The 127,511-nt window shown below is 35.7% G+C and overlaps 2 protein-coding genes across 2 annotated transcripts; both read right to left on the bottom strand.

Moving 5' to 3' along the window:
• Positions 1 to 9,690: 9,690 nt before the first annotated feature.
• Positions 9,691 to 101,968, bottom strand: LOC136265692 (uncharacterized). The gene is made up of 50 exons (XM_066060590.1): positions 101,738 to 101,968; positions 99,493 to 99,955; positions 95,991 to 96,091; positions 95,222 to 95,319; positions 95,078 to 95,165; positions 94,938 to 95,023; positions 94,819 to 94,875; positions 94,649 to 94,764; positions 93,736 to 93,845; positions 93,589 to 93,684; positions 93,334 to 93,505; positions 93,132 to 93,275; positions 93,041 to 93,079; positions 45,315 to 46,559; positions 45,002 to 45,256; positions 44,819 to 44,934; positions 44,064 to 44,186; positions 43,477 to 43,755; positions 42,653 to 42,878; positions 41,629 to 41,666; positions 40,955 to 41,074; positions 39,319 to 39,603; positions 38,318 to 38,579; positions 38,221 to 38,264; positions 35,293 to 35,421; positions 34,935 to 35,219; positions 34,230 to 34,497; positions 32,737 to 32,774; positions 32,173 to 32,298; positions 31,827 to 32,111; positions 29,696 to 29,963; positions 27,913 to 28,200; positions 24,870 to 25,169; positions 24,380 to 24,700; positions 22,537 to 22,574; positions 21,657 to 21,779; positions 20,928 to 21,206; positions 18,838 to 19,105; positions 15,034 to 15,071; positions 14,846 to 14,959; positions 14,511 to 14,798; positions 14,073 to 14,340; positions 13,862 to 14,013; positions 12,672 to 12,816; positions 12,448 to 12,617; positions 12,274 to 12,397; positions 11,651 to 11,845; positions 11,205 to 11,594; positions 10,265 to 10,409; positions 9,691 to 10,096 (listed from the first exon to the last, which is right to left on the bottom strand). Exons 1-50 carry the CDS (start codon positions 101,846 to 101,848, stop codon positions 9,883 to 9,885), a joined length of 9,933 nt encoding a protein of 3,310 aa, XP_065916662.1. The 5' UTR covers positions 101,849 to 101,968; the 3' UTR covers positions 9,691 to 9,882.
• Positions 101,969 to 126,187: 24,219 nt separating this feature from the next.
• Positions 126,188 to 127,407, bottom strand: LOC136247049 (uncharacterized). The gene is made up of 2 exons (XM_066038650.1): positions 127,148 to 127,407; positions 126,188 to 126,287 (listed from the first exon to the last, which is right to left on the bottom strand). The coding sequence occupies exons 1-2, from the start codon at positions 127,405 to 127,407 to the stop codon at positions 126,188 to 126,190; spliced, it is 360 nt and encodes a 119-aa protein (XP_065894722.1).
• Positions 127,408 to 127,511: the final 104 nt, after the last annotated feature.

Raw genomic sequence — 127,511 nt, 5'->3', positions numbered from 1 at the left:
TGTTCTCTCAAGTTTGTAACTGACCTCTCTACAGGGTGACTTTTTTTGTAGCTGAACTCTCTACAGGGTGATTTGTTTCTGGCTGATCTCTCTACATGATGACTTAATTGCTTGTAGCTGAACTCTGTACTACAAGATGATTTGTTTGTAGCTGAGCTCTCTACAGGATGAATTGGTTTCAAGCTGATCTCCATACAGAGTGACTTTATTATTATTATTATCAATGGATGGATATACAAATAGGGTTACAAATATAAAGTTTGGATCAAAAATAAAGTTTAGGCACTAGGCCTTTGTTCATATCTATATCCCTTGTCATTCCAATAATTATCAAGACTTGCTTTGAAAGTAGAGATTGTTGGTGCTAAAACGACTTCTGCTGGCAGGGAGTTTCATGTATTTATCACTCTCTGGGTGAAAAAGTTTGATCTTAAAAATATTTGTTTTGATGGTTTTTTGAAAATTTTAGGCGCATAGGGCCTACACTCATCGAAACCCGAAAAGGTACATCCCACTGGTGAGTGTGTGTTATTGTGGTGTAAAATGGTGACCGTACATTGCTTCGTTTGGCCTCTAGCCTTGTGACTGTGGTCAGTGGGGCAGGCTGGCAGTGAGGCAGGCAGTCAGTGAGACTAAAATTTGAGTTTTGGCAATTTAAAAAAAATTCTATATGCTGCTACCTGTAAGTGTTTTGTTGTATTTAATGCTGTTTTATGTATTATATGGACTAGTACTATTGCGTAAAGGTGATTTTTGTCAAGGTAAATGTCTCTAGGTTAATTTTTGAAGGTGCGCACTAAATTTTCAAGGGGATCCTTACTTAAATGGCACTACCGTACCATATGATACCTAATGCAAAACAAAACAACTACACAACAGAGTAAACCAGTTATTATATAATTAGAGAACATATATATACGAAGTCTTGATTTAAATGCCATTATGGAGGTAATAGATAAAATGTCATAATTTTGGTATTTGATTCTATATGAAAGTGACATTAATAATGAATATCTGTAGGTGTTAATGATTGAGGTGCGAGGTATCAATGTGAGAGGATGAGAGCGAGTAGGTAGTTGGTTTAATTGAAATTGAGTGTCAAAGTCAATTGGAGACATCTTGTCAAGTATTGAATAGAGCATTATATAGCCGTATTGACAATGAAGTACTAATGTTGGTAACTCTTTCAGGCAAACATCACTGCTCTTAGTCCATTTGTAAGTATTGGAATCATACTTAATGTGAATCCAACGTGCAACCCTGCAATGAACTGATTCAATTAAGTTGACATATTTGGGTGTATGAGGAGAATATAATTATTAGCTTCTCATTTCACATATATACATGTGGGTAGACTTGATTGTACTCCAGTGTACTTAAAATACTTTTAATTACTTCCAAGTACCTTTAAATACATTGAGTATATATAAGTACAAGTACTCTATGAGGTGTGGAATTACCGCCCAGATTCGGCGGTAGCCAATTATATGCATGCTAAGTGTCCTTTTGTTTTTCTATTAGACAGGATCTATTCTTAAGTCTATAGTTTGAAATATCCACACGTTATGCTAGCATAGCACTCTAGCCTGGTATGCTTTTTATCATGCTGGCATATTAATAGTAGGCAGTATGAGTATTACAAGTTGATAACTGGTGTATAGTAATACCGTAATTTGCTTTATTTTCGTGCAAAAAATTTTCATGATAAAATTTTTGTTGTAATTTTTTTTGTATGATTCATGTAAATGACTGCTCTATAATTTTCGTGCAATAAATTTTTGTTCAAGTTTTTGCATACAAAAATTTTACAATAAAAGCTAACTATGGCATGCTTCAAATGACATACATAATTTAATACTATTTGATATCTAATACAAATTTAATGGTCCAATGGCATCTCTATACAGTTTCACAATAGCTACTATCCTACGTCTTGGCATAGTCACACCCCAGAGAGTATAATATTATGACACTGCCCCTTCAAATGTTGATGTCACTGCTACCCTAAAAGACCCCAGCTGCTATGCAAAAATTTGAACCAGTCATTTTCAAAGGATTTTCTAGCTAACATTTAATCATAATTACATTATTTATTAACAAACATAAACAACATTTACAAAAACATTAACACTAAGTTCAGGTGAATGAAAACTGCAACTTGTCATCTTCATAGTTCATGTGAATACAAAAGTAAGTCACACTTGCTTTAAGTATAGTCTTTGTAGTACCATTGATAGTAGTGTTAATAGTGTTCCCTTTTATGGAAATAACACCATCAATCTTTTGTTGTACACAGAGACCAGACAATTTTATACCACCAGTAATGTCATTAACTTGAAACCTGGGATGACTTGAGTTATATGAACGTGTCACAAGATAAATTTGGCTAAAAATTTCAACTTTCTGCAGCACAATTTTGAAATGAACTGGCTGCTGCTGTATAGGATGCACAAGGATAGCACATAGTCCATTCCAATTGAAAGAGTCTTCAGTCTTGGTGATTGTAATGCCATTGTTATTGTCAGACACAGTCATATACTGGTGGTTAGCATTAATGTACTTTATGTTCTGTGGTACATGTTTCCTATAAATGATCTGGTTGAGAGGTCCTCTATATTTGCTTGGAACAAGATGATACTCTAGCGCTGCTGTGTAAAGATTGGGATCAGCCATTTTTAGTGGATGTACAATGCTAACTAGGTCAGTTTCAGCTATCAGTGGATACCGAATTTCTTGAAATATTCTTTGGACAACTATTCCAGGTAGTTGATCCTGATGCCGATACCACCGAAAAACTGCTCCAAATAAAATAACCTCTTTAATTTTTAGCTCAGAACTTTTGCAAAATGTGAGAAGAATTTCACTTGACAAGCGAGTGAAGCTGATATGACGAGCTACACTATCTGCATGATCATACATGAATGACAAGCAGTTCTCAAATAACTGGGGGAACTTGCTACATCTAGCAAACAATATGGTATCAACAATATTGTCAATGCTCAGTGAATCTGTGACAAAGTCAATGAGTTGCTCTTCCAATGAAGCAATGTTAAAGTAATGTGCAGCTTCTAAAATTTCTTCAATACATTGTGAAGTAACATCCACGGTTCCAGTGTACACAAATCTTAGAAGAGTTGATAGTGCTTTACTGTCAATTGAAGGTAGTTCAATTTCTTTCTGACTAGACTCTTTCATGTTACCATACAGCATAACGTGGAACACTGGTGAACCAGCTGCTACTATTACTCTATGAGCACTTATGCTACCACCATCAGATGTATTGAATGTCACATCATGTGTACTGGAGTCTATTAGCAAAGCACCAAACATTGTAGGGCACCATTTGTCTGTGGCTTGCAAACTGCAATCTGGTAGGTTTATTAATCCAAGTTTCACTACTTCCTCAGCTGCATACAAGCCAGCTTCATCAGCCTTCGTTCGTTTTGTAGGTGGGGCTACCGAATCCGAGGCGAATGAATCGGATTCTCCTGCAGTTTCCATCTCCAACTGACTAAGTATGGCTAACCGGCGCTTGTCGCTGCTCGATCGCTGTTCCTGGATGAGATTGAAATTGGTAACTTACCACGCTTCGCAATGCAATGAGAGGCTCTTGGATTCCCACTTTTATATGTAGCAACAATGCAATGACTTGTTCAAACATGCCAGTGTTAGTATGACGTTTTACGTACAACAGTTATAGCTGAATCAACATAGCTACATATGCAGTTTGAAGTTGCTATTGTTCTGGCAGTGTTAATGACTTCAAAAGCCGATGTAAATAAAAATCTACAGTTCATATCTAGGTGATTGCGTGCAGTGATGTACATACTCTAATAGAGCAGCCAGTCAAAGACTTTAATAGAACAATCACCTCTAATCCTCCACAGTTGTATTGAGCAGCATCTGCAGCATCATGCGCACGAACTTAATATTTTGGTACATGGTCCTTGTATCCCATTTATTAAGACATCTGGGTATTGGTAAAACCGGGAGGGGAGCGGGAGATTTCTTGGTAAAACCGGGACCGGGAGCTGGGAGATCACGTACATAATATTACAAGCAACTGTTATTTTTGCGCTAAAGATGATTTATTGATGCAGAAGAGGACTCATGCAAGTAGTTTCCCCTCCTTAAAATATGAGATAATATTATATTATTATTATACGAACTTACAAAAGATCGAGGTACTCTAATAGATAGTCAGCTGGTCACTCTAGAACAGTCTCATATTCTGTCTCTTAACTGCCACTGACTGCCAGTAGGTTCATGTATTTTTAATGGCAAGGTGAAAAGTCTTAGACTTAATGGTTTCAAATTTTTAAAAAAAAATCTTGCTGGATGGGAATCATGCTCCCAGAATGTCACCTATATCATTGTCTTCCCTTTTGTAGCTGTATGCTTCACTCCATTATGACCTTCATTGCTATACGTTTACCCAGACTGTTTGACTTGCTCCACTCTACCGAGTTATTGTTGCTCTGGTTGTGTAGATAGTTGTTAGATCCAGACGGTGCGTGCACTTTCACAGTTAGCTATTGCATGTCAGTTTATAAATTCAATAAATATTTGGAGTTTGCATGTACAGCAAGAATTTTTCTTTGTGAGTTAGAAATAAAAGTTTCTTAAATTATCAGACTGATTTGATTGATTGATTTATAAATTACCCTCTGAGTCTCTGACAATTGACAATTACCATTCTTCCTTACCAGAGCAGCATACAATACAGCAATGAACATAGCTAGCTAACAAGTACAAAACTTAACACATGCATACAAAATAAATATATGTGGATACAAATGCAACAATACAACTTAAGGCAAAATTAGAAAAATGACTGAACAAACACATGAAAAAAAAAACAAACAGCAAGAACAGACACAACAGAGATTGGTTTGAAGTTGCCAATGCACCATGCACCTTTATGAACTGGAGTATACGTGAGCACTTCCTGTCTGAAGGAACAACTCCACTCTGTAATGAACGTTAACAGTATAAGGTAAGTGACACATCACTGCTACAATTTTGAAATGTTTATTAAGAGAGTCTGAAGTAAATGAATCATTCAATGCTGCATTTATGGTATCAATTCTTCCAATTATGTTATTAATGCATGACTACATATAAGAAGCTTTTTGTGGGCAATTCATACTCTGCAACACTGATGACTGAAAATGATCTATCTTGGCTTGGTGTAGCTACCATTACTTTGAGGACAAATTTCCATTCCTATACTATCTAATAATTATATAAAAGAGATTTCTGATAGTTACATTCTTGGTCCTTTTCTTAAATAAAATAACATGTATCATTGTCTATATACATTGGTCATATCTTTGGAATGCTTCAAGGTATCAAGTTAATATTTAACACAAGATATAGATAAATATTCAGTGCCTTATATTCTAGCTACAAAAGAGAAAAATTGATCATTGAGCCAAATAGAAAAGGATGAATGCACCTAAAAAATTATAAGTAGTGAGTATACTGTGGCAAATAGTGAACTTCACTACAATTCTTAGTGATGCTCACTATTTGCCATGCTATAGCTATTCACTATACTCATTATTAATGTTTGGTTTTCCAAAGTTGGGTCGCATTAATGATGTCAATTCATCAGGATGGATTTCATGAAGAATAAGATGTTGCCAGGCAAATGCATTAAGCTACCACCATTAAGTCAGTGGAACGAGCCATAGCATGAGTCTGACAATATTAATGGATTGGACTTATAAAATATAGTGTTCACATCGGCATGCATCACTTCAGGGACTGTGCATGGGGACAGAACTCAAAATGAGAATTTTTCCCAAGATAAATTTTGATTTAGTAGAACAATTAAGTAGCAAAGCATGGGGTGGAGCAGGTCAAAGAGTCTTATAGCAATGAAAGTCACACATGGAGTTTGAAGCATACAGCTACAAAATGCAAACAGTGATGGGTGACTTTCTGGGAGCATGATTCCCACCCAGCATAAACTTTTCTTTTTAACTTGCTCTAAGGTTATACTTTTAGACTTGTTATTACAAATAAATTAACAAGCTACTGGCAGTCAAGAGACAGAATATAATATTATGAGACTGTTGTATAAGAGTGGGTGACTGCTCTATTAGAGTATCTCGATCTTTTGTAAAAGTATTGCAATTCTCTAGCTTAATTATAGCTAGTTGGTATAATATCTCATGTCTGGAAGGAAGGGAGACTACTTGCACGAGTCCTCTTCTGCATCAATAAACCATCTTTAGTATAAAAATAACAGTTGCTTTTAGTATTGTGTACGTGATCTCCCAGCTCCCGGTCCCGGTTTTACCAAGAAATCTCCCGCTCCCCTCCCAATACCCGGATATCTAGCTACTCGTGACTGTCACTAATCCCTATAGTTCTAGCAGACCACTTAGAAAGCATAACTTTAGTAATATACTGCACGTGGTCACCGGCTTTCTTGGCCGCACGACACACTACCATGTGTCTTGATTTTATGGACAATATTTAACAATAGTAGCTGACAGGAAGAAAGAAAACAGCTTTTTCATGCGTGCATATAGCTCCATGTCCCCTTGTCCAAAGTACGCCATTTTTGCATTATAGCTGTCCCCCAGGTAGGGTACACCACCATAGGCGGCGGAAGGGGGGGGGGGCTAGGGGGCTTAGCCTCCCCCTCAGAATGATATCACCGAAATTATCTTTCTTAGAGTGGAGCTGAAAACCGTGCGAGATACTCTAATAGAGCAGTCACTCTAATAAAGTAGTCAGTGTGTAGCGAGCTATGTAAGGATTTTTATGTAGTTTATCAGCTAGAAATGATAGCTGGTGAGGTGGAAAGCTCTTGTCGGTTGGTTGTGACCTTTTTTTTTTTTTTTGGTCTCACCTTACCAAACTATAGAAATAAGTCTGGGTCAGCCCACCCCCCCCTCATATCAACTACTTCCTCCGCCGCTGTACGCCACACAACAAATTTGATTAAATTCGCAGCAGCCATTTGTGAGACATGGGTGTTCAAAGTTTCGTTTAAATTTCTTCGTTTTTGTCTTCTTCCTATGCAGTACGGGGGCTACGGGGGCTTCGATTTCTTTTCGCACACTTCGGCTTCGCTAAAATGCAAACGTGTAACTCGATTGCCTTGATCTTTGGCACAAATAAAGAACGTGTAACGGTGGATTTACGCACCAAGGTTTGTTGTGAATCTTAGGAATAATTCAAGGAGTTTAATATGAGCACGTAGAAAAGATCAAACTTTTGTCACAGCTACAGGGTAAACCAAGTATAGAAATAAATTGAAAATTTGTGTGTAGATAGGCTGATCATCATAGCAGTGCCTTTTGATAGTTTCAATAGCAATAGAGTTACAGCGACAAAGTTATAAAGCAAAAGCCAAGTAAGTATAAAATCACGGATCTAGATACTCTAATAGAGCAGTCACCGTGAGGTAAAAAAGGTGTGCAAAAAATGTCAAAAACTTACCAGAGCTCGAACCAGGGACCTCCATACCTAACACCCGCATCCTTAACCACTGAATCACTGCTACCTTGGCTGATCACATAACTTTATTTCTGCTTTATAGATGAAATTTCTAGTTGAAATCTGCTTATAATCAAAGTTTGTAATTTCATAGATCTGCCAATAAAAGTTCTAGATTGTTCTAGAACATTCTATGTATGTTCTATTAGACGTCCTCAAAAAAATTGCACTCTATTAGAGTATTACAATGCTATTTTCAAATATTGAATTAAATCATGCAATGAAATACATTTATAAGTCTGTCTTCAATAATCATCATTGTATCTACATAGAAAAGAAGAAATGTGAGTAAAAACAAACCTCAAAGTCAGCCATAGGCTGGTTTTGGGGCCTTATAAAGTACAAAAAGAAGTGAAATCCACACAAAAACAGCCGAGCTGTTAAAAAATGGTGCAACTTTAAAAATCGTAGGTGAAAAAGTTGTGAAATCAAAACTGGTGGCCAAGAAATGGCTGTAATGATGTTAATGCTAAAAAATTTAACTTAATATGCAAATCCATACTATACTCTACGCAGCTATTTCTAATGATCTTGTACATATTCATGTGATAGTTGGAATGTCTATATAGACTCTTGGTTATTGTGTGGGTGTGTATGCACTTTTGTTGTTATGGATATACAATAACCATTAAGACCTATGTAAATAGTTATCCCTAATACCAAGAGATCACCGTGTGTGACAATTTACACACTGAAATTTTAGTGAAATTGTGTAAGTTACAGATTTCTACTGTGCATAAACTGCTTCAAATTTTTGACTTTACCTACTATTCATGCCAGCCTAACCAGTTTATATCACTGAATCCCTAATTAAGACCTTATAGTTGCTTACAAAAGTCTTGTGGTGAGTACATGCAGGGATGAAAACTGTGACCAAGCTGGCAAACATAGGACATATGGGGCTATGGGCACAAAGTTTTACACTAATTTCACAACGCTTTATGCCTGCGAGTACATACCTCCACATGTATATATTGATATATTATACCACAATTGGTTTCACGAGATTTCACAGATAGTAGAGGGCGCTTTAGCGCCCTCTACTATCTAAAGAATGATTTCTCACAATCAGTAGTCCAAAGTTAGGGTTGCGGTTCAGTATAAATCCAGTTAGGGTAGGATTTGGGTTCAGTATAAATCCAGTTAGGGTAGGATTTGGGTTCAGTATAAATCCAGTTAGGGTAAGGTTTGAGTTCAGCCATATTTTTTAATATACGCTAGATCACTATTCAAGCTGACAAAAATAGGACATATGGGGCTATGGGCACAAAGGTTTACACTAATTTCACAACACTTCATGCCTGTGAGTAAGTACCCCCACGTGTATATATTGATATATTATACCACAATTGGTTTCACGAGGTTTCACAGATAGTAGAGGGCGCTTTAGCTCCCTCTACTATCTAAAGAATAATTTCTCACAATTAGTAGTCCAAAGTTAGGGTTAGGGTTTGGGTTCAGTATAAATCCAGTTAGGGTTGGGTTTGGGTTCAGCCATGTCTTTAATATATGCTAGATAACTATTTTTATATTATCTTGCATTCAAGTATGTCTAAAATTCAGCTGACAGTGGTGATACAGTGGTTATGGCTCTGATTCATTACAAAACGTTCCAGGATTGAGCTTAGAATTTTCACGTTTTATTTTTTACAAGTTTTAAGTTAAAGTCACAAAAGGCATCAAGCGTTGTGAAATTAGTGCTACCTGGGCACAAACTGCACCCTATCACATAACATCTCATATCTCAGTACTGGGATAAAATATTTTCTTTCATTCCATAGCTTGTATGGTAAAGCCAACTAAATGTTTAATAAGTGCCGAAATTTCATGATCACGCAGTAATGGAATATAAAGTTACAGCATGATGCATCAAAGTTTAAGAGATTTTTAAGTGCCCACATTCCCTATTCTTGCAGGCCCTGTCACAACTATGCTACTAAAGATCTCTGCCAAAAATGTTGACATATTCCATTGAGTTACATCTACAAAATTATAATTATTGTGATCAGTCTGTTGAAATTGTATGTGTTACCATGAAAGAATGAATATTTCTCTAATTTTAGTATTGTAGGTCAATAGAGAAGCTCGACAAGAATAGTGAAAAAGTGAGAATGAGAAGGAAAGTGATGAGGCTGAACTGAAGTAGGCTACCTGAATATATAATACACTATCTATGATTGTTTTTAGGTGTCAGAATTTGGTATGCATACTCTCAATTAATATAATTTTGTTAATCAGTACAATAAAATTAATGCAGTTAGCAACAATATATTATTTATACATTACCAGCTTGAAAGCCAAGTTATATAACATTATACTAATACTAATTTTGTACCATAACAGCAGCAGCAGCAGCAGCAAAAGTGTTTATTGTTCATTCTTGTGAAATTCTACCACAATCACCTCAGAGGCATACTGGTTTGTAAATGTCACAGGTTCAGAGTCTGGTGGTAAGGTGTAATCATTTTCTTTGGCTTGCTGACTTTGCAACCCATGATTCTCATGTTGATTTATTATCACAGGTGCTATCTTGTTTGCAAATGTAACAGGTTCTCGAGATGGTGAATGCTTTTCTCTTTTCCTATAAGACATCATCAACAGTATACTGTACATGTTGCATATTTAAACACTATAAATACAAACAAAAGAATTTTTCAACAAAACATAAATCATCTCAACTACAAAATGTTTCAAAACAACGAAAAAAAATTATACATTGCGTGTTTCAATACTCATAAGTATGTATTACCTGCAGCAGTAGCATGCAACTAGTATAGCAATTATTATCAGAACTGTAACAATCACTACTCCTGCAACAGCTCCACTGGTTATGATAATAAGGTTGTTACAGTCATCATCATCATCACCACCACTGCTGACCATACCAACTGAAACTGTGACAAAACATTATTCAAGTAAGCTCCATTGAGGATTATTACACTGAAATACATTACCAAATGTAGGTAATAGAATTAACCCACTAATTGCCATCATCAATGTAGAATAGTGGCAAACAGTTTTATTTCTTGTGCTGTTTAGAAATGTGCAATGATATACAATGTTTTACCCTGTGAGTCTTTGTGGTCTTCACCCCCCTCCCCCCAGGGTTGAATTTTGAACAGAAAGTCTAAGAGGAAACTGCATGGATGAAAATCACACAATATGCAGACTTGTATTTGTAGTTTCATGTGATCATTGCACACGTGATATCGATTATTCAAACTGAAGACATGCACTTACAGTATATACTGTGAGTGGAAAAAGCTTTAAACTGGCAACTACAAAGGAAGCAACAGCATTCCTAGTTACTGATATTGTTGCATGGGTGTGTCTGGTTAGTGTAGTCTACAAGGTATGTACAATAAAATTGACTACAAAGGAAGATATACCCAAAGGTGGTATAATAATCATTATGCCATCTTGTTGACAATGATATTGCTGATTTTTTTTTACAACCTCCCTTGGTCATTTCTACAAAAGGTCATGCACATCTTCCTCATTAAAATTAATTTGCCTAAGGGCACATTATTATGTACAGTGTATGTGAATGCTACTGCTGTAGGACATGTGGAATCGCATATGTAAACTTTAAGGGGTATCCCCTCTTGAAACCTGGATCCACCCCTATAACCAGATAGAATTGTTAAGTAAACCGAAACGTATGTACATACAATAAAATGATAACGTACTATTAACAGATAGGCTACTCATCACAGAATCTGATCTGCCACCAGTTGTTACACTCACTGACACAGAATAGTCAGCATCCAAATGTGTGAACACTGCAAAGCTGTTTGGTGTGATAATGGTTGGATTTGCTTGTCTTCTTCTACGACCTTCTGTATCAGTAATGAGTGGAAACAGTGACACTATGTACTGTGGAAATCCTTGAGCCTCAAAGAGTGTCAGTGGAGTCCAGGTGACATTGATTGAAGTTGCACTTAATTGTGTGGCTTGAATATTCTCTGGTGCCTTAATTGGAGTTAACTCTTCACTGAAGAATATTTTGTTATCACCCAATACTCCCTTGCCAGCACTGTTATATGCCACTACTCTGACTTGATAAGGAGTGCCTGGTGCTGTGTAGTGCATAATATGAATTAAATACATATACACTTTATCCAAGTGTCCTCACTTAAATTTCTTATGGTATAGCTCCTGTCATTGCTATTTAACATTGTACTTTGTACAGTAGTGGTTGATTCATATACAGAATATAGTACTTGGTAGGATGTGATGAGACCATTAGGTTGTTCAGGTGGTGTCCATGTCACTTGTACTTCAGTGATAGTTGGTAAATTGTTTACATTAAACTGTGTCACTCCTGGAACTGAATTATACATGTACATAAAATATAAACTTAATTGATATGTACCTATGGCAGCACAGAACAATTCATACAATGCTATACAGCATACAGTATATTCAATGTTGCTATAAAATTTGCTGAGTTCATTTACAATAATAATTGTGCCTCTTTACTTTTTGCCCCATGACATGCATCATCACCTAAAGAAAAACTTGTTTTTATGTGCAGTGCTTGGAGCACAGTAGATACAGTATGTTTACAGGTAGATTATATTTTTGTATACAAAAGGTAGTGCATACTGTTGCTATGTATTTAACAGTTATGATGTTTAACTATAAAATTAATTTTAAATGCATGTACTGTAGATAAAGTTTTCTCATATGCATTGTTATACATAACAGTAAGTTATGATGAGCTATATACTGCTCATTTGTTACAATAGAAAGTACCTGTTTCACCAGCTCTGCCAGACTCTTCATTACTGTTCCCACTTGTTCCTCCTCCATTAGTAGCAGTGATGGTCACTGTGACTAACTGATATGGAGCCAGTCCAGTAATATCATAAGATTGTGTCTGTATTTAATATATCTATGTGAGAACAACCCAGTGTAATGTAAGCTTACCACTCTTCCATTATAAGGAACATTAACAGTGATAAAAGAGCCTCCATCAATATTATATGTGATAGTGTAACTGGTTATAGCTCCATTAGGTTGTGTTGGTGCTCTCCAGATTACACGAACTGACTGAGTATCAACTGCACTGACTGAAGTTATCACTGGTAGATTAGGGGCTAGAAAATGACAACTATTATTATTTTGCACATTAATTAGAGACAATTTTTAACCTTGCTGAGTAGTTGTCACTGTAATAGGGTCACTGGTAGGACCAGCAGAACTAGTAACTGCATGGACTGTACATGTGTAGTTGGTGTGTGGTGACAGACCAGTAATAATCCCCACTGTGGTAGTGGCAACTGTTGAATTCTGTACCTGCATAAAAATGAAGTATCCATGTGTACTGAATATTACATTGTACAGTATAGTATTCTAATAACTGGCAACTAAACTTGTGAAAAGAGGTAACAGCTTGAAACTTAAAAGCTGTTACATGCATAGTACAGTAAGGTGGGAAAGATTATGAGTCATCAAACCTATATATTTGGAAAGGCTTTAAGACTGGTTTTCTCAGACCTGTTCACATATTATATAAATATGTGCATCTGTCTATAAATCAATTAGCAGCTTTAATGAGTTTTATGATGATTTTTTATTACACCAACAATAGATACTATATTTATGTGACAAATGCACTTTACTATCTGTTATAATAGCAGTTTTCCTAGCCACAAGTTCTTGTAGCAAAAATATCCTAGTGCTGTATGCATGTAGGCCTGAGTCAAAATAATAATGCTCAAAGCTTTGCCCAAAATACTTTCTGGAATTTCCCAAAATTTTCACCCATTATGTTCTTTCAGTGTTCCTATTATGCTTGCATTATGCTCCTAAGTTAGCATCATTTGTGATTGGAACCTTTTAATCAGTAAATGCTCTATTAGAGTATTTCACTATAAATGACTGTTCTATTAGAGAACGTCGATCTAAGGAGTGCTCTGTTGCAGTTTGCAGTTTTCACTGAATGCTCTATTAGGAAGTATTGATCTATTTTCATGGAATTAAGCTCCATAGTTTGAAAAGTCAAGCTCCATAGTTTGAAATATCCACCTAATATGCTAGTATTTTGCTGGCATAGCACTCCAGCCTATTATGCTTTTTATTATGCTGGTATATTTGATGCAGGCCTATATACATATAGTACATTTTTCTCACTTCACCTTTATACCTACTGCTGTAGTACAGTACCATACTCCAATTATAAAAGTTTGCTAAGCTACTATACAGTAAATGGTGCTATTTTTACTTCTTTAGAATATTAGATTTCATTGGAAAATATTTTGTAAAAATATTCGTATCTGATTTTGTGCACTAAGGAATACGTCTCACACAGTTAAATACTGTACATTCTTAGACTACTTACCCTGATGTTGTTATTTCTTTCAAAGCATATAATCACATATTGCCACACAATTCCATTTGCTTGCTGATCACTTAAAATATTCCACTGAAATGTGACAGAAGTTGCTGCAATAAGCAATACTTTGAAATTTGTTGGAGCCGTGTTTGGAGAATCTGTAATTTATCAGTACATGCATACAGTAACTAATTGCATAATACAATTGTATACATACTTTGATCAACTTTAAACATCCAAATTCCTGGAATGTCAACATTGCTGGTCTGAGGAATATTTATAATTCTTGAAGTACGTGATCCAGGGATAGTTACAAAATTATGACCATCACCGGCATTAATCCCTGCTAAAGCTTCAGTTCCACCAAGTCCATCATCTCCACCAGACAAATCACCAGTAGTCCATTGTATTCTCCCATCAGCATATAGGAATATTACAAATGACTCTACTCCACTAGTGGCTAGTACACACTGGAATGTGTTGGTCTACAATAAACAAAACAAACTGTAAATAAGCAATTAAGTAATTAATACAAAATCTTCCCACTAAATGGTACTGACCACACATACAACACAGGTGTATAATTTAGCACATACATACATACACAACATTGTTAAAAGTATACAACACTAATGATGTGAACCACAATTATTACTTTATCACTCCTCCGAGAATAATATCCAACGCTATCCCAGGTTGCTATTAATAAATTCCTGATTATGACACTCTGAGAATTAGGAAAAGCTGCTCTTATTTCACTGGTTGCTCTAGCTAAGAGGCTAGGATCAGTGGTCTGACGATAGAAAATATTTCCAATTCCTCTGATGTCAACATCAGCCCAGTATGGTGCAATGATCCTTAGACTACTTCCACTCCATGGCAATGACTGTGGGGTACGAGCATTGTAACGACTGCCAATACTAATAATTCCATTATCATTGACCTGGAGGGAAGAGGCATTAGTACACTTATAAAGAACATGTAACATACATATACAGTGTTGGCAATGTTATCATAAAAGAAAAAATTTCTGGCCATCGTGATTGCTGGTGAGCTAGATGATATCACTCTCCCATCATTGTGTGCAAATCCATAAGGGTAAAACTAGAAAATTAGACATGCCATTAATTTATCAATAAATTTTTTAGACAAAAGAAATCGTGTTTGAAATTACTTACTTCTGACACACATGTATTGATTTCAGGCTGGCAGTTGTCTACAGGAAAATCATTCAAATTGCATAGCTCATTCAGTTTATACATCACTTTGCACTTATAATAATACAAGACACATTCACAGCTGCATTAAACAGATACAGGTACTGTATACATCACAATAATGCAACATATAGCTATACATATGTAAAAGGAAAAATTAGAAACTTTACAAGCTACCCTGTATATATGTGACTGGATCTGTGAAAAGGGGTTTATAGCCTTTCCAATTGCATGTACTTGGCAACCCATAACTTGACTAGGAAATAAAGTGCAAACTTGAGATTTGGTGATGACCCCTTTTCACAGATTCACAGTCACATATGTAGTAGTGACCATCACAAGGAGATCATGACCTGAAATGCATCCATGCTTAAGTTAAGTGTTCAAGTGATGATTTCTTTGTCTAGGCTCTTTTATTGTGATGGTCCTACTACAGATACCTGTAAAAATTTTTAATATTTCCTATGTGCCTTGGACCAAAGAATGCCAAATAGTGAACATAATATTATATATATATATATATATTTGTTAATGTACAAACTCAATCATGAGTATTATTATTTGTACATATGTAGTTAGCTTCTTATTTATAAATTTATATAATTATTAAATAAATCAAGAGATGGAGCTTGGATAATATAATCATCTAGTTGGTTCCATAATTTTATTGTAAAAGAAAAGAAGGAGTTCTTATAAGCATCTACCCTTGTTGGCAACTGCGGAAATCTTTGATGATGACCTCTAGTTGTGGTGTTGCTTGGTCTAAACTGTTGGTGCACATTAATATCTACCATGTCATTAATTATTTTATACATTAGTGAGGCTCTCAAATTATTTCTTCGCTTCTCCAATGTGTGCCATTGTAAACTGTTCAACATTTCTGTCACACTAGCTGTTCTATTATAGTTATTCATCACAAACCTTGCTGCTCTTCTCTGTACCATTTCTAATTTATAGATGTTATGTTCATGGTATGGGGACCACACTGTACTGACATATTCTAGAATGGGGCGAACAAATGTATTATAGCAGTAGCATTTAACTGTTGCAGGACACTTTGCTAGATTCCGTTGTAAAAGACTTCTTACTGAGTTTGCTTTTGCAGTGATCATGTTAACATGTTGTGTCCATTTAAGATTTTTGTCGATAATGACACCCAGATGCTTTGTATGACTTACTGATGGTATTAAGGTATTAGATAGGTAATAGGATGATTGAACATATTTAATTTTATTGGTAATTCTCAAAAATTCAGTCTTTGAAGGATAAAATGACATCTGCCAAACATCAGCCCATTGTGATAAAGTATCCAAATCATTCTGAAGGGCTACCACATCTTGTTCAGAATGAATACTACTCCTGTAGAGTAAAGTATCATCTGCATACAACCAATTTTTTGATGAAATATTGTGTGCAGTATCGTTAATGTAACATAGAAACAAGAGTGGTCCCAACACTGACCCCTGTGGCACTCCTGAAGTTACTGTACTTTACACAGTTGGCTATATTCATCATCCATAACAACTTGTTGGGATCTGTCCGTCAGAAAGCTTTTAATCCATCTTAATACATTTCCAAAAATACCATAGTGACTAAGTTTGCTGCAGAGTCTGTTTATAGGTACTGTATCAAAGGCTTTGGACATATCTAAGAAAATTGCATCAATTTGTCCTGATAGGTTGAGAGTAGTGGCAAAGTCATCAATTGTTTCAATTAACTGGGTTTCACAAGATCTTCTGGATCTAAAGCCATGTTGTTGGTCAGCAAGAACGTTGTGTTTATTTAAATGAGAGTAGATATTTGAAGATATTATATGTTCTAGGGTTTTGCACACAACACTGGTAAGAGAAATTGGTCTATAATTTGCTGGTAAACAGCGATCCCCTCTCTTAAAAACAGGTACCACAAAAGCTTTCCTCCAATCATCAGGGATAATCCCTTGTTCTAAGGATCCTTGGAATAATATTGTAAGACAAGGTGCTAGTTCTGAAGAGAATTCTTTCAAAAATCTGGTTGGAATATTGTCAGGGCCACCAGCCTTTTGAGCATCCAAGTTAGACAGTAATTGTGTCACGCCTTCAACATTAACTTCAATACAGTCCATATCTGGAAAAGGTGGGCCTGGTACTTCTGGTGTTACTGAAGTATCTTCTATTGTAAACACAGACTTGATCTGTGATTGTGTTCCCTTCAACTGTCAGGGTTGTGATTCCAGTAGTATCTTTATGACAATCTTTAATGAAAGATCAAAACTTTTTGTTGTTTACTCTAGGGTCAGATATTCTTGGCACATAATTGTAGTATGCTCTGCAGCATTCAGGCTATTGATAGCTGTTACACTTGTCTGAATAAGCAGTAAGTAATTAAAGTCAGCAGAAAATTCTTTTTATCTTTAAAATTATGCAGAAGTGCTTTAGGTTGATCTGAAGGCATGTTTGAGCTTGACTATACTTGTTAACATTGCCCAGTCTTCTTGAAGGATAAGTAAGGCTTAATATAATTATTCAGGCAGAAAAATGTAAACCTTTATACTACTACTACTGCACATGTTGTACAGTACGATAGTACTGTATAATTATTAGCTTTTCTCACCAAAAATATCACCCACAACCCAGCCTCACAATACCTTTATAGCACCCTGGTAGTATTGGTTAGGTATAATTGATCCCAAAAGTTCTTTCACTGAGATTCAAAACTCTTGCAGGCCAATAGGTTGCTGGAATCTAATTTTCTGCCCATTGACTGAATGGCTGACTTACTTTGTGAACAAAGTAATTCAGCTAGCTACACCTTTTTCTGGAGTGATTTAATTATTCAGCACACCTTTAATTTACTTTTACGACGTTTTAATCTCTAACTCTAAATATGTGTGATAATATACTAAAGATCACATTTTGTTATGCACAATAGCAAAACAACCATATGCATGCTTTAGCATTAAAATGAGCTTTTCATAAAAGTAGAAAGTGACACACAATGAATTTTAACCACACATACTGCATCTTTCCATGTTAGCATATAATGAAGGGGAGTTTAATTAACAGTACTAGTACTGTAGCAAAAGCATAACCAGAAGGAATTGCATACCTGATTACTCAGGTACTCTTCAGGGTAGTGTTACTGTCCTATTAGTAGGGACCCGCCGATTATGCTGGCATAATTATGAGCATAATAAGTGCCTGAAAGCATTGAGCATAATGCTAGCATAATAGGTAGAATATTTGTGTAATAGTACGAATTCTTGCTTATTAAAATAGCTATCACAGAAAGATCGATATACTCTAATAGAAAAGTCAGTAACTCTAATAGAACAATCACATAGCTGACTGTTCTATTAGAGTATATCGATCTTTTCTGTGATATGCATTTTGACAAGTAAGTTTGTGCTTCAGCCACTTATTATTTATCCATAAACTGGAAATTATTAGTAGAGTATGAGAACTGAGGCATAAATAATTGGGCATAATTTGAGCATAATAGGTAAGTATTGAGCATAATAGGTAAATTTTTGAGCAGTGCAGCATAGCATAATAGGTAAAATTATGAGCATAATCGGCGGGTCCCTACCTATTAGAATTTCTGATTGATCCATATGATCTTTTGTGGCACTAAATTCTCTGTAATGCAGTTTTCTGATTAATGGACAGGCAGAGTTACTGATCTTATTATTACTATATAAAGCTGCTTCCTCAATTGCCTCAAAGCTAGACACCAGTAATGCATAATTAAGCTATTGATGTGGTTATGCACTGTACATATTAGTACCTTGACCAACTTTGAATACCCAAATTCCTGGGACATCTATATTAGTAGTTTGAGCAATTTCACTAATGTTTGGAGTCCGTGATCCAGGAATAACTACAGAATTTCTGCGATCACCAGCATTGATTCCTGCTAGAGCTTCAGTTCCACCAAGTCCATTTCGTCCACTGGACCTATCACCAGTGGTCCATTGTATTTCCCAGTTTGCATATAGGAATATTACAAATGACTCAACTCCACTAGTGGCTAGTATACACTGGAATGTGTTGGTCTAAAATGTAAAATATAATACTGTTGAATACGTTTGCCTTGTCATAGTCAGAAGATATATTTTTCCAATTAGAATTACAGTTCAAAGCTGTATTAGTTTACCTAAGGGGAAAATTGTAATTGCTTATTAAATTTATATCAAATAAACTGCAATAGACAGGCATACATTATGCCAGAATAGCTTTCACTGAAAGAATCAGGAAAAATCCTGCAAATTGAATATTTTTAATCATTAAAATTCATGCATTTTACATGTAGAAAAGTTTGTGAAGGCACTTCTCAAATATTGCTAGTGGAAACTCAAAAGGGAAGATTGAGATACTCATGCAAATGGAACAATCACTTGACCAGTTAGTAAGAGTTAATGTACCATGAAACCACCTAACTGAAAGGCAAATTTCAAGGTACAGTGGAACCTCAGTTATCTGAACTCCTTGGAACCAAGGGTGGCCCATAAGTCTGAAAAGTTTGTATCTCTGAACTGTGTATAAATAACCTTAAAATAGCATTTATAAAAATTTTTAGTATTATCAATTACCCTAATAGAACAGTCACTACTCTAATAGAGCAGTAATTCCCAAAATTCAGTTAACCGAGAATCTGGATAAATGGGGGCTGAGGTTCCACTGTACATATCTTATAAACCCTGGCTGGCCACGGTACATTTATTGGCAAGCTATTCAATGTACCATGGCCTTGATGTGGGAGTAGTACGGCCAAATTCTTTATACCTGTATATAAACTCAAGCCAAAATTGATTATGGCAATTTATTAATGGTCATGTGATGAAAACCATGCTTTTGATTTGCATCCTACAGCACTCAGATGGAAGTGATTTGTCACCTTTTCCATCCTATGAGTTGAGAAACGTTGGTTTAAGGTAAGAACTAGTGCTATATTCACAAGTGGTTTGCCTCATTTTCGAATACAGACATGCCCACTTTTTTAGTAACACGAGATAAACACTGTACAGTGAAGCTTACCCCTATAGATGTTTGTAAACAATCTGTAAAACGATGCAGCGGCTTTATAATACTTCTAAAATCACATGATTGAATTTTTCTGTGATACCCTTAGGACTTGCCTATTCATGTTAGCAAACGTAGTCACAAAATTAGTTGCTGCTGTCCCATAATCGAATTTCACAAGTTGGTTCATATATTAAATTTAGTGGTTTGGGTGATTAATCGTCTGCAGGCTCTTAGCCCACAAATGATGGCATGGTACATATCAGTTGTATCACATGTCCTCGTGATTTGCCTAATGTGTACACTCACATTACAGTCCTTGAGCTTGGGTGTACATATCTGGCAAATCACTTGGACCCATGATACAACTATTACATAATAGATGAGAGTATCCAACACAGTATAGGATCTTTACAAATAATTTTATGGAAGTTAAAGGGGTTCCATCAACCTATTAAAAATAATGTTTACATGGGCAGAACAAAGAAATGAGATGACTGAAACAATTTTCACCTATAGAGAATACTGCAGTACATAAAAATTATAGAGATTTGTTACAGAATTTGCAGAAAGAATCACTTGAGTTACTGAGAATCAGTTATAGATGCCTTGTACTGTCAGTGTTAAATACTTCTCTCTCCACTATTATAGTAACTCTAGCCATTAGAGTACTGTACATATCTCAAGGTACAACCAGATGCAGATTGAAATAAATGTTATTTCTGTAAAAAAAGTGGGACTGTTATTTTTAAAAAATACGGAGTAGTACGTAAAGAAATAAGAATTTCCACAAATAACAATAGAAAACTTGAAAAGAACAATCCCTTAATATAAAAATTTAATGGCCTGATGTACCTTATCTGTATGTCGAGAATAATAGCCAACTCTATTCCATGTGGCTATTAACAAACTAGATGTATTGAGAGACTCAGGAAAAGCTGCTGTTATTTCACTGTTTGCTCTAGCAAGGAGACTAGCATCAGTGGTCTGACGATAGTAAATATTTCCAGTTCCTCTGGTGTCAACATCAGCCCAGTATGGTGCAATGATCTTATCAGTACCAAAAAGTGGTAATGGAAGTGGAGTAAATGAAACAAAACTGCTGCCAAAACTGATAACCCCATTTTCATTCACCTATGTGTACACAGCAATATTATTATACACAAACTACATGTAACTCCACCAACATGTTAATGCGACCCAATATATACATACTGTAGAGCTATATTCAAAATACATCATCTATACTCCACTTTATTCATTGCACATTATACTAACCATAGTTATAATCAAGTACAATGTAAATCAGCAAAAAATGAAATAAAGAACATAGCATGTTATGTTAGATATTGTACATATGGCTTGCCTCAAATTCTGTTAAAATTTTCAATTATAACAGGCTAGAAAAATGAATCAAATGTTATACTCGCAAATGTATGGTAGTTTTCAAGATTTAAAATGAGCAATGCATTCACTAAATGAAAGTGTGATCAAACATAGTACTTCAGGCGTGACCCCTAACCACTAATATACTACTGTACATACAGAATTTTGTAGTACATATATATAACTCAAGCAACATACATATGCTGTCTTCACAATGTCATCATAAAAATGGAACTCTTCATATAAATTGATCAGTGATGAACGTGTTTCAAAAGTTCTTGACAACACAGTATCATTGTACGTTAATCCAAATGGATACAACTACAGTACAAATTAAAATACCATTTATAACTGTAAATGTCCATATGTATGTACTGTGTTACATAATGTTACTACACTTTCACACAGCATTACATTTACAATAACAGACAATAGAAAGTTCAGTATTGAATTGTGTGTAATAAATGGGTTATTTCGAAGGAGTTCAATTATTCAATATTTTTGAAGAGCACAGCTTTTAACTACATATCTACACATAAAGTTAGTATACATCATAAATACCACAATTGATTTTGAACTTTGTGCTATCTGAATTTGAGGTATGTAGAAAATTTGGGTGTGTCAGGCCTTTGCATCATTACTTTACACTGATCTCCAGTAAGCTGCCAGATCCTTTATCTAAGGAAATTCTATCAAATGTCATTTTCATAACTGTGATGGCGAATCAATCATTAAGATTATTTGGTTCTGATAAGCAAAACCCTTAGGCTAGTAAAAGGGTCCAAATTTTTTTTGTAGACACAATGCACCCTTACCATCAATTCTATTACAATCATACCAGTTCATGATCATGAGGTCACCATTTGCAAGGTCTGTCAGTTCAACGTGCACCGTGACAGTATAATATTATGTTGTAGTAAATCGTGCATGCTAAAAGTAATTTCTTAGACTCTTTGCACCATTATTAATTTTAGTGGCTGTTCTTCAAAAATCTTGCATTCGAAATAAACCCATTATGTGCCAGTGGTAAACACATTAGCTACAATGAAATGCATTGACACTACATTGCATGTCTTACTTCTGATAAACAGGTACTGATCTCTGGCTGGCAAATATCTAAATAAGTATAAGTAATTATACATTATGTTATTATCTTCATTCAGTACTAGACTTAGGTGTATAACATTACCCCTTTAATTTGTAGAATAAAAATTAAAGATTAGTTAAAGTTTAAGAGGGTGCTACCATTCAGTGTACTAGACTACTGGACTGGAACAATGGAAGTACTACTGGAACAATGGAAGTACTACTGGACTGGCATACTTTTGGTGTTTGAACATTGTATTATGGTTGGATTTATTGAGTTTTTCCAGTTAATGGCTGTTTGGTAGCTTGCAGCCCACTCTGAATAAGGACAGAGAATTATACAAAAATGTCTTTTAATAAAGTTAAGCTACTGTTTAGTTATGCTGCTAGACAGCATGGGGCTTGATACAGCACTTACCCCTTACCCTGTAATGCTGCAATGTGACAGTAATAGTTAATCAGTGTTTTCAAGTAGACAAAGAGCAAGTTCAACAAGCGAGTTGTGTAGTCTTTCATGGCCAGACATCTATTTCAACACGGGGGATTAACAATTTGAAAGTTAAAACCCTATAACTGCCACAAAATACTACACAGCTTGCTCATTGAGCTTGTTCTAAGGATTCCTTCATCAACTGAAGAGATGATCACTGATTAACTATCACTGTCAGGGTATGGTGTACATGCTGTATCAAGCCCCATGCTGTATAGCAGCATATTAACTGAACAGTAGTAACTTTATTAAAAGACAGTAATATGTACATTTTACTGCCCTTATTGAGTGTGTAATGGTGGGCTGCAGGATACCAAATGGCCATTAACTGACGAAGCTCAATAAATCCAACCATATAATGTGCAAAAACAAAACAAACAAAAAAAAACAATGCCAGCCAGTTCACTGAATAGCTACACCCAGTTTAATTTTTTTCATTAGTCCTTCATAGGCCTCAGTCAAATATGCTCAAAAAATTGCCCAAAGTGCTTTTGGCATTTGTGACAATTATCATGGAACATTTTAATCAGTGAATGCTCTATTAGAGTATTTCACTATAAATGACTGTTCTATTAGAGAGTATCGATCTAAGGAGCTATGTACAATGCATTTGAGTGCTCTATTGCAGTTTGCAGTTTCCACTGACTGTTCTATTAGGGAGTATCGATATATTTTCATGGAATTAAACTCCATAGTTTGAAATATTCACTTAATATGCCAGCATTATGTTGGCATAGCACTCCAGCCTATTATGCTTTTTATTATGCTGGTATATTTGATGGAGGCCTAGTCCTTCAATAACACTGAAAACATGTTGTGCATTAATAAAACTTGACATTCCACTATTTATTACTAAATCTATTAACTATTGTTTCTATTGATGTTATTATTGCTTCTATTGATATGTGCAGGGTAGTTTTAGAAAAGTAAATCTGGTTCAAATCACTGTAACCTAGCATCTGCTATATGCTGCTGCTAAATCTGTGTATCTGCAAATATGTTTAATGATCTACTTCGCTGGGGAAAGTTGGGCAGTAACTTTTGTATCCTGGAACATGCAGTTTGGGAGAGCTGGAGTAGTAATTGAATACAACGCATGGATATACACAGATTTTTTTGACAGTGGGCTGGTCATACGTAAACCCAGCAAACAATTTGTCTCTCAATCTGTTCCACCAGCATTCTGAATTAGTATATATAGTAACCTGTGTGTCTCATTCAAAAGTGGATCCCTGAATTAGAAAACCTGAGGTCTAAAATTCAAGTATTGAATGTAAAACTCAAAGAAACTTTTTTAAAAACTCCCCATGGACACATACCAACAATTTATATAACACTCACGTACATGTGACGTTAAGTCTTAGACTGTCTGAGACAGTGAACAGTGGAGTAGTATATATAAATGTACGGCAAGTGTAAAATCTGTTGATATGTGTTGCGGTCAGTGATGGAATTGTCAAAAAATCTGAATACACCGTTGAGTTATCAGTAATGCTTGCATTTGAAATGCTTATCGTGGCTGTTCTTACTGTGGTAGAGCCGTCTAACCAAAAGAATCCCACTCTGCTAGTAATGCCCCTAACAGTAGTTACATCACACTGCAGTGTTAATGGCTGTCCACCAATCTGATTAGACGGTGCAGTAACTTGAACAGTAGGAGTTGGAACTAAAGAAAATAATACATATCCATCTAAGATTCATAATCACTAGAGTTAATACATAAAAATATGCAAAAGATACAACAATGGGACCTTTACATACATTACACATCATGAAATATTTCTTGTATGTTATACTGTAGCTGTTCACCAACATACTACACATAACATTCTTACCATGTAAGTTTTGCAGTGCTGTAGAAGCTGATTCAACATTGCCATCAATGATTACATTACATGTGTAATTTCCTTCATCTCCTTCCATTAGATAATCAAAGTGAAGTATTGTAACAATGGTATTAACCTGAATGGTCTGGGTAACTGATATTCTGTCATTCTCGACAATAGTGCCATTGGCAGTTGACCAGTTGGTTGTTACTGAGGTGAAGTTATTAACAGTCTCAACTGAGCAAATTATGTCTTGTGCTGCACCAACAGTGCCTTCAGCTGGTTCAGGTGATATTCTTGTAATAGTAGCTGTAATTTTTATATTTAACAACTCACATAGTGATACCATACATTAGTTTCAACAGTATAGGAGTATAAATTCACAGAAGTCATTTAAGTGTAACAAAAAGTGGTACAAAAAACCAATTAACTCAATCAACCACAGAACTGTTAATCACATTCTTTATATAACAAATTTTCAAGTGCAATAATAACTAGTGATATCATATGTAGCCAATCAGATTATCAAGGAGTCATTAAAATACGTCAACAATGAAGATAATGGCCTTACAGAACTGAATAGCAATGCAAGAAGGGTAATCACTGTTTGTACAGGTATTCACACTTATTTTCATGTAATTTGGAAATAGTCACAGTCAAAATTGCACTCGCCCATTCATGCACATATATCACTGAGTAATTACTTCTAAATGACAACTGATTATATAAACTACAATCTATCCACATTAGTTACATAACATTATTGTGCACAACTGAGATAATCCTCAGGACATATCTTCAGGGCCAGAGCCCAGAGATTTTGAGTGGTCCAGCCATCCATGGACTTCAGTGGAGGTCATACTACTTCTTATTGATCTTGCATGTGCTAAGCACACACAGCATGCTAAGCTAGGGGGTCTGGGGGTATGCTCCCCCAGGAAAATTTTGAAAATAGATGCTCTGAAATGGCTATTTTATTTGCAAAGCCTCTTTCTCCTTTTCGTTAATATCAAGTAGATATATTCTGGTATTTCTGTACCACAGTACAAATTACTTCAATTTCATGTATAATTTTACTTTCAAAATTTCAGTTAAGTTTAGTTCTTTGAGATACTGTACAGAAGCCATTGGGTTTGTAAATTGATCGTGCATGATATGCATGATCAATTAGCCCAATACAGTGCCATGCAGATAACTCACTGGAACTTTTGAGTTATTTAAGGTTACGGTATAGTCACGGGCAATCATTCAAAATTTTGAATGCCTATCGATACTTTTTGAGAAGCCCATAAAACCAGTCTAGCAGCGTGAAAAGTTTTAAATGAAGATGAAGCCCTTCATATTTAATGTTTTTATGTAGCTACAGTGTAGTTTGAGGCAGGTGGAACACTACAATTTGTTGTAGTAACACAAGTAAGCCAGCCCGTACATCGCTCAGCTCCAGCTGTCACTACCGTGTTTTTCCGCCGCCAAATACAGCAAAAGCTGTAGGCTCTATTGGCTTTTCTGGGGCATAGCGATACTGTATATTAAATTTGTTAGGTCCTGTGGAAGCGTTTTTGGCGTGTTTCTCCCAAGTGACTCGGATACAAGCCTTCAAAGAGCTTGTTTCACCTGAAAAAACTACTAAAAGTTCAATAAAACGTCTATACTACCAGTAACTTAAAAAATCGCTTCCACAGGACCTAGATATTTTAGTTGTTTAGCCACTTGTGTTGAAATTATAAGGATTCAGTAATCTGTTAGTCTGGTTTTTGGCGGTGCGTTTTTATAAAACATCGCTCTATTGTAGACCACACACCCAAGAACAGTCGTTGTTCTGTAGTAAAAACAAACAAGCACAATTAGTTGTATTGCTAACACAACACAGTTGTTGAAATTATTTATCCCTGCTTGGTTTAAAGCAGGTTTGGTAATTTGTTCCGCCCACGCATTTTAAACTATTCCGTAACCTTAAGGACAATTAACATAGATGTAATGGCTTACAGGTGTATATGTAGAACAGTGGCTATATTCTATACCGAATGCTCTATTAGAGTATTGCGATGACTGTTCTATTAGAGTATAATTGTTATGATGACTGCTCTATTAGAGTATCACGATCTTTTTACAAATTCAAGTAGCTGAAAAGTGGTACAGCCAATGCCGGATCAGCTGAACCATGGGCTCCGGCCCTGATTATGTCTTATAGCAGAAGTCACAGATTAGTGCAATTTTGTTATATGCACTAACAGAACCCAAGCTATGGACACACTATCCAGAGTCAATATCTGTGTCCTGTGCTAGACGTTGAAAAGAAATGAGATTACAAAGAGGAAAGTTCATGATGCATGCACTATACATCATCTTATGGCACGCCCAAAGCATGTATCGTGTACCTGTGTGTAATTTTAATGCGAAAAAATCTGACAGAGAAAAGATGAAGCCATTTTAATTTACCAGTCAGCCAGCCAGCCAGCTGGCCAGTCAGCCAAGCCAGTCAGTTTAATCTGTCAGTAGAAAATTTCATTAAGCAATATTAAAATCTTAGAAACTCGTATTATCTGGGTCACCATGGAAGCATGTATTTTAGCCAACCTTCATATTTCTGCTATTTAGTAATAAAGGTTGTATTGCCATTCCAAATGATAAATTATATCCATTTATGCAAAATATGAGTGACCCTTTCACCAATAATCCATAAATATTTTGAAGTTTGTACATATCCAATAAAGTGTATATATGTAGAGTATTAGTTTGACAGATTATTGTAATCTACACAACTACTATAATGAGGTACAGCATAACCAAGGCAGCTGCATTGATATCACAAATAGAGTTAATTAGTACTGCTATTAATATGGATCAAGATATCTTAATTCAAAGTTTCTAAGAAAAACAATGATACTACACTTTACTCAAATAGAACAACCAGGTGTGAATTGCCTTTCATTTTTTTCTTCCTATAATTATATGACCTTTAAATAATATCTTGCAGTTATCCATGTATCATTACTACTGTTTCTACGTATGATAGTCTGTACATATTATGCATAGATGATATAGTACTTACCAAGTACTTGTAAATTAAATGGATCGCTTTCATATTGGAGGCCATCAAACATAAGAGAACAAACAATTTCTCCACTATCTGATTCATTTAACATAGCTATACTAATCATCTGGCTCATCTCCATATCAGCAAAGCATCCAGTGGAACAGCTCCAGTTGAAAACACTGTGAGAAGGTGGAGTGGGAGTGACTGCACAGGTCAAGTTAAGATCAGATCCAATAAGATATTTTAAAGTGTTGTTGAACACATTTGAAGAAGAGTTGCTGATGACAGTAATACTAAATGGAACTATACAAAGGGAAGATGATTGATGAATGAATGCACTGTATATTAGTATCACTTAATCTATAGATGTGTTGTATTTTTAAAACCGTGACTGAATTGCAGATTAAATGTCCATTAGTACATATATCTGTAGATATAGGCGACCTCCCTTGTTTCCGTACTTTTTTCTATGATCCCTAATCGAACTTAAAATTCTTAATTTTTTTTATTGGTTTGCTTACTTTTATGTTACATTCTTATGACTGGTGAACCCATGCATACCACATCAAAAGAAAGGATGGTGACACAGGTAATGTTTTCTATATACTGGACACCCACCGCAAATATCAATTACTGACTCAAACGTGAAGTGGCTATTATGCTTCACTTTCAGTGTTACTATGAAAAATACAGACAATTCACTTACCCCAACTATCAATTACTGACTTGAAAGTGAAAGTGGCCATTGCGCATCACTTTCAGTTATGTTTTCAGCCCGTTTTACAGCACTACCAATGAAGAAAACAGCAGGGGAAGCGCCTCTGCAATTTAATTCAGTGACTATAGAAAATACAGACAATTACCGAGGCCATTGCGTTATCGTTAATCGACATGTTTGGCTATCAGCAAAAAGAAGTGGGAGACAAAGGAGGATGAAGACAACTCCATGATGTGTACATTGCCTGTACTGCAGTATGCCAAATAGCACATCTCGAGACAAAACAATGTCAGACAGCGAAAAAAACTAAGCCCATAGCCTTAGTCATTATCTAGTTATGCTTGTTTGAAGGAATCAGGCAGGCAGGCAGGCAGGCATACAAGCAGGCAGGTGGGCAGGCAGGCAGGCAGTAGAAAATTCCATTGAATAAAATAAAATTTTGTAACTACATGATTGTACCTATTGGAAGCATTTAGGGTCATATTAAAAGCACTTTTGGGCTCGGTTATACCTAACCAACACCGCCAAGGTGCCAGGATGGTATTGTGAAGCTGGTTTTTGGGAGATATTTTTGGCCAGAAAAACCCAGATCTCCATGATCTTCACTAAACTACTGCTTGCCAGTTATTTGCCTTGTACAATATAAAAAAGAAAGCCCTACTTTAATCTATATAGGTTTTTACAGTTCATTATAAGTTCTAGATCTTCTAGAAACATTGTAGTATTGAAAGAGTGCAAACGTAAATCAATATACATCTAATTTCCCTCAACAATCACTACTATATGTGTAGAAAACAAAAAAGACTGGTTGAAGCATACCAGTTTATTGACCAGATTGGGGCTATGGAAAGTAATATCCATGTCAAAACAGCCACACCTGTAAAATGGTGAAGGTTTGAACTTAAAGATGACAGTCAGATATTAATATGTTATACGTAGTGATACCATGTGTTATTTAGCTGTACAGAGCTGGCTTTTCAAAGACTACACCCCTGCACCCTTTTTTAGGTGTAGCCACTCTGAATGTGATTACGTTTATGCACTACCTTGTTTAATAACTTGTACAATAACAAAACATACCCTGTCCAACTTTGAACACCCATATTCCAGGAGTATTTATATTGCTTGTTTGTGTTATGTTGATAATGCTGGGTGTTAGTGACCCGGGAATAGTCACAGAGTTAATGCGATCACCAGCATTAATTCCTGCTAGAGCCTCAGTTCCACCAAGTCCTCTAAATCCACCAGAGCTACTACCAGTAGTCCATTGTATTCTCCAATCAGCATATAGGAATATTACAAATGACTGGAACTCACTGTTAGCCAGAACACATTGGAAAGAATTTGTCTGAAATAAACACACCATGCTTAAATTTCTGAATAGTAAAGATAAACTAGCTATCTATTAAACAAGTACACAGAAAAATTTGGAATTTTCAACTAGAGTAGGGACCATACATAGCACATCGATAAAAAGTACTGAAACAAGCTGGAGTAGTGCATGATATTAAATCACAGTAAAACAATAAGAAGTGGTATATCCCTACTGTGCATTTCATGGTATCTTGAGCACAGTAGGGATATTACAATACTTATTGTTTTTATTGTGATTTAATATCGTGCACTACTCCAACTTGTTTCAGTACTTTTTATTGATGTGCTCTGGTCCCTACTCTAGTTGAAAATTCCAAATTTTTCTGTTTTCTTGTTTACCTTTTTTGTTAATAATTATTATGACTGGGAAACCCACACACAATGCATCTGAAATGGCGCTGCGTGTCCTAATTATTGTCTGAAGAGTAAAGTATTTGTTACGCTTCGTTGTAAGCTATGTTCAACCCGTTACACAGCATTTCGAATCAAGAACTGTTCGAAAAGCACTTCTGCAATCCACGCCATAGATCGTATTTCTTCCACGCATACTGAAAGAAATGGTGCCGCACTCCCCAGTTATATCAATTATCGTCTGAAAAGTGAAGTATCCATTACGCTTCGTTGTCGGCTATGTTCAACCCATTACACAGCAGTATGAATCAAGAACTGTTTGAAAAGCACCTCTGCTATTAAAATAGTCACTATTACAAATACGGACGATTTCCATTACAAAGGGAAGCCATCACATGCTATCACCAAATCGACACTTTTCGCTGTCAGCAAAGATGAATAGGACACAAAGGAGGACACTGGTAAGTCCATGAAGAGTGTATTGTACATACTGCGCGGTATGCCAAAAGGCACCTGTCGGGCCGAAGCGACATTGAACAGTGAAAAAATCAAGCCCGTATAGCCTTAGCCATTATCGAGTTACGTTTGTCTGAAGGCATCAGGCAGTCAGTCAGTCAGTCAGTCAGTCAGTCAGTCAGTCAGTAGAAAATTCTGTTAAATAAATTATTTTAAAATTCCGTAGCAATTTGTTGAAGGCATTTTGGGTCGATCTGAATGCTTGTTTGGGCTTGGTTTTACCTAACCAATACTACCTCATCGTTTTCAGGGGAAATTGAGGCTGTTTTTTGGGTGATATTGTTTCTTGGGCCACGCCTACTCCTTTGTGGTCCCTACTATACAGTAACTATCGTACTGTATGATAAAATTTAAAAGAATTCCTAAGTTACCTGATCTGGGGAAACCAGTTTTATAGCCCAGGACAACAGGCTTGATTTCTCATGACTAACGAAAAGCTACGTACATGAATACACTATCAGATTTCACTGTCAAAATCAGCCAGGCTTGAGTGGTTTGCTATTGCTGGCTGCTTCTCTCAAGCCCAGTAGTAAGCCATGTAACCTGCATACAGTACTATATATAGTATACAGGTTACATGGCTTACCACTGGGCTTATACCTGATGTTATAGTCTAGTGATTATTGCGAGCTGATGGTACTCCTTTTTCATACTGTATTTAATTGACTTGCAATATACTCCATGGTAGAGTAAAACTCAAACAATACACATTTGCATGTTTTATCACTGTTCGTCTATAGACTGTTAAAATAATTCAAAGATTTACTATGCTTGGGTAATCAATATACCCATAAAAATCAAGTTCGGCAATCCATTGAAATTTACTCATACATTCATCAGTAATAGAATCAATATGCATTATTGTATTGTAAATATGATATATACTATCACACAGTTATTAATTTTGTTATACTGTACCTACCTTTTTCAGGTATGCATGCATACCATACATTTACAATATGATTAGTACCTTGTCTGTGTTGCGAAAATAATAACCAACTTCATCCCATGTTGCAATTAGCAAATGATTAACTGTAACATTTATAGATCGAGGAAAAGCTACTCTTATTTCACTGGTTGCTCTAGCAAGGAGACTAGGATCAGTGGTCTGACGATAGTAAATATTTCCAGTTCCTCTGGTGTCAACATCAGCCCAGTATGGTGCAATGATCTTATCATTTCCATTCAGTGGTAGGTGAAGTGGTGTACGGACATTATAGCGACTGTTAAAACTAATAACTCCATTATCATTGATCTACATTACACAGAGAAATAAAAAAATAAGAATAAGTACAACCTAAGTAAAACATACATACATATGTAAATCTGAAAATGTTATCATAAAAGAAGATATCCTTTGATAAATGTATAAGTGAACTTCCTTCGCCAACTATTGGTGGTGGCATAACATTATCATCTTGTGACACTCCAAAAGGATAGAACTAAATAAGAACAAAAGCATAACCATATCGCCAAAGGTTACTTTAACATGCATAAGTACATTTCATAAAAATGCACACATGCAAAATATCATGAGCAAATAAATATGTTTATACCATACAGTTCAACTTAGTATACAATGAAACCTGAGTGAAGGAGAAGCACAAAATACGATAAAGCATCAAGACACATGGTAGTGTCCCATGCAGCTAAGAAAGTTTGAAAACAGCAAAGCTGTAAAAGGGTACAGCCTTCAAAGGACTGGGTGATAAAAGTTGTGAAATCAATGGTGGTGGCCAATGAATGGTTAAAATGTTGTGAGTTCCAGGTAGTTTTAATAGTGGTCAATTTGGTGAAAGTTTGTTTGTCTGTATGTATACGTTTTGGAATGGGACCAGAGTCCACTAATACAGGTGTTCAACACATTATTGGAAACTAACCTCAGATAAACATGTGCTGATTGCTGGATTACAGTTATCTAAAATAAAACAAATACATTAAAATGAACTATTATAATACCTGCACACAATACACACATGTTGTTATAAGAATCAAGAAACAGTACATGGATACTGTGGCTTAGAAAAAGAATTACAATAAGATTAAATTTGATACTGTAGGTTTAGGGTTGCTGCCATAATTTTGAAATAATAAGTATGTGTGGGATTCAGGAGAATAAAGCTAAAAGATTAGAATATTTTAATAGAGCATTCAGAAACTTCACGCAATCAAACTACTCTAATAAAGCAGTCACATATAAAATTTAAATTTGCTACTCTAATAATGCAACCAGCTAAAAAATAGAAGACTACAAGCTAAAGCATCAATAGCAACAAACTGCATGAAAAAAATGGTGCTGAATAATTGGGTATTTATCAAAAGCATAGTTGGTGATTTTTTTGAGCACTGCACAAATGCATAATGCTCATTTTACGAAAAGAGATCTTCCACACACATTTAATTTACCAGTTTTGATGACTCATAACATCAGATTGGAAAAGGCTATTGACTTGAAATTTCATTAGTAGTTAGCATCAACATAGCATAATAGATGGAAATTGTTTCAAGTTAATATGTTTTTTGAGTACTACTGTAAGTTACGGTCTTCCGAGTTATAGAATTGGATGTGTGTGGAAGACTCCTGTTTACAAATCCTGTCACATTAAATAAGAAGCCAAAAATGTAAACACAGCAAATCATATGATATGTACCAAACTTTATCTTTGCATAGTCATTTTAGCATGGTTCCTACACGTGTATCACTATATAATAGAAATTTTGTAGGAAATCCTCCAACAGTGTTGAATTTGTAAGAAAGCTATGCATGGCACAATGTGTAGGACATTTTCATGCGGCGTAGGATACAAGTACATTTGTAGGAACATTTCTTACACTTGTAAGAATTATTCCTGTATATACCACAAGATATGTTTTACACTCTGTGCCATGTTTAGTAGGAATCTTTCTTACAAATTTAGAAGTGTAGGAATATTTCCTACAAAAATTCTTAACAAAGCTTTCACATGTAGGAACCATGTTCCTGCGCTAGTGTAAAATTCCTTCCTGCACTTTACCCCCAAATTATGATTTTTGAAATAATTTATATAGTTTGAACATATGTAATACCCTCACACCTAGTCTGTAGTACATACATGTAAGTTACAACTTAATTTTGAACTGCATACCTGCATACAGTAATAATACATAACTTTCCACAGTGGATATTGTCGGGTTGCAAAAGACTTACACAATGGATGAGAAATGTGATTACTAGCTATTGAGTATGTGTGAAGAGGCTAAAATTAATATAAACTATTAACTTTTTTTAAAAAGTGAACTCACTATAACACATTGTGTAATAAATTTTGATTCTGTAAAGCTTTCCATTCAAACTTTTATAATCAATTGCTTTGATTGAGGTGCATGTACGTACCTTGACCAACTTTGAACATCCATACTCCCGGTGTTCCTACATTACTTGTTTGAGCAATATTAATGATATTAGATGTTCGTGATCCAGGAATAGTAATTGAGTTAACACCATCACCAGCATTAATTCCTGCTAGAGCTTCAGTTCCACCAAGTCCATCATTACCACCAGATCTATCACCAGTAGTCCATTGTATTCTCCCATCAGCATATAGGAATATTACAAATGACTCAATTCCACTAGTGGCTAGTACACACTGGAATGTGTTGGTCTAAAAATATAATGCACTTTAACTGACAGCCCTTTAGCAGATAATAGACACTTTTATACTACAATACTAGGGATGGAATACACAAATTCTTGAAATTTGACATATTTGTAGTACTTTTTAACCTATTTAAAACATTTCAAAATATTTTCATTCAAATGTCTGACACTTTTTATGACCAATCAAAGCTTTCATTTACCATGCATTACCATGGAGAAGTCATAAAGTACTTGCAACCCTTACCCAACCTTGTAATGGAGCGGCGCTACCATGTCTTATCTTTACATTTTTACCATCATCACTAATCATCTAGATGACTGAAATGATATTTCTCTTGAGAACAAGATCTACTTGTCTTTTTAGTTGTTTTCTCAGGGTGCAGCACAATGATATTATTGTGTACACATAATATACATACACCTCTACCTTACATAATTTACCTTGTCAGTATTTCGAAAATAATACCCAACTCTATTCCAAGTTGCAATTAACAAGTTTATAATTGTCACATTACTAGATTCTGGAAAAGCTGTTCTTATTTCACTGGTTGCTCTAGCAAGGAGACTAGGATCAGAAGTCTGACGATAGAACACTCGTCCAGTTCCTCTGGTGTCAACATCAGCCCAGTATGGTGCTATAATCATTGGATTACCAGTAAGTGGTAGTGACAGAGGAGTACGAACATTGTAGCGGCTACCAAAACTAATTATTCCATTATCATTGATCTACAAAATTATAAATATTCTAGCAGTGATTTCAAGGTTGTGTAGATATACATGTAATAGATTACTGACGTACATACGCTATCCTGGGTATGTTATCATAAAAGAAGAACTCTTCAGTGAGAGTGATGGATGGTGAGCTTCCCTCACCAATACTTGGTCGTGGCAATGTCGAATCATTGTGAGCACGTCCAAAAGGATAAAACTAAACAACAATAAAACACCTTATATGTACAAGAGCAACTACAAGCTTATGGATAAACAGTGCCCCATGGCTAGCATATATGCTATTACCCTACTTGATTGGCACAAATTTTAAAGTGCTTTAATAGAACTATGTATGCATAGTTAGATAAATAGTCGATTATACATGTATTACATACTCAAATGAAAAACCTAGTACAATTCCTTGTAAACAGACAGTTATCTTAATGCTATAATATTATATAAACTTGCAAATTTTTAATTACCTACAATGCTGGGAATAATTAGGTGCATGAAACAGGTAAAGTATTACAATAGGTATGGTTATTGTTAGCATACACTGTAGTTGTAACCAAGGTTACAAAGGATAACAGTTTATCAATAAAGTTTTGACTTAAACTACTTTTAATACACAGTGACTATACCTTTATTACTGGCTGAAATATCACTAATCAAAATGTTTTCTGCATAAAGACCTCTAATATTAAATCCTCTATAGGTTGTCATTTTATTCATGTGAGGAAGTACTTTTAATGCTGAAGCACCAGTACAATGGATCCTCACTTATCCAAAGCTCAGCACCTCAATTATTTAAACACCACAAATGACTGTTCTATTAGAGTATTTTGTCATTGGTGTGCACTGTATATTAGAGTAAATGACTGTTATATTAGAGTAACTGAACAAGGTCTGTATATAAATTAATGGCCTTCTGATATCCAAACCATTTCCCCTATCTGAATACTTTTGGCTATTGACTGGTGTTCAGTTAACTGAGGATCCACTGCACATGAGAAATGAAGACCATGTGCATACCATGTATGCCACTTTGACACCTCAGATCAAAGGAAACCACAGGATTATATTTCATACGTGAACTGATTCTATCGCTTGGGCACAGAAACAAGTTTTAAAATAACACCAGCATAAAATGGTTACGTAGCTAAAACGTTTAGGACTAACTTTGCCTTAATCTTGCCAGGACTTTTTTCTGTAGACAGACTATTTGTAGATGTATTAAAGCTTGCAAATCACTTGACTCAAGACATTGGAGTGACCTTGGTTGTTGTTATTGGCTTGGAGTGTTTGGCAAAGCTACGAAAATGTGAAACATGTGTGTTTTGTGTCACTGTGTACTATCTAGAGCTACTAGGGGTGTGCAATTTGGATCTGGAGTTTGCCATTATGACACATATCCATTTTTTATTCCAGGAGTTGCCCACTCCACCCCATTGTAAGAACTCGTGATCCAGCAACATTAACATACAGTAATTATGTGACCGGATTGGACACAATCAGGTTACCACACATCCAGCTTTGTGACATTAAAGGACCATAACTCAATGTAGGAGAACAGTGCCACTTTCAAAATTGACCTGTTATTGCTCAATGCAATGAAAGAATTGTGTGAAAATTGTAGGTCAATAGCATACTTGGTTAAGTTACAAGGGGTTGAAATCAAAGAATTGGAGCCTGGTTTTGTCAAATCGGGTCACATAATTATCTCTAAAAAAAACAGGAAAATTACAGAGGTTGCTTCTTGTACTCTACATGGTCTGAAAGGCCTCCATCTGCAGGGAAAACTCCACCCATATAGCTGCTAGTTAATACCATTATAAAATACCATTATCTACAAATTAAATGCACATTGAGCTCAAAATGGTTCATTTTCCAAAATCAGGTTATATATTTCCTTAACTACAGTTGTATAGGGTGATATCTTGATATGGGAAATGTCATTGATGCTGATGTAGTAAAGTGTCACAGGGTATTAGCTCCTTTTGATTTAGAGGTTTTTAGTTCAACATGTTGTTATGAGACTCTAACTTTAGTTATGCTAAGTTCTCTATTTAAAGGAAAAGTATCGGTATCACATAATTATTTGCAACTAGGTATTACTAAAATTAATTAGTTTCTAAACAGCACACTTCAACTACCTGACAAGATAGTTCAGAGATACTCAAGATTAGTAACTTACATGTACACTGTATATACTCTTAAGTATTTACTGTACAGTACTGTAGTGCCTTAGCTTATCTTAACATGGTATTATGGCTAAAACTTGAAAGTAAAATCCACTCATAGAAAAGCATTGTTACAGGTTGTATACCATATGAATAATGTTTTACGAACCCCATAGCCATGCTTTAACCCACAATGTTTAAATACTTTTGCATATATATGTTAAATGCAGGTTTCTCGTTTATCTCAGGTGAACATGCCAGAGTGTGGTTACTAAGATTTTGTCTGATATAATTATATACCCATACCCTCAGGACTTTGTCACTCAGGTTTGGACACATATATAAGACGAATCCCTAGTAGCCATGCTAATAACTATTACATAACAGCAGGAGTAGAGTAAGTTACATATAGGCCATGTATTTAGTGGCATGAAGTTGAGAATAGGTGCCAATAATTATATAACAGCTGTGATTATACTGGCTTCTGTTCTATCCAAGTGGAAGACCTGAAGATTCTTTAATGTAGTATATGATTTCATATAGGGCTTAATAACAAGCTCAAAATTTTTAATGCTGCATTACAGTACCAATGCATTTTTCTTTGTTATGTGTAATTAGAACTCCTCTTTTTGTTAAATTACTCGACTGTATATTCAACTTCTCTGGGAAATGTCTAGATGGATGTGTTTGGCTCTTTGGTGGATTTTTCATGACAGTTTAAAATACAGCATAAGTAAAACAATAATAACAGACAGTGATAGTAAATTAAATTGTGACAGAATTCTTTATTGTACATATTCAGCTACAGTAAGTACAGCACATACAATGTTACATACCTCGGATGCACATGTGCTGTTTTCTGGGAGGCATAAATCAGGTTCTGTGTTTGAGTGCAAACATTTATACATATGAGTGACAAACTGTACACAGTACCTCCAACTTGAAACATATAAGTCCCTGGAATACCAATATTACTAGTGCTAGCAATATTAATAATGGATGAAACTCGTGACCCAGGAACAGTGAAGGATGTGCCATCCCTAGCACTAAATCCTGCTAGAGCTTCAGTTCCACCAAGTCCTCTAAATCCACCAGATCTATCACCAGTAGTCCATTGTATCTCACCATCAGCATATAGGAATATTACAAAGGATCCAATACTACTAGTAGCCAGGACACATTGGAATGTGTTTACCTATATAAAAAAGAAACATAAAATGCATAAATTGTTAAATTGTTCATTTGCATACACTCCATTGTATTGTTGTACGTACAGCATAATTTATTTAATTAGACAATTTTCAATGAGTAAAATTTATATTCATAAATAAATCTCCAAATACAAAAGCTCTAAAAAAATGTTTAGCTGCATTAATGCTACACATACAGTATGAATGCTTGGCTGGAGTTATTGTGCTTGCTTCAGTCAGTCACATAGAATCAGACTAAAATTATACTAGACTAAAATTCCATGGGTCCCATCTTATTTTGTATTCTAATCTGAAGCAAGTAATACAATTTTAAATATTCAGAGTATTGACTGTGTCAAGCATGCAGTTACAGTAGATAAAAGTTTAATATGATTAAGCTCATGCATGTGATACCAAACTAGCAGGTTGTTCCCATATTCCAAGGTACCATGCATGTTGTAGCTACGTAACAATCATGCTTTCTGCCATTTTTAAATAACAGTAACCAACTCCACTCTGTGGGGGGTGAGTTTGTTATAGCTACAGTAGTTACAGTAGTAGTTACCTACAGCTGTATAGTTTAGTTGTATTCAGTGAGTGTTTTGTCTAAAGATGCAGTATGTAAAATTACTTTAGAGTTACGTATATGACCTCCATTGTATAAAAGCATAGGTACATACACTGTATGTTGCTGAATTATTAATTCCATTATGTGCATATACATGTACAGTATGGTGTAATCACCTTGTCAGTTTTCTGAAAGTAGTAGCCAACTTGACTCCAGGTTGCAACAAACAAATTAGTAATTGTGACATTCTGAGATCTAGGAAAAGCTGCTCTTATTTCACTGGTTGCTCTAGCAAGAAGACTAGGATCAGTGGTCTGACGATAGAATACTTGTCCAGTTCCTCTGATGTCAACATCAGCCCAGTACGGTGCAATAATGGCTTGACCTCCAATCAGTGGTAATGATAAAGGAGTATGGACATTGTAACTGCTGCCAAAACTGATAACTCCATTTTCATTAATCTGTGTATACATACCATTAACTTGGTGATAATATTCATAGTGTCACATAGTAAGAAAACTTGGCAAGTATGTATAACATGTACATATAATTTTGGGCCAGCCAATGTCATAATAAAGGCACAAACTATAACAACTACAGTGTATGTAGCTAGTATAGTAAAATGAAGGTGAAGTAGGGATCCAAGTGATAAAAGTAGTAAAACAAGAGATGAATGAATGATTGTATTATATCATAGCTTGGTGGAAAAATCCCTACTTTGGCTTATTATAACAATCATTTTGTTAAAATTAATGCCAAAGTAGGGATATTCCCACTGCGCTATGCTGTAATACCATCATTCATCTATTGCTTCACTACTTTTTACTGCTTGGTTACCCAGGGCTGCTTCATTTTTAAATTAAATGCTTTTAATATATCTGTTTGGTTTTTTGTTATAGCATACAGCTATACACATGTGACTATGCAACTGCTGTACCAAGAGTATCTCAAGTCGGCCTTTACCCAGCCACCAAGGGACGCATCACTATTATTTTCATATTTTCATTGTGCTGGCTAGCACTATGAATACAGCTAGGCTAATAATAACGAAGTGTGTCATTGTGATCGAGAAAATAGATTGCTATTCAGTACTCACTTGTTATGATTAATCAACCAAGATCGCATTAATTGGAGTGGTAATTGAACCTTTTTGTGAATTTACAGTTATCTACCTGCTTAAATAAGTTTGTGGCATCTAAATATGCTGCTCGAGGAGAATATTGATAAGGAAAATTAATGCATCATTATGGCTTCACTGCATGAGCTTGATTGAGATAAAAGAAGGCAAGGCGCAGAAGGCACACACTCGTCAGTCGTGACACTAAAAAGTAAAATACCACTGATGAGTTTGTTATTGTAGCATAAAATGGTGGCCGTGCACTGCTTCATTTTTGGCCTCCAGCCTTGCAACTGTGGTCAGGCAGGGGAGACAAAAATTCGAGTTTCTGTGATTTTTTAAAAATTTCTAGCAATTCGGTAAGTGTTTTCTTGTTTTTAATGTTATGTATATTTGATATTAGATGGACTAATACTGTATTATTCTGTAAAGGTGATTTTTGTCATGTAAGATGTTGCTAGGATGATATTTAATGGAGGCAATTTAGGTGGGATGCATCATTTTTGGGGGATTCCTACTTTAACAGTACTACAATACTGTAACTACACCTCTGTACTTTGAACAGCAATGAAACAGGCACAGTGGATTTCAAACACTTTCCATGTATATTTATTAAGTGTCATGAGAATCTCTTGATGCTGGTATATGAATGATGCACTGACTACTACAGACACGTAAGCATTTCTATCACTTACATAGGCTGATCTAACAACTTCATCACTGAAGTAGAAATCTTCAGATAATGTAATGAGTGCTGAGCTTCCATCTTGAGTTGGCAATAAAGTATCATTTTCAGGTAATCCAAAAGGATAAAACTAAAGATACAGGACACAATTAATTTACCACTGTAAACAAGGTTAACAGACAAGGAAATCTGGGTATGGTATATAGGTATCAAAACTCACACAAACACATGATTAGAACCCAGAATGATTACGATAATGTTCATATGCACATGCATACATTGATGACACGACCTATACTAGTGACAAGAGTGGTGAATTGCTTGTGCTGAATCCCATCACAAAGATTGAATCTGCCACACACATACCATTGTGAATGTTTCAATTACAAATATGGACAGATCTAGAGTATATTGAAAACATTATCTTTACTTTGTAAAAGTTATTCACAAGCCAAAAAATAATATTTGTCAAGTGCTGGTTTATTAGCAAAATGTGGCACAGGGCACAGATGGGACTGAGTGTAATTATGGGAATAAAAGGCTAACATTTTGAACACTGTAACATATATAGCATAATGGGAAATGTTAGTCCATAATAAACTCATGTCTATACTAAGGAGAGTAGCTACAAACCAAGTATACATTATAATATTTTCATGATACAGTATATGAGGAGTTACCTACCTCTGACAGACATGTGCTAACAGCTGGATGACATATGACTATGGAAATATATACAATTATCAATACTACTAAATATAACTTCAAACACAACAGTACATAATGAGCTTGTAGGTAGTAATGGTTTAGTAACATGCTCTTCTACTTTTTCAATCTGATAGACAGTGGAACCTTTAAATAATATATTACAGACATTTTGGGACCCAGAATTTTTAGCCACTTTTGCTGTAATATAGAGGTTTTCCTCTTTTAGAGGTAAAAAATGTATTAACCAGATCTGTTGGGACCACATTTTTTGTCCTTATTGTGGAGCATTTTTCTATTGTGTCCTTAATTCAGGAAGTTTGTTAAGAGAGGTTCCACTGTATACTGTAACTTCACAATAACAATGTCTTAGGCTACAGCAGTGGTGACTTTAAACTTTGTCTCGACAGATTTGTGAATGTAGGGTAATGATGATTCATTTTGTCATGCTGTTTATAGCTGATATGCCATCCAGCTAGTTTTGGTGTAATGGGTAGAAATTTAATTGTTTTATAAGCTACTATAATAGGTAGAGAATAGAGATCACTACCATATAAAGGGCTGATACATGAGGGATCATGTGTAAGTTTAAATCAAACACTATAAAAAACGATAAACAACCAGCTAATCTTTACAATCTCAGTGAAGAAAAGAGAAAGAACAACCTATATATAGAAGTCTACACAATGACTGGTATTTAATTATAATAATAGTTGAACTCACTGACTGTCTAAGAACATTGAGATGTGCAACATGCTTAGCCTGAGTCTGGAGACATAACTACAAATTTTCCAATGCTTAATTAATTTTATTGTTATCAATGCATACAAGAATCAAGAAATGGAAGGAAGGTACTGTACATGTTATAATACATTATCCTTAAGTGCCATAACATTTTCCTGTGTTGCATCAGCTGCTGCTGTGCTGACTTAAACAATATTAATGCACGTACGCATATCAAATTCTCAAATACATGCCTTCCATGAACACATACTGTACATACTTCTGTCAACTTGAAACACCCACACTCCAGGGATTCCTATATTAGTGGTTTGGTCAATATTGATTATGTTCACAGTTCTTGATCCAGGAATTGTGATAGAAGTGACTCTATTACCAGCATTGATTCCTGCTAAACCTGTTCCCCATTCTATCCCACCATCATCATATAGGAATATTACAAAAGATTCAACTTCACTGTAAGCTAGTATACACTGGAATGTGTTGGTCTAGTAGGTAGTTAAACATACAGTATAATAAGCACCCTATTGTACAAACTTATTATATAAGCATGTTGAGTATAAGCTAGATTCATCAAAATTAATTCACATACACTTCAAAATATGTACAATATACTTCTGACCAATAAAATATTTTCTAGCTGTCAATTGCACTGTACGTCTATGGAATAGATGAATCATTGTGGGATTAAACACTAACAAGCCATTATGTAAACAAAATTGTAAACCTAAAGCTAGCACACCACTAATAAAATATCTTTGTTGTATTTTGTAACACACTTCAGTCTCACATGATATAATACAGATTGTAAGATAAAGCACGGTGCAATGCTGCATTCATAGCAGGTCCAGATTTTGTAGAAAAAAGAGTGACAGTCAATCCTTAAAATCTTTCACACCTAGTAATCAGGCAAAACCACAATGCACATATTTATATCAACTGGATATTTATGTGCAACTTTTTAAATACACTAGTACATTCTGATAGGTTGGTACATCCAATTCAAATTCTTCTAGCCACCCAAAACCCGACTATGCCATTTTGAAAAACATATGTGTCAATGCTTGTAATTATGCAATGTCTAACCCTGTCAGTTCCACTAGGAAAAGAGCCAACAGCATCCCATGTAGCAATAAATAAATTGGTAAGAGGTTGTGACATAGGAGAAGCTACTCTTATTTTGCTGGCTGCCCTAGCAAGGAGACTAGGATCAGTGGTCTGACGATAGTAAATATTTCCAGTTCCTCTAGTGTCAACATCAGCCCAGTATGGTGCAATGATCTTATTAGTTCCACTCAGTGGTAGTGGACTGTTACGAGATGAAGTAAACCTACTGTCAAGACTGACAACTCCATTGCTGTTTACCTAAAAGTATTATAAAAAAAATTGGAATGTTTGATTGGTAACATTCTATTACATCCATCACTCAGTAGTAATGTACATTAAATAAGACAAACCTCACTTCACAACATAACTGTAGGTGTATTACGTAAGTGCATGCCTATTTACAATTATGTTACTGTTACATCAACAGGTGAAATATTTATAACCACACAGTACATAACTACATTGCTATGATCTGTATGTCATGCATGCATGTGTTATATTCAAGTAAGCTTAGTTGGCGTGTAGTAAATTTACACAATTTTTAGCAGGACAAGCAATCAACTTACATAAACAGTACTGCTAGATGGACCATAAAACCTGAAACGTCTGGACAAGGTAATTGCTGATGAACTCCCATCATCAAGTGGTGGTAATCGAGTATCACTCTGAGCAATCCCAAAAGGGTAGAGCTACAAAATAAAGAACAAAAGATTTGACAAGTGATTAATTTCAACAATTCTTATTTTAGACACTTATTATGTATTATACATGCTACCTGCCCATGGATAGAAAGAAATTTATTTAATATATCAATGTACTGATTTTCAACTTCAATTTACCCTTACAGTGTAAGTAGTTTAACCTGTAACATACGTAACTGAATTTTGGAAAATCATCCTTATGGTTGTGCCTGAAACAATCAGTATTTTTGAAACATGGTGCTATTAATAGCAGAAAACACTTTTCAAATATTTCTACATTTTTTTTGTAATTCAAGGTACAGTATCTATGGTTTACTCTATCTAAAATGGGTAGAAATTTAACTTATAATGCTGTATTTCAGAACTAATTATTTAATGGATTGAATGCGGCCATAAGAGTGATTTTCCAAATTCAGTCACATATTGGACTTAAATAATCTCAGCAACCGTTTATCATATTGAAAACATGGTACAAAGATATGCCTTTGAACCCCTTGTGTGTGCCAGATTTCAAGGCGATCTGATAGCACATTTGGGTTTTATGGTAGCTAGTAAGTGTGTAATGCACATGGTCCCCACTTCTCAGATTAATGGCTAATTACTACATTTAATTGCTTTACCTTCTGGGTCATTTCACAATTCTCTCCGAGAAATGTTGCTGTGCAAGTACAGGTTGATGTTCCATTTCTTACAACGCAAGTACCATTGTTAATACAAGGGGATGGATGGCAGGGAACTAAAATAATGTTGTGTAATTAAATTTAATATGTACGTATGTATACAGGTACAGTATGTGTACATACTTTGGGAGTTGGCACGTTCAAATACACTCTGACCATACAGATTAACAGCAGCTACAAAAACAAGAACATCATCGAAGGAAGGTAGTAATATTGAGTGATGGTTAGCTGGAACATGATGATAAAATTTCCCACTGGAGTTGACTCTCTGTACAATGTACTGGTAAATGATTCCATTAGGAACAACTGGAGGTGTCCATGTGACATTGATCATTCCATCAACTAGTGTTAGTACTGCATCTTGAACTGGTGAAGGAGCTGGAATTCAAATACATACAGTCTATAAATTTTGCAACCAATTACCCATTTCACTTACCTTGCAATGGTAGGTCCCTAGACACATTACATATCATTCCAGCTGGAAGTGAATAAGAATCAGTGGTGCCAGATCCATATATGATAGCTCCGAATGTGATGTCAGTTCCTGAGAAAGTAAGTGTGTGTCTTCCTGGTGATGGATTTAGCACACCATAATAATATGTTTCTTCATTTAAATTAAGCAACTCCCATCTTACAGTTGTATGGTTATTATCAAGTAGTAAGGTATTGAGGTTTGGATTACTAGAGGTTACAGAAAGAGCAATATAATTGTTAAAATTGGTATGAGTATTAATCACATAAAAGTCATCAAATTGGTCAATTGCTGGTAGGATGGTCATAAAGGTATCCATAAATTCATTGCTACTGTCTTTGAATTGTATGATCAGAATATTCTCATCAGAGTTAACTATGCAGTGATGATGAGTAATGGATAAAACAAGGTGTTGTCTAAAGCCAAGATGGTAGTTGTTACTCTCATAGTTGATTCCATCACTAGTACAGTTAATTGACACACTAGCACCAATATCAGATGATATCAACTTGAACATGTTTCCTATCAACCCACTGACATTGGTGTGTAATATGAAACTGTTCCCCCATGAATTGAATGGAGGAATTTGCTCAATGAGAACTGAACAATTGTCAGTACTACCTGTAGCACAATAGTGACCAGAATAAAATGATATTGCTTTATTAGCAGTTACTCTAGAACCAGTAAGGTCATCACCGCTGGTAACCATAACTGACTCTCCCATTTCTAATACCATAACACATTCTTCTCCAAAGCGCACTATCATTTCATTGATGCTAACATCTCTATTTGGAGCTATTCTGACCTCTGTATTATTGGCAAGTGCAACCACTCTGAAAACACTATCATCATTTGAGTGTAGTGCCTGTAAGTGATCACCCACAAAGTCAACAGAGGCTGCATAGTACACAAAAGAATGATCTGCAAATGGATCCAACATTAGACTGAGACTGTAATCAGTTGATTGTGTTCTAAAGTCTCTGGAAACTATACTAGCTGTAAATAACCCACCAGCTCCAAGGTACAAAATACTAGCAGTTAATGTTGATGTTCTAAGATTGCTAACAGTAACTGGAGAAGTACATGATGAGCAACCAAACAAGTGGCAGAGTGGAGCTGTGGTGATGTTCTTTACATTAACATTCAACTGTATAGAGACACTGCTTGCAAAACTTGATAATCCAAAAGCCTCAAGACCTTGATCATTGGCTACAAGAAACATCAGCAAAAGTAATCAATATTAAATTTGATATGATTGGAGTAACTTACAAGTTATAAGATTCCTAAAGACATCTAACTCATCAACAGCTAAAGAAAAGATAAACATTACCATGTAAGTTGTATACATAAAATGCTTCAAATTACCAATTCTTGTTGCATCTGATAGAGTAGGAAGATTTTCTGAAATTGCTGGAGACCTTAATGCTACTTCTTCAGTTGGAGGACACAGTACAGCCCAGTTATCATCAGTTAGTAGAGCATGTCCATCTTGACACCCATATGGTGTATCTATTCAAAATAATTTCACTAAGTAATCACTGATTAATTTACGCACATACCATCTAGATATATGACTGATTTGTTGTTGCCATTTACAGTGTATGTCTCATGTGTAACACAAAGTGGTAAAATAGGTCCATTGATATATGTACCACATGAATGGGAGGATGATGATCTGACTCCTGAAATACAAATAGAACTGTTGCCATAATTTTCCACCTCTTGTATTCCCTAAAGTAAACACACTAACATAATGACTGTACAAGATCACAGATACCGTAGTACATAAAAGATTCCACCATTTCAAAACGCACCGATACACTCTGGGTAGTTCGACAGTGGTGCTCTATTTCATCGGCAACAGCAACTGGACAGTTATCAAAGCCACCCCATCTTGTAGAACATGTTCCCTGTTGTGGTGACAAGTTTGCATTAAACATGATGACATTAACACGTATATACCTTAGTCAAATGATCATATGTACACATCAATTGGCTAGTGCTTGCGTCACACAAGTAAGGGTAAACACTCTGATTATCACATCGTTGATTTAGAAATGAGCACCCTAAACCTGTGAATATATGCATATAAATCAAAGCAAGTTCTCACAGTAAAATATGTGATACGTAGCTATATGCAGACAGATTTTTCATGCACTTTCCATTAAATAACCACAAGACCTGAGACTCCCAAAAGACAGCTTTCAGAACTTTTTTGATGCAATTGTGATAAATCAGCAGTGGAACAACATTTCTGATTTCCACCATTGATTTTACAACTTTGTATAACCATTAGCTTTTTGAAGTCTCACCTTTAATGGTCTGACTTTTGTCAAAGAGTATAAACCAATATGTGGATCCCACAGATTTTAAATCAAACAGATGTAATGCAATACTTTCAGTTATAGCAGATACATGCACTGTATTTGTTCACTTTCACAAGCTTTTATTTCTTTACTCAGTGTACTGTATGTTAATTAGAGTAACTGAAATCACTTGACAGCTACACTGTGTGTATCCATAACATTAAACAACATTAGATATCAGGATTTAAATAGTCCATAATTATACCGCCAGTAATTGTATTAATACTTTACCTTTGCCCCACTGTAGTGGATGTTGATTAACCTCACGTAATGCAGTGTAGTTAGCTTTGTACCAACCACTGTCCTCAAATAGTGCAATAGTGAACTCACTGAGCACTAAATAATCACTAAATAAATGTGTAAGAATTACCACCATTACAACACTTTGTGCCTAGACTAACGTAGATATGTATCCGTTCATTAATTCATGATGTAGAGTTCGTTTTTCCCAGTGAGAGCTATGTACAAAAATCGATAAAGAATCTTCAGCACTCATATAAATTGTTATCACTGTGTTTACCTTGCTGTACCAGAACCTCCTTGATTCTCTAGATAAACACCTTCAATACTATCACATGAATAGTATGATCTTGCAAGTGCAAGTGTCTAAAATGGAAGAACATTAAACGGTGACGATTTTCTGATAAATGAATTAGGATACCTTTGGACCGGTGAATGCACTGGTTGATCCATATGGGCTAGAAATAGTCCTTCTTGGATTATAAGGAACACCATTGTCATTAACATATCTAAATTATGAAGTGATATCTGCTGTAAGCATCAAATTTCATATGCTTATACTTACCGACTAAACAAGCGACTTGAAAACCCAATTGCATGAATTATCTCATGCATGAGTAAGCCAAGCACAACATTTTCATTGCTGGCTAGGCTAGTGAGAGCCTGTCAGGTAGAAGGCAGTAACAGTTGATGGTTACATCATCACATAGCAAACATATATGTATGTATTCTACTTTTATATGCAGTAGGTATCAATACTACCATGGTATTTAGCGCTACTGATTAACACAACTACTGCTTTTCTTGCTCTAAAATGTAGTGATAATATTATTACTCTAATCTAACAATGATAACACTATCTGATAACTAGATTAAGCATGACATGATGAGATGAATTAATAGAGAATACTCTAATATAACAATCAGTTATCTATTAAGTATTTATAACATTAAGATGAATGGTTAACCATATGACAATACCAAGATGCCATATATCTTTCACTGTAATACTTACCACCCAGCTCTATGACTGTTAGTAGTTAGAAGTTTTCTGTGGACCATAATGGGAGTTCTTACTTTGAGAGACAGAAAAGGCTAACTGTGCATACTAAGGCGATTGGGAGATATCCTATATGGTTGGTGCTCTGTGTACATGCTTTTGCTATGGTGCACGTGGTTGAGCAGTTGTATTGATAATTTGTGACCACCAAAGCATAATATCAAAAGTAAACAACTTCCATTAAGTACAAAGGGTGTACTGTATAACAAACTTACAGATGGACAAATATTGATGTACCCTGCCACTGGTCTGTAATTGTCACTCATATCCAACATGCAGTGGGAAGCATACGCCAGAGTTCCCCCACTGCAAATACCTAAAAGACAAGGCGACTTGTAAAAAACAATACTTAGATTGAATGATAAACTTTATATCTGTATTCAGCATTCACTCTATTGATCTTTTGCAGTACATAAATACATACATACATTGCATGAACTCACACAGATACATGCTTACATATACACATACACATACCATACAGCATACTAGTAATGGTGGTGGGGGGAGGGTGATAGAGCCTTCTCTTGATTTTTGCAAAAAGATTGAGTTATTGTAAGAGTCAGTGCAGCACCCAGTGGAATGCTTCACAGAATTCTTAATGCAAGTGTACCAGACCACTTTCCCCACCCACACACGAAAGATAAAAGTCGGTCTGGTCTATGCGAGACTACTCATCTTAAGTGTCCGAAAGTTTTGGTGATCAGACTATCAGTAAGTGTCCATAGTAATCTATTTGTAGTTGTAGAACAAACTGATAGGATTGAAATTACTGTAGTGTGGCTAGTTTTAGTAATTTACAATGGATAATTCATGCTGTCTAAGTAGGTTGTTTTCACATTCACAAGAATACAGAGAGTATATACGTTAGGGGAGAACGGGTAAATTCTGAATCACTTGTATGCTTTTTGAAAATGTTGGTCTTAGTAGCACCATGTAAAGCAATACTACTTTGCTATAATTGTTTTGGGGATATCATAGATATGAGGTATACACAAGGCTGAAGGCTCCAAGTAATCAACATTGTGTAAGTTCCTACAATGTGACAAATCAGTGGATGAAGTAGTGAGATACACATTGAGAAAACCAAAACAAATTAACACTGGTTAATCAGATAAACTATGACATCAACACTTTCAAAAGTACTTTAAAGTAGGGGAGAGTACTCTCTGTCCATTTGTGAAAATGTTGATCATAACTGTGCTGCATTATACTGTACTGCATGTATTCTTCCAAGTATACTACATTTGCCTAATCACCCACATAACTGTACTGTATGAATCATACAGTACAATTATGTGGATAATTGGTACTGTACATTATGCAGCAACATTTTGATCTTTCTACACAAAGTACAATATGTGAACTGAAACACGACGAAGCGCTAAAAGTCCATCTAAAATGCTACATATGCCTACATAATAAATCAAATCCTACCAGTACACTTGGTGACATTTTTGGTCAAGGCCAGAATGACTACATAATAATTTATGGCACAGAAGTGTTTCCTTTTTCTCATTTAGCATACCATAGAGTACCTTGTAGTGTCTTCATTTAATATGTCTATAAATGTGGGCTGTGAAAGGATATACCTATTAAGTGATCCATTCCCTTACTATACTTTTGGACATTCATTCCTTTTGCTAGTTGATACATCCAAACAACTTCAAACCAACTTGAATCTCTTGAATACTGGACATTCACAGGTATATGTACATAACATGGTATTGTGTATGTTACTAGATAAAGTCATTAAGGTTTTAATAATAATACAGAAAGTACAGTATTGTACAGTAGAAATCACCTTGTGATCACAGTATATGAAATGGGGCATCACTCTTTTCTTTGCCTCCAGAAATGGTACATGTATTTAGCATAATAGGCCTTAGCAGTGGGATAATGCAACTTTAAATTCCAAACTTAGAATTCTACTAACACATATAGTAGTAATGGTTATATGGTGCCTACAGTATTCATAGTTGTAGCAGATTGAACTATATAGTGATATTACTGCTAAACCTTGTCATGCATTGTACTTTTGTTCAACTACATGTCTTGTAAAATATGATACTTTCATAATCACAGCCGTTATACTTTCTGCTTTATTATTATTATGCAAGATGTGGTGAGATCATGTAGATGATCACATTGTGTAGTGATCACATAAAAGAATGCAACATTTAAAACAACATCACCCACACAGAAGCTCTTTAATGCTACAGTTACTGTTATGATCACTACAAGTGAGCTATGCTTGAATGTGTGTAAAAACAATATCATCCTACATGATAACACATTGTAAGTTGAGGACATCACTGTGCTCTATGAAATGCACATAATTTTGCTATGACCTTACTGTGTGTCCAAACATCATGTATATACTATAGCCATATTTTACTACAATAGTTTTAATAAATTTGTTCTTCGCTGAGATAACTTTCCATATTGATTTCAGTTTGTATTTTTACTAATTTTATACAGCCATCTCAAATTCATTTGTAAAAGCTTTCGGCTACAACATGCAACCCTCTACAAAACCTAATGCATCAGATATACTAACATTTAATGTGCTATACTTACTGGTAGATGATGCTGATACAAACAGCAAATAGTCAGCATTAGGGAGTCCAGCACCATTTGGACCTTGTAGAGTACATGACGAACTTAAGGAGGATGTAGTACAAACTTCTCTAACACCAATGTATGACAGTGGGATTATTCCAAACTCTCCACAATCATAGCCACTCTGAGATGGTAGAGGTGATATACATTTACCCCGATTAACTCCAAATGTGTATTCACTACACATTGGTGGTATGCGAAGATTACCATCCACAGGATGGACCATTAAAATACTCTCCAGGGTTCTGATACCACGTGTCAGCAAACTGTCTTCTCCTTGTACAAAACGTCTAGCTGAAGTAGCAACATTTGTAAACATAGGATGTATTCTGATGTTGGAGTAGCTCGATGAAGTCTGTCGCTTGTTCACTCCTTCATCCTGGCTGGAAAGATCCACAATGTGTGGATCTGTATCAACAATCTACACAAAATGGTTGTTATTAGATAAGCAATGAATGCTACTATAGCAACACTCACTAATAATACTATACTAGGTGTATTAATTGTGTAATATTCTGTCACAACGATATGTTTTTATGTATTGCACTGGTATTAAAATACATGTACCTTTTTGGTACCAAAATTAGTTTGTAAGGTTTTAATGAATACAGTAGGACATGATATTCTGTTCTACATTATCACTGATGAAAAGTTACAGGGAGCTACACACACACGCACGCACACATGCACACACACAATGCATGCATGCACGCATGCGCACACACAAATCGACTCTTCATTTTGTTTAGACATTGTCAATATGGTTACATTTGCATACTCCTCGTTTTGCATATTAAGTATTATGTTGCAATTTTATGGAGCATATTAAACATATGGCATCAGCTGCAATAAAAGGGCCACATCCTGACAATAACAAACTATAAGATGCATGCTTTATGCATAATATGCATAGCTAATTGTATAACTTTGTACCTTGTACAAAATGACAAAGGTCCAAACTTTGATGGTTTACCATAATGGATATCACACTAGTGAATGCCACAGTACATATAGTACATAACTACATACAGTAGCTAGTGCGCATTACATAAATATTGCACTTTGCACCACATGCTGTGACATGCATGTAACTATGTAGCTACATCAGCAGTTGCTTAGATATATACTTAAAACAGTTAGCTAGGGGAGGAATATTACGTAGCTATAGCTACATGTACGTATTATTGTATAGTTTTCAACGATTTAAAATTATTAAAATCAAACTATGATGACTAGACTAGCTATAGCTAATAATTACATACAGTTGTGCACTGTAGTCTACTGCACAAAAGAAACAAGGAGCAAAGAGGTATACGGCCAAGAGCACTAACATATTACAAAACACCGTACACACTATTAGCTATGATAAAAGTCAGGCCTCAGCCAGGCCCTGTATAATTGCAAAAGCAATTGAAATACTTTACGTCCGCACGCAGATATAGCTATCGAGGGTATCTACGATTCTAGTATAGATACACTTAACCACAGTACAAATTGTTACCTCGTCGTGTATGCAAGGTGGCTTCTTGTCCAAGGGTTTTTCTTTGTCAGGTAGATCCTCGTTTAGTCCGTAGCTCAGTGACACTGCAAGTCCACCGATGATAAACAGCAGCTGCAAACTGGATAGCATTTCTTGTCACGAGCGGTTGCTAGCTGACTGCAGCTGAAGCTAAACAATCGAGTTACCAATAGTCCACTTAATGGTAATAAGAAAATAAAATGAAACTTAAGGTACTGCAAAGTACGTAGTAATCCACAAGCTCAGCTTGAAACAACTTAGAAAAAACGATTTTTACGTACTGAAAACCATAAAGGGTGCTATGGCTACGTGCAGGGGATTTCCAAGTTCCAACCGTACAAGTGCCCTTCTTTCTACGTACCAAGATGTCGACTGTGCTTGATCACGATCATCTGTCTACAAAAGCCAAACTTCTATCGTGATTACAAATGATCACATTGATACTGTGTAACTTATAACTATTCCTAGAGAGTACAGCACTTCACCCTTGTGACCCATGATAAGGAATAGCTACAGTGTAGGTACAGTATAACTGTATATTCATCAACATTGACTCCTAGCTGTAATTATTTTCCTTTTCGCCATCTGTGATAAAGTATTGCCTCTCCCCCCCTCCACTTCCCCATCCCCAAATAGCTATTTCTTCCTCAGTTCTGCATTAAATTATAATCATAGCTATAAGTACATAAGTACAGTACTTAAAGTATGCAATGGGAGTACTTATCTGATCTCAGTTGATGAACCAAACACATACTGTACTATCATGGTATTATTGTATCCCCCTGTCATCTTGTCAATAATGATGTTTGTATAACTATTTTTCTGATTATGTTGCAACTTCCTTTGTCCCCCTATTAGCTAGAAGGCACATGCTTAAACTATCCATGCTGACATAAATAGCTATTAAATAACACAGGACAAAGCACTGAACCCTGAAGCAAGCCACCAAGGACAACACAGTGAGTAGAACACCCATATTGAGTTAGTATATTGTTACAAAGAGCAATAATCTACAGGCTTAGCTACATCTGTAAATAAGCTAGCTACAATGTATTTAGTGATCAATGAGTACACAAATTTATGGAGGATCACTACGGCATTACTGAAATCCATTTTATGAAAGTAAAAAGAGTTCGGCTAATACTGGTGGCATGTTATAAAACATGCTTTAGAATCAAGTTAAATTTATTCAGAATGCCATTGGTTTCAACAATGATCATTTTACATTTAAAGCATGCAGAATGCAAGTACTGACAGAAAACATTTCCATGCCATGGACACAACCTTGCTACAACTCCAGTATTTCTAAAACTGCATGTCACTCAACATAAATACCATGTCTTTGAATTGGATAGTCATCAAAGACATACGCAAGCTACTTTCCCATCATATTTCCTGGGCAATAATTTCTTATGCTAGTTAAACCCCAACCATTGCTTTAATACCTTTGAATTCCCATGCTAAAGTGGTAATATAATAGCTATTAGTATTCATCATGTGGGTATCCTTAGTTTGTTTTAGGCCAACAAGACATTCATATGTGGGTGTACCCATAATTTTTATAGTACATAGGTCAATCTCTTGTAAAAGAACTTCAGTGTTGTCATCCATTGCATACTGTACATTATTGCTTCACTGCCTTTAATCAACCAGCCAATTATACGATCAGTAATTAGTATAATGTAGTTATACAGACTATTTTTTAGTATGTATGGCTGGAAAGCAATCATAGGAGTACCAAGATACCCTTGAAGTATCAACTCAATTGCTGATTCACTTCAAAACTATTAACAATATTGGGCAACTTAAATGACTACAATAGACCCTGTCTCAATTACTCACAGGATAGCTACGTACAAATATATATATATATATATATAAATTCTTTCACTGCATGATCAGCTAAAATTTACAGTATTTTCATCTAATCCCTCAAATGCTCAAAAGTTTGTAGTTTCTTATTTTGAGTATCCAGAAAATCTCAAACTTTAAATTGTGATCCCTAATACACAAACATCACCCAGAAGAAAAATTATGAACTTAGTTATTGACATAACATGCAGTATAAAAATAAGAATAAGAGTAGTATACTTCTGTTGGTGAAGTTATGCATGATTCCATATCAAATAACAAGGAAACACAGTACATAAAGATGTATGAATATATTACATTGTACTACTGTACTTTCACTTTGTGCTAAAGCATTTCTATCAAAGAAGAAACCTATTTAGACTGTAACACTATATCCCCATACAAGCTTAAATGTAGAAGTGCCCAAAGCACAGTCATATTAAATTACTGATGTATAGGAAGCACTATTGTCATTGGCTTCATATAGTTGTTCATTCATGTAAACAAGTCTCTACCATTCTACATTATTTAGAAAATGGTATGTTTGCGAAACTGGCGGGAGTCACTACTATAGTACATATACATTGAGCCGAATCCTCAAAAACATTTAATAAGTCATGGATGCAATTACGCATGATCTTGAAATTTGGCACACTTATAGTACTGCTTGACCCGCTAAATATTTCAAAATCTTTTCATTCAAAATTCTGACGTAACATTTACGGCCAATCAAAATTTTCACTATACATTTCCTATGGGGGAAGCCACAAAATTGCAGTGTCCATTGTAGTCCTTTCTCGAACTTGTAATGAAGCCAAACTGTACGTCTCTGTTGTTGACACCTTAGCTGTCACCATTAATCATCTGGTTGGCTGAAATGTTTACTCTCTTGAGAAAAAATCCACTTTTAATTTTTAGCTGTTTTTCAGGATTCAGCTCAACTTGTACATACTATAGTCAGGAACTTTGGAAACAACTAAGACACAAAGCAACAAATTATACAGCCAGATATATTTTTAAGACACTGAATGCTTAAGCCGAAGTTACTGCAGAGAAACTGTTAAAAAATGCTAGCTGTGCATTGCACCACCATAATAACACTTCCTCGGGCTCTGTTGAGATGATACACAGCTTCCCTTACCTTACTATTGTACTGTGTAGAACTTCAAACACATAGCTGTATTTACAAATACGTACTAAGCTCCACAATCATTTGCCTGGTAAAACTGATAAAGAAATTTATAAGTTTAATACATTATAGTATGATAAAAACAGATGCTTCAAAATGTATTATATAATTACAAATGTACATTGATAAGGCATGTACTGCTTAGGTGAATAAACATTATGAACACTTAGTCTAACTGCAGTCACCATTGCAAGGTCAGTTAGAGTCTAATAGGTAATGCTGTACAACATAGCATTTTAAGTAATGTAACTCACCACAGATTCAAGGGATTGTACTTTTGTAATATCTAGTTCTTAAAAAGGAATTTTAATTATGTATCTATTTTGGTATTTGCTGACTTCAATATACAATCAAACAAGGGAAGTTTCAATCCCACATAATGTTAAATATTTAATGGATTCCCACATTCTCTGATTACTTATGATAAGTGATCTAATTAATATTAAGCATTAGTTGCCCTATCAATGTGCTCCTATGTACAGTGCGGTATATCGTGTTTAAATCCACACACAATGATGCTTTGTGATGTCACTATATCCATGTATCATGCAATCATCCAGTTTACTCTGTGAATGCTATCCCACTAGGGACCTGTGAGAAGGCTTAAAGCGTGAAAATACAGGGAGTCAGAAACATATCAGTAGGGTGTGAAGAATGCAGAAAAAAATCCCTGACCCAGTGGTGACTTGATCCCCAGAAATAACTTGTAGCTACCAAAAAAGCCACAACAGTCGGAATCTGATAGCTTCTCTGCATTCAACCTGTACAGACTTCTCGCCAGCAACTGGTTTTGTTTAATATACCATATTCTTTCCTGATTTTCACGTAAGTACTGTATTGATTGTATTGTCTGTATAATACCTTTCTACAGGTGTATGTGTAGCTAGTCAGATGAGCGTAGCTAGCTGCAGTACAAACAGAGTAGACACAACATTTTCAGTTACATGACATTATCACTTATCCTTAGCTCTATCATTCCACCACAAAATATATAGATTTATTTGTTCTTAATCCAGAGATGACTGCATGTAGTGAGTCAATATTGAAAATAAGATAGTATACTGTAAGTATGTTATACTTTCAGATCATGTGGAGTCTATACAGGCTAGATGTTAGTGTATTCACAAAGACATTATTAAAAGTTATTATCATTGCCGCCATTTCATGGCCACCACGCTTGATTTTTCACCCAGACTTTTGAAGGCCACACCCTTTTCTACAGCTTGGCTGTTTTTTTCATAGATTTCACTTCCTTTTGTATTTAAACCAACCATACCATACACCTTTGAGGCTTATTTTAAAGCACATATCATTGTTCGTATCTACAGATACTGTGATGATGATGATATAAAGCAAACTAGTGCTCTACCAATACAGAAAAATGCCTATCAATCTGAAACCAAAACCAAAGGATCTATAATTTCTATATAATTATTTGTTTAGTTACGTATCATGTATCTACACGGGAGGGAAAGTTTTGTATAACTTACTGTATGTTGTCATAGTAATTTGACTTGCAATAGAACTCAACTGGGTGTATTTCAATCCAGCAAAATGACACGTACAATAAGGATTCATGCATGCATTAATGTTCAATACAAACTGTAAGTCTGTACGCCTACAGTGATACTTTAGACATGCATGTTTAATACGTATGCCTGTTTACTGTGCCTGTCGTTATCTTTTCCTGTTCTGCCACATAGTCAGTCTTGTTTCAAAAGTGTCATTTACCTAGGCCTGGAAATTTATAAAATGCATGCATATATAGCTTCTAAATCTTTAAGATTCCAAGCATCAGCGCATAATGGACACCCTCAGACAGTTGCTAAAATGTTTTCTACAAGTAGTTCTTTTATTTTGAGTGTGTCAGATTGTCTGTACTGACTAAAGGATGTAGGCTCAATATGATTTGCGCAGTACAATCAGTTAGAGGAAAGTAATTAGGACAGCACAAGTTCAAAGTCATAAATTCTTGTGATGTGTTTAACACATAATAATTTAAAAGTATTATGTAATTGTGTTACAATATTGTACCTTGGAAATAGTGTATTTAACCACATGTGACAGACTGTAATTACATTCTTTTAGTGATTAAATGTATTGTTTGTACAGACTCTGTTAATCTTATTCATATGCTTTTGTACTTACAACTATATTCATGTATTTTGTGCAACGTGCTTTTCTCTCCTTGGGTTTTGTACCCTTGTACTTATTTTCTCATGTATGTTTTCACCCTTTGTTCTGTACCTGTGGTTTTATGGTTTTGTGTGTGTGTGTGTGTGTGTGTGTGTGTGTGTGTGTGTGTGTGTGTGTGTGTGTGTGTGTGTGTGTGTGTGTGTGTGTGTGTGTGTGTGTGTGTGTGTGTGTGTGCATGTGTGTGTGTGCGTGTGTGTGTGTGTGTGTGCGTGTGTGTGTGTGTGCGTGTGTATGTGTGTGTGTGCATGTGTGTGTAAATACTGTGTGCTTGTTGTACTTGCTACACTGGGAAAAGAGTTGACAGCGTTAGCTATCATCTAGCTCACAGTGCAAGCGAAGCACATGTAATATGAGTGTCATCAGGCCTCTTGTATACCTATCATTTACATTTTGTAATCTGGTCCAGTACAGGGTGATCACTGAGTTAACCATAGTGGTTAAAAACAAATAACTATAGTACACTTGTAGCCATCACATACTACACATTTCTCTATTGTTAGGAGATGATAGCTTACTAATAGATTTGCTCCATTAAATAACTAAAATTAATGTGAACTATCATCTCCTACTGATCACATGCCCCACAGGAATAAACATCACCTTATAAGGTTACAGGGATCAGGTTAACAATAAACAAATAATTTGTGACTATAACCACATGATTTGTATAACTATAGCTAAACATAATAACCTCAGAATGTTCATTTATTTATTTATTTTATTGTTGCTTTATGGCAAATATGCCAAGGGTCTGCAAGCAACTGGTGCTTGCAGCCAAAATACAAATATAGTAACTATTAATTTACAGTACAACTTAGCTAAAGTGTCTGAAAGTTTGTTGTTGGGAGATCGTGACATTTGCTGCACGGACAAAGAGAATGGTAGGTACAGTGATTGTCATCGTCAAAGTGATCCACAAAATGATTCCACATAAATTTCTTCAGTTTAGCCTTGATGGTTGCAATAGATAAATTGGTATCAATCACAGGAAGAGCATTCCACAAACGAGGAAGACAACGAAAATAAGAGTTTCTATTTAAGTTGTTGATGTGGAGATGATGTGGAGATGATGTGGAGATGATGTATGAGTTTGTTTGTAGAGGATCTGGTATGTTCCTGAGTAAACGTAATGTGTCTGTTGATGTCAAAATTTCTTGTAGGTGACTTGAGTGACTTGATTGCAAACAAAACATCCTGGATCTCAAAGATATGCATTAATGGTAAAAGATGGAGTTCTAATATCGTGGATTTATAACTGATATTATAATTACTCAAGATGTGTTTGGTTACTCGACATTGAATACGCTCAAAAGATAAGGTGTCCTTGATTAGATACGGTCACCATAACTGTGAGCAATAGGTGAGATGGGGATGAACTACAGTAATGTACAGATGTAGTTTGACTGATGGGCAGTGCTTGGAACAAAATGTATGCCGTAGCAAAGCCATGTATTTTTTGCTAACTCATAAACAGACACATTTGATAGGCTGCCAAGGCTTTGGGAAAGTTCATAAATCTAGCCTGTGTAGACTCCACATGATCTGAAAGTATAACGTACTGTATGTACGGTATAACATCTTATTATCATGATAATTGACTCACTTCAGTCTTCTCTGGATTAAGAACAAAAAAAAAATTCTACTTGTGGCGGGATAAGGACAAATACATGCTGAATGTGGAGTCTCTATATAACACTGTATGTAACTTATTGTGTTAGAGTAACAATGCTGTATGTGTTAAGATTACACATGTTAAGTAATGCTATAATAATAATAATAGTATAGGTGTAGCTACAGTACATACTGTGGTACAATATCTATCATTGTGTATACTAGTACTATACTAAATACAAACCTGTACACCACTGTACAGCTGGATGATTTAACTGTCAGTCACGTACCTGTCTGAGTTTACCTTACGTAGACATTCCACAGCCAGGAAGTTCTGGACTACATCTGTTATTTGCTAGGGTATATAGAATTACAACACACGATTAAGTGTTTTCCCAAGAGACAGTGAGTCAACATACGTACATTACACAATTACAAACATATTTACAAGCATGCTGTAATCAATGAAGAGCCACATACACCCCCATAACAAGCATTTTAATGTTATTCCAATGGCCTACTTGACATAAATCATGATTGTTTATCTTTACAGAACTGACATACTTTGGATTTGAGGCTTGTTTTTATGCAACCATTGTTCTTCTTTTCTACAGATACAATGATGCTGATAAAAGGCAAACTATAGTGCCCTACCAATACAGAAAAATTCCAATCTGCAGTTTGATACCAAAACCAAAGGATCTATGCAACAACCAACTATAGCTAAGACTGAATCATGATCCATGTACAATAATAGTACATGCCTGTCATTTGGCAAGTCTGATTTTTACAGTTCGTATTTCCTTTCTGTGTGGCTTAGATTAAATATACGTCATAGCATATATATATATATTATATTTGTTGGTATAAGTTTCAAGCTGATAAATTATTTCAATTTTATCCTTAAGCCACTTGAAAGAAAGGCCAGGTTTTAACAGAACTGGCCAAAATATTGTGATGTGGATAGGGATGTGATAATAATACTATGTACCTTACAGTATGTAGCCTAAGATAACATACTACAGCATTCTATAGTTACAGTACCACATCTTTCACTGAGTTGTTTTGGTTGATTTGTCAACACATTATGTGTATTTTAAGGAATAGTAAAATGTTTAATGAAATAGTTCTATAAGCACATCAAGACACACGGTAGTGTGTCGTGCGGCCCAAGAAGCCGGCGCGTAACACCCGTGAGTATATTGACAGGAAGTAAGAAAACGCAATTTTCGAACCTCCGTAGCTCTGTGCTTCCTTGATGAAACAAGACGATTTTTGCTGTGGACATGCCCCCCAACTGCAGCACTCCACATTCCAAATTTGAGCGAAATCGCTTCACGCGTTCCCGAGATATGCGACTTCAAAAATTGGCTCAGTTTCTTCGTTTTTTTTCTTCTTCTTCTTATTTTTCTTTTTCTTGTCGCACACTTACAAAAACTGCTATAAAACTCGCACGCCATATCCGATTGCCTTGAAATTTGGCACACAGAAGGGGGATATAAAGGCACATCTCGGTACCAACTTTGGCTGGAATACGATAAACAGGCAAAGAGTTATGAGCGATTATTCACGAAAAATAACACCAATATGTTGTCACGCCTACAGGGTAAACCGCGTATGGGAAGAAGCTGAAAATCGGTGGGTGAATAGGTTAACTATTGAACCTCAAACCTTTTGTGGTTTGAAAGAAATCGAGCTAAAAGCCAGGAAGATACAACGAAAACACCAACAGTGTGTAACAATTACGCAATCGAGATTAGCTAATAAAAAAAAACGACTGCTTGCCACGCCTACCAGATAAACCGCTTGGGGTAATGCTTTGAAAATCGTTGTACAGATGGAGTAATCATCTTAGAAAGGCTCATCAATGGTGTAGAAGAATCAGACTTAAAGCCACGGAGTTATAACACGAAATCCAACTTGATGCAGCAAGTGCGAGATCGAGATACTCTAATAGAGCAGTCATTCTAATAGAGCAGTCACCCTGAAGAGAATTCAAGAGATCAGCTAGAAATAAGAAACCTGTATAGAGATCAGCTACACACAAGTCACCCTGTAGAGAGATCAGCTAGAAGAAGTTACCTTGTATGGAGTTCATGCAACTATGGAAAGAGATAGTTCAGCTAGAAAAGATCACCTTGTAGAGTTCAGCTACAAAGAAACCACCATGTAGAGAGTTCAGCTACAAACAAATCGCCCTGTGGAGAGATCAATAAAAGAAGTTACCTTGCAGAGAGTTCAGCTACAAAGAAACCATCATGTAGAGAGTTCAGCTACAAACAAATCTCCCTGTAGAGAGATCAGCTAGAAGAAGTTACCTTGTAGAGAGTTCAGCTTCAAACAAATCACCCTGTAGAAAGATCAGCTAGAAGAGGTCACCTTGTAGAGAATTCAGTTACAAAAAAACCATCATGTTGAGAGCTCAGCTACAAACTAGTGACCTTGTAGAGACATCAGCTAGAAGAAGTTACCTTATAGAGAGTTCAGCTACAAAGAAACCATTCTTTAAAGAGCTCAGCTGCAAACAAAACACCTGTACAGAATTCAGCTACAAATAAATCACCCTGTAGAAAGATGAGCAAGAAAAAGTTACCTTGTAGAGAGTTCAGTTACAAAGAAACCACCATGTAGAGAATTCAGCTACAAACTAGTGACCCTGTAAAGACATCAGCTAGAAGAAGTTACCTTGAGAGAGTTCAGCTACAAAGAAACCATCATGTAGAGAGTTCAGCTACAAACAAATCTCCCTGTAGAGAGATCAGCTAGAAGAAGTTACCTTGTAGAGAGTTCAGCTTCAAACAAATCACCCTGTAGAAAGATCAGCTAGAAGAGGTCACCTTGTAGAGAGTTCAGTTACAAAAAAACCATCATGTAGAGAACTCAGCTACAAACTAGTGACCTTGTAGAGACATCAGCTAGAAGAAGTTACCTTGAGAGAGTTCAGCTACAAAGAAACCATCATGTAGAGAGTTCAGCTACAAACAAATCTCCCTGTAGAGAGATCAGCTAGAAGAAGTTACCTTGTAGAGAGTTCAGCTTCAAACAAATCACCCTGTAGAAAGATGAGCTAGAAAAAGTTACCTTGTAGAGAGTTCAGTTACAAAGAAACCACCATGTAGAGAATTCAGCTACAAACTAGTGACCCTGTAAAGACATCAGCTAGAAGAAGTTACCTTGAGAGAGTTCAGCTACAAAGAAACCATCATGTAGAGAGTTCAGCTACAAACAAATCTCCCTGTAGAGAGATCAGCTAGAAGAAGTTACCTTGTAGAGAGTTCAGCTTCAAACAAATCACCCTGTAGAAAGATCAGCTAGAAGAGGTCACCTTGTAGAGAGTTCAGTTACAAAAAAACCATCATGTTGAGAGCTCAGCTACAAACTAGTGACCTTGTAGAGACATCAGCTAGAAGAAGTTACCTTATAGAGAGTTCAGCTACAAAGAAACCATTCTTTAAAGAGCTCAGCTGCAAATAAAACACCTGTACAGAATTCAGCTACAAATAAATCACCCTGTAGAAAGATGAGCAAGAAAAAGTTACCTTGTAGAGAGTTCAGTTACAAAGAAACCACCATGTAGAGAATTCAGCTACAAACTAGTGACCCTGTAAAGACATCAGCTAGAAGAAGTTACCTTGAGAGAGTTCAGCTACAAAGAAACCATCATGTAGAGAGTTCAGCTACAAACAAATCTCCCTGTAGAGAGATCAGCTAGAAGAAGTTACCTTGTAGAGAGTTCAGCTTCAAACAAATCACCCTGTAGAAAGATCAGCTAGAAGAGGTCACCTTGTAGAGAGTTCAGTTACAAAAAAACCATCATGTAGAGAGCTCAGCTACAAACTAGTGACCTTGTAGAGACATCAGCTAGAAGAAGTTACCTTGAGAGAGTTCAGCTACAAAGAAACCATCATGTAGAGAGTTCAGCTACAAACAAATCTCCCTGTAGAGAGATCAGCTAGAAGAAGTTACCTTGTAGAGAGTTCAGCTTCAAACAAATCACCCTGTAGAAAGATGAGCTAGAAAAAGTTACCTTGTAGAGAGTTCAGTTACAAAGAAACCACCATGTAGAGAATTCAGCTACAAACTAGTGACCCTGTAAAGACATCAGCTAGAAGAAGTTACCTTGAGAGAGTTCAGCTACAAAGAAACCATCATGTAGAGAGTTCAGCTACAAACAAATCTACCTGTAGAGAGATCAGCTAGAAGAAGTTACCCTGTAGAGAGTTCAGCTTCAAACAAATCACCCTGTAGAAAGATCAGCTAGAAGAGGTCACCTTGTAGAGAGGTCAGTTACAAAAAAACCACCATGTAGAGAGCTCAGCTACAAACTAGTGACATTGTAGAGACATCAGCTAGAAGAAGTTACCTTGTAGAGAGTTCAGCTACAAAGAAACCATTCTTTAAAGAGCTCAGCTGCAAACAAACCACCTGTACAGAATTCAGCTACAAATAAATCACCCTGTAGAAAGATGAGCAAGAAAAAGTTACCTTGTAGAGAGTTCAGTTACAAAGAAACCACCATGTAGAGAATTCAGCTACAAACTAGTGACCCTGTAAAGACATCAGCTAGAAGAAGTTACCTTGAGAGAGTTCAGCTACAAAGAAACCATTATTTAAAGAGCTCAGCTGCAAACAAATCACCTATACAGAATTCAGCTACAAACAAATCACCATGTAGAGAGATCAGCTAGAAGAAGTTAACTTGTAGAGAGTTCAGCTACAAAGAAACCATCATTTAGAGAGTTCAGCTTCAAACAGATCACCTGTAGAGAGTTCAGCTACAAACAAATCTCCCTGTAGAGAGATCAGCTAGAAGAAGTTACCTTGTAGATAGTTCAGCTACAAACAAATCTCCCTGTAGAGAGATCAGCTAGAAGAAATTACCTTGTAGAGAGTTCAGCTACAAAGAAAACACCATGTAGAGAGTTCAGCTGCACAGAAATCACCCTGTAGAAAATTCTGCCAGAAACAAATTGCCCCGTAGAAAGGTCAGTTAGAAGAAGTTACCTTGTAGAGAGTTCAGCTACAAAGAAACCATTCTGTAAAGAGCTCTGCTGCAAACAAATCACCTGTACAGAATTCAGCTACAAACAAATCACCCTGCAGAGAGATCAGCTAGAAGAAGTTAACTTGTAGAGAGTTCAGCTACAAAGAAACTATCATTTAGAAAGTTCAGTTACAAACAAATCTCCCTGTAGAGAGATCAGCTAGAAGAAGTTACCTTGTAGAGAGTGAAGCTACAAACAAATCACCCTATTGAAAGATCAGCTAGAAGAAGTCACCTTGTAGAAAGTTCAGTTACAAAGAAACCACCATGTAGAGAGTTCAGCTACAAACTAGCTACCTTGTAGAGACATCAGCTAGAAAAATTACCTTGTAGAGAGTTCAGCTACAAAGAAACTATTCTGTAAAGAGCTCAGCTGCAAACAAATCACCTGTACAGAATTCAGCTACGAACAAATCATCCTGTAGAGAGATCAGCTAGAAGAAGTTACCTTGTAGATAGTTCAGCTACAAACAAATCACACTGTAGAGAGATCAGCTAGAAGAAATTACCTTGTAGAGAGTTCAGCTACAAAGAAACCATCATGTAGAGAGTTCAGCTGCAAAGAAATCACCCTGTAGAAAATTCTGCCAGAAACAAATTGCCCTGTAGAAAGATCAGTTAGAAGAAGTTACCTTTTAGAGAGTTCAGCTACAAAGAAACCACCTGTACAGAATTCAGCTACAAACAAATCACCTGTACAGAATTCAGCTACAAACAAATCACTTGTAGAGAGTTCAGCTACAAACAAACCTCCCTGTAGAGAGATCAGCTAGAAGAAGTTACCTTGTAGATAGTTCAGCTACAAACAAATCACCCTGTAGAAAGATCAGTTAGAAGAAGTTACTTTGTAGAGAGTTCAGCTACAAACAAACCATTCTGTAAAGAGCTCAGCTGCAAACAAATCACCTGTAAAGAATTCAGCTACAAACAAATCACCCTGTAGAGAGATCAGCTAGAAGAAATTACCTTGTAGATAGTTCAGCTACAAACAAATCACCCCATAGAAAGATCAGTTAGAAGAAGTTACTTTGTAGAGAGTTCAGCTACAAAGAAACCATTCTGTAAAGAGCTCAGCTGCAAACAAATCACCTATACAGAATTCAGCTACAAACAAATCACCCTGTAGAGAGATCAGCTAGAAGAAGTTACCTTGTAGATAGTTCAGCTACAAAAAATCTCCCTGTAGAGAGATCAGCTAGAAGAAATTACCTTGTAGAGAGTTCAGCTACAAAGAAACCATCATGTAGAGAGTTCAGCTGCAAAAAAATCACCACTGCCCAAATTTCAAGGCAATAGCTCTTTCCAATCGGAAGTTATCAATTGTCAAAGTTGGCAAATTGGATGTGTGTGGAAGACCCCTTTTCGCAAATCCGATCACATATGTATTATATATATATAATTTGTACATTCACTGATAAAATATTTAAAGTATATACATCTACTTCATCTTTTCGTCTTCCTGTAGTAAAGAAAAAAAACATAGGTTAAAAAAGTCCCAAAGCTGGCCATAGGCCAGCTTTGGGGTATACAAATACAAAAAGAAATGAAATCTAATCCAAAACAGCCAAGCTGTAAAAAAAGTGTGCGGCCCTCAGAAAGGCTATGGTGAAAAAAGATGTGAAATCCAAGGTGGCGGCCAAGAAATGGCTGTGATGGTAGGTTAATGGTAAAAATTTTAATAACGACAATTTAGGTGAATTTTTGTGCCGCTTCACAAAATTTACCTGAATTGTCATTATTAAAATTTTTACCACTAACCTACCATCACAGCCATTTCTTGGCCGCCACCTTGGATTTCACATCTTTTTTCACCATAGCCTTTCTGAGGGCCGCACACTTTTTTTACAGCTTGGCTGTTTTGGATTAGATTATTATTATCTGGATATTTATTACTGCCAGAAATAGTATCCTCGACTAATTAACTAGACTATTTTGTAGTCACATACTAGCTATACCATAGCAATGGCATTTGTTGATTTCAGTGCAATGATAAGCCATAATTCAGCACAAAATACCAAGCATTAGCACTTTAGCAGATCTACGGTATATGTACATGCGTAGCTACTAATTACTTACTAAAGCTAATTAATCTAAGGCTTAACGTTATGCACAAAGTCTATACATACTCAAGGCAATACTCTAGCTATGTACATATTAACTATTACAATAGTCCAGTAATAGTATATATCATTATTTATACCCCTAAAAGTATTTATCCAATGTGCTGAGTGTATTGTTTAGTTACGTATCATGTAAAATGTAGTTGTAAAGAATAATTTAAAAGGGAAAGTTATTACTTACTTACTGAATGTTATCATAGTAATTTGACCTGTAATATAAATCAACAGGGTATATTTCAATCCAGCAAAATGACACATACAATAAGCATATTCATGCATACATTAATCATGTTCAACACATACTGTAAGTCTGTATGACTACAGTGATATTGTAGACATACATGTAAAATAAGTATGCCTGTTTACCTTTTCTCTTGTTATCTTTTCCTGTTCTGCCACATAGTCAGTCTTGTTTTAAAAGTGTCATTTACCTAGTACAAAATGCATGCATGAATAACTTCTAAACATTTATGATCTTTAAGATGCCAAGTATCAACGCATAATGGACACCCTCAGACAGTTGCTAAAATGTTTTCTACAAGTAGTTCAAATTGTCTGTACTGACTAAAGGATCTATGATTTGCATGGCAAGTACAATCAGCTAGAGGAAAGTAAAATTCAAAGGCATAAATGCTTGTGATGTGTTAATTATAAAGTATAATGTGATTGTGTTACAGTATTGTACCTTGGAAATAGTGTATATAATCACATGTGACAGACTGTAATTACATTCTTTTAGTGATTAGATGTATTGTTTGTACAGACTCTGTTAATCTTATTCATATGCTTTCGTACTTACAACTATATTCATGTGTTTTTGTGTAACCTGCTTTTCTCCCCTTGGGTTTTGTACCCTTGTACTTGTTTCCTCATGTTTGTTTTATATTGTGTGTTTTGTACCCTTTGTTCTGTACCTGTGGTTTTATGGTTTTGTGTGTGTGTGTGTGTGTGTGTGTGTATGTGTGTGTGTGTGTGTGTGTGTGTGTGTGTGTGTGTGTGTGTGTGTGATGTGGCGTGGCGCGCGCGTGTGTGTGGTGTGGCGTGTGTGTGTGTGTGTGTGTGTGTGTGTGTGTGTGTGTGTGTGTGTGTGTGTGTGTGTGTGTGTGTGTGTGTGTGTGTGTGTGTGTGTGTGTGTGTGTGTGTGTGTGTGTGTGTGTGTGTGTGTGTGTGTGTGTGTGTGTGTGTGTAAATACTGTGTGCTTGTTGTACTTGCTACACTGGGAAAAGAGTTGACAGTGTTAGCTATCGTCTAGCTGCAGTCATGGTGCAAGTGAAGCACACGTAATATGAGTGTCATCAGGCCTCTTGTATACCTATCATTTGCATTTTGTAATCTGGTCCAGTACAGGGTGATCACTGAGTTAACCATAGTGGTTAAAAAAACATAATAACCCCAGAGTGTTCATTTATGTATTTATTTTATTTATTATTGCTTTATGGCAAATATGCCAAGGTTCTGCAAGCAACTGGTGCTTGCAGCCCAATCCACAAAATTAATATAGTAACTATTAATTTACAGTACAACTTAGTTAAAGTGTCTAAAAGTTTGATGTTGGGAGATCGTGACATTTGCTGCATGGACAAAGAGAATGGTAGGTAGAGTGTCAAAGTGATCCACAAAATGATTCCACATAAATTTCTTCAGTTTAGCCTTGATGGTTGCAATAGATAAATTGGTATCAATCACAGGAAGAGCATTCCACAAACGAGGAAGACAACGAAAATAAGAGTTTCTATTTAAGTTGTTGATGTGGAGATGATGTATGAGTTTGTTTGTAGAGGATCTGGTATGTTCCTGAGTAAACGTAATGTGTCTGTTGATGTCAAAGTTTCTTGTAGGTGACTTGAGTGACTTGATTGCAAACAAAACATCCTGGATCTCAAAGATATGCATTAATGGTAAAAGATGGAGTTCTAATATCGTGGATTTATAACTGATATTATAATTACTTAAGATGTGTTTGGTTACTCGACATTGAATACGCTCAAAAGATAAGGTGTCCTTGATTAGATACGGTCACCATAACTGTGAGCAATAGGTGAGATGGGGATGAACTACAGTAATGTACAGATGTAGTTTGACTGATGGGCAGTGCTTGGAACAAAATGTATGCCGTAGCAAAGCCAATGATTTGTATGCTTTGGATATTATAGAATTGTAATGATTTTACCACTTCAGGTCACTGAGACAATCACTCCAAGGTCCTTTTGAGTCGCTTGACAATTGATTTCAGTGCTGTAAATAAGATATATATATACGTATATATCTGGTGTTAGAGATTGACTTGAAGGGAATATGAAAACACATAGGTAAAGTTGATAGTTAGATGGGAAAGAGATGCTTGATGAATAATAGAGTTAATATCTTGCTGGAGCTTAATGCGGTCCTCATCACATGAAATAGTCATAAAACATTTCATCAGCAAACTTCAATACTTTGCTAACTTCTGTACTGGAAGAGATACTGTTCATATAGACTAAAAATAATAGGGGGCCTAAAATACTCCCCCAGGGGACGCCAGATATAACTGGTATTACACTGCCTGTTAAGGTGCTGTTTATAGATACCTGCTGTACTCTATCAGTGAGATAGCATTTACACCACGACCACAGTTTTCCAGTGATGCCAAAAGACCAAAGGTGATTTAGTAGAATACCATGTGAAACAATGTCAAAAGCTTATGTTAGTGATTAGTGCTATGGAATCATTCCAGTAAAACATCCTACACCCTTGTAACAATTCGTTTGTGTTGACTGTTATTGGATAACTATCATGTGATGCTACAATTAGTCTGATTGCTGAATAGATCGTGACTGTTCATTAAGTATATTGATCTTTCGTATCTCTCCCTGAAGTTTTGAATTCCCTCCTAAACTTCCTGTTGAGGTCAAACTTGAGGGGGCTCTTGAGACCCACAAAGACTCCCCACACTAATCTGCCCTTGGATACATAATCATTAATGCTTTCAGATGGTCCAGCTACAGGATGATTTTTGCATGGCTCTACAGGGTGTAACTGAACTCTCTACATTGTAGCCAATATCTCGACAGGGTGACTGTATTATAAAGTTTCTACGGTGAAGTTTTTGTGGCTCAATTCTCTACAGGATGGCTTGTTTGTATAGCTAAATTCTTTACAGGCTGATCTTGTTTGTGGCTGAACTCTCTACATGGTGACTTGATTGTAGCTGGTCTCTTTACAGGGTGCACGTGACTTGTCAATAGCTGAAGTTTTTACAAGGTGACTTTTTGTGATTGAGCTATACAGGGTGACTTGTTTGTAGCAGAACTCTTTACAGAGTGACTTGTTTGTGGCTGAAATCACTACATGCATGGTGACTTGATTGTAGTTGATCTCTCCACAGGATGACTTATTTATAGCTGAACTCTTTACAGGATGACTTACTTGTGGCTGAACTCACTACATGCATGGTGACTCGACTGTGGCTGATCTTTCTATGGGGTAACTAATAACATAGCTGAACTCTACATAGTGAATTTTTGTATATATCTCTACAAGCTGACCTGTTGTGGTTGAACTTTCTACAGGGTTACTTTTCATAGCTAAACTTTTTATGTTATATATAAAGAATCAGTTCTCACCATTCTGAAAACAGCTTCTTCATATAACTGAACATGTAGTTGGCATTTTCAGCTTTAGCTACAAACTTGATGTTTGGGTCTCTTTTGTGAAACTGTTAAACATCCTTCAAAGTTAAAATTTTACAGTGTCTGCACCCCAAGAAACCCCTGCTACCTTTTACCTGTATAATTATTACATATGAGAGGATGTAGGTTTACAAAGAGCTCTTCACCAACATAACACAACCATCATTTTATACTACAACTTTTATATTCATAAAGTATAAATGAGTTCAACTAAAATTTTCTCTACCATTAGTAATTTTATGGTGGCATTGGTGCACTGCCTTTCCCCTATGAATTATGTAAATTGGAAGATCTTTCAGAGCATACAGTTGTCATTACTGACTGCAGTTTCATTTTTAGTATTTTAGCAATTAGCATCAATTCATACTGCTACAATTTTAAACATCTTAAACTCCTGCAGGTTTCACCCCCAAGCAAGCCCCTTTGAAATTCAACTTTAAAATTTGAACCGTATTAATTTTATAACTACAGTATATATTGCTGCATTTACGCTACACACTTTGTAAGACAGCCTATAATTATATTAATATGTAACACTGCTGGAGATTGATGATCATGAAGTGACTCACAGTGCATGCTTCAGGGGCGGATCCAGGCATTTGCCCCAAATGCCCCATCTTGGATCCGCCATTGTGCTTATTAAAAAGAGTTCATGCAGTCAAAATAGCCCGGAATAAATTCAACCGTTAAATTAACACTTTTTGTGGAGGAATCCCTCCAGATCCTCCAGATTATGCTCTGAATGCTGAGTGTGCTTTTAGCCCTTGCAATACAAATTGTTGCACTCCCCTTGTGAAATCCTGTATCCACCCCTGAACATACACCATGACCACTAACACCTCTCTAAGTTAATCTGCCTATCCATATTATGCTATACAGCTACAGACTACAGTATTCTTTATGATCTTGTACAACATAAAAATATATGATGTTTTAATGTCTATAGAATCAATCAAATCTCTCAGTTATATATATACATATGTGACCAGGCCTGCAAAAACAGGGCTTGTGGGCACAAACTACACCCTGTCACTGTACAGGTCATATCTCAGTACTGGAACAGAATATTTGACTTGCATCATAATACCAATTAAATGCTTACTAAGCACTGAAAATTTCCTTGCCATAGCATAATGGTACAAAACGTTATGAACGATAATAGTTTGAAAAAGTAGGCAAAAATCATGTGCCCACATGCCCTATTTCCGCAGGCCCAGTCACATATGTGGGTGTGTATACTTTGTTGTCATGGTGATACTGTACAATGACTGTTAGGACCTAGTTCTCTAAATGAAATACCAAGAGATAACTTAGTTATCACTGTGTGTGATGATTTATACACTGGGATCTTGATCTTTTTAATGAAGTTGTCCAAATAAATTAAATACCAAGAGATAACTTAGCTATCACTGTGTGTGATGATTTACAAACTGGGATCTTGATCTTTTTAATGAAGTTGTCCAAATAAATTAAATACCAAGAGATAACTTAGTTATCACTGTGTGATGATGATTTACACACTGGGATCTTGATCTTTTTAATGAAGTTGTCCAAATAAATTAAATACCAAGAGATAACTTAGCTATCACTGTGTGTGATGATTTACAAACTGGGATCTTGATGATTTACACACTGGGATCTTGATCTTTTTAATGAAGTTGTCCCAATAAATTAAATACCAAGAGATAACTTAGTTATCACTGTGTGTGATGATTTACACACTGGGATCTTGATGATTTACACACTGGGATCTTGATGATTTACACACTGGGATCTTGATGATTTACACACTGGGATCTTGATGATTTACACACTGGGATCTTGATGATTTACACACTGGGATCTTGATCTTTTTAATGAAGTTGTCCAAATAAATTAAATACCAAGAGATGACTTAGTTATCACTGTGTGTGATGATTTACACACTGGGATCTTGATCTTGATCTGGGATCTTAATCTTTTTAATGAAGTTGTCCAAATTACATACTATTCCTACTTGTATCAATTATTTCAAAATTTTTCCTGATTTCCATTCGTATCTATTATTTCTGAAATTATGCTGTCCTAACCACCTTAGGAACTGCATCGCTTAAATACAGGGGTGGATACAAGGGAGGGCGGGTGTCAAAGGGGGCTGTTGACCCCACCAAAAATTTTTAGTATACCAAAATCGAGATACTCTAATAGAGCAGTCACTCTAATAAAGTAGTCACAGTATTAGAGCAGTGTGTAGCAAGTTATGTAAGGATTTTTGTGCACTTTATCAGTGATAAATGCCTAGTTGGTGAGGTGGGTAGCTATTTTCAGCTGGCTGTGACCTTTTTTTTTTTTTTTTTGGTATTACCTTACCAAACCAGACAATGTAGTGTCTCAGAGTTCATTTTGACCCACCTTTTCCATAAGTCTGGATCCACCCCTGAAATATAATTGCTTACAAAAGTCATGTAGTGAGTACAGGGATAACAACTACAGACTGAGGTACTGCCAAAAATAACTTAAATGTTCCATTCAAATATCCTTAAAGTTACTACAAATGATTGTGATCAGTCTGTTCTTCATTAAGGCATTGTATGTGTTACCTGTTACCATGATATATGTGTTATCATCAATACCATGAGTGAATGAATATTTCTCTAATTTTAGTATTGTAGGTCAATAGAGAAGCTCAACAAGAATAGTAAGAGAGTATCAAACAGACTGAGGCAGGCTGCCTGAATATATACTGTATACACTATCCACAATTATTTATAGGTGTCAGGATTTGATATGCATACCATCAATTAATTAATGTATTCAAGATAGTTTGTTAATCAGTGTAACAACTTTAATACAGTTACAATAATATATATTATTTATGCATTATAATTATTAGCTATAAAATTTAGTACAAATGTTAAAAGTCGAGTTATGTAATGTTTTCAATATGCTAATATTAATTTTGCATCAGAACAGCAGCAGCAGCAAATGTGTTTATTGCTCATTCTTGTGAAATTCTACCACCATCGCCTCAGATGCAGACTGGTTTGTAAATGTCACAGGCTCAGAGTCTGGTGGCAAGGTGTAATCACTTTCCTTGGCTCGCTGACTTTGCAACCCGTGATTCTTTATAATCACAGGTGCTATCTTGTTTGCAAATGTAACAGGTTCTGGAGGTGGTAGATGATTTTTTCTTTTCCTATAAGACATCATTAATAGTACACATGTTGCATATTTAAACACGCTAAATGCTAACAAAAGAAATTTTCAACAAAAGTTAAATCATTGTAACTCATGCAAATGTTTCAAAGCAAAAAACAAAGTTTTACACTGGTAATATTCGTGTATGTTTCAGCACTCATAAGTATGGATTACCTGCAGTAGCATGCAACTAGTATAGCAATTATTATCAGAACTGTAACAATCACTACTCCTGCAACAGCTCCACTAGTTATGATAATAAGGTTGTTACAGTCATCATCATCACCACCACTGCTGACAGTACCAACTGAAACTGTGATAAAACAATATCCATATAAGCTCCAAACACTGAAATATATACATTATCAAATGCAGGTAATAGCATCAACAGATACTGTACACCCCTAATCGCTATCATTAATGTAGATAGTGGCAAACAGTTTTATTTCTTGTGCTGTTTAAAAATGTGCAACAAAGGTTTACATTGGGGTCTTTAGGGTCTAGAGACCCCCTCAGGTTGAATCTTGAACAGAAAGTATGAGAAAGATCACAGAAGATCTAAATACTCTAATAGAATAGTCAGACAATATTCAGCTAATATTTGTAGTATCATGTGATCATTGCACATGTTTTATTGATTATTCAAACTTTAGCATATGACAGAAGACATGCACTTACAATACTGTGAGTGGAAGAAGCTTAGAATTCACAACTACAAAGGAAGTGGCATTCCTATAGGGATCAGCCTATTATGCTAGCATAATTTTGAGCGTAATAAGTAGGTACCAGAAAGTATTATTTAGCATAGTGGGCAGAATAATCCCAGATTTTAAGGAAACTTAGTCTGTGTACATAATGAATTTCCCAACACACTCAGTCAATTACTCTAACAAAGCAATCAGACACTAGCACAGATTTTATGAAGCATTTTTCAAATTCTTTAACCTGCATACCTAGCAACTTTAAACTAACATCAATACCTTCAATTTTGCATACAAACGATATGCTGGAACTCTAGCTCTCTAACTTGATTAGAGCAAGACAACTTTTCATAAGTATTACATACATCAGCACAATGAAATAAAGTGAACATAATATTGAACATAATAATGGAAAATTTGAGCAGTGCAGCATAGCATAATACAGTAGGTAAAACATGAGCATAATAGGCTGGTCCCTATCCTAGTCACTGATATTGTTACATGGTACAACTGGTTGTATAGACTACTAAGGCACAGGTACAATATCTATTGTTACAATGATATTGCCATTGATATTGCTGACTGTTTTTACAATCTCCTTGGTCACTCATGATCAATTTATATACCAAAAGTGACACATACAAGCTATTCAAGCTCCACACTATACAGCACCAGTAATTTTTTTTCAATAATTGGAACTGTGGATTGACGGAACAGTCTACCAGTTACAACACAGTCCCTAAGAACCAGCTAGATGATTTCTTTTCTGCTTCTTTGATTGATTTTTGATTAATTTATCCTATATTTGTATTACAGGTTTTGCCTTCTTTCCTGTACTAATACTGGTTTTACTGCCAGTAGTTTTCTTTTATGGTAATACACCCAACCCCACTTGACATTGGTCTACATGGTCACATGATATCAGTTGGCTGTTCTTGAGATTTCTCAGAAGACACAGAATCAATTGAACTCATTACAGCAGTTATTACGTATTTCAAATCAACGAGGAAGGAGTGTGATGAACAAGACCTCTGACCATCATTGCCATTCATTGATAATACTGTATGTCATGAAGCTATGTATGTAGTATATAACCTAGATCTACAGTAGCACAGTATATCAATAAGCTGTATAAACAGCAGTATAGATTCCAGCTACCATAGTTAGCTAGATATATACATTATGCTCATTAAAATCTACCTCAGGGCACAATCACATTAGTACAGCGTAAGTGAATGCTACAGCTATAGACCATGTTAAATCACATAACTTTAGGGGGTTACCCTCTTGGATCTGCCCATGTAACCAGATATTATTGTTGAGTTAACCAAAACTGACATACAATAAAATGATAACGTACTATTAACAGATAGGCTACTCATCACAGAATCTGATCTGCCACCAGTTGTTACACTCACTGATACAGAATAGTCAGCATCCAAATGTGTGAACACTGCAAAGCTGTTTGGTGTAATGATGGTTGGATTTGCTTGTCTTCTTCTACGACCTTCTGTATCAGCAGTGAGTGGAGACAGTGACACTATGTACTGTGGAAACCCATGAGCCTCAAAGAGAGTCAGTGGAGTCCAGGTGACATTGACTGAAGTAGCACTTAATTGTGTGGCTTGAATATTCTCCGGTGCCTTAGTTGGAGTGAGCTCTTCACTGAAGAATATTTTGTTATCACCCAGTACTCCCCTACCAGCACCATTATATGCCACCACTCTCACTTGATAAGGAGTACCTGGTACTGTGTAGTGTACTTGAATTAAAACAAAAAATTTACTTAATGAAAGTGTCCTTACTTAAATTTCTTATGGTATAGCTCCTGTCATTGCCGTTTAGCATTGTACTTTGTACAGTAGTGGTTGATTCATATACAGAATATAGTACTTGGTAGGATATGACGAGACCGTTGGGTTGTTCAGGTGGTGTCCATGTCACTTGTACTTCAGTGATAGTTTGTACATCGTTTACATTAAACTGTGTCACTCCTGGAACTGCGTTATACATATGTACATAAACTTAGTTAATATGTACCTATGGCAGTACAGAACAATTCATACAATGTTATACAGCATACAGTATATTCAACGTTATTATAAAATTTGCAGGAGCTCATTTACAATATAATAATTATGTCACTTTACTTTTTACCCCATAGCATGCATCATCACCTAAAAAAACTTGTTTTTATGTGCAATGCTTGGAGCACAGTAGATACAGTACATTTATAGGTAAATTGTATTTATAAATATAAAAGGTAGTGTATACTGTTGCTATGTATTTAACAGTTATGATGTTTATTTATAATAGCTAAAAATCTACTGAGATTTAAATGCACCTTGGATAAAGCTTTCTCATATGCATAGTCCATTGTTACCTAACAGTACGGTAGTTACTGGATACCCCAAAAAATGATGTGCGCGACCTAAAATTTTGCCTTCACAAATCATCCTAGAGACATCTTATGCAATGAAGATCACCTTTACTGAAATTAACAGTTTATCTAACATCAAACTACAGCATTAAAAACAAGAAAACAGTCATAGGTGGCTGGATATTAGATCATGTGACATTGTGTGAGAGAACTTTTGCTATTTGTAAAGAGAGAGGATATATGGTCAAAATTCTATTTGAGCAGATTTGGGTTCTATATATGTGACTGGATTTGCGAAAAGGGATCTTCCACACACATCCAATTTGCTAACTTTGCTGATTCAAAACTTCAGATTGGAAAAGACTATTGGCTCAGTAGTGAGCATAATCACAGCTTAAGGGATGGACAAAATTTCAGAGCTTTATGTCTTTTAATCATGGAGTTATGATTTTCCAAGTTCATAGAATTGGATGTGTGTGGAAGACTCCTTTTCGAAGTGCCTGAGGAGCCACACGGCCTGGGATCGATCCCAAAATCTCCTATGCATTCAGCCAGTACTTAACTATTATGATTTCTCACTTTTTCAGTAGGGTTTATCATTGTTCAATTTAACAAAAAAAACCAAACAAACTAGTTTTATTAAAAATTATCAAAATGAAGTAGGGATCCAAGCAATAAAAATTTGTGAAACAATAGATGAATGATGGCATTACAGCATAGCTCAGTGGGAAAATCTCTACTTTGGCATTGAACAAAATCATTGTTATAACATGCCAATGTAGGGATTTTCCAACCAAGCTAGGCTGTAACACCATCATTCATCTTTACTTTTTATTGCTTGGATTCCTTCTTCATTTTTAAATTAGTAATTTTTGATGAGCTTTGTACTACTTATTTGTCACAACAGAAAGTACCTGTTTCACCAGCTCTGCCAGACACTTCATTACTGTTCCCACTTGTTCCTCCTCCATTAGTAGCAGTGATGGTCACTGTGACTAACTGATATGGAGCCAGTCCAGTAATATCATAAAATTGTGTCTGTATTTAATATATCTATGTAAGAACAACCCAGTGTAATGTAAGCTTACCACTCTTCCATTATAAGGAACATTAACAGTGATAAAAGAGCCTCCATCAATATTATATGTGATAGTGTAACTGGTTATAGCTCCATTAGGTTGCGTTGGTGCTCTCCAGGTTACACGAACTGACTGAGAGTCAATTGCATTGACTGAAGTTATCACTGGAGGATTAGAGGCTAGAAAATTACAACCATTATTATTGCACAATACTTAGAGACAATATCTAACCTTGCTGAGCAGTTGTTACTGTAATAGGGTCACTGGTAGGTCCAGCCGAACTAGTAACTACATGGATTGTACACATGTAGGTGGTGTGTGGCCGTAGACCAGTAATAATCCCCACTGTGGTAGTGGCAACTGTAGAATTCTGTACCTGCATAAAAATGAAATATCGATGTATGTGTGCTGAAAACTACATGGTGCATGCAGTAACTGCATTAATACTTGCATCTTCATACATATGTGACCTAGTATGACAACCCCAGTTGATAGAGCCTTTTCAACTGGCAAATAAACTTGTGAAAGAGGTGACAACCTGAAACTTAAAAGCTGTTACGTACATAGTACAATAAGGTGGCAAAGTTTCAAGCAGTTTACGAGTCATCAAACTCAAATATTTGGAAAGGCTATAAGACTGGTTTTATCAGACCGAGTCACATAATTAAGAAAATCCATCCCTCCTGGAGGAAGACTGAGTGTGGCCCCAATTAGACCTGCAGTTCAAATCCTGGGGTTGGGGTATTTATTTTCTTTACTTTGGCCCCTTTTCTGTTACACCTTATTAGCTATTTCATTGAAGTCTAAGTCCTTGTAATTAGGTTAGGTAATTCTAAGGCTGCAGCACAAGTTGCTGTCAGACTTTCAGTGCTGGTCGCTGTGAAGTGCTAATAAGTAATAGTTGTAACACGGGCATGGGGGCTTTGCCTGATTGCGGCCCTTGGGCAGTTGGGCATACACACCAGGCAAAGCCCGAACTCCCCATGTTACAGCTAATATGTAACACTTATTAGGCTGATAGCCTGTACAAGGTGATCAATCACCCAAGCCAATACAAGTGGAGCCACTGGATATATATGTCATGTATACCTAAAAATACCATAGGTTCTTGTAGTAAACATATCCTAGTGTTGTATGCATGCAGTACATTTTTTCTGAAACTACACCTTCTTCATATACCTATTGCTGTAGTACAGTACCATACTCCAATTAAGCAAATTTACTAAACTACTGTACAGTGAAAGGCACTTTATTATTTTAGATTTCTTTGGAGAACATTTGGTAAAATTGATCTTGTCTGATTTTGTGCACTTAAGAGAGAATGTTTGACTCAATGAATTTACTATTGTACATTCCACTTACCGTGATGTTATTTCTTTCAGAACATATAATCACATATTGTCTCACAAGTCCATTAGTTTGCTGATCACTTAAAATATTCCACTGAAATGTGACAGAAGTTGCTGCAATAAGCAATACTTTGAAATTTGTTGGAGCCGTGTTTGGAGAATCTGTAATTTATCAGTACATACGTACAGTAACTAATTGCATAATACAATTGTATACATACTTTGATCAACTTTAAACATCCAAATTCCTGGAATGTCAACATTGCTGGTCTGAGGAATATTTATAATTCTTGAAGTATGTGATCCAGGGATAGTTACAAAATTACGACCATCACCAGCATTAATTCCTGCTAGAGCTTCAGTTCTACCAAGTCCTCTAAATCCACCAGAGTTATCACCAGTAGTCCATTGTATTCTCCCATCAGCATATAGGAATATTACAAATGACTCAACTCCACTAGTGGCTAGTACACACTGAAATGTGTTGGTCTACAATGAACAAACAAACTGTAAATAACAACAGTTACAATAGCAGATCAATATTAATAGCAATAAAAATCATAAAACTATAAAATCTCCCACTAAATGCCTACTGACCACACATACAGGGGCATACACTGTAGCTAAGCACATACACAACATTATAAAGTGTACAGTAATATGTTATAGACCTAATGATGTGAACCACTATATTATTCAGTACTTTATCACTCCTCCGAGAATAATATCCAACACCATCCCAGGTTGCTACTAATAAATTCCTGATTGTCACACTCTGAGAATTGGGAAAAGCTGCTCTTATTTCACTGGTTGCTCTAGCTAAGAGGCTAGGATCGGTGGTCTGACGATAGTAAATATTTCCAGTTCCTCTGGTGTCAACATCAGCCCAGTATGGTGCAATAATCCTTAGACTACTTCCACTCCGTGGCAATGACAGTGGGGTACGAGCATTGTAACGACTGCCAATACTAATAATTCCATTATCATTGACCTGGAGGGAAGAGGCATTAATTAGTACACTTATAACTGTAAAGAACATGTAACATACATATACAGTGTTGGCAATGTTATCATAAAAGAAGAAATTTCTGGCCATTGTGATTGCTGGTGAGCTTCCTTCTCCACTGAATGAAGATGATATCACCCTCCGATCATTGTGTGCAAATCCATAAGGGTAAAACTAGAAAATTAGACATGCCATTAATTTATCAATAAAATTTTTAGACAAAAGAAATTGTGTTTGAAATTACTTACTTCTGACACACATGTATTGATTTCAGGCTGGCAGTTGTCTACAGGAAAATAATTAAATTACATTGCTCATTCAGTCCGTACAATAGTACTGTATGTGTTATGCTGTCTGTGAGATAACTATCACTTACAGATTAGTATATGTGTCTATATGCTATCTGTTTTCACTAGGTAGCTTTATCTAGTGCTTGCTTCACCCTGGGGGCACTTATAAGCATTATAATTGCACATGCCTGCATACAGTATAATACATAGCTTACCACAATGGATATTTCCAGGTTTATCAAGTATTAAGGCAATGTGATAGCTATGTAGATTATTTGATACCTAGACTCCTAAAATTCCCTTCAAATTTTATCTATGGGTGCCAGCTACCCAAACAAAAATATTACAAACAACACAGATTACAGCATGCTAATCCAATACAACAGTATAACATATCTGCAAGAGCCCCACTACGTAGTTCACTTTAAAAATTATTTTTAAAGTGAACTACGTACATAGCTATAATACACTGTGGTATGAATTTTATAAGGACGTTCATCAAATCTGTAAATTTTTCTATTTTCTAAAACTTAAAAACAAAGTGTTTTGTTAAGCTGCATGTAAGTACGTACCTTGACCAACTTTAAATATCCATACTCCTGGTATCCCTACATTACTTGTTTGAGCAATATTAATGATACTAGATGTTCGTGATCCAGGGATAGTAATTGAGTTAACACCATCACCAGCATTAATTCCTGCTAGAGCTTCAGTCCCATTAAGTCCATCAACTCCACCAGACAAATCACCAGTAGTCCACTGTATTCTCCCATCAGCATATAGGAATATTACAAATGACTCTACTCCACTAGTGGCTAGTACACACTGGAATGTATTGGTCTAAAAATATTAAATGATGGCACTTTAGCAGATAATAGATTAGACACTTTTATATACTTTGAAACACAATACTAGGGTGCAATGCAAGTTCTTAAAATTTGACTGATTGACCTATTAAAAACTTTTCATTCAAATGTCTGATACTTTTTAAGACCAATTGAAGCTTTCATTCACCATGGAGAAGTAATAAAATACATAATCTATTACAACCCTTTCCCAAACTTGTAATGGAGCCAAGCTGCACATGTCTGTTCTTTACATCATTCTTTACCATCATCACTAATCGTCTAGATGGCTGAAATGATATCTCTCTTAAGAAAAAGATCTACTTGTGTTTTTAGCCGATTTCTTAGGGTACAGCACAATAATATTATTGTGTACATAACATGCATACACCTTTACCACACACAATAATTTACACAATCACCTTGTCAGTATTTCGAAGATAATACCCAACTCTATTCCAAGTTGCAATTAACAAGTTTATAATTGTAACATTGCTAGATTCTGGAAAAGCTGTTCTTATTTCACTGGTTGCTCTAGCAAGGAGAATAGGATCAGTGGTCTGACGATAGTAAACATTTCCAGTTCCTCTGGTGTCAACGTCAGCCCAGTATGGTGCAATGATCATTGGATTACCGTTAAGTGGTAGTGACAGAGGAGTACGAATATTGTAGCGGTTACCAAAACTAATTATTCCATTATCATTAATCTATAAAATTATATATATATATATATATATGCAGTGATTTCAGGAATGTGTAAATATACAGTACATATAATAGACTGCTGACGTACATACGCTATCCTGGGTATGTTATCATAAAAGAAGAACTCTTCAGTGAGGGTGATGGATGGTGAGCTCCCCTCGCTAAGTGTTGATAATCTCGAATCATTGTGAACATGTCCAAAAGGATAAAACTAAACAACAATAAAACACCTTATATGTATAAGAGCAGCTACAAGCTTTGGATAAACAGTGCCATGGCTACTATGCTATTACCCTACATGGCCAGCACAAATTTTCAAGTGCTTTAATAGAACTATGTATATACGCATAGTTGTATTCAAACAAAAAAAACCAGTACAGTTCCTTGTAAACAGACAGTTATCTTAATGCTAATATTATAAAGTTGTACCTATAGTGCTGGGAAAAATAAGGTGCATGAAACAAATAAAGTATAAAAGAATTAGAGAATTAGAATAGGAAAACATGGTATGGTTATTGTTAGCATACACTGTAGGTTTGCAAAACAACATTTGTATGCTATACAGCCTGTATCAATGCTTTTCTAAGGAAGTAATTGTGGATTTCACTGGCCCATTTCTAACCATAATACCCTGTACAGTAAGCACTTAATAGTATTACAGTGTAGGTTACTGATCTTGAGAACATCTGAACCATCTTGTCACATGGTCAAAATGTGCTGTTTAGAAAAACAATCCACATCATGAAAATGATATAGTACTAGTGATACTTGTTTATGCCCTCAGACCTGTATCTCTCAGGTTTGGGGACATATATAAGGCAAATTCTGAATAGCCATGGTATAGCTATTACGTAACAGCAGGAGTAGAGTACTGTATGTTACATACAGACCATGTAGTTACTGAGACAAAGCTGAGAATAAATGCCAATAATTATGATTACTCTACAACAGCTGTGATACTAGCTATTTAAAAAAAAAACTACAAAAAGTAAGGAAACAAGCTCAAATGCTACAGGTGAAATGAGAAATGATTCAGCAGTAAAAGGTAAGAAAACAAGATTAGACGACTACTTATTAAAACGAGTCACACTTTAATGCCTACTTTTCGCTAGCATCTTGAAATGAGACCATCAAATTAGCTAAAAATAGGGATTAAAGTGTGTCTCGTTTTAGCAAGCAGTTGTCTAATCTTGTTTCCTTACTTTTTGCATATTATACCAATCCCTACTTCCTTAATTTTTTTTTAAATAGCTAGTTTGTTTACTTTTTGTCTAGCTAGCTAGCTATATTATACTCTTTTTGTTTTCCACATAGTATAAATATCACTTGAAGCAGCTATCTTTTACCTTTGTACACAATAAGCGCCTCTATAAACATAATATCACTTTATCTTTTAAAGCTATTACAGCAACTGTTAAAGGCTTCAGCTGCATTTCTAATGGCCTAAAAACATCGCTTCAGACTCCAGACTTCTAATTTGACGGTGATAGTAAATTGAATTGTGATAGAATTAACACATTTCTTCATTGCACATAATGCTGTACAATGTAATACATACCTCAGATGCACATGTGCTGTTTTCTGGGAGGCATAAATCAGGTTCTGTGTTTGAATAAAAAATATTCATGTATATGAGTGATAAATTGTACACAGTACCTCCAACTTGAAACATGTAAGTGCCTGGAATACCAATGTTACTGGTACTATCAATGTTAATAATGGATGAAACTCGTGACCCAGGAACAGTGAAGGATGTGCCATCCCTAGCACTAAATCCTGATAGAGCTTCAGTTCCACCAAGTCCTCTTAATCCACCAGATCTATCACCAGTAGTCCATTGTATCTCACCATCAGCATATAGGAATATTACAAAGGATCCAACACTACTAGTAGCCAGGACACATTGGAATGTGTTTACCTATATAGGATTACAGAAAAAGAAACATAAAATGTATAAATTGTTCATCTACTTTGATACATTACATACACTCCATTGTATTGTTGTAAGCATACTTCATTTAACTAGATAATTTGTAATAAGTAAATATTCTTACATAAATAAATCTCCAAATCCAAAAAAAATTGCTTAGCCACATTAATGCTACACATAATACAGTATGAATGCTACATAAATTTGGCTGAAGTTATTGTGTTTGTTTCGGTTACATAGTCCATGAGTCCCATCTTAGTTAGTATTCTTGTCAAATCTGAAGCAAGTAGCTAATAATAGTTTTAAATATTCAGAGTAATATTGACTGTATCAAGCGTGCAGTTAGATAAAAATTTAATATGATCAAGCTCATGTGTGTGATACCAAACTAGCAGGTTGTGCCCATATTCCAAGGTACCATGCATGTTGTAGCTAAGTAACAATCACGTTTTCTGCCATTTTTAAATAACAGTAACCAACTCCACTCCATGGGGGGTGAGTTTGTGGTAAATGGGAAAATAACTATGGTGGATTGAGGGTGCATTTTGTAGGTGCATGTTATAGAGCATTTTTCTATGTCCCTTCACATTATAAATACAGCTATAGTTTAGTTGTAGTCGGTGAGTGTTTTGTCTAAAGATGCAGTATGTAAAATTACTTTGGAGTTACGTATATGACCTCCATTGTATAAAAGCATAGGTACATAAACTGTATGTTGCTGAATTAATAAATCCATTATGTGCATATACATGTACAGTGTGTTGTAATCACCTTGTCAGTTTTCTGAAAGTAGTAGCCAACTTTACTCCAGGTTGTGACAAGCAAATTAGTAATTGTGACATTCTGAGATCTAGGAAAAGCTGCTCTTATTTCACTGGTTGCTCTGGCAAGAAGACTAGGATCAGTGGTCTGACGATAGAACACTTGTCCAGTTCCTCTGATGTCAACATCAGCCCAGTATGGTGCAATAATGGCTTGACCTCCAATCAGTGGTAGTGATAAAGGAGTATGGACATTGTAACTGCTGCCAAAACTGATAACTCCATTTTCATTAATCTGTGTATACATACCATTAACTTGGTGATAATATTCATAGTATCACACAGTAAGAAAACTTGGCAGGTACGGTATGTATATCATGTACACATTCTGTAATTTTGGGCCACCCAATGTCATAATAAAGGCTTAAACCATAACAACTACTGTATGTAGTATAGTAAAATTAAGGAAAGTAGGGATCCAAGTGATAAAAATTAGTAAAACAAGAGATGAATGATGGTATTACAGCATAGCTCGGTGGGAAAATCCCTACAATGGCATGTTATAGCAATCATTTTGTTTAATGCCAAAGTAGGGATTTTCCCACCAAGTTACTGTATGCTGTAATACCATCATTCATCTCTTTTTTCACTACTCTTTACTGCTTGGATACTTAGGGCTACTTCATTTTTAAATTATTAACTTTTAATATACTAGCAAGAGTTCATAATGTATTACAAACTCTTGATACTAGTTTGTTAGATTTTTTGTTATAGCATACAACTATACACTATTGGAGTGACTGCTGTATTAGAGTATCTCAAGTTGGCCTTCACCTAGCCCTAGGGGATGTGTCACTATTTTATATTTTAATTGTGCCAGCTAGTGCTATGAATACAGCTAGACTAATAATAATGGAGTGTGTCATTGTGATCGAGTAAACAATTTGTTTTTCAGTACTCATTTGTTATGATTAATCAACCAAGATCGCATTAATGGGCATGGTAATTGAACCTATTGTGACGTTACAGCTATCTACCGAGCATAAGTGTTTAAATAAATTTGTGGCATCTAAATATGCTGCTCAAGAAAAATGTTGATAAGGAAAATTAATGTCTCAATATGGCTTCATTGGATGAAGAAGGCTTGATTGAGATAAAAGAGAAGGCAAGGTGCAGAGGGTACACACCCATCAGATGTGACCCCAAAAGGCACATGCCATTGGTGAATTTGTTATTGTAGCATAAAATAGTGACTGTGTGCTGCTTCAATTTTGGTCTCCAGCCTTGCAACTGTGGTCAGGCAGGGGAGACAAAAATTTGAGTTTCTGTGATTTAAAAAAATTCTAGTAATTTGATAAATTTTTTCTTGTTTTTAATGCTATGCTTGATCTTAGATGTATCAATATTATTCCGTAAAGGTGATTTTTGTCACATGATAAGTTTCTAGGATGATATTTAATGAAGGCATTTTAGGTGACATTGGGGATTCCTACTTTAGCAGTACTACCATACTGTAACTACTATGAACAGCAATGAAACAGGCACAGTGGATTTGAAACATTTTCCAGGTATGTTTCATAAGTGTCATAAGAATCTCTGGATGCTAAGTATATGAATGATGCACTAACTACCGTACTACAGACACTTACGCATTTTCATCACTTACATAGGCTGATCTAACAATCTCATCACTGAAGTAGAAATCTTCAGAAAATGTAATGAGTGCTGAGCTTCCATCTTGAGTTGGCAACAAAGTATCATTTTCAGGTAATCCAAAAGGATAAAACTAAAGATACAGGACACAATTAATTTACCACTGAAAATAAGGTTAACAGCCAAGAAAGTTTGGGTATGGTAGGTATCAAAACTCGTTAACCCATTATTAGAACCCAAAATGATAATGTTCATAAGCATATACATACATTGATCACAACACCTATACTAGTGACAAGAGTGGTGAATTGCTTGTGCTGAATCCCAACACAAAGATTGAATCTGCCACACACATACCATGTGTCAATGTTTCAGTTATGAATGAGTATTTTGGAAACATTATCTTTACTTTGTAAAAGTTATTCACAAGCCAAAAAATAATATTTGTGAAGTGCTGGTTTATTAGCAAAATGTGGCACAAAACATAGATAGGACTGGGTGTAGTTATTGGAAAGAAGGCTAACATTTTGAGCACTGCAGCATATATAGCATAATAAGAAATTTTAGGCCATAATGGACTCATGTCTATACTAAGGAGAGTAGCTACAAACCAAGTATACATTATAATATTTTCATGATACAGTATATGAGAAGTTACCTACCTCTGACAGACATGTGCTAACAGCTGGATGACATATAACTATGGAAATATATACAATTATCAATACAACTAAATACTACTAAATACTACTAAATACAACTAAATATAACTTCAAACACGACAGTACATTAGCATCCAGAGATAATGCTTGTAGGTAGTAGTGAACATGCTTCTACCTTTTCAATCTGATACTGTAACTTCATAATAACAATGTCTTAGGCTACAGACTGCATAGCAGTGGTGACTTTTAAACTTTGTCTTGCAATGCTGTTTATAGCTGATATGCCATCCAATTTCGTTGTAATGGGTAGACATTTACTGCTAATGAATTGTTTTATAAGCTACTGTAGTAGGGATCACTACCATATAAAGTGCTGATACATGAGGGACTAATTATAAGTTTATATCAAACACTATAAAAAAACATTAAATAACCAGCTAATCTTAGCAATCTCAGTGAAGGAAAGAGAAACAAGTTGATGTTGCGCTACTTCTAAAAACCAGGCGCCATGCAGCTAGCTAACTCATCTGGAATAACTATAGACAGTATATACTACTATGAATTAACCAACTATGTATTACTACTTTACAATAGGGTAGTTTGGGTTGTGCAATAATATAATTAGGTATTTCTCGTATTTCGTAATTCACGAAATATTCGTAATTCGTTCAATTACGTTGCTATGCACTGCTAAGGAAGCATTTGTTAAATAAACCGCTTTTACCAACATATTACACACAAAACTATCTTCTAAACTGTTTTATAGTGTGACTAACGTGTTTTTTCCCACAAATTCTCTCGACAGAGCCTCAAAGCTGCTCTTCATTTTCGTTCGCGTACGTAAGGGATACGCCCCCTTTCAACTCGAAGCGATAGGCTATTCCTGGCAGCGTACGAGGCCTGCACCGTTGTTTTTCAGTTGCTAAATGCCTGAAAACCTCAAGGGGAAGGTAGTCTGAGGAAAGTCATCACACCCGTATTTCAGTCCGCCGAAAAGAAACCACCTCAGAGCAAAGTTCACCTGTGCAAAAGTTTAATACAGACTTCATTTCACTTTTACTTCTTACGTAAAAGCTGCTTTTACCGTTATGAAACGGTTTTGCTCACGTGGGTGCGTACGGACAAACATAGGTAGATAGGTAGATAGATAGGTACACACACATACTTTTACGGAAACAATTACAGTAAACCAGGCGCACGCCCACAGCCGGCTGTGGGTTCGGCCGGCTGTGGGCGTGCGCCTGGTTTAAAAACAACCTATATAATTATAGGAGTCTGTACAATGACTGCTATTTAATTATAGTTGAACTCACTGACAGTCTAAGACCATTGAAATGTGCAACATGCTTAGACTGAGTCTGGAGACATAGCTACAACTTTTCCAATAGTTAACAATGTTTATTACTTAGTATCAACATACAAGAATCAAGTAATGGAAAGAAGGTATGTATTATAAAACATTATCCTTAAGTGCTATAACATTTTCCTGTGTTGCATCAGCTACTGCTGTGCTGACTTAGACAATATTAATATCTACGTATATCAAATTTTCAAATACCATGAACACATACATACTTCTGTCAACTTGAAACACCCACACTCCAGGGATTCCTATATTAGTGGTTTGGTCAATATTTGTTATGTTCACAGTTCTTGATCCAGGAATTGTGATAGAATTGACTCCATTACCAGCATTGATTCCTGCTAAACCTGTTCCCCATTCTATCCCACCATCATCATATAGGAATATTACAAAAGATTCAACTTCACTGTAAGCTAGTATACACTGGAATGTGTTGGTCTAGTAGGTAGTTAAACATACAGTATAATAGACATCGTGTTGTACTATTAAAATAACATTAATTTTACAAAACACTCAAGTATAAACTATAGATTCATCAAATTCATGTACAAGTCAAGATATTTACTGCTCCAACAATGCTAGCTGTCAATTGTACTGTATATCTATGGAATGGATGAATCATTGTTGGAAGAAGTACTAATAAGCCACTATGTACAAACTTTAAACACACACTCACAAAATTAATATCTATAGTTCCATGGCAGTTGTGACTAGTAACACGCATCAAACAATTTTTACATTATTAAAGAAAGCAAACCTCTAGACAAAACTTTTGCTTTAGGATCATCACTTCAAAATTGTAAAATCACTTGTGACCTAAAACACACTGCTAATGAATATGTCTGTTGCATTTTGTAACACACTTCAGTCTCACATGATATAATCATACAGATTGTAAGATAAAGCACTGCACAAAGCTGCTCTCATAGCGACTTTAGGTTTTGTTTAAAAAGATTGACAGTCAATCCTTAAAATTAATTCTATCACATGACAATGCATAAGTGTGGCTATATCAACTAGACATTAATTTTATATATTACACTAGTACATTCTGATTTGTTGGTACACCCAATCCAGATTCTTCTAGCCACCTACATAATACCCTACTATGCCATTTTGGAAAACAAATGTGTCAAGGTTTTTAATTATCCAATGTTATTATTGTCTAACCCTGTCAGTTCTTTGAAAAAAATAACCAACAGCATCCCATGTAGCAATAAATAAATTGGTAAGAGGTTGTGACATAGGAAAAACTGCTCTTATTTCACTGGTTGCTCTAGCAAGGAAACTAGGATCAGTGGTCTGACGGTAGTAAATATTTCCAGTTCCTCTGGTGTCAACATTAGCCCAGTATGGTGCAATGATCTTATCAGTTCCACTCAATGGTAATGATCTGGTAAAAGATGAAGTAAACCTTCTGTCAAGACTGACAATTCCATTACTGTTTACCTATATAAAAGCATTATAAATAAATTTGGCATGTTCGATTGGTAGCATTTTATTACATCCATCACTCAGTAGTAATGTACATTAAATAAGACAAACCTCACTTCACAACATAACTGTAAGTGTATTAAGTGCATGCCTATTTACAATTATGTTACTGTTACATCAACAGGTGAAATATTTATAACCACACAGTACATAACTACATTGCTATGATCTGTATGTCATGCATGTGTTATATTCAAGTAAGCTTAGTTGGTGTGTAGTAAATTTACACAATTTTTAGCAGAACAAGCAATCAACTTACATAAACAGTACTGCTAGATGGACCATAAAACCTGAAACTTCTGGACAAGGTAATTGCTGATGAACTCCCACCATTAAGTGGTGGTAATTGAGTATCACTCTGATCAATCCCAAAAGGGTAGAGCTACAAAATAAAGAACAAAAGATTTGACAAGTGACTAATTTCAACAATTCTTATTGTAGACACTTAAATATTATACATGCTACCTGCCCATGGATAGAAAGAAATTTAGTTAATCTATCAATGTACTGATTTTCAAATTCTACCAGTTTAACCTGTAACATACTGTATGTGACTGAATTTAGGAAAATCATCCTTATGGTCGTGCCTGAAACAATCAATATTTTAGAAACATGGACAGGTGCTGTTGTAATTATAACAGAAACACTTTTCAAATATTTTTCTTGTAATTCAAGGTATCTATGGTTTATTCTACCCTTAAATGGATAGGAATTTAACCTATATATAATGCTGTGTTTCAGAACTAAACATTTAATGTGTCGAATGCACTCATATTAAGGGTGATTTTCCAATTTGGTCACACAATGGACTTAAATAATCATTAATAGCTCATAACACTTTACCATATTGAAAACATGGTACAAAGATTTGCCTTTGAACAACCTGATGTGTGCCAAATTCAAGGAAATCTGACAGCACATTTGTGTTTTATGGTAGCTAGTAAGTGTATGATGTACATGGTCCCCCACTACTCAGATTAATGGCTAATACAACACTTAATTACTGTACCTTCTGGGTCATTTCACAATTCTCTCCAAGGAACATTGCTATACAAGTACAGGTCGATGTTCCATTTCTTACAATGCAAGTACCATTGTTAATACAAGGAGATGGATGGCAGGGAACTAAAATAATGTTGTGTAATTAAATTTAATATGTACGTATACAGGTACAGGTATGTGTACATACTTTGGGAGTTGGCACGTTCAAACACACTCTGACCATACAGATTAACAGCAGCTACAAAAACTAGAGCATCATCGAAGAAGGGTAGTGATATAGTGTGTTGGTTAGCTGGAACATGATGATAAAATTTCCCACTAGAGTTGACTCTCTGTACAATGTACTGGTAAATGATTCCATTAGGAACAACTGGAGGTGTCCATGTGACATTGATCATTCCATCAACTAGTGTTAGTACTGCATCTTGAACTGGTGAAGGAGCTGAAATTCAAATACAAACAGCCTATAAATTTTGCAACTGATTACTCATTTCACTTACCTTGCAATGGTAAGTCCCTAGACACATTAAATATCATTCCAGCAGGAAGTGAATAAGAATCAGCGGTGCCAGATCCATATATGATAGCTCCAAATGTAATGTCAGTTCCTGAGAAAGTAAGTGTGTGTCTTCCTGGTGATGGATTTAGTACACCATAATAATATGTTTCTTCATTTAAATTAAGCAACTCCCATCTTACAGTTGTATGGTTATTATCAAGTAGTAAGGTATTGAGGTTTGGATTACTAGAGGTTACAGAAAGAGCAATATAATTGTTAAAATTTGTATGAGTATTAATCACATAGAAGTCATCAAATTGGTCAATTGCTGGTAGAATGGTCATGAAGGTATCCATAAGTTCATTGCCACTATCTTTGAATTGTATGATCAGAATATTCTCGTCAGAGTTAACTATGCAGTGATGATGAGTAATGGATAAAACAAGGTGTTGTCTAAAGCCAAGATGGTAGTTGTTACTCTCATAATTGATCCCATCACTAGTACAGTTAATTGACACACTAGCACCAATATCAGATGATATCAACTTGAACATGTTTCCTATCAACCCACTGACATTGGTGTGTAATATGAAACTGTTCCCCCATGAATTGAATGGAGGAATTTGCTCGATGAGAACTGAACAATTGTCAGTACTACCTGTAGCACAATAGTGACCAGAATAAAATGATATTGCTTTATTAGCAGTTACTCTAGAACCAGTAAGATCTTCACTACTGTTAACCATCACTGACTCTCCTATTTCTAATACCACAACATGTTCTTCTCCAAAACGAACTATCATTCCATTGATGTTCACATCTCTATTTGGAGCTATTCTGACCTCTGTGTTATTGGCAAGTGCAACTACTCTGAAAACACTATCATCATTTGAGTGTAGAGCTTGTAAGTGATCACCTACAAAGTCAACAGAGGCTGCATAGTACACAAAAGAATGATTTGCAAATGGATCCAACATTAGACTGAGACTGTAATCAGTTGATTGTGTTCTAGAGTCTCTGGAAACTATACTAGCTGTAAATAACCCACCAGCTCCAAGGTACAAAATACTAGCAGTTAATGTTGATGTTCTAAGATTGCTAACAATAACTGGAGAAGTACACGATGAGCAACCAAACAAGTGGCAGAGTGGAGCTGTGGTGATGTTCCTTACATTAACATTCAACTGTATAGAGACGTCACTAGCAAAACTCGACAATCCAAAAGCCTCAAGACCTTGATCATTGACTACAAGAAAAATCATCAGAAGTAATCAATAATAAATTTTGATATGACTGGAATAACTTACAAGTTATAAGATTCCCAAAGTCATCTAACTCATTAACAGCTAAAGATAAACATCACCATGTAAGTTGTATACATAAAATACTTTAAAATACCAATTCTTGTTGCATCTGATAGAGTAGGCAAATTTTCTGAGAGTGCTGGAGACCTTAATGATACTTCTTCAACTGGAGGACACAGTACAGCCCAGGTATCATCAGTTAGTAGAGCATGTCCATCTTGGCACCCATATGGTGTATCTACTCAAAATATTTTCAGTAAGTAATCACTATTGTCCTTATCAATCTATTCACATACCATCTAGATATATGACAGATTTGTTGTTGCCATTTACAGTGTATGTCTCATGTGTAACACAAAGTGGTAAAATAGGTCCATTGATATATGTACCACATGAATGGGAGGATGATGATCTGACTCCTGAAATACAAATAGAACTGTTGCCATAATTTTCCACCTCTTGTATCCCCTAAAGTATACACACAAACATAATGACTGTATAAGATCACAGATACCGTAGTACATGAAAGATTCCACCATTTCAAAACGTACCGATACACTCTGGGTAGTTTGACAGTGGTGCTCTATTTCTTCAGCAACAGCAACTGGACAGTTATCAAAGCCACCCCATCTTGTAGAACATGTTCCCTGTTGATGTGACAGTTGGCATTAAATGTGATGGCATTTACATGTATATACCTTAGTCAAATGATCATATGTACACGTCAATTGGCTAGTGCTTGTGTCACACAAGTAAGGGTAAACACTCTGATTATCACATCGTTGATTTAGAAATGAGCAACCTAAACCTGTGAATATATGCATATAAATCAAAGCAACTTCTCACAGTAAAATATGTGATATGTAGCTATATGCAGACAGATTTTTCATGCACTTTCCATTAAATAACCACAAGACCTGAGACTCCCAAAAGACAGCTTTCAGCACTTTTTTGATGCATTGGTGATAAACTGGTAGAACAATATGTCTTGGCTTCCGCCATTGATTTTACAGCTTTTATAACCACTAGTTTTTTGAAACCCCACAGTCTGACTATTATCGTATAGAGTATAAACCAATAGGTGGATCCCACAGATTTTACATTGCACAAATGTAAATAGCTCTTTTAAGTATGTAGCTATACAGGTTTGAAATGCGTAATGTATAAATTAACTGCCTACAGTAAAGGAATTCAGGTAACCATTTATAACAGTAGCAGGTAACTGAATTACACCAATCATATAAGATTTAACAAAACCCGTGAGTAGTTACTGTAGAGGCCTGTCAGTGTAGACAAATCAGCCTCTACTCATACAATTAAGATTTAATAATTACAGGTATTACACTGTGTATTAGTGCTGAACCTTAAAAGGTGTCATAATTAGTTTTCTGCAAAAATAATCTTTATGGAACATACACTAACAATGAATCACTTTTTTGTATACAGTATAAATTATACCATACATACTGTAGGTTGTAGGGGACCCTTTAAATAAACCCTTTGCTCAGTGTATGTTAATTAGTGTAATTGACAGCTACAGTGTGTATAACCATAACAATAAACAACATTAGATATCAGGATTTAAATAATGTGTAAAATACATTAATTTACCTTTGCCCCACTGTAGTGGATGTTGATTAACCTCACGTAATGCAGTGTAGTTAGCTTTGTACCAACCACTGTCCTCAAACAATGCAATAGTGAACTCACTGAGCACTAAATAATCACTAAATAAATGTGTAAGAATTACCACCATTACAACATTCTGTGCCTAGACTAACTTAGATATGAATCCGTTCATTAGTTCATGATGTAGAGTTCGTTTTTCCCAGTGAGAGCTATGTACAAAAATTGATAAAGAATCTTCTCCACTCATATAAACTGTTATCACTGTGTTTACCTTGCTGTACCAGAACCTCCTTGATTCTCTAGATAAACACCTTCAATACTATCACATGAATAGTATGATCTTGCAAGTGCAAGTGTCTAAAATGAAGAACATTAAATGGTGATGGTTTTCTAATATATGAATTAGGATACCTTTGGACCAGTGAATGCACTGGTTGATCCATATGGGCTAGAGATAGTCCTTCTTGGATTATAAGGAACACCATCGTCATTGACATATCTAATTTAGGAAGTGATATCTGCTGTAAGCATCACATTTTATATGCTTATACTTACCGACTAAACAAGCGACTTGAAAATCCAATTGCATGAATTATCTCATGCATGAGTAAGCCAAGCACAACATTTTCATTGTTGGCTAGGCTAGTGAGAGCCTGTTAGGTAAAAAGCAACACCCATATAATATGCAGTAACAGTTCACATTATGATGGGTACGGCATCACATACAAACATGCGTTCTACTTTATTATGTAGTATTGCTCTAATAGCAATGATAACACTATCTATCAATTGTAAATTAAACATGAAGTAATAGAGCAGTCAAATACTCTAATGCAACAATCAGTTATCTATTAATAAGTAGTCATACACTTTTAAACATTAAGATTAATTGCTAACCATATGACAATACCATGACGCCGTTTATCATGATTTGTTACCATTACACTTACCACCAAACTCTGTGACTGTAGTTAGAACTTTTTTTGTGGACTATAGTGGAAGTTCTTACTTTGAGAGGAACAAATGGCCTACACTTCATGTGTAAGAACCTCTATTTTTGAGAGGTAAAAGTAATGTACTGTAATTATGTGGTGCTTGTATCAGAATCTCTGTTTTATGGATTGTAAAGGGCACTGGTTTCAGTGATAAGAAGACTACCAAGGTGACTGGTAGATATTTCTTTGGTTGGTGCACTGTTTACATACTTTTGCTATCAATGGTAGTTGAGCAATTGCAATGAAAACTTGTGAACACCAATTCCAAAACATATACAACTTCTATATCTGATTCAATATTCAATATACAAGTGGTATATTAAACTTACAGATGGACAAATATTGATGTATCCTGCTACTGGTCTGTAATTGTCACTCATATCCAACATGCAGTGTGAAGCATATGCCAAAGTTCCCCCACTGCAAATACCTAAAAAGACACGGCAAGTTGTAAAAAAAGATACTATAGATTGAATGATAAAGTACAGTATATCTGCATTCACTATTCCTCTGTTGATGTTCACTGGTACACTGCATAACTATGTACTTTACATACGTAGATACATGCTTACATACACATACACGTACCAGAAGGAATAGTAATGGTGGGAGGGGGAAGAGAGGACCAATGGAGATTTCTCTTGATTTTTGCAAAAAGATTGAGTTATTTTAACAGTCAATGCATAAAATCGCCTTCAGAATCAAGACACACGGTAGTGTGTCGTGCGGCCCAAGAAGCCGGCGCGCAACACCCGTGAGTATATTGACAGGAAGGAAGAAAACGCAATTTTCGCACCTTCGTAGCTCTGTGCTGCCTTGATGAAACAAGACGATTTTTGCTGTGGACACTCCCTCCACCTTCAGCACTCCACATTCCAAATTTGAGCGAAATCGCTTCAAGCGTTCCCGAGATACAGTGTATGCGACTTCACAAATTGGCTTAGTTTCTTCGTTTTTCTTCTTATTTTTCTTCGTCTTTTCGCACACTTACAAAAATTGCTATAAAACGCGAACGCCATATCCGATCGCCTTGAAATTTGGCACACAGAAGGGGGACAGCCTCACAGCACCCATCCGGCATCAGTTAGCTGCTTACTGTTATATAAATACAGCTACATAGCATGGTCTTTGTAGTGCTGATTTTCTGTCTTCTTGCATCTTATCATCATCTGTGGCAATCAATTCTTAGACTATAGTCTTATCTCAAGTCTCATCAATCAATTTAATGATTTATTGATCATCACCTTCCAATTAGCACACCATATTTTAAAGCACATGTTACTAGAAGCGCCTTATAGCTATGTACCAAACACACGATAAGAAAATTCTAGAATGTTCTTTAACTTATGTGACATTTTGAAATGTAGAGCAATTGGTGTTGAATGGTCAGGCCTAGTCTCAGGTGGCCATACTCTATTTTCTCGGAGTGGTGTTTACAGATTTTCAATTGTTAGCGCCCCCCTTGAAGGTGTTTCTAGTAACATATGCTTGAGTGTGAGGGTTGAGATATTACTACACTCTGAGAATTGATTGCCACAGGTGATTTTAAGCTGCAAGAAGACAGAAAATCAGTGTTATAAAAACTATGCTCTTCATTTGTTGTGGATTCTACGTAGCTGTATTTACATGTGTAACAGTAAACAGCTAACTGGTGATGGGTGTTCTAAGGCTGTCCATAATCTGTAAATGACGATTCTGCTGTTTCCGCCATTTCCGCCATTCCGCTAAATATACCATCCCAGTAGGGGAGAGTACTCTCTGTACACTTGTGAAAATGCTGATCATAACTGCATTATACTGTACTGTATTCTTCCAAGTATACTACATTTTCCTAATCACCCACATAACTGTACTGTATGACTCATACAGTACAATTATGTGGATAATTGGTACAGTACAGTATGTAGTGACATTTTGATCCTCCTACACAAAGTACAATATGTGAACTGAAACATGAAATGCTAAACGTCCATCTAAAATGCTCTTCCACATATGCCTACATAATAAATCAAATCCTACCAGTACACTTGGTGACATTTATGGTCAAGGCCAGAATGACTGCATAATAATGTATGGATTTACAATAACAGAAGTATTTCCTTTTCCTCATTTAGCAGCATACCATACCATACCTTGTAGTGTCTTAATATGCATATATGTCTACAAATGTGGGCTGTGAAAGGATATACCCATTAAGTGATCAATTCCTTATTATGGTTTTGGACATTCATTCCTTTTGCTAATTGATACATCCAAAACAACTTCAAACCAACTTGAATCTCTTGGATACTGGACATTCACAGGTATTATGTACATAACAAGGTATTGTTTATGTTACTAGATAAAGTCACTAAGGTTTGAATAATAATACATGTAATACAGAAAGTACAGTATTGTACAGTAGAAATCACCTTATGATCACCATAGTACATGAAACATCACTCTATTCACTCTATTCTTTGCCTCCAGAAATGGTATTTAGCTTAATAGGCCTCAGCAGTGGGATAATGCAACTTTAAATTCCAAACTTAGAATTCTACTACCACATGTTGACATATTAGTGGCTATATGGTGCCTATTCACAGTTGTAGTAGATTGAACTATATACTAAACCTTGTCATGCATTGTACTTTTGTTCAACTACAGTGTACATGACAGGTAAAATATAATGCTTTCATAATCACAGCCACTTTACTTTCTGCTTTACCATTATAATTACCATAGAAGACGCGCTGAGATCATGCAGATGACCACATTTGTGTAATGATTACAGATTACATAAAAGAACATATGATTTAAGATCAAGTCTGGACACAAAACAACATTACCCACACAGAAGCTCTTTAATGCTACAGTTACTGTTATGATCACTACAGGTGAGCTATGCTTGAATGTGTGTAAAAACAAATCCTTCACACATAACACATTGTAAGCTGAGGACATCACTGTGCTCTATGAAATGCAACATGCTGTAATATTAATTTTAATGCTGCAGTATTACATATTAAATAATACAGCATTTTCATATCAGGTATACAATCACAACTTGACGATCAAACAGAATTTTTATTTGATACTTAATCACTTGAGGCCAATTTATAATGAGTGCACCCTAACTAGCAAATATATTCCTGTGCACATGCTAATCAGTTTCAGCTAGAGATTTTGTCGATTTGTAAGATTTTGTGGTTGCTGATTTCAAAATGTAATACATATTAAATTCATTAGATAAACAGCATTGTACCACAATATACAACTGGTACAAAGCAACCGTTTTTTTTTCTAGCTCACTCAAAGAGTGAAATGCTGCATGTAAGTGATACTTGTTTGTTAAAAAGTCATTTTTAGGTTTATTTTCCAACTAGCACTTGTGTTTCATAAAGCTGAACATGTATACAGAATGCTGTGACATTACAACAAGTAAACTATACAGTCATGTATAATAGCAATTTTTGTATTACTGCAGTTTAACTAATTCACTGAGACAACTTTCCGTAATCTGGGTTCGGATCATGAGGTACTGGGTTCATGATCCGGGCTCGTGATCTTGAGGTACTGGGCCCTTCAGGGCTCGGATGATGATGACAATCCCCTTTGCCCCTAGTAATAGTTTTCTCCTGTAGCTAGCTGTAGTTTATGTAGTTGTAATAGTTGTTTGTAATTGTAATAGTTATTTATACATAGATTTAGTAATTGCTTTAATTTAAAAAAAAAACTTTCTGTAATGTTTTAAGTTTGTGCTTTCTCAAATTCATTTGTAACATGCTTTCAGCTACAACATGCAACCCCCTATGCATTAGATACACTACCACATTATGCACTGTAACTTACGGGTAGATGATGCTGATACAAATAGCAAATAGTCAGCATTAGGGAGTCCAGCACCATTTGGACCTTGTAGAGTACATGATGAACTTAAGGAGAATGAAGTACACACTTCTCTAACACCAATGTATGACAGTGGGATTATTCCAAACTCCCCACAATCATAGCCACTCTGAGATGGTAGAGGTGACCTACATTTACCCTGATTGACTCCAGAAGTGTATTCACTACACATTGGTGGTATGCGGAGATTACCATCCACAGGATGGACCATTAGAATACTCTCCAGGGTTCTGATACCACGTGTCAGCAAACTGTCTTGTCCTTGTACAAAACGTCTAGCTGAAGTAGCAACATTTGTAAACATAGGATGTATTCTGATGTTGGAGTAGCTCGATGAAGTCTGTCGCTTGTTCACTCCTTCATCCTGGCTGGAAAGATCCACAATGTATGGATCTGTATCAACAATCTGCACAAAATGGTTGTTATTAGATAAGCAATGAATGCTACTATAGCAACACTCACTATATACGAGGTGTATTAACTGTGTAATATTCTGTCACAACGATTATGTTATCTCACTGGTACTAAAATACATGTACCTCACTAAGATCATTTGGTACCAAAATTTGTTTGCAAGGTTTTAATGAATACAGTAGGACATTACACACACACACACGCACGCACGCACGCACGCACGCACGCACGCACGCACGCACGCACGCACGCACGCATGCACGCACACACACGAACTCTTCATCTTGTTTAGACAACATGGTTACATTTGCATACTCCTCGTTTTGCATATTAAGTATTATGATGCAATTTTATGGAATATATTATATGTATGGCATGGGTAGTTATTTTTGCTAGAATAATTCTGGAATAATTGGAAGCTGTCGGGCATTAATCAGTTAACTTGGTTGGAAATATCCTTGAGGACTCAAGGGGTACAAATTCTGATGAAAGTAAAGATTCTGATTCATATTAAACTCAGTATATGCATGTATTTTTACAGTTACATAGCTGTTTTTGATTAATGCATTTCTTCAATAACTTACAGTGGAAACTTCCTAAAATTTTTATTGTTAGTTGATATCACATACTGTATATAAATAAATACACGTAAACAGTAAGAATTATATAAGAATAATAGGTCTCATGTTTGGGAATAATAGGTATTATTTAATTTTAAAATTCTGGAAAGAATAATAGGCAAATTTGAAAGCATAATAGGCTCAGGCTTATAATGTGCATAATGTGCATTAAATACATGTAAATATTGCACTTTGTATCACATGTTTGTAGCTACATCTGCAGTTGCTTAGATGCATACTCAAAACAGTTAGCTAGGGAAGAAATATTATGTACATCACGTATTATTGTATAGTTTTCAATAATTTTAGATTTTAAAAATCAAACTATGATCACTAGCTATAGCTAATAATTACACACAGTTGTGTAGTCTACTGCACAAAAGAAGCAATTGCTATACAATAGTAATAACTGTCGCAGTGTGCTCTTGGCCATTAGTAATAACTGTGCTCTTGGCCATAGCTAACCTTTGCTCCTTAGGAGCGAAGAGGTATGGCCAAGAGCACAGTTATTATGTATAGCCAGCACATTACTATACACCATGGTTTAGCCTGTATAGCTACTATTAATAGCGGGGTAGCCATCGCCCACGCAAAACCCCAACATGGAGTACGAGAGTCCCAATATTTAAGCAGTTCATCTGTATTTAAAATGTGTTTGTAAATACAATATAATTCTGTTTTCGATTTTTACGATGATGTTTTTACCTCGAGTTTTTGCTACTTGTGCAGGAACACCTGAGAGTGTAGCTGGGAACATCAGAAGAGACACAGGTGTACTTTGCACTGTCAATTTGAAACCTTGTATAGAGCGGCGACCGTAATTGAACTCATGAACGGACGAAAACGAGAATAACCTATTTTGTACGTGATTTGGGATCTCTAAATATTTAGTGGATTTCTCAGATAGTGTACGAGAGTCCCAAGACGTTGGCTACCCCTCGATTAGTAGCTATGATAAAGGTCCACAGCCAGGCCCTGTATAACGATCAAAGGTCCACAGCCAGGCCCTGTATAACGATCAACCATTGCAAAAGCCGTTCATACAGTTAAAATACTTCACGCCGTCCGCACGTAGATATAGCTACTGGTATTGAGGGTATCTGCGATTCTAGCTATAGATACACTAGCTAATTAACCAGAACACAAACTATTACCTCGTCGTGTATGCAAGGTGGTGTCTTGTCCAAGGGATCCTCGTTTAGTCCATAGCTTAATGACACTGCAAGTCCACCGATGATAAACAGCAGCTGCAAACTGGGTAGCATTTCTTGTCACAAGCAGTTGCTAGCTGACTGCAGTTAATCGAGTTACCAATAGTAGTTCACTTAATGGTAATAAAATAAAACGAAACTTAAGGCACTGCAAAGTACTTAGTAATCCACAAAATTGTTTTAGCTAGTCCACACTGGCTTGTACTGAACAACTTATATAGCAAACGACTTTAAATACAGTGAAAACCATAAAGATTGCTATAGCTACGTGTAAGGAGACTTCCAACCGTACAAGTGTCCCTTTTTCAGGTATTCTTAGTCTAGAGTTTCTACCAGGATGTTGATCATCTGTCTACAAAAGCCAAACTTATAAAAATGATCACATTGATACTGTATATTAACTGTTCTTAGAGAGTACAGTTACTAGCTACTTTACTTTTGTGTTTTCCTTTTCGTCATCTGTGATAAAGTATCCCCCCCCTCCTTCATATAGCTACTTCTTCCTCCTTAGATCAGTTCTGTATTAAGTTATAGTTATTGTATGTTTATGTTATAATCATAACTATGTACACAAGTACAGTACGTACTTAATAGTATATGTGCAATGGGCGTACTTATCTGATATCAGTTGATAAACCCAACACATACTGTACATGTACTATCATGTATCTAATGACATCTTGTCAATAATGATGTTGGTATAACTATTTTGTGACTATGTTGAAATTTCCTTCATCCCCCTATTAGCTAGAAGGCACATGCTTAAACTACAGTAAGATCTAAAATTTTTCTGAATCAAAACAATGGATGTTTGGAACAGTTTACCTGATATCTGTACTTTAAATGATTGGACTTCTGCTTTAGATCAGGGACTCCCAACTGATGTCATATATTTTGATTTTTCTAAGGCCTTCGATAGTGTGCCTCATAGTAGACTCTTGAGCAAGCTCAAAGGATACGGTGTGGATGGCCAATTGCTCGAATGGTTTCGATGTTTCTTGTTGGCAGGCACCAACATGTCCATGTTAATGGATTTTTGTCATCATGGGCAAGAGTAAATAGTGGTGTCCCATGGTGCTTGGCCCTTTTTTGTTTGCCCTGTATGTGAATGAATTGCCACCTCTAGTTTCCAGTTCCCTTTTATTGTTTGCCGATAACATTAAGCTTTATCGGATTATTCGCTCTCCTAAGGACTATTTGCAGTTACAACATGATATAGATATTCTTGAACAATGGTCTGAAACATGGCTTTTGTCTTTTAATGTCACTAAGTGTAAAATCTTACATATTGGTAATCCTGCTGCTAACTGCAACCACAAGTATACCCTACATGGTGTTATGATTGAACTTTTGGAGGACATACGTGATCTGGGAATTTGTATGGACTCTTAACTTAAGTTCCACATTGACACAGAGTTTACTGCAAATAAGGCTAACCATATTTTAGGTCTCATTTCTGAAGTATTTGAATGTAAGGACTCAGATATTATGCTTAAACTATACATATTTCTAATGCATCCACTGCTTGAGTATAATAATGCAATTTGCGGCCATATTACATAATGGATAAACATAAGTTAGAAGCTATACAGCGAAGAGCCACTAGAATGATTACCACCTGTCATAATTTGTCTTATTATGATTGATTGCACTGTCTAAATTTACCATCTTTGCAGTACCGAAGGCTCAGAGGAGATTTACTATTTTATACCAAATGATCAACAATTTCTATAGCATAAATACAGAGAACTTGTTGTCATTTCCACAATCACAACAACAAGAGGCCACAACATGAAATTATTCAAGCCACATACAAATTGTTTATCAAGATCATCCTTCTTTACAGTTAGAGTGATTAACAATTGGAATTCTTTACCCCAATCAGTGATTGACTCCAACCCCCCTAGGACAGACACTATAGTAATATAATGTATGATTTTTAATTGGTTAGCTACTTTTTTGTGTGTATGATTTGGATGTACAGGCTACGCCTCTATCGTAGCCTGTATCCAAAATTTACAATTACAATTATTTATTATGTAGCTGTCACTTCTTAGTCAATGACATTGCAGTGAATATTAAGCCCAGTATCTGAACATTCTGAGTAAAGAATATCTTGCAGTAAGCTGATAAATACCCTGATTGCTTTTACTGGTCCCTTTCAATGCGTTGTTGATCAAGAACACGGTGTGGTCTACATAATATTGCCGTACTCAATCACTGGTCTTAATTACTAACTATGTAGCAACTTACAGCTAAAGAGTAATGAACACATTGTTGTCTGTAAAATGAAAACTTTTATAAATAATAGTAAAGATTTAATTACACCTGTAGCTTTAGAAATGACAGATGCAGTATGCCCATAATTTTTTGTTAATAACTACGTAGCTAACACCAATAAGTAAAGCTACATCAAGGTCTCTGATAGTGTCAATATAGAGGATTTTTTCTTGTACCATGATATCAGTGAATAAATTATACTCACACCATGCCCATGTTGTAGACAAAGATGCAGTACATAGAAAATGAATATTGTACCTGCTTGCTGGTCCAATACCTTATTGATGTAGCTACTGTAACTGTTGAAAATCCTGAGTATCATGAATTACACGAAACATTTTAAAGGCATCAGCAAATTGTAAAACAGAACTGTTGACTTGGATGGGCATGTTGTTGAAATAAATAGCTATTAGACAAAACACTGAACCCTGAAGCAAGCCACCAAGGACATCATACCTAGTAGAACATCCATACACAGCTATTGTGTTAGTATATTGTGTTAGATTATTAATATACCGTAAGTTATAATAGCTAAATACATGTATAGCTTTGTGGTTACTGTGTTATAATTTTTTTACAGAATTCATTAATAAGAGAAATAATCTATAAGCTTAGCTACACCTGTAAATAAGCTATAGCTAACAGTGTATATGAGTACACAAATTCATGACAGTATTACTGAAATCTATTTTATGGAATTAAAAAAAAGTTTGGCTAATACTGGTGGCATGATATAAAAGTTGATTTAGAATCAAGCTAAATTTGTTCAAAATGAAGAACAGTGCCATTGGTTTCAACAACGTTCATTTTACATTTCAAGCATGTGGAATGCAAGTACTAACAGAAAACATTTTCATCCCATGGACACAATCTTACTATAACTCTAGTATTTGTAAAGCTGCATGTTGCTCAACATAACACATCTAACTGTACCATGTCTCTGAATTGGTTAGACATCAAAGACATGAGCAAACCACTTTTCCATTATATTTCCCAGGAAACATGCTACGTAGATAAACCCCAACCATTACTTTAATACCTTTGAATGCCCATGCTGAAGTGTTACATAATATAATAGCTATTAGTATTCATCATGTGGGTATCCTTAGTTTGTTTTAGTACCCAACAAGATATTCTTAATAATGTGGGTGATATTCCACTTTCTAGAATTTCAATCATACCCATTTTACGGTACATAGGTCAATCTCTTGTAAAGAAGTTCAATATTGTCTTCTAATTGCATACATTTGCTTCACTGCCTTTAATCAACCAGATCAGTATTTAGTATAATGCACTGTAGTTATACAGACTATCTCTTTGTCTATGGCTGGAAAGCAATCATAGGAGTACCAAGATACCTTTGAAGTATTAACAGAATTGCTGATTCACTTCAAAATCATTTTCAATATTGGGTAACTTAAATGGCTACAATAGACCCTATCTCAATTACTCACATAGAATACGTACAGTGTATACACATAATAATTTTCACTGCATGATCAGCTAATATTTACAGTAATTCCATCCAATCCCTCAGACACTCAAAAGTTTCTTATTTTTAATATCTAGAAAAGCCCAAACTTTAAATGTGATCCCTAATATACAAACATCACCCTGAAGAAAAATATGATCTTAGTTTTTGACATGACATGCAGTATAAAAAGTGTATTATATGAATAGAGTAGTATAGCCACTTCTGTACATCAGGGTGTGGTGAAGTTATGCATGATTCCATATCAAATAACAAGTACATATTAAAGATGTATGAATATATGACATTGTGCTACTGTACTTTCACTTTGTGTAAAGCATTTCTGTCAAAGAAGAAACCTATTTAGACTGTAGCACTATATCCCCATACAAGTGTAAAATTAAAACACAGCCATCATATTAAATCAGTGATGAATAGGAATCACTGTTGTCATTGGCTTCATACAGTTGTTCATTTATGTAAACAGGTCTCTACCATTCTACATTACTTAGAAAATGAAAACTTTTGATATCTGGAGTCTCTTTACTGGTCAAGAACTTTGGAAGTAACTAAGGCACAAAGCAACAAATCATACAGCCAGATAATAACGCTTAAGCCTAAGTCACTTCAGAGGAATTCTTAAATAGAAATGCTAACTGTCCATTGGTTACTCCATAATAATACTTCCTTGGGCTCTGTTATAAATTTCTGAGATGCTAGGCAACTTCCATTACCTTACTACTGTACTGTGCAGAACTTCAAGCAGACTTTAAAACATATAGCTGCTTATAAATATATTAATATATTTCACTACTATAAGGGTGTGAAGAATTGGATGTGTGGAAGCCTGATTTTTTCAAATCCGGTCACATATATATCTATCATGTAGCTAGTCAATGGAGGATAGTTACAAACAGAGCAGACAGAATGTTATTCATATACATTGGCTTCTTTGGTCACTTGGTTTATAATACTTGTCCTGTTGCAATTTATAACAATAATGCACTGTTATTGCCAAGCACTATAGTTGGCATTGGGGGTATTTAAAATACAAAAAGAAGTGAAATCCATGCAAAACAGCCAAGCTGTATATTAAAAGGATTTGGCCTTCAAAAGCCTGGGAGAAAAATCAAAGGTGGTGACCATTATACTGCATGAAATGGCTGCAATGATGTTAAAAAGTTTTACACTACATGTAGGGTCTGTCTATGTGTATCATGTCCTTATATTACATCATTATGATGTAATACTAATACCCTATGGTAATAAATGGTATTATATTGGTAATATGGGTAATACTGGTAATATGGGTAATACAGGTAATATGGGTAATACGGGTAATATGGGTAATACGGGTAATATGGGTAATACTGGTAATATGGGTAATACGGGTAATATGGGTAATATGGGTAATACTGGTAATATGGGTAATACCGGTAATATGGGTAATACAGGTAATATGGGTAATACGGGTAATAAGGGTAATACAGGTAATATGGGTAATACGGGTAATATGGGTAATACTGGTAATACGGGTAATATGGGTAATACAGGTAATATGGGTAATACGGGTAATATGGGTAATACGGGTAATATGGGTAATATGGGTAATACAGGTAATAGGGTAATATGGGTAATACGGGTAATACTGGTAATATGGGTAATATGGGTAATACGGGTAATATGGGTAATACAGGTAATATGGGTAATACGGGTAATATGGGTAATACAGGTAATATGGGTAATATGGGTAATACGGGTAATATGGGTAATATGGGTAATACTGGTAATATGGGTAATACAGGTAATATGGGTAATACGGGTAATATGGGTAATACTGGTAATATGGGTAATACGGGTAATATGGATAATACGGGTAATACTGGTAATATGGTTAATACGGGTAATATGGGTAATACAAGTAATATGGGTAATACGGGTAATATGGGTAATACTGGTAATACGGGTAATATGGGTAATACAGGTAATATGGGTAATACAGGTAATATGGGTAATACGGGTAATATGGGTAATATGGGTAATACAGGTAATAGGGTAATATGGGTAATACGGGTAATACTGGTAATATGGGTAATATGGGTAATACGGGTAATATGGGTAATACAGGTAATATGGGTAATACGGGTAATATGGGTAATACGGGTAATATGGGTAATACTGGTAATATGGGTAATACAGGTAATATGGGTAATACCGGTAATATGGGTAATATGGGTAATACTGGTAAGTACTAGTAATAGCATGGGTAGCAGTGAAATTTGGGATAAATATCACGAGTGTTGTATTGGAAATGGGGATAAATTTCACGAGGCGAAGCCGAGTGAAATTTACCATTTCCAATACAACAAGAGTGGTATTTATCCCAAATTTCACTGCTACCCATGCTATTCCCAGTTAATACCATACTCGCTGCATATACGCATGCTGTGCATTAGCGTTGCCATGTACGCAATTTGTCACTATGTACTAAACACGTGTCAACACTAATTGTTAACATAAATTCTAGCCAATGAAATTGCAATTACAACTTTTTCACTGCTACCAGTGAAATACGGGATAAATTTCACTGCTACTATTGAGACTTTTGTATGGGCACTGAAACAGGTATGGTATTATATGGGTAATACCAGTAATATGGATAATACGGGTAATACTGGTAATATGGTTAATACGGGTAATATGGGTAATACAGGTAATACGGGTAATACGGGTAATATGGGTAATATGGGTAATACTGGTAATAAGGGTAATATGGGTAATACCGGTAATATGGGTAATACGGGTAATATGGGTAATACGGGTAATATGGGTAATACCGGTAATATTGGTAATACTGGTAATATGGGTAATACGGGTAATATGGGTAATACGGGTAATATGGGTAATACTGGTAATATGGGTAATACAGGTAATATGGGTAATACGGGTATTATGGGTAATACGGGTAATACGGGTAATACGGGTATTATGGGTAATATGGGTAATACGGGTAATATGGGTAATACGGGTAATATGGGTAATACGGGTAATACAGGTAATACGGGTAATACGGGTAATACGGGTAATACGGGTAATATGGGTAATACTGGTAATATTGGTAATATGGGTAATACGGGTAATATGGGTAATACGGGTAACATGGGTAATATGGGTAATATGGGTAATACTGGTAATATGGGTAATACCGGTAATATGGGTAATACGGGTAATAAGGGTAATACGGGTAATACTGGTAATATTGGTGATACGGGTAATATGGGTAATATAGGTAATACTGGTAATATGGGTAATACGGGTAATATGGGTAATACGGGTAATAGGAGTAATATGGGTAATACTGGTAATATGGGTAATATGGGTAATACGGGTAATATGGGTAATACAGGTAATATGGGTAATACGGGTAATATGGGTAATACTGGTAATATTGGTAATATGGGTAATACTGGTAATATGGGTAATACGGGTAATATGGGTAATACGGGTAATATGGGTAATACGGGTAATATGGGTAATACTGGTAATATTGGTAATATGGGTAATACTGGTAATATGGGTAATACGGGTAACATGGGTAATATGGGTAATATGGGTAAGACGGGTAATATGGGTAATACTGGTAATATGGGTAATACGGGTAATATGGGTAATACGGGTAATATGGTAATACGGGTAATATGGGTAATACTGGTAATATGGGTAATACGGGTAATATTGGTGATACGGGTAATATGGGTAATATAGGTAATACTGGTAATATGGGTAATACGGGTAATATGGGTAATACGGGTAATATGGGTAATACGGGTAATACGGGTGATACGGGTAATATGGGTAATACCGGTAATATTGGTAATACTGGTAATATGGGTAATACGGGTAATATGGGTAATACTGGTAATATGGGTAATACAGGTAATATGGGTAATACGGGTATTATGGGTAATACGGGTATTATGGGTAATATGGGTAATACGGGTATTATGGGTAATATGGGTAATACGGGTAATATGGGTAATACGGGTAATATGGGTAATACTGGTAATATTGGTAATATGGGTAATACTGGTAATATGGGTAATACGGGTAACATGGGTAATATGGGTAATACGGGTAATATGGGTAATACGGGTAATATGGGTAATACGGGTAATATGGGTAATACTGGTAATATGGGTAATACGGGTAATATGGGTAATATTGGTGATACGGGTAATATGGGTAATATAGGTAATACTGGTAATATGGGTAATACGGGTAATATGGGTAATACGGGTAATAGGAGTAATATGGGTAATACTGGTAATATGGGTAATACGGGTAATATGGGTAATACGGGTAATATGGGTAATACGGGTAATATGGGTAATACAGGTAATATGGGTAATACGGGTAATATGGGTAATACTGGTAATACGGGTAATATGGGTAATACAGGTAATATGAGTAATATGGGTAATACGGGTAATACTGGTAATATCGGTAATACACTGTCAGGTAATTTCGGTAATATGGGTAATATGAGTAATATATATGGGTATTACAGGTAATATGGGTAATGCAGGTGCGCAATATAATTAATGTGGGTGTACCTGAAAATTGCCAGCCTGTAAAAAGCAACTACCCACCTGAATGAAAATTGCCAGCCTGAACAAAACAACTACCCACTTGAATTGATCATTAGTCAGTGCTTCAGTCTGACTGCACATTTTTTGTAGTCTTCTACATACACTACAAAACTGTAAAAGTGTTTAATACAGCACAAAGAAAGTAATGAGCTTGCACACACAAAACCTATGGTTTTCACAATGATCAGAAACCCTATACAATGTTTCAAGTCGCAATCACAGGTTAAATGCACTTTGTTATTTTGTGCCAGAGTGCTATTGGGGAATCTACAGAAAATTTTTCCTGTTACAAAGCTCGGATACTGGAATGCCTAAACCCCAATGGCACTTGATACGATGGATCACCATCAAGTGATTGTGTTATCTGTCATATGCTACCACTGTGAGTGACCTCCAGGATTCATGATGGCATTGAGTAGGATAGCGTTTTCAATTAATTATGTAGTATGAGGCTATCATATTTATTAAGATAATAATAGATTATCCAGAAACTATATATTAATCATACAGACTTTTGTGGCAGTGATGAGTGGAACCCACATGGTACATAGAACATGTACTGCAGAAAATGTATGTGTGCCATATCAGTATGCTGAGTTACTGGTCCAAGGCAGTATTCAAAGGATGTGCTATCTGTACTACAGTCCTTCTGTCAAGATAGTATTGCTGTTTTAAGTTCCTTGAAATGACAAGCTCTAGCTCTGAGAATTTAATGTGTTGACTTTTGTTTAACATACCCAATACGTATACACCCAAGGAGAGACTTGGACCAGCTCTCTGAGAGATCAATCAGTCCACGTGCACCATGCAACACTTTTGACCATGGCTTCTGCACAAGCAATAAGTGTCTATGCATCTTTCTTTCCAGCTGACATCCCTGGCATAGCACTTCACTTGTTCATCCAGTTCATCTGCACCTAGTAAGAATGGCTGACCTCGTCTTTCCGATGGTATATTATGAACCATTATTATTATTCGCTCACCAAAGACTGTGCACAGAAAGAGAAAATTTGCTCAATTACAATAATGATTTAAAGTTATCTAGTATACATTTAAAGGAGTCAGTTGAACTATTTCTTCAAGAAACTGATCCTACACAGGGATAGTTCTTGATAAAACTGAATGCTTGGTAGAATGTTTTCGACTAGACATTGGTATCAACTTGTAAAACTTACTGTGCTGTGTAGTGGTTACAGTAGATAGTTGAACATACTGATTAAATGGGATTCTTGCCAAGTTTGTGAAAGATTTAATAGAACACAAGTAAACTGGCTTTTACACATTGGTCTTCTAAGGTTTCCCATTTTAGGGCATCAATCATTTCACTTACACTAGAGGTATAGTCATAGTCATTGCAGACATAATGAGCTGAGTGGCGCTGAACGTTTTCAAAATCATTGATAAGATAATTTTGCCATGGTGACCTCACAGTAGATGTGTACTCTAATTTGGCTCTCACCAGAGCTTTTTAGGCAACTTTTCTTAAGTGAGTTAAAGAAACTTTAATATTCTTATGTATCAAATCTAAAGTAGAATTGGCATTTATCACTTTCTCTCTGATGTGCTTATCCAATTTAAGATAAGATTGATTGTAGAGTAACCCCTAAGTACTTGCAGTGGTCTGCAGATATTAGTGGGTACATGGTATGTTGTATCCACTTGGTACAGTTTAGCTTCAGTACATTGTAGAAAACAACTTTTAGATACAATAAATTTCATGAGCCACATGGAGGCCTATTTGGCAATTGCATTTACATCTTCTTGGAATAGGTAAGAGTCTTGTTCACATTTGTCTCGAAATAATACAACCATTTGCCAATAGTCGCATAGTACTATGTTTAACAACATCTGGCAAATTGTTTATGTAAATAAAGAAAAGTAGTGAGTCTAGAACTGGGACACTAGTACAAACAGAGACACAACATCATCTAGTAACACTTTTTGGAAACAGTTAGTTAGAAGTTTGCTATCTATTCATTAATTATCCCTTGAACATCATACCACTGGAGTTCCATTGGGTTCAAACTATCCAACATTTTGCTTTTGATGCTTATTACTTTATATTTGGACTTTCATGTGCTGACTGAACTTCCTGGGATTCCTGACACACAATGCTGTTTTGTAAAATGATGAATCATTCCTTATTTCCATAAGCTAAAGCAAATCTAGACCGTAGGCAACCTCACTATATATTCGCTTGTTTCACTACTTCTATTTTAATTTTTCTTTCTACTTGTACAGTGATGCTAGGATTACCAGTATACCATATAGTGGGTTATTTTTGAAGGGTTTGTAATTTCAGAATAAATTATTCTCTTCAAAATTCACATCAAGACATTCTACTATACAAAAATATTGAAAAAATTGAATTATGTAGTTGTCATCAAGTGTGTTTATTGCTGTATCTCATGACTCTTCATCACTAGTTCAAATGAGTGTCAAAGAAACTTCTAGACTTACATGGGCCTTTATCTCAAGTAATACGATTAGCTTCTATTCAGGATGCCAGTGAGACCTATCTGAAAACTGCTGCTCAATCCAAAGTGAACAAACCAAACCATACAATTACACTTATACCTGCAGAGATATATACTAGTGGACGTTTAATCCCTAATTCAGTCTATTTTAACCATGATAGAATCAGGGATTAATGTCCACTAGTATGTCTGCAGGTATAGGCAACCTCTCTTGTTTCACAACTTTTTGTGATTCATTTGTTTCACAACTTTTTTATCCCTAATCCAACTAATGTTTTCCTTATACTTGTTTGTTAACCTTTCGCATTGTAATTATGGCTGGTGAACCCATGCATACTGGTAATACAGGTAATAATGGTGATATGGGTAATATAGGTAAAATCCTGGCAACATGTGTAATACTGCATGGTGACATTGGTAATGCTACTAATATGAGTAATCTGGGATATACTGGTACTAATGGTAATATGATAAAGATATTGGGCTGGTCTTGTATAGTATCCTTGGAGCCCTAGGTGAACAAGATTTAGGGGGCCATGAGCAACCATGCAATGCTTATTGCTTATTACTTCATACAGAGACATTGCTTGGTAGAAGACCGTCCATATGTACGCAGCTACACTGTCAGTGCTGTATGAAAACTATTCATAGCTGTATTACTGTGGTCTGCAAATACTTACAATTGGTTGTCATAACACACAGTAGCTATATGTAGCTGTGTAGAAAGACAATTGGCTTTGTAGTATTTCTAACTTATGAACTTATGATTCTGGGCCCCTTTACTGAAGCCCTAGGTAGGTTGCTTTTATTCAACCTAATGGTAAGTACAGATCAGAGGCCACTGAGCCAGTTAGTATGATTTTATTTGAAGAAAATATACTCTGACCATATTTTTGATGTATTACATAGCAGATTGCAAAGTTGTAGGACAAAAATTTTAAAAAATAGTTACAAAATTGTAGAGATTGCAATTTTCTCAAACATATCTAAATTAACTGATAGATCAGAACCACTCCTAAAGACAGTTTTATGTAAGCACTGTATAGCAACCACAAAAACATCTAAACCAAAAACTGTGGAAGCAGAAAACAACCATCACTAACACTTTGTGCGTGAAGCAAACTTAGTAGTGTCTCTCTTTAATACAAAAGTTACGGCACATGTACATGTACTTCAACATTACATGTAGCATGTACCTAATGCCGTGTACATGCTTGTGGTGTGTATTTCATTGTACACATTTATTTTGCATTCTCATATATTTTAAATACCTATGAGTTTATGTACATTTCTTCAGAGATGATTGTAGCTAATGGGCAGTCATCCAGGATTTGTTAGGATAATGGCATTTTGGTATGACACATTACTGTTGTCAAATCAAAATGGAACCCTATGGGTTGTAGTGTGCTAATTTGGTTGATTACTAACAATAATTGACCTTACTTAAGTTGCTAGGAGATAAAACAATGAATGCACTACAGTAATGACCATGAATATAGTACAAGTCTATAAAATTAATGTAAACTGCCCTGCCATACACCAGTTTTGAAGTTCGTTGTCCTGTTCAAATTCATGCATGCACATGTGACACGATGTCTGTGATTTAGCAGCTGAGATTTAGCAGCTGCTGTTAGTGCGCACATTCAAAATATTTGTGCTACACACATGTGTTTCGATCAGCAGGATAACGGACATGAAAATCGGTGTATAGTAGTTGTGAAGAACAGCAAGTTTGTTTTACTGAAATATGTAAAGTCATGCATGCAAAAATTTGATTTGACATGCAAACATTAGTACTAAACTTGTCCTCTATATGTATTGTGTACCTTATAAGTCAGTGACATGATGTATGGTTTGTATCTCATACATGTAGGTTGCACCACATGCATACTTACTAGTGTAATAATTTTAAACATAAGAATAGAGATTGCTAAATAAAGAAAAGAAACAAGGGTCAAAGAAACCAGCATGTAAACACACGGAGATCTCTATTAATTTTGGACTCAATGTATATAGCTATATATATATATGGTAGAAACTAATGAAAAATAGTAGTTTCTCCTTAAATCAGGTGAGATAAGTACTAATAATGTATAAATGTTTAATTTAATTCAAATAGAGATCTCTGAGTGTTTAACATACTGGCTTGTTTGACTCCTGTTTCTTTACTTTTTCAGCAATCTCTCAGTATTCCGGCCCATGTTATAATTTTTTAAATTATTTCTTACACTAGTTAGTGGTTACTTTTTATAAATCCATTCATGTATAATGATTAAAGCACATCTCATGAGTACATCACATGTGTATCAGTAAGGTATACCTCATGAGTACATGAAGTGTGTATCACATGGGTATCATTAAGGTGCACATCATGAGTACATCATAGGTGTATCATTAAGGTGCACATCATGAGTACATCATAGGTGTATCATTAAGGTGCATATCATGAGCACATGAAATGTGTATCACATGTGTATCAGTAAGGTGCACATCATGAGTACATCATAGGTGTATCATTAAGGTGCACATCATGAGTACATGAAGTGTGTATCACATGTGTATTATTAAGGTGCACATCATGAGCACATGAAATGTGTATCACATGTGTATCAGTAAGGTGCACATCATGAGCACATGAAATGTGTATCACATGTGTATCAGTAAGGTGCACATCATGAGTACATCATAGGTGTATCATTAAGGTGCACATCATGAGTACATGAAGTGTGTATCACAAGTGTATCAATAAGGTGCACATCATGAGTACATGAAGTGTGTATCACAAGTGTATCATTAAGGTGCACATCATGAGTACATGAAGTGTGTATCACATGTGCATCATTAAGGTGTACATCACGAGTACATGAAGTGTGTAGCACATGTACACATCATGAGTACATGAAGTGTGTATCACATGTGTATCAGTAAGGTGCACATCATGAGTACATCATAGGTGTATCATTAAGGTGCACATCATGAGCACATGAAGTGTGTGATACATTTTCATGTACTCATGAGGTACATCTTAATGACACCAAGAGTCTAAAATAGAGACGAAAAGTGTCTAATACAGCATTTGTCCATCAATAATGGGTCTATTAAGTTAGAAGTATTTATTGTTCCTATATGACCACATCCTTGTTAAGAAGGGAGGAGGGTTTACAAGGCTTCTGTCAAAACTCACTAGGCTTCTTTGAAATGAATATAGATAAAATGTGGTCATTCAGGACAGAGTAGACATTCTCTTTTCTTTCATGGACTTTTGATGAATACACATGTGATACACACTTGATTTGTACCTTAATGATACACATGTGATACACACTTCGTATACCCATGATGTACACCTTAATGATACACCAATGATGCACTCATGATGTGCACCTTAATGATATACATGTGATGCACACTTCATGTGCTCATGATATGTGCACCGTAATGATACACCTATGATGTACTCACGATGTGCGCCTTAATGATACACATGTGATACATACTTCATGGCCTCATGATGTGCACCTTAATGATACACATATGACACACACTTCATGTGCTCATGATGTGCACCTTAATGATACACATGTGATACACACTTCATGTACTCATGATGTGCACATGTGATACACACATCATGTACTCATGATGTGCACCTTAATGATGCACTTGTGATACACACTTCATGTACTCATGATGTGCACCTTAATGATACACCTATGATGTACTCATGATGTGCACCTTACAGATACACATGTGATACACATTTCATGTGCTCATGATGTGCACCTTAATGATACACCTATGATGTATTCATGATGTGCACCTTAATGATACACATATGATATATACACACTTCATGTGCTCACGATGTGCACCTTAATGATACACATATGATATATACACACTTCATGTGCTCACGATGTGCACCTTAATGATACACATATGATACACACTTTATGTACTCATGATGTGCATCTTAATAATACACATGTGATACACATTTCATGTACTCATGATGTACACCTTAATGATACACATATGATACACACTTTATGTACTCATGATGTGCATCTTAATAATACACATGTGATACACATTTCATGTACTCATGATGTACACCTTAATGATACACATGTGATACACACTTCATGTACTCATGATGTGTACATGTGCTACATACTTCATGTACTCGTGATGTACACCTTAATGATGCACATGTGATACACACTTCATGTGCTCATGATGTGCACCTTAATGATACACCTATGAAGTACTCATGATGTGCACCTTAATGATACACATGTGATGTACTCATGAGCTTAATGCTACAGATATTATGTGATACACACTTCATGTACTCATGAGGTATGCCATAATGACACCAAGAGTCTACAATTGAGTAGAAAGTGTCTAATACAGCATTTGTCCATCAATAATTAGAAGTTTTGATTGTTCCTGTATGACCACATTTTATTTATGCTCTTTTCAAAGAAGCTTTGTTATGAAGGGAGGAAGGGTTTAAAGGGCTTCTGTCAAAACTCACTAGGCTTCTTTGAAATGAATAAGATAAAATGTGGTCATACAGGACAGAGTAGACATTCTCTTTTCTTTCATGGACTTTTGATGAATACACATGTGATACACACTTGATTTGTACCTTAATGATACACATGTGATACACACTTCATATACCCATGATGTGCACCTTAATGATACACCTATGATGTACTTACGATGTGCACCTTAATGATGCACATATGACATGTGTATCATCAAGGTACACCTCATGAGTACATGAAGTGTGTATGTGATAAAATCTGTAAAAAAGGTCTTATATTCCTTTGTTTGACTGATCATAACTTCACATGTATTTGTCCTATTGCCTTCAACCCCAAATGGAACCAAGTTCATTTATTAAGGCTTTACAACAAAAGTACTGAAGGTGTTGATTCATGATAGTGTAATGCAGATTCCCTCGCTACAGTGGCTAAAACTATTTTTACTATTTTTAAAACTAGCCGGCTGTAGCTAATCTGAGACCAGGGGAGTGGTATTGCCATGATTTCCCAAACAGTTAAAGTAAAGAAAGAGAGGGCTCGTGTGACAAAGTGCAAGTAAAGAGGAGAACTGTAGGGACTGTAGTGGGGTCTTGAGGAGGGAATTTTTGAAACATAGGTGAGTGTGGCAACGTTGAATTTGGAAGCAATTTTAGAGAAATGATTGAGATCTGGAAGTAATTTTAATAAAAAGCAAGCTGGAGGGACTAAAATTTAAGAATAAGAATTGTGTACATGCAAGCCTTGTTTTATCAGAATTTTTTAAAATTTTATAGTGGACTGTAAGAAAGAAACTTAAAACTACTTGGATTTTAAGGCAATTCAAAGTGTAGACCAGAAAAGTTTTGAAAATGACTATCTCAAGAGTGGATCTTGTGGTACTTTTAGTCAAATTCCTCTAGTACATTGAAGGGACCAGCGGCAAAAGAGGACAAGTGCCATTTGAAAATTCAGATGACCACAAGGTGGGCATTAAACAGGTATTTGGGACATAATTAAATTATTGTGATATTTGCTAAAAATTTATTTGAGACTGCCTTGAAATTTTAAATTCTGTCATTTCCTTAGTGACAACATTATCCAGTCATTTACAATTAGCTTTTTGGCCACAACTAGCCCCATTGTTAGCCCCTGCTCTGAAAGCTAGCATACTTATCACGTTTATTTTCCATTTCAACTGAATTGATTGCAGAAATGCTTCTCATACTGTTCTTCATTTGTATTGCTGTGTTACGGGTGGAGCATAGCTTAAAACGAAGTGTAATGGGTCACCATTTGCCAGCAGAAAACCAGCCACTTTCGACTGTCTACAGCAGAAACAACCATTCATTGACAAGGAAGTAATCTGAGTGTAATGTAAAATACAGTCTAAAGCAGTTATTTACATATAATATGGTAGTCTATAAAACTTATAAACCCTTAGGCCCTTATAGCATGTAATAGCTCCTTCGCTTTGATCGTGCGCTACAGATTCAGACCTTTGCATGGGTATATAAATTTCATAGACCCAATAGTGCACCCGTATAACTATTATTTACCCCCATATTATCCGTATTGCTCACACTACCAGATCCATATTACACATAATACCTGCATGCATAACCAATATTCCCTACATTACCAGTACTATCCATATTACCCGTATTACCTAGTATTACTCATAATTATTACCTACAATGCCTATATTACCCATATTATCAGTATTACCTATATTACCCAAATTACCTACATTACCCATATTACCTACATTACCCATATTACCTACATTACCCATATTACCAGTATTACCCATATTACCCATTTTACCTAAATTACACACATTACCTACATTACCCGTATTACCCATATTACCTACATTACCCATAATACATTACCTACATTACCTACATTACCCATATTACCTATATTACCCGTATTACCCATATTACCTGTATTACCCGTATTACCCATATTACCTATATTACCCATATTACCTGTGTTACCCATATTACCCGTATTACCCATATTACCAGTATTACCCATATTACCCGTATTACCCATATTACCCGTATTACCCATATTACCAGTATTACCCATATTACCCGTATTACCCATATTACCAGTATTACCCATATTACCCATATTACCTACATTACCCGTATTACCCGTATTACCTATATTACCCATATTACCTGTGTTACCCATATTACCCGTATTACCAGTATTACCCATATTACCCGTATTACCCATATTACCCGTATTACCCATATTACCCGTATTACCCATATTACCCGTATTACCCATATTACCCGTATTACCCATATTACCCGTGTTACCCATATTACCCGTACTACCCATATTACCCGTATTACCCATATTACCCATATTACCAGTATTACCCATATTACCCGTATTACCCATATTACCCTTATTACCCGTATTACCCATATTACCAGTATTACCCATATTACCCGTATTACCCATATTACCGGTATTACCCATATTACCCGTATTACCCTTATTACCCTTATTACCCGTATTACCCATATTACCCGTATTACCCATATTACCCGTATTATCCATATTACCAGTATTATCCATATTATTCGTATTACCCATATTACCAGTATTACCCGTATTACCCATATTACTCGTATTACCCATATTACCAGTATTACCCGTATTACCCATATTACCCGTATTACCCATATTACTCGTATTACCGGCATTACCCATATTACCCGTATTACCCATATTACCAGTATTATCCATATTACCCGTATTACCCATATTACCCGTATTACCTATATTACCCGTATTACCCATATTACCCGTATTACCCATATTACCAGTATTACCCATATTACCCGTATTACCCACATTACCCGTATTACCCATATTACTGATATTACCCATATTACCCGTATTACCCATATTACCAGTATTACCCGTATTACCTATATTACCAGTATTACCCATATTACCCATATTACCGGTATTACCCATATTACCCGTATTACCCATATTACCAATATTACCCATATTACCCGTATTACCCATATTACCCGTATTACCTATATTACCCGTATTACCCATATTACCCATGTTACCCGTATTACCCATATTACCAGTATTACCCATATTACCCGTATTACCCATATTACTCGTATTACCCATATTACCAGTATTACCCGTATTACCCATATTACCCGTATTACCCATATTACTCGTATTACCCGTATTACCGGCATTACCCATATTACCCGTATTACCCATATTACCAGTATTATCCATATTACCCGTATTACCCATATTACCCGTATTACCTATATTACCCGTATTACCCATATTACCCTTATTACCCGTATTACCAGTATTACCCATATTACCCGTATTACCCACATTACCCGTATTACCCATATTACTGGTATTACCCATATTACCCGTATTACCCATATTACCAGTATTACCCATATTACCCGTATTACCTATATTACCAGTATTACCCGTATTACCCATATTACCGGTATTACCCATATTACCCGTATTACCCATATTACCCATATTACCCGTATTACCCATATTACCCGTATTACCTATATTACCCGTATTACCCATATTACCCATATTACCCATGTTACCCGTATTACCCATATTACCGGTATTACCCATATTACCCATATTACCAGTATTACCCATATTACCCGTATTACCCGTATTACCCATATTACCTGTATTACCCATATTACCAGTATTACCCATATTACCAATATAATACCATTTATTACCATAGGGTATTAGTATTTCATCATAATGATGTAATATAAGGACATGATACACATAGACAGACCCTACATGTACGTATGTGCATTATTAAAATGTAACATTATTGCATTTGATTTTGCACCCGGATGCACTCTTTTTTATACAGCTTGGCTGTGGATCTGGTTAATAAAATAAGAATCTCCATTATCAACATTGGACAAGAAACCAATCATGACCTGATGATTTTAAAGTCTATGCACTTAGTATATTTGTAGTTATAGCTACAGTATGACTGTGTTCTTTATCATGTATTCTTTGCTAGACACATTGTAGGCTGCCATGGCTTTGGGAAAATATATAAATCTAGCCTGTGTGGACTCCACATGATCTAAAAGTATAACATACTGCATGTACAGTATAACATTTTATTATCATGATACAATATTGACTCGCTTCAGTCTTCTCCGGATTAAGACCAAAAAAGAAATTCTACTTGTGGTGGGATAAGGACAAATTAATGCATGCTGAATGTAGAGTCTCCATAGTGATTACTGAATCAGATATTATTTATTTATTTATTTATTAATGCTTTACAGCACAAGTGCTGAAGGTCTGTAGGACACCTGGTCCTACAGCCTGCTCAAAGACTTTAGCTACATAAGGTGTGTTTGAAAAGTTGGAGAAAGGAGAAAAAATCCATGACTGGACCTAGGCAGCCTCGAACCTGCAGCCATCCGATTTACGCTCAAACGCTTACAGGAGTCTACCAGGTGGTCAGGATGTTTTCTCCTTGTTATTTTCATGTAACTATATCCATAGGAATTCTAAAGAGTAACTCATTATCTTTAATTACACTGTGTGTAACTTACTGTGTTACAGTAACCACAATGCTGGAATGCTGTATGTGTTAAGATTACGCATGTTGAGTAATATAGGTGTAGTTACAGTATACATACTGTGTCTATCATTGTGTATTTTAATACTATACTAAAATACCGGTACACCCCTGTACAGTTAGATGACTTAACCGTCTGTCACTTACCTGTCTGAGTTTACCTCACATAGATAATCCCCAGCCAGGAAGTTCTAGACTGCATTTATAGGGTACATAGAATCACAGCACACGATTAAGTATTTTCCCAAGAGACAGTGAGTCAACATACAGTCATACATTACACAATTACAAGCATAATATTTACATGCATCCTGTAATCAATGTAGAGCCACATACACCCCCATAACAAGCATTTTAATGTTATTGTCAATGGCTTACTTGACATAAATTGTGATTATTTATCTTTACAGAACTGACATACTTTACATAAACTGGCTTTGAAGCTTGTTACAATTATTGTTCTTCTTTTCTACAGACACAATGATGCTGATAAAAGGCAAACTATAGTGCCCTACCAATACAGAAAAATGCCTATCAGTTTGGTACCAAAACCAAAGGATCTATGCAACAAACAACTATAGCTGATACTGAATCATGACACATGTACATGCCTGTCATGTGGTACCAGGGGCAAGTCTGAATTTTACAGTTCGTATTTCCTTTCTGTGTGGCTTAGATTAAATATACGTCATAACATGTATATTTGTCAGTATATGTTTCAAGCTGATAAGTAATTTCAGTGTTAACTTGTGTTTCCTTAAGCTACTTGAACAGAAAAGCAGAAAATATTGTGATGAGGGTGGGGATGTGATAATAATACTATGTACCTTACAGTATTTAGCCTAAGACAACATACTATCTATAGTTACAGTACCACTTCTTTCAGTTTTGTTTGTTTGATTTGTCAGCACATTATGTTTTTTAAGGAACAGTAAAATCTTTAATGAAATAGTTCAATAAGCACGTTAATAAATTTTACGCTACATGTATGTGCATTATTAAAATGTAACATCATTGCATTTGATTTCACACCTTTTTGCACCCAGGCTTTGAAGGATGCACTCTTTTTTATATAGCTTGGCTGTGGAGCTAGTTAATAAAAATAAGAATCCCGTTATCAACATTGGACAAGAAACCAATCATGACCTGATGATTTTAAAGCCTATGCACTTAGTATATTTGTAGCTATAGTATGCAGGGGCAGTTTTAGGGGGGTTTCTGGAGTTTCCAGAACCCCTTCTGAAATAGCGCGTGCCCCTATGATTCGTCTAGGCGATAAAAATTACAAAGAGTTATACATACTGTATTATATTATGGCTTTTTATATTGGCAAAACTTAATACTTTTACCTTTGAAATCACCTTCACAGCGTTAGCGACATTTTTTTTTTGGTCTTCAACTTGCAGCTAGGCTGAAGTTGCAATTCCAGAGAACCACAAGCCCCTCTGAAAATTTCTAAATCCGCCCCCTGGTATGACTGTGTTCTTTATCATGTATTCTTTGCTAGACACATTGTAGGCTGCCAAGGCTTTGGAAAAATACATAAATCTAGCCTGTGTGAGCTCCACATGATCTAAAAGTATAACATACTGTATGTACAGTATAACATCTTATTATCATGATACAATATTGACTCACTTCAGTCTTCTCTGGATTAAGAACAGAAAAGAAATTCTACTTGTGGTGGGATAAGGACAAATGCATGCTGAATGTAGAGTATCTATATAGTGATTACCACAATGATGGAATGCTGTATGTGTTAAGTAGGTGTAGCTACAGTATACATACTGTGTCTATCATTGTGTATATTAGTACCATAAACAGGGGCGGAGGAAGTAGTTGATATGAGGGGGGGCTGGGCTGACCCAGACTTAGTCTCTGGTTTGGATGGTGAGACCAAAAAAAGAAAAAAGGTCACAACCAGCTGACAATAGCTGCCCACCTCACCAGCCCAGCTACGCATTAATAGCTGATAAACTACATAAAAATCCTTACATAGTTCGCTACAGACTGCTCTAATACTGTGACTGCTTTATTAGAGTGACTGCTCTATTAGAGTATCTCGATCTTTAACGCGGTTTTCAGCCCCACTCCAAGAAGGATAACTTCGGCGTGGTATCATTCTGAGGGGGGCTTTAGCCCCCTAGCCGCCCCCTTTCCGCCGCCTATGATACTATATACAAACCTGTACACCCCTGTACAGTTAGATGATTTAATTGTCAGTCACTTAATACCTGTCTGAGTTTACCTCTAGCCAGGAAGTTCCAGACTGCATCTGTCTTTTGCTAGGGTATATAGAATCACAGCACATGATTAAGTATTTTCCCAAGAGACATTGAGTCAACATACATATATTACACAATTACAAGCATAATATTTACATGCATACTGTAATCAATGTAGAGCCACATACATGTACACCTCCATAACAAGCATTTTAATGTTTTTGTCAATGGCTTACTTGACATAAATCGTGATTGTTTATCTTTACAGAACTGACATACTTTAACATAAACTGGCTTTGAAGCTTGTTACAATAATTATTCTTCTTCTCTACAAATACAAAGATGCTGATAAAGGTTAAACTATAGTGCCCTACCAATACAGAAAAATGCCTATCAGTTTGGTACCAAAACCAAAGGATCTATGCAACAGCCAACTATATTAATAGCTAATACGGAATCATGACACATGTACGTGCCTGTCATGCGGTACCAGGGCAAGTCAGTTCATATTTCCTTTCTGTGTGGCTTAGATTAAATATACATCATAGCATATATATTTGTCGGTATAAATTTCAAGCTAAGCAATTTCAGTGTTAACTGGTGTTTCCTTAAGCCACTTGAACAGAAAGGACAGGTTTTAACAGAAAATATTGTAATGAGGATGGGGATGTGATAATAATACTATGTACCTTATAGTATGTAGCCTAGTGTATTTTAAGAATTGCAAAATAATACAAAGCATCAGATTGTAGTAATAGAGTTTAATAATACCAGCTACTTGCATGTGCTAGTTGCCCTACTGAGCAGTACTAGTATTATTAGAATTGCGTTGTACATACTAAACTGTTGTTATATTCCCCACACCATTACTATGTTAATGGTAAGGAGTGTATAAGCGCTATAGAGCAAGAAGTACTGTAAAATCCTTAGAAGATAGTTTTGTTTATTCCATGTGATGCATGTGCTGCAAGTTCCTTGAGGGCCTTTTAGCCAGTGAAAAATCAATTAAACCAACCAAAATATGTCTAAAAACCAATAATATGTCAGTCCAGTAGTCCAGTCCAGTGAATGTATACATCCGTGATTTGTGTTTGTGTTACTCCCATCTAGTAAAGTCATGTTTTTTCATCCTTGAATCTGGATTTACAATGCTCGCTATTACTCATTCCCTTCATGTTGCCATCAGCATATATTTTATGAGGAAAATTGCTTCATTAGTTTAATTAAAATATAATGATACTAGACATTTTGGCTAATTTTCCATAATGTCTGCAATTTAAAATTCTCCCACAAGCAATATGAGAGCAATTGGTGATTGTTGTACGTGTTAAAGCATGTCGGATATTTTTCAGATGCAATAATACAGTATTGTGATACTCATTTGCTGTATCGATAAATATGTATCACAGACACCTACTATTGTAGTGGTAAAATGTCCAAGTTGATCAATAGGTCTAACTTGTTGGTAGGGGAACTGCATTGTTATGGTATGACTGTATCACTCGCATCAGTGAAACAAAATGTTTTATTCAAAGAGAGAGATAGACGTCATAATAATTGACAATTACATGAATAAATAATTACAAGAGGTCAGGAGTCCAGTCTCAGGGTTACCAAGTTATTACTAAAAAGTATGGAGCCCTGGCAAGACCAATATATAAATAAATAAATAAACTACATACAAAACTAAACAATTATACATGGCTTCTCAACAGGTAAACAGATCAACTACATCCCAAGTAGTGGAAGCACGAGAGTTAAAGAGTGTGTCTATGAAGTGAACGGGTATGTAGTGGCAAAGCCATGCCAGCCAATTGTGATATGTAGGCACCAGCATTTATGTCTTTGATTTTATCCATAATGTGTGTATAATGTTAAGTTGCAGTGCTGAAAGTAAAAGATTTATACTGTAACTGGGCCTGCAAAATAGGGTACGTGGACACAAACTACACCCCATAACACAACAGGTCATATCTCGGTAGTGGTCATTCCCATAACTTGTAATATTATTATTATTATTGTTACTGAGCAGACAGCACAGCTGATATGCTCAAGAAAAAGCAATCACAAGATTACAGTTATTGAGCTCCATACAATGTTTACAGTTCTGCCAAAAAAGAGTCAATATTGTTGCTCTCAATGATGGAAGATGGTAAGTTGTTCCAATCCTTAATTGATCTGGAGAAATAGCTCTCACGACTGTTGGTGTGAATAGGTGGATGAGTTTGGTAGAATAAAACGATGTGGGTGATATAGTCTGGCAGATCTTGTCACTGAAATAAAATGAGGAGGAATTGACAGTGAATAATCTTGATGTATAATTTTGAAAAGTGTTTGTAATCTGGATATTTTACGTCTCAGCTGAAGGCTTGGCCAAGAAAGATGCTGTAACATAGCTAGCTGTGACTGAGCTGAATCGATTGAAATTATTTAGGACCCATCTAGCTGCCCTACGCTGTACTTTCTCTAGCTGATGAATATTGTTATGGTGGTATATATGGGTCCCAGATGACTGCAGCGTATTCCATTGATGGTCGTACTATCATAAGGTAGGCTGTCGCTTTGATGTTAGACGAGCAGCAACTCAGATTGTGTTTCAAGAAGTTTAATGTTCTATTGGCCTTAGCATGCAGCTATATTACTGATATGTGGAGATCATGATAGGTTGTTATCCAATATAACACCAAGGTAGGAGTGTTGGTTTGATGTACCCAAGTTGTGATTGGTTAGCTTGTAGTTGAAAATGATTGGTGATACTGATCTGGTAAACCGCATAATAGTACATTATTTTGGTTACATTGAATCTTAATTGCTACTTAGTTTCCCATTCGTGTAGTTGATCAAGATCATGCTGAAGTTGAATGGTATCCTCCTTGGTGGTGATAATTCTGTAAAGTAAACAGTCATCAGCAAATAACCATAGTGGCAAATTTATATGTTCTGTTATATCTTTAATGTATAGAAGAAACATCAAAGGGTTGAGGACCACCCCTTGAGGGACTCCTGAGTGAACAGCTATCGAGTCGGAAAAAGTACCGTCCAAAGGTACTTGCTGTTACCTTCTGGTCAGCCAAGTATTGACCCACTGACAGATGTGATCATTGATACCATAGTGTCTTAATTTAACTAATAGTCTTTGATGTGGGACACTATCAAACGCTTTAGCGAAGTCAAAGAGAATGGCATCAGTTTGTTTCTGTTGGTCTAGAGCATATGACAAGTCTTCTATCAGTGAAATAAGTTGGGTAACACAAGAGTGCTGGGATCTGAAGTTGTGCTGGGTATCAATGAGAATGTTGTTAGAGTTTAAATGATTCATTATGGAATGATATATAATATGTTCCATAGTTTTGGGGCATACAGAAGTTAATATACAGTAGGGCTGGCAATGAAAAAATCGATCCTCTTTGGATTAACTTGTAA

Source organism: Dysidea avara, chromosome 1 (genome assembly GCF_963678975.1).
Source record: "Dysidea avara chromosome 1, odDysAvar1.4, whole genome shotgun sequence".
Classification (NCBI taxonomy): Eukaryota; Metazoa; Porifera; class Demospongiae; order Dictyoceratida; family Dysideidae; genus Dysidea; species Dysidea avara.
This window is presented reverse-complemented; position numbering and strand designations above follow the sequence as displayed.

Bases quoted from the DNA above. Each gene is read 5' to 3' on its own strand.
- LOC136265692 (XM_066060590.1), bottom strand. From the start codon at position 101,848: ATGCTACCCAGTTTGCAGCTGCTGTTTATCATCGGTGGACTTGCAGTG. The intron at 45,257-45,314 runs GTAAGTGAAATG...TTTGAATTCCAG, and splicing joins TAGGGACCTACCATTGCAAG to CTCCTTCACCAGTTCAAGAT. The intron at 38,265-38,317 runs GTACTGTGTACA...ACTCAAACACAG, and splicing joins TTATATGTTTCAAGTTGGAG to AACCTGATTTATGCCTCCCA.
- LOC136247049 (XM_066038650.1), bottom strand. From the start codon at position 127,407: ATGAATCATTTAAACTCTAACAACATTCTCATTGATACCCAGCACAAC. The intron at 126,288-127,147 runs GTAACAGCAAGT...TCACACCAACAG, and splicing joins AATACTTGGCTGACCAGAAG to TCGTGAGAGCTATTTCTCCA.